This window comes from Atractosteus spatula, chromosome 3, assembly GCF_055471065.1.
Source record: "Atractosteus spatula isolate fAtrSpa1 chromosome 3, fAtrSpa1.hap1, whole genome shotgun sequence".
Classification (NCBI taxonomy): Eukaryota; Metazoa; Chordata; class Actinopteri; order Semionotiformes; family Lepisosteidae; genus Atractosteus; species Atractosteus spatula.
The window spans coordinates 73,620,578-73,764,294 of NC_142708.1; the positions used below are offsets into that span (position 1 = coordinate 73,620,578).

A 143,717-nucleotide genomic window follows, 5' to 3' on the forward strand; every position below is an offset into this window, starting at 1 on the left:
GTTCCATTGATTTATTACAAATGAGTTTGTGGAATACAAGTTAGCACCTTAATTTTTTCATTTTATTCAAAGTCTGTTCCCCAACTTTAGTTATTTAGAAAGTGCCTGATACATTTTTGATATTTTGTGCCAGAAAAGATCAGAATTTTTATTTCCAGGAAATGTCTTTTGCAGAGCAGAAGAGTATGTGTGTCACATTCTACCGAGTCTTAACTGTGACTCATTGTATCAGATACTGTACATTAAGTACATTTACCCCACTCTAAATCAATGGAGATAGGCAATGTAGAAACACAGAACTTTGTAATCTTAAACCCAGCATCCTGGACACAGAGATAATGGGAGCTATGACTAAACACCAAGCAAAATTTGTTTATTTAAATCTAGAACTCGTGCATCATGAGAAATAATGACATTTGTAAATTGGGTGCAGTAAATTATATAATAAGTATTAGTAGTAATGAGCAGATCTCTGTAGTATTCCTAGTACTATATATGTGGTTGTGCTCTCCCACATGGTGTGTTTTGATTCTCAGAGTGCAACCTTCATTTTTGAGTTTTCGAAAGAAGCTGACTTTTAACTACCCATTTTTTGTACTCTGCAGATCTCAAAATGTCTTATAAGCCCTGTACCATGAATTAGGTACAAGTCATTGCTGCCAGACCAAAACTGAGCTGACATCTGCCTGTTGCAGTGTTGAATCTTCACCAGGGAGCAGTGTTATTTGCTAACCATTAGGGAAATTTTTAGTAGTATTAATTTCAACTTGAACAGCATGTTCATACTTCCACACCCCTTTGTGTAAAGAAGTGCCTCCTGTCCTAGGTTTTAAATGCTCTTTCCCACATCTCTGCTTCACATTTTGCTGTTGATCATGAAGAAGCTCAATGGGGTGAGTTTGTCACTGCCTTTGAGGACTTTGAATACTTGAACAGGTCCCCTCTTAGTCACCACTGTTCAGCAACGGAAAGGTTGGGTTTGTTTAACCTTACAGAGTAGGACTTTCCTTTAAAATATATACAATGTCATCATTTAAAAGCAAGAACTTTAGACGGGTGCCTTGAAGCTGGATTATTCCTCCGCAGATTTCACAGGAGTGCTGTTCCCTCTTGTGAGTCATTTCAACCCCAACGAGAAGCAGCAATTATAAAAGCGCCGATGACGCAACGGGCCCAGAATGCTGCCAGTAAAACGTCTTGAGTGTGACAGAAAAACGTGAACAATGACAGAGCTAAGTACTGCTTTGAGTAAGCAAAAAATAAAACAGCTCTTCTGATAGCAAGATGAATCACGAGCTCAGGAGAGATCGTCGATTCTTATTTTTGTTCAAGTGAGTTAAACCCAAACCCAATTTCTAACAGACATAGGAGATACTTAGTGGTAATTGCGTTTTCTTAATATAAATTATACTGGCTAATTGCTTTTTCTTCATGTAAATTAGACCCCATGCAACAGCAGTCTCTCATAATACAATTATAAAAAGAATATTATATATTACATTACTTTAATTGCTTTATATTACTTTTATTGTTATATATTACAAAGAGTCGAGATGGTAAATTTAAGGCTAGTACTTTATGTTTACAGTGTTTAACTTCAAAGGTTTATTTCATTTTGAATTTAGTGCATAGTCTGTATAGCTAGCGCAATTATATAATTTAACAGTTTACTTTCTGTCAACTACAAAATATTGTTGTGCTCTAATCTTCAAGAGCTGTTCTTCCCCCAACTACTGTACTGGGATTTATCCCACTTACAGCCACTCCTTCATACACATTATAGAAGTTTCCTTGGCCTGATTAAAGCAAAGACTAGGATTGATGGATCTTTCTCTATATGCAAATAGTGGCAACCAAGGAGGAGTTTACCATAATGTAAGTGGAACTAAAACGTTTTTTTTTTAATTTTAGAACAAGTAGGAATTTGCATTTTAGATATTTTCAATTGCCATGCATGTTTTTTTTTTATATTTTTGTATTTAACTCAATAATTGTGTGTTCTTTTGCCCTAGAAACCAGAACAGGTTTCAAATGAGGAGAATTTCAACTTATGGAACTGAAACTTCAAACTTCAGCAGTTTACATAATACAGTGTATGTTACCTTCCTTTAATGAAGCATGCACTCCATTTTACTCAGCTAAAATGTTATAGGTGTACAAGCAGTCTGAAATGCTTCAGTACCTATTAAAGCAGCAGTGTGTTTTGTCAACTGGATACACAGAAGACATTCACATCATGACCTTCGTCGCTCAGTCATAAAATAACACTGCAGAATTATGTGAATCATAATCTTAACCTCTCTTTATGTATTCTGACTTCCACACTTGTGTGTGCGAATTTAATTGATTATTGGATAGGTACGTTTTCTTAAGGCATACAAGCAAGCTTATTAAATATAAGTATAAAATGACACTTTTAGTCACATTTCCCTTTTCTCTCACCATCAGTGTGAGCAGAGGTTTATTTTTAATTTTTTTCCAGGGTCATCAGCAATAGGAGTTATATTAGGAAAGTCCTGATTTTTGGGGTCTGCCAGGGAAACCATTTTCCTGACATCAGCCAGTCTTTTTTCCCCTCCTGAGACTGAGAGGTGGAAAGCAGAGGATGCCAGTAAGAGAGCTAAAAAGAGTTTTATTTCCTTTTCCAAAAGTACAGCTTGTTCTTTCAGTGAAGGAAACTTCACTGTCAGACTTACTTCCTAAAACGGACCGTCATTCCAAAAACTGACTTTGTTTTATTACATTCTCTTTTCTGAAACCATAAACAAATGACAAACGATCAGCTTTTCCACACCACATTCAAAAAACACAGCAATTCTCCGCCTCAAGGGCCATTAATGTGCAGCCTGTGAAACTGGTGCCCAGTTAAATGATTAATCTTTGGCTTTCCCGGAATGCAAAGTCTTGAACACTATTCTTTTTCTGTGCATTTTCAAAAGAGGAAACAATTTCAAACTGTAGAGCTGCCATTACTGTAGGCAGCAGGGAAATTCAATAAGTGGAGCTTAACAAAAATGTGTTTAAACACATTATAGTATGTGAAGTGAAAAGGGACAACTGCAGAGCGAATACAGCACTCAACAGGCAGGAGCAGGGTTCTGTGACAAAGGCAAACTTCTCTGTAGTGAGCACTTGAGCTGAGGCAGAGCTGACTGTAGTTAAACAGACACTGGGAGGCATTAAAAAGCCCATTTCTGCCCAGTGCTGTAGACTGTCCCCTGTTCATGCAACCAGAAGGGAAGTCTGCTCAAAAGTGTTTCGAGTAACTGACAGTGAAAAGCTGCCAATTTAGGCATTTTTCATAAAAGAACAGAGAACCATAGTACAAACAAAATCTGAAAACAAACGTGAAAAGTCGCAGAAAAATGTGGAAATCTTCAAAACTCTGTTTTTTCAGTCCCATTTATATTGGAACAGTCATCCTTCTGTGAGAAATCTGGGTTTTATAGATACTGCAAAATGAATAATTCCCTTTCTAGAAATACATTGCAACGAACGGACCTATAGCACAGTTTTGCAAAAAGGGCTGTCCCATTTCCAAACATTCCCACTTGTGAATTATGTAGGGATTCAGGTTTCCTGTTTATTTGTCTCGCGCATTTTTGCTGGGCGAATGCAGTCTCAGCTTGGCCCTTGTTGTTTTCTGTCAACCCAGAAGCAGACAGATGCTTGGCTCCAGCTGTGCGATTTTGGTTTTGGTTTGCACTGCAGGTTAGCGAAACTCCAGCAGGAAGGCAACATTCTGCCACTCAGAGATGCAAAAAGTTACTGATTTATTTATGTGGTTTGATATTGCCTGCTGACGGAGATCAAAATTTCCCTCTCTGCGTTGAGGAATAAATCATAACATTGTAAACCCACAGTAAGAGTAACTTTTACTTTCCTACACATGTACACAGTGGGGCAAAGACGGACTTCAAGTGCAAATCCAGAAGAGATGTCAGTTAAATATTTGTTTTCTAACCTTGAGGTGCACCAGCATTTCAGCGTTCTGAAAACAACTGAATTGTACGCTGGGTCTTGGGACACACCTCTTTTCCCTCATGTGATATCTATACCCATTAACTGGTAAATCGTTATCGAAAGCCTGAACCTGAGACACAACAGGAGCCTGGGGTGCGGGGTGTTGACTCAGCAAGTCACCTGACAGTTTCAAAGTTGTTCTCGGCTCTGGAAGTCGATGGCGTCACCTTGTTTTGGAGAAAGCCCTGTGCCCTGTGGGCAGACGATAGTGTGCATGTTTACTAGCACGTTGGCCTCATGTGTGAGTTACGTGAAATGATGAAGTCAGATTGTTTTTTCTGCTGCCGTGACTCACGCTGAAGATGTGTGACATACCGGGAGTTTCTAATGCAGTTAAGGAAGCCTTCTGTTAGCCAACTAAACCACTAGTCATATCCTTCGCAGAGATAACAATATTAGCTAATTCTTTTATTCCTCTTTCAAATGGTTAGCTTGAGTGCACGTATATACATTAAATTCATTTCAATGTAATATTCCTTGCAATGGACTGGCGTCCTGTCCAGGGTGTGTATCCTGACTTGGATCTGGCGTGTCTGCGATCCTGTACTGGATAAAGGTGTTAGAAAACAGGTGGATGGATGTAATATAGACTCAACATGTTATAAATAGAAAAAAGAAAAATGAAGTCACATGGCTGGTTCTATTGCTCGTGAGTGAACACTTAAGACATCTTGCCAGCAGCCATGTCATCCTGCAACTCACAGCTAGCAACATGCTGAAGCTCAGCAGGTGTGAGCCTAGTCAGTACCTGGATGAGAGACTCCTGGGAGAGCTAAGGTTGCTGCTGGAAGAGATGTTAGTGGGGCCAGCAGGGGGTGCTCACCCTGTGATCTGTGTGGATCTTAATGCCCCAGTACAGTGATGGGGACACTATATACTCATACCCCAGTATTAAAACGTTCAGCACACACATTTTTGCTAATCCGAACATGAAGAATTTGTACCTTGCAATTCGTTAAAAGAACAAAATTTTGCTAATCTTGAGGTTAGAATTTTGAGGTTAGAAAGTGAACGATTTTGGCCGATAACCTTATGCGAACATTTGAATTCAGCACCACCGAACAGCTGTTTGTTTCTGCGCGGGCACAAGGCATTGTGGTCAAGGACGTCGTGAGGCATCACTGCTTTGTTTACCACCACAGCAAAAGCTTGTGCTCTCATTTTCAAAGTGTTTTTTGTTTTATTTTTTGTAGTTGCTGTTCATTATGGGGTCTTAAGGAAGAGAACAAGATTTTTTGGTGTAATAGTCAACAACAGTATACAAATCGTTCTAGCCGATCGCTTGGATAGAGATCTATTATGAAAGAATGAAAAATGTGGAATTTTCCCCATAAGAAATAATGGCACTTTTATTTCTGATTTACGATCTCCCACCTTCCGAACAGAGTTTCAGGAATGAATTAGGTCTGAATACTAGCGTATGAGTGTACTCTAAAAAGGCACTGTCCTTGGTGGTGGTGGAGGGAAGTCCCCGTTACTTGTAAAGTGCTTTGAGTGGAGTGTCCAGAAAAGCTCTATATAAGTGTAAGAGATTAACTATTATTATGTAGTGACTCCAGGCTGCTTTCTCCCTGACTGGGGCTTATCAGTGTAGTACCAATATGTCTAGACTGTGCTCTCGCTGCTGTTTAGGCCTCTATGAACCTCCAGCATCGTTAAAGGAGGAAGATACCCAGAAGGGTGGAATTGAGCATCGAGCAGGACTACATCAAAGGCTCTGCTCTCCATCAGGAGTAGAGCAAGCCCAGCACCCATGCTAAAGTTTTACATAAAATTAAATAAAAATATTGAATATATAAATCCTGATATATAAGCCCAGCAGTCTCAAATGCCACAATGAATTATTTTTCACCACAAGACAACAATGAGTAATTGTCAAGACACACAGTTTAAAAGTATGACAACTGGACTCTAAAGGGTTCAGCCAGAGTCCTGAAGTCATGCTTTTATGGGCTGAGCCATTCAGGACCCTGCTGTGTCACGTTAGCACCTCCAGGCCAAGCTCACTAACACGAGTACAATTTCACAAGGGGTCCCACAACTGAAAATGACTGAGGGTTTTTTTGCAACCTGGAGAAATTCCTCCTTCCATTGGTGCATGAAAAGTAGGATCTTAATCAACAGATTGACCTTCTTCACAGTTATCTAGGGTTTATTTATTTACTCCTTTTCTTAAATAACAAATGTAGAAACTGCATTTAATGAAAGGAGGGCATTGAGTGCTTTGTTGTGTAATCACATTAAACTCCACTCCTGTTGCGTGGAAATGAAAAAAATAACATGGCGTGACCTCTCTTCACGTAATCCGGCCAAAAGTTAATCATTTCACTTTGGCCCTTGTGGGCTTTTTCAGAAGGTTATTTGGAGTTATTTGGAGTTTCCTGGGTTTCTTTTCTGTTCATGCCTCTTCTTTATAGTGAATCAAAATGGTGTCAGCACTGGAACAACAGGTGTGTGGATGAACGCATAATGGACCCACTTTATTACGAAGACCCACGCTCAGGCCCAAGAACAGCAATCTGAAATGGAATCTCTGACACCTACTGAAGGACTGAAATGTAAACCATAGGAGTTTCCACTGTACCAGTCTTCTTCATTAAGAACTAGTGCCTGAGCACATTGTTCACAACGTATAGCCGCCCTCCTCTAATGACACACTCATGTGGGTTGTGAGACGTTCAATGGGCTGCATTCGTCTCTCCTTCTTCTCTCTGTTCTCTTGTGCGCTGACTGTACCCTATCTCTCCGGTGACTCAATCAGAAATCCACTGAAAGAGGAAGCTGGGCGTCCTTTTACTGGCAGCCAGTACTGTAAATTCTGCGCTGCGCGGTGACTGAGTGATACCGCACTGTGCTCAAGAGCATGAGAACCTCCCGTGGAGGCACACCAAGTGGTTCCACTTCAAGGTACTCTGTAGGATCTGCACAGAGGACGCGGGCCTTGCCTGACAGTTCAAGCAGAGCGAGCAGTGTTTCTTGTTCTCAGAAGCTGGCCGAGGACTGAGTGTCACTGCCTTTGACATTGACAGGTGTGACGGCTGCTGCATTGTTATGCTCAGGTGGATTCTTCTCATTTATAGCCCTCACTCGTTCCTAGAAGCAAGCCGAGACATTCAACTGTAGTGTGTTAAAAAATCAGCTTTCTCTCGGCACGGCACATTGCAGAGTGTTGCCGGTAATGCTAATGTAACTTTTTCCACTGTTTCCAACTTGAACTATTAGTGCTACAGCCTCCAGCTGTCTTTACTGTATGCAGGATATTGTCTACTGGAAAGAAAAATGACAAATGTACGGACAATAATAATCATAGTAACAAAGATAAAAATGATCAAGGACACAGTTTATAAAGAAAACTGATGAAGAATCTGAGCTTTGATCTCCAGGCCAGCATCAATATTTTTTATGGATAGTTTTTCAGAAAAAGTCCAAAACTGTCATGGAACTTTTAAAGCCTCAGTAGACACTACTAGAATTCTGAATAAGCTACAGTAGAGCAAAATATCCACCACTGGCATTTGTAAAGCGGAAGAGCTCATCTTCGGTATTTGGACAAACAGCGGAAGATAGGTGTCAGTGATGATCAAAATAAAAACCAAGCCGGTGTCTTGGACATGTTCTTCCCACTTACGTTTCTGGAACCCCCTGAGTGCACATGAAATATCAGAACGAGTCTTCACAACTTGTACCTTGTCTTGTTATTCTCTGATGTTTGTGTCTGGTGTGAAGTGTTGCGTGATATGAAGGTCTCTGCAGGTCTCCGCATGTTTGCCTCAGAGTACTGTCTCTGTCATGCGCTCATTGCAAGACTGAACGAACAGTCTCAACAAGGGCTCGGCCCGGAGCCTCTCTGTGATCATGTTCAGGGATTCCCCTTTGCACACATCATCCAGCAGTGCATCAGTAAAGAACGTTGTAGCTTGGCCAAGCTGTTCATGAACAGCTTCGTGCAATCAAAATACATCTTTGAACTTTTATTGATTTTTGCATGCAAGCAAGCATATATGTCACCGAAGATGGTGTTAATGTTAATGTCCCTAAAAGGTTTGTGCAATCAGAATACACAACAGCAACTATTTTCTGTGCCTACAAATTTGGTAAGGACTGTCTACAAAAAGGAATCAGACATAGTTTTTGTACACCCCCTACCCCCACCCTTAAATTTGTAACTGGTCACTGTTAATCAGCTTGGTTTTACTAGGGTAACTTATGCATCAGCATGCATTTTCATGGCTGTCCACTAGTTTTCATGTGAACAGTATTGCACAGCTTGCCTTGCTGTTAGCATTGTGCTGGTTTGGGGGATCCTGGTCAGAGTAGCCAGGATGTTAATGGACGCATGTCTGGATCAGTCACACAGGGGATCCTCAGTTTTAAATTTTTCTTGCCTTGCATTGAGTGCCATCTGCTTGCCTTGTCTTATGCCATCATTCACTGTGACAGAGCCTTGTCAAATTGAACTGAGTACAAGTACGGTGCTTCCGAATGGCTCAAACAGTAAAGGAGCTCAGAGTATTGCTTGAGTCCTGGAACCCAGATGTTGCTTCTTTGGACTTGGGCTTGCTATTGTCATCCAGGATATCCTCAATTTTCACATCAGCAGCGATTCCAGGGGGCTGGTGGGCATGGCAGTACAGCACTGAAGTGCTTTCAGCATGTCACGTGATGAATGGGAATCTTCCCAGGTGGGTTAGTGTAAAATTTAGAATGAATTCTCAGTTGGAATCGAACATGAGGCACCTCACAACCTTGAGACCTTGTCTGACTTTTTTTTCAGAATCGGAGGTCTCTGAGAAACCACACGGGGGGGTCGGCCACAAGCCTGTTTCATTCTCATCATTCTCAAAAGCTGTCTCTGCTCTTTCAGGAGAACACATTATGTGACCAAATCAGCAGTGTGGCATCCCAGCATGACGTGGAGTTTCATGATGTCCTGCTGGGAATAAGGGCTTCTCGGTACACTGTCTACGATTGCAGTGTAGGTGGAGGGCTTGGTGTGAGTCAAATGACATAGGAGTAATTGAACAGCCTTGACTCAGGCTTGCTGGACACTGATGTCTACCGATGTGAACTTTCCCCCTGAAAGTCAACCATTAAACATGGATCATGCAGACAGAAACGTCATTTGCAGATGTTCCATTAAATATTAACTGTAGTTAAAGGCCAGCAGCATGTCCTGGGTACATTTGGGAGATGTACGTATTCAGAGATTTGTGTATGTATAACATATATACAGGCAAAGAATCATTCCTTTTCCTTTAAGCACTTTGTTATTATGTTCACTTGAAAGTATTAGTGAGTGTTGCAATTTTGAAAGGGAAAAACTGAGATAGCAAGTTGGAAGAAAGAGCATCTTTATTTCTTATTCTCTCTCTGTGGCTCTTTGTTATCGCTATTTCTGGTAGACGTTTGTCAAGAAGATTCTGATGGAGGTTTTATGAACCACCCCTTGAATCTGACCGAAGTAGAACATCATAAAAATTACAAATGAGAGGTTGCAATTCGGACCATCCTTCTCATCTGGCGTGCTAGTAGATAACTGATCTAAAGATCTTGTTCAGGAATTTCTTGAAGAATCTCAAGGAATGTTGGAAAACAACATGTTTCAGATTGACACCACCCTTTGTGTGAAGACATGCTCTTGATTTCAGTACTGAATGCTTTCCTTCTTAGTTCTGACTTGTGTCCTCCTGGGTTATTCCAGGTTATCCAGGTGCTGGAGCAGTCCTCGATTTCGGTACTTATCAGGATTTGAAATACGTGTCATCTACTGCTGCAAAATACCAGGACCAGAGAGAAATGGGTAGGATTCTGGACTGGAGGGTTGTGGGCTCATATCCCAAGTGGGGTGCTACCCTTGTACCCTGGAAAAAGATACTTCACTCAGATTGTTCCAATAAATGCCCTGCTGTATAAATAGTATGGTGTCATAAATGTGAATTTGATCTCAATTGACTTCCCTGGTAAAGTAAAGAAAAAAAGGGTAAAGGGTTTGTATCTACTTCTTGCACAGCGACTCATCAGTGTCACCAAACCCTTCTTGGAAGGAGAGCAACACCACCTGCTGGTGAGACTGCAGCATTGTAGCAGGACTGTGTCTTTCCTTCAGGAAAGCTATGCATAGAATTTGGAAATCTGCTCTGTGTAAAGTTTGTTTGTAAGACTGGGGCAGTACGGAATGTTCTACTATCTGATTTCACATACCTTGGGGTCTTGATGGTTTTTAGTGCGTAGTGGATAGGCGGGGATGACGGGGATTCCCCAGGCAGTAGTGGCCTAGTGCAGGAGCACCCCTAAGGGTAGGAGGGATTGGTTGTTACGGGAGCCGGGTCGGTCTCCTGTGGAGGGTACTGTTTAGACCCTATGCGAGGCGGCAAATCCGGAAACAGGACCACAGACAGGGTCCAGGGAAGGCAGTGAGGGGCTAGAGCTCGTGATGCGGTCCGCACGGGAAAGCAGCCTTAGGCATCCAAGTCCAGGCAGGTCCAGGCGGGTAGTCAGGGGGTAGCCCAAGATCCAAAAAGCCAGGTTACAGGTCCGGGACAAACACAGGATAAAATTCCCAGAAGGGGGAAAGCACGACACAGACACATTAACATGGAACAGGAACGGGAGTGGGGACGCCGAGTCCCAGACTCAGTGGTCAGGACGCTGTGTTGGAGCCTGTGCCTTGAGGCCACTCCTGGACCCGCTAGTAGGTGGGCTTCCAAATGCAGAGCCCCGAAACACCCGAGGCTCAGCAGTAAAATAACGGTATGAAAACAAGACACACCAGATAGCAATAAAGTCCAAAGGCTACCCCATTAGAGAGCCCACTAGGAGAGGGATGCCAACCGTGATATTGGTCAGCCGGGGGCTCTCAGCTCTTGGCGAGAATGCGATCTCTGCAGCCTCCCGGGTCGGGCAGGCAGGACAAAGGAGTCTGTTCCGACTTCCTCGTTCTCCCCGTGTGCGGTTGCAAGGTTCCTCACTGACAGCCAAGACTTCAAAACACAAACTGAGTGGGTATGTAACAAAATAACTGGAAAAAAAATGCTAAAAAAAGAATGCTGTGGGCAGCATGGGAACAGCTGTGTGTTTGTTGAAATTAATGATTTTCTTCCCGTCCTGAAAATCGTACACTCTGTCAATAGTTTGCTTTTATTTTAGTATGCTGCATATTTTAATACAGCTTTCCCGTAGGGAAAAGGAGTGGCTGAGTGGAACAATTTAGCAAGCAATATCATAGCTGAACTCATTAAACTCTTTCAAGACGTGGTATAGTAATGTCCTGGGATGAATAAGCTACTAGAAGCCGCAAGATTTGAATGTACTTTGTTAGTAACCTCTCTCACATTGTTCCTGCTACACTTGTAACCAGGACTCCAATAAAAAAAATGCTCAGAGAGCTGATTTGTTCTTCCCAGCGACCTATCAATGTTGGCACATCTTATGGAATATTTGCCTTAGGAGAGTTCTGCAGTACTCACGTCTTGCTTGCCTTTGCTGGCCTTGGGCTGGGACTGTCGCAGGGCCTGTGTGTTGCAATGAGAGGTACAGATACCTCCTACCTCCTGCCTGGGGGTGTGGCAAGCAAGGGCCTTCAGTAGCAGCACTCTGCAAAGGACAAGAAAAAGAGTCTTGTTTTGCTAGCGTTACTTTAGCTTCTGGCCAGTTGGCACTCTCAGCACTAACCAGAATGTTTGGCAAAATACTATTGAGTTAAAACACAATAGATTATGTGAAATGTTCTTTTTTAATAGACCTGATAAGTGGGGTGTAGGTTTTTTTACCCTGCATAGCACTGCCACAGGCAAAAGTGAAAATGGTTCAAAACCATTCTGCAGCAGTCAGAAGCTGACAATGAGAGTTGTGTTACAAGGCTACTTTTCATGTCCTTCCAGGTGACAGTTTTAACTAATTTGTGCGTTTGAGATCGGTAATATTATTGAAACAGCTTTTGTTCAGACTTTGTTTTGTGCCATTTAACTCAGACTCTCATTAAAATCTCACCAGAGAGACCATTATAGGACTGTTTCTTTTTTCATTCAAAACAAACATGAAGTATGCATCTTCAGAATGTGGAACTGCCAACTCTGATTTGGATAAAAACATCTTTCAGTGAATGAAGTGCACTTTGAAACATCTAAGAGGATTAAAATGTCCTGGCTTCAGTTTGTCTCTCTTTATTTGAACGTACAGTAAGAACAGATGCTTTTGATGTTTTTTTTTTTACATCTTAAATGGGTTCCTGCAGAATCCTCTGAGTTTCAGGGTCTGGTGAATTATTGAGTTGGTAAAACGGACTTCCTCCCCGTTCCTTTGATACAGGCGTGAAGTCTCACGTTTTCACAGAATGTACTGTAGAATTTCAGTCACAGGGCCAGTGGCAGCTGCCATCTCGATGTGCATGGCTGACCTAAATGCTGGGTGAACCCCAGCTGGAAGGCGCCATGCAGAGGAAACAGTGATGTCATCCCTCTGCCTGGAACACTGAGTTCTGTGTGGTGTGCTACGTGCCTGTGCTGCACTGTACCTGCAGCAGCACAAGAGGTTCTCTCCTTCTGCATCTGCCCCCTGCTCTTCCTGCTGGCCCTATCACAGCTACTCTTCCAAGCAACACTCCCAGCTGGGTAAACATACAGTAGGTTCCATTGTCGCAAAGGTCTTTTGAGGAAGCAGCTGGTACCTTTTCAGGACGACTCTGTCCTTGTTCTTCACTCTGTTACGTCTCCAGCCCTCTTATCTCCCTCTATGTCCTGTCTCGCATGGTGCAGTTTACCCCTTGGCAGACTGATTTAAAAGTATTCCCAATCTGTGGGAATAAGGCCAGGGGTATAACTGAAGTAGTTTTGAGAAGGTGAAGTCACTGTATAGTGCCCTCATCCACAAGAAGATGGACCATCTAGCCATTTTTACTAAATAACAAATCATATCAAAACTATACAAATGTACGTTAGGTGGTGACCAATAAGATTATCACCTTTTTAAAAAACACTGGAAGTCAATTGTTCATGCTGCATGTTGAATAGCATAAACAACACAAGCAGAATAAACTCCTGAAAGGATGTTGCATTCTCTGCCATGGTTATTCGTCCCAAATGTTCACCAATCTTCCAGCTCTAAAACCATCCCACTTATCAGATGATGTTGTCCCAGTTTGTATGCACAGGTCCTGTGAAGAAACAGGACCCTTTATTTCCTCTCTTGGGTCACCTGTGTTCATGGGGCTTGCATGATTTTGACGATCTCCCTTTAGCTGTAGTTCATCATTCAACACAGAAAGTGGAGGGATAGAGAACGTTAATCATTTTTCCTGTTTTGTGCGCTCATCTGCCTCCAAGCAGGTGTTTATACCAATTTCATTTAATAGACTCTGGTACTCTCAGTGTTTAGTTTATATCATACTTTTTAATAATTAGATGCTGGTGTTTCAAGTTTTAATAATTCTACTGAACTGTTGGAAATTAACTGATATTTTCTTACTTACTATTCTGTTTTTTTCATTTTTTACGAATTGCTTGATGTTAGCCTTGAATATTAGTGCTATACTTTCTGCAAACATTAAGAACATTTCCCATTAGGCTGAAAAAGGTTAACATAGATTCTCTGAAACACAGAGCTTTTTTTTTTTACTCTTTGATGAGATTAGATCTCGAGAAACAGGTTAATAGATTAGAAGTACCACTGTCTGCACTGTATCAGTGCATGACCTTTTCTGTTTAGGCCACAAACGGTTACTGTTGGTCAGTAAGGCACACACAGTATAACGTTGCAGCAAACCTTGCTGCTCCCTTATCATCTCACACATGACCTCTGTTGAAACTAGCCATAAAGTCATTAATGCACAGGTGACTCACGTCTCTTGCTAAAGATCATGACAAGGATTCCCGTAAGTGTTGTAATAACCAAGATTGCACAAGCACCGCTTATGTACTTAACATCTCCAATTCTCCTTTCTTCAAATTGTTCAAGTTACTTGCCTACAGAGGTGATCAGGGTTGTGTGTTTGCCCTAGCTAACGAGTCCTGCAGTCAGGAACTTATGGTTACTGTTACTGCAGATTTATTCATTTATGCATAGGAGCGTCAGGGACACCTTTAGTCCACCTTAGGACAGGGGTTTCCCAATCCTGGTTCTGAAAGGCCAGAGTGTCTGCAGGTTTTCAAAATCTCTTTAAAAAAGCACCTGCAGAACCCGGAGAAGATGTTCAATTAAACCAGTTAAAACAGCAACTAGCTGGTTTGTTAAGAGCAGAGATGGAATGAAGACCCATAGATGCACTGCCATTCCAGAACCAGGGCCGGACCCCTCTCCTGTCTTAGGGTATTCACCTTAAACGTCAGCCCGGCAGACGTTCTCAGAACGAACAGTGGAACATAAACCAGAGCACACAAGGTAAAACTACATGGAGGTGTATTTAAAACCAAGAACTCGAGGTGCATCTTTTGGAACAAAATACCCAACCACACCGGTGAAGCCAGAATCGTGGCTTCTTTCAAGAAACAGATCAATCAGTTACCAACTACCAAATGGGCTGGATTTGCCTCCTTTTGGCTGTAACCTTATATTCCCATCTTGTCATTTATACTGCATGTTCCAAAGTCCCCTCTCATCTTTTCCTCAAGCTTGTTCAGTTGATGAAGTAATTCTTCACAGGCTTTTGATACAACAGGTACATGATAGGGGTTACCATTTCTGATTGTATATAGTGTTAGTTATTTTAAAAAAAAACATCTTAATGTAGCATGAATGTGTAATGCGTGGAAGCTTTTTACTTAAATAACAGGGCAATAATATCACTCATTTGCAGCCTGTGTTCAATTAATCCCATGATGTATCCCCCTTCATCATCTCATATTATAAACGTAGTCATCTTTCAGAAGATTACCTTCTTAGTTCTCCAAAAGGTGTGTAGAATGCAATAGAGAACTCGTGACCAAATGTTTTAAAAAGGAACACGCCTGACCTCTAGAGGCTAGTCTGTGTAAGTTCTGCACTTGTAACCTTTATTTACCTTTGATTCTTTCAATCCATTATTTAGTGATTGGCTCCTTAGTTGTCTAATTCATCTGGTGTTAAATCACTTCTGCAATTTGAGATTATCTAAACTAACATATTAAAAGAAGACTAATAAGAACAATAATTGCTTCCAATTATACAGCGCTCATCTGGACACTCCACTCAAAGCACTTTACAGGTAATGGGGATCCCCTCCACCACCACCAGTGTGCAGCCCCACCTGGATGATGCGACGGCAGCCAGAGTGTGCCAGTACACCCCACACACCAGCTCTCAGTGGGAAGGAGAGCAGAGTAATGAAGCCAATTCATACATGGGGATAATTAGGAGGCCATGATTGGTAAGGGCCAATGGGAAATTTGGCCAGGATGCCGGGGTTACACTCCTACTCTTTTTTGAGAAACACCCTGGGATTTTTAATGACCACAGAGAGGCAGGACCTCGGTTTTACGTCTCATCCGAAGGACGGCGCCTGTTTGCAGTATAGTGTCCCCGTCACTATACTGGGGCATTAGGACCCACACGGACCACAGGGTGAGCGCCCCCTACTGGCCCCACTAACACCTCTTCCAGCAGCATCCTTAGCTTTCCCAGGAGTCTCCCATCCGGGTACTGACCAGCTCACATCTGCTGAGCCTCTGTGGGTTGCCAGCTGTGAGTTGCAGGGTGATAGTAAACAAAAGAAGTGCCACACAGGTGCAGAATATGGAACAGCTTTGCTCTACTTGCACATTTTATTGTTTAAAAAAATAGAAAAATAACAGAAAGCAAACAAGGAGGAGCTCAGAGTAATCCCTGTGACGGACCCTTGCCTGCGATTTTCTTGGAGCACTCAAGAAGAGCATTGTGAATGTCTTTAGCGCAGGAGATCTGGGATTTGATCATGCTGAGGTACTGCGAGTAGGACAGGCTTTCCGTCTGCACTGTGTCCGGCTTGGTCGCCGTGGGAACCAGGTTGGGGGAGTGCTTGGCGCTGTCAATGCTCTGTGAGAGGCATTCGTAGGCCAGTCGCTAAAAGAGACAGAGTTTGCATTCAAAGGGAAGAAATGTTTGTTTTTTTTTTAAAGGTAAAATTATTCAGTGGTACCATCACAAGACACTATAATCCACGGTAACAGAGTTAAGAAGAAGACAGCCCTGGTCTTGCATTTTCCAAGACAAATAATTACAGAAAGATTCGAATTACTGTAGTGTACCTTTACACGTTCAGATAACACCCACCACGTTCTAACACCTGAAAGGCTGTCTTGTTTGGGGAGCCTGCAACAGCAACGCGTCACTCATTTGCCCACTGCCCCCAGACCAGGTTTGTGTTTTGGCTTTTGCAGTTTAGAGTGGTCAAAGGAGTTAAACTGACAGGAAAAATGCTCAACATGAATTTACAGGAGGTATCGAAGCAATACAATATTGAAGAGGTTCTGAACTCACCAGGCACAGTTCCAGCTGGTCACAGAGGGCATAGAACTCTTCCAGGCTTTTGTCAAATCTCTGCACAGAGGCATCACTACTCTTGCTGAAGACAAAAGCAGAGACAGTATTGCACATGACTGTAAGGATTTTAGAGGCCAAATTCTGAAAATATTGTAGCTTAACTGTAGTTTTGGAGACAATTGCAAGCAGGCCATTACAATAGTCTGTGAAAAAAGACATTCAGATGTCAGCTGTTTTTTTTTCTGGCAGTCAGCATAAATGCAATATTCTAAGATAAAATAACTTTTCAATTCTCCACACTTCATTTCAGGTTAGGTGTAAACCCAGGTTCAAAACTCATCACCACATAAATCATTTTAGAATTAAACTCACATACAGAGATGTAAATGGGTAAGGTTACAGCACTGGTGTTAAGTAACTTAATTGCATGACCTCTTGATAAGACCTCAGTCTTATCATAGTTAAAATGAAAACAATTGTATCAGAAATAAAAGCATTGAAACTGCTGACCCAATATTAGGTTTAACTTAGTATAGAGTATCTGAGTATCACCTGCACATGAAAGATAATTCAAACCACGTAGTTTTAGTATTACATACTAAATAGCAAAGGTCCAGGAATCGAAAAATGACTTTCCTTAGCTTACTACTGTAACTCTTTTAATGATTACATGAATTTTGTGCACGATCACAGGCTAAAGAAAAAAGATGTGAACAGTTACTTACACGCCATTGTCAATTGCAGTATTGTGTCCTAAATTGAGCGATGCGATCTTCATGACGTTCTAAAACGTTAAAAAAAAAAATCTTAAAGTCGGTCAACAAAACTGCAGGTAGAGATGAGAAATGTACATAATGGATGACGAAAACTGAACACTGGTTTAAACAGGGGAATTATACTAATTAAAGACAAAGTGACAGCACTATAATGTTTTGTAAGCTGATTGTTTTTGTTCAATTTTATGTTTATTTTTCGCACAAATTGCATTTTAATTACAGCTGCATATATGCCGTTGTATAGACTTCAGTCCGGCTGCAGCTATGATTACACACAATCCAGTGGTCGTCTTAATGTCAGAGGTCTCTCGCACTACTGTATTTGCTTCCAAGACATTCAAGCTTTCACTTGCAAATTGGAATTCAACATTTTAACCGCTTGATTGATTAAGGACAACTGTACCTGAAGACTCTCTTTCAACTGCGGAATGAGCATTTTGAAGCGATGAACGGGATCGAAGTCTTGCTGTTGACTCAGCTGCTGCTGCTGTTGCTGCTGTTGTTGCTGTTGCTGTTGCTGCTGCTGCTGCTGTTGTTGTTGTTGTTGCTGTTGCTGTTGCTGTTGCTGTTGCTGAAGGGTGGGCGCCTGGAGCCCCGATTGGACTTGAGGTCCACCAGGCTGAGATATTTGTGGTTGTTGTTGCTGAGATGCCATGTTGAGAACCTAATTCGCTTCCTGTTTCATCAATAAGGCTATGACAACACCGGAATTTCTCCGATGGAGATTTGTTCGCAAAGGATTGTGGGTTTTGTAGTCTTAACTGAAAGCATGCTAAACAGAGACCAATCATTTTAGTAATAAATCTGTTTTAATAGAATCTGCACAGTAGTTCATATCAATGAACCGCACAGCACAGCACAGCAAAAAATGCATATCAATGTAAATAAATATATGTATTGCAAGAAAGAAGAGCCGATAAGCACGACTTTTAATATGGAAAGGCGTTCACAGGCCCGCCTGTAAAAATTCATATTATTTTAAAAAACAGAAATGGAACTTCATCCATTAAATAAGCACAATAAAGTGAGAAACCTGATAAATACATGTCACATTTGTTTAAATAACATGTTAGCATTCTTCTTTTCTTCAGCTATTTAATTTATGTTCAGGCACTCGTATCGCCGACCTGCCTGGAATGTGTTCGGGGTCCTCCAGACGCGGAGAATAACGAGGGTGAGAAGCGGGGTTGAAGTCTAGTTACTTCTCTCACATTCCCGTAGCGTAAATTTATCATAAGGAAAAAAATCTTATTTTTGTAATACAAGGTAGTTAATCGGATATATTGCACCACCTTTTCGTCGTGAGACTGCGGCAGAAATGGCCCCAACCATCCAAACTCAAGCGCAGCGAGAGGATGGTCACAGGTAGGAAACAGCGCAACGTACTGTTTATGTTTATTTGTCTTTCTTGTACAGGACACCTGTGTACCAGGTGAAGTAGACTCTTATTGAGTCTTATAAATAGTCCAAGTGTGTACATTCCTCAGATCTCGAAATCGCCTAAAAGATCAATTGTTTTGGTTAAACGTCGTGTTGTCTGGCGAGGTTCTGCCGTGAAAATAGCGCGTTAATAAACAAAACACTAGACAACGGCTGTTTATGTCATTAACATTTGTAATGCTCTGTGCTTTTAGGTTGTCTTTGCTGGTTTACGAAACAACTCAGTGGAACATGTTGCCGCCAGGGCAGAAACTTTATTATCTTTTCGTTTCACGACAACGTCTACAGCGACGGAGTGAAATAAGTAGATTACTGGAGCCGATGCCTCTAAAAAGTGAAAGACAAGAGCAGTTCAGTTTTGTCAGTGAACGTCATAGTATGACATTGAAACAGTAGTTTGACAGTTTGACATGACTTCCGTAATGTTTTCTTTTGACAGAAGCAGCTCTCACAGAACTGTCCCTGAGAGGTAAGGACCGCGAGTCTCACTTTAATATTTAACTTGATCCTGAAATTGGAATTTCCCGTAATTGCAGAGGGATTAAAAATATTTTTGTCACATTTTCCATTGCTGATCTCCCATTTTAGAAACTTATATTTTAGCTCATCCTAGACGTAGGTATTAATTGCATTGCTTTTGTTTAACAGACGATGTAACTCTGTTAAACAAAACTTGTAAACAGTACGTTCTCTAATCTTTGCATGTGTTGGATGGCCTGAGCCACGCATTGTTTTCATGGTGTAATTCATTTGCCTCTGTACGTGAAGCTGTTGTCAAGCTCTTCTTTTATAGAGGAAAGCTCGTTTGTCTTTTAAGGTTCCCATTCAACAGTTTTTGTTTCAATTTCCTGCAGGTCAGGGGTCATCTGTCGGGTGAAATACTGCAACAGTCTCCCCGACATCCCCTTTGACCCCAAGTTCATCACTTATCCTTTCGACCAGCACAGGTAAGGTGCCCGATCTGCCTTTCCCTTTGCAGGGGGTCAGTGGGCAGACAGAGCAGACATTTAGCACATCATCTGGTACCCTGAAGTAACTCCCCAAAACACAAGCATTCGGATTTCTCATCTTCAGCTTGTAATGAACAGTTTCGGTGTGGGTAACGCTGGAAATGCATGTCTCTGTGGTTCTGTGAGGATTGAAGAAAAAAACCAATGACACATGAAAAGCTGCTGCCAGCCTGAAAGCTGTGTTTTTCATTCCTTGTATCTTGTCATAATTTCTTCCTGTTTCTCACAGCCAAATGCATTTATTTAATTTGGCCTTTGCTTTAAGTAGAGAAACTAGTTACAAGAATAAACACACTGTGGTTATTTTAAATCTTACACGGGTGTGCTTGGTTTTAGTGTGCTAAGATTTTACACAAGTGTTTTGTAATTATTTGCACTTGGTTTAAAATAAAAAAAAATGGTTTCACACTGGCATACAAATCACACCAAAGGTATTTGCCAAACATAAAAAAGTTGGAGTTAAAGAAGTTGCTTGCATGACATATGTCTGCAGTCATAGTACAGTGCTACAGTATTTTTTATGAGTCACATGCTCAGGAATTAGTTATTTCCCTGCGTTCTCGTTTGTGAAGAAGGTTTGCTTGGTCTCCGCAGGTTTGTGCAGTACAAGGCCACTTCGCTGGAGAAGCAGCACAAGCACGAGCTGTTGACAGAGCCTGACCTGGGAGTGACCATCGACCTCATCAACCCCGACACCTACAGGATAGACCCCAACAGTAAGGCAGTGTTACTTGACCTTGTACTGAAATCTGAAACATGACACAATTGTTATTTGCACCCCTCATAGCTTAGTGTTTAGTGTCTGAGTGCTTGTTATTCTTTCTGTTTCCTAACCTGTGTGTTTAGATGTATTTGGTATTCCAATTTCTGTTTCTTGCAGAGTACGCGTCAAGCAGTTATCTTAATCACCTGTTTTCACCATCTTCTTTCTGGTGGAAATTTTAATTTTAAAAATTAATTTGTTCTTTTTCACTGAGTAGGAAAGTGTTGCATAGGGATGGGGAAAGACCTGTTAGAGACATATGGAAAAGAAGAAATGGTCATTTTAAAATATCACCCAGTGTAACATTATTTGCTTGCTCTTCCGTTTGACGGGATGCTTTCTAGCGTCTGTTTCAGCTCTACTGTGAACAATGTCATTTTTGTTCCATTCAGTCATTCTGGACCCAGCTGATGAGAAATTGCTGGAGGAGGACATTCAAGCTCCTTCAAGCTCCAAACGGTGAGGATTTGCTGTCTGTGTCAACAGGTTACATCCCGCAAAGGGGCTTTGACACTCCTGTCTGTGGATGACCCTGCGCTCTGACCCCAAGCTTCTCTCCTTGTCTGTGTCTCATGGAGAAAAGCTGGGGTATGCGAAAAGACGAATTCCTAATGCAAGAAATTGTATAGGGCTAATAAAGAAACATTATCATTATCATTATTATCATTATCATTATCATTATGAGGAGAACTGACCAGGTGAACTTGCCAGCTATGTGTAGATTAAGTGTGGCAATGACAAGGTATATCTGAACAGCAAAGGTACACTACAGGTAAACAAATATTTTGTTAGTCTGAAGCCTATTTTAATGATGATGTTGATTTTCCCCTGTTCAAGGCAAGTCTAAATGGAACTACTGAAGAAAAAAGCTTTTTTTAGTAGCACTTATCTCCTTTGACCTCTTCACTATGAATTAATCTGTACTTAAAACAAATACTGCTGTATGTTCTGGTGAAATGGATAAAACAAAAGCAGTGGGGATGTGCTTTTTAACATCTGAGCACACCTGTAGCAAGGTCCCAATCATTGGAAAGGATGATCGCTTGTGATTTTAGGTATTTGCTATGTGTGAATGAATTGTGTGATTCATTTTACTGCACTGGGCTTCAGTGTGTTGTTTTAAATCTGATGAGAGGTGAGCAGTTGGGCAGTTCTGTCGTTGTACTTCCGTGAACCGTGTGAGATGTATCGCATGAAACGGATTTCTCCTTGCAGGTCCCAGCAACATGCCAAGGTTGTTCCTTGGATGAGAAAGACCGAGTACATCTCTACCGAGTTCAACCGATATGGGGTCTCCAATGAAAAAGTGGAAGTCAAGTAAGTGGATTGTGGCTCGATGAGCAGGGTTCTGTTCAGTTTTACCTGTGCTGCTCTGCTTAAAGTGCAGCCAAGCAGCGTTGTGGTGAAGTAAGCACCTGCTGTTATAGAGGTAACCCTGCCTGTTTCACAGCTGTCTCCCTCTGTGTGTGTTCCCAACACCTTTTCCAAGTCTTCTTTTCAGCTCTTCCACTACTTCCCCCTCTGTGGATTTCTCTATCCCTCCACTGTTTAAATTCTTATTGTTTTTCTCATCTTTCAGCACTTACATTGCACTTACAGTTTGTGCTGGTTTTATCATTTTGTTAATTCTTTACAAATGTGTGTTACTCAAATTTTACAGTTTGTAATATGTGAGGACTACATAACTAACTTCAAAGTTATGTTTTACATACATGATTTGAAATACATGTGTAGTGCAAGTTCACTTTTGTATTTATGATTATATGTAATTTTAACTGGACATTTTTCCTCTTGGTCAGACAAATCCGATATAGCCATATCATTCTGGTGTAAAATGATCTTGCTAACTTAAACTGAAAAAGAGAAAAGATGCCAGGAGAGGTCTGTGATCTGAGGAGTTTAGACATCAGATTGCCGATGCTGTTCTGTTTTTCGGAGTTTCACACTGCTATCTAGACAGAGTACCTGTAAGCATTAACAAGGGCAGTGCCTGGATTGTGTGCGTCTTCTGTCCTGTTGCTGATCCACTGTTGCATTTTCACTCCTCAGGATTGGAGTGTCAGTCAAACAGCAGTTCACAGAGGAGGAGATCTACAAGGACAGGGACAGCCAGATCACAGCTATTGAGAAGACCTTCGAGGATGCTCAGAAAACAGTTAGTAATGAGTGTAGTGCCACTACAATAGCTAGAAAGAGACCAGATGCAGTAGTTAGGCACTGCGGTGTATGATTTTATTAGAGCACTGTTTTGCTTTCTAGTTTTGAGTCTGTATAATGGAATCATGCGTGTCACTGCAGACACAAATGAATAATGAATGCATAAATGAGTAATAGGAATATTATTTGCTGGGTGACACCAATTTTGTCTTAATGTTGCAACTATGCAGCTTGGTTAATCTCTGCAAAGATTCTGCTATGCAATGTTTTGTAGTATTGTGCTGCATTACATTATTTGGTATAACTGAAAACTAGAAAAACTTAATTAATCAATACTGAATATTATTGATCATCTTATTATATGATACAGGTAGCTCATTTAAAATGCTCATGTTAAATTAAGACATAACTACAGCTGATATAAAGTATGGAACAGGCCAGTTCGGGGAAACACCACATTGGAAAGAATTAGGATTGGCTGTCCAGGTCTTCCGCAACTTTGTGGCAAAGCAGCAATTTCTGTAACATGAAGGGCACTGCAGTCTTGCAGAGATTTGCCACATCACCTCTAAGTGCTGAGTCTCCCATAGGAAATTGTGGAGCTCATGGCCATCTTAAAAAAAGAATGTCTGTGCGGGGGGGGGGTCAAAGCTGCAAGCATGTTGAGTTTGAGCTCTCACCTCTAGAGCTGGAAGAAATGGAATGAAAATTACTGAAACAAGATTATCTTTATATACTGCCTAACATCGTAATCAAAATGAACAATACCAAATTCCAAAAAAATTTGCTTTTAAACAAAAAGCAGGAATGGGACTTCTTTAGGACTTTGGCTTTACCCAATAGATGGAACATCAAATTAGCTGAAAGATTCCTGTTTAAAAATATTTTTTTTGCAGATTGCTCAGCACTACAGCAAGCCCAGAGTTACACCTGTTGAGGTCCTGCCCGTATTTCCTGATTTTAAGGTAAAGGTGGTGAGATGGCTTTGCTGAATGCATTGAACCAGTGATGCCATCTGGGTATGCTGACATTGTCCAGATTTTGTACTGATGTGCAAGAGTTACAGATATCCACTGAGCTTTTCTGAGATCATCAGATTTACGCAAGAGTTGGATTTTAGCTCTGACCCCAGATCTGAAAGGTTTGTGAACATAATTGCTGTAACAAAATTATGTTTTGATTCATATAGTTTAAACAAAACATGATCAAATATGGATGTTTACACACAGTGTTACATCTTTGTACGATCAACATAATGCACAAATTCGAAAAAACAGTGTAAATCGGGGAAAGAAAACATTTCTTTCAAATGTTGAAAGAAAGCAATAAATTGAAAGGAAGTTAATTGTGCTTAAGTCAGATTTGTAAATCTTTTTTTACTGTTAATTTGGGCTTAGTCTGTTAGATTTTTAATTGGAAATCAAACGCTTGATGTTACTCACAAGAGGTTTAGTTGTGTGCATTGTACCCGTTTATCAAGTGAGGTTGTCTCTCTATTCTCTATAGATGTGGATAAACCCATGCGCTCAGGTCATCTTCGACTCTGACCCAGCTCCCAAAGACACATCTGGAGCAGCTGCAGTGGAGATGATGTCTCAAGCCATGATCAGGTGCGATATCTAGGATCTGTAAAGGGTTAATAGAATGCCTTGCCTTCCTTGTCTTATATGGGATGATGGTGCTTTTGTTCCAAAGTGTGGCCTCTGTCCTCTCTTCATGTCACTTGATTATACAGTATCTGCTTCATCTACGGAGAAGAGTCTGAAACAAGTTGTTATGCTCTGCCACATGTTGATTTTCTAACTCAAATTCTAGTTCCTCAGGTGGCGTTATAAATGGTGGTCAGTCATGTACAGTATGTCTTAGATTCTGCTCCATTTTTTGTGCTTTTCAGAGAAAATCAGTGATTTGTTCCTTGTAACCTTAATAGCGTTTTAATTTATAGATTTTTTTTTCTCAGCACATGGAACCCCATTGATTTAAAAATTCCAAGATATATACTGTATAATTGTTTTCCTTTCAAAGTTGTCCTCAGCTTTCAACAGAATTTAGGAGCATAGATTACGCTGGCATGTAAAATATTAGAAGTAAAGAAATTCACAAAGTAGATTTCCATGTGTAAAGTAAAAAAAAAATGAAATATCTGCAATCCCTACACAAGTTCTTTGAAGACATGTGCTATCTGGCATCTAACATCACTCAATTAAATTTAATCAGGTTATCCCAGTTAGATTGGTATTAACATTTGTCCTCACTGTTGATACGTATCATTCATTTCACATACTGTACCTATCCAGTACAATTGAAAAATGAAGGGCCTTTTGAAGTATCAGTTCCACTGGTCCTAATAATCAGATAATTTGAACAATTTAGTAAACTGTCAACGCTGATGGATTCTGAAACCCCGGAACATGAAAACTTTTAGAATTCCTGGGTTCTATTGTAAGCTGGTGTCCTTCTCTCCCACCCAGGGGTATGATGGATGAGGAGGGTAATCAGTTTGTGGCCTACTTCCTTCCCAATGACGAGACCATGCGCAAACGCAAGAGAGACTTCGAAGAAGACCTGGACTACAGCCCCGAAGAAGTGTAAGAAAATGAAAAATGGCTGCAGGCTTTTTAGTATTTTATTTTAATTATGTGAATATATTGCCGTGGCCCTTGGTCACACCTGCAGCTGTCTGATTTTAGTTTGCATCTCTCTCAGGACTCCATTTCAGGTATAAACAGGCAGGAGGATAATTTAAGGCGCTGGACTAACAAATGGGAGGTTGTGTGTTCAGATGCCAGTTGGCGTGCTGCACCCAGTATCCCTCCCAGCTGTACAAATGGGTACAAATGTAAATTGGCTTGGATAAAAGTGTCAGTCGCATAATTACCATCCCTTCTGTTTTTTTTTTTAAATGGAAATGAATTGGTTCCAGTATTTGTAGTCAGAATTTAATACTTTTAGCACGCTTTGATTCTTCTGTTTCAGAATCTGAAAGAAGCGGTCAGCAAATGATAGAATTTCACAATGTACTTGGAAGACTTCTTCATACAGAAGACCAAACAAATTGAGCTGACGTAACAGCTGTGCTTTTCTTGGGCCTGCAGGTATGATTACAAGATCGCCAGGGAGTACAACTGGAATGTGAAGAATAAGGCCAGCAAGGGTTACGAGGAGAATTACTTCTTCATCTTCAGGGACGGAGATGGAGTCTATTATAACGAGCTGGAGACCAGGTCAGTGAGCGCCTTCACTCAGAGTTCTTGGCACCTGCACTGTGCTTGATTGCCGAGCATCAGCTAAATCAGCCAGTTGGCTGTTTGTTATCTGGGGGCCTTGTGCAAGCTGATGAGCCTGAAGGATAAAACGAAAGGGAAAAAAAACTACATTAACAGCATATTTTCGAGTGTACGTGCCTACACCATGTGTGAGTGCTTGAGTACGTTGTGTGCCCACTATTTACTTGCATAGCTGCTAATAAGAGATGGTAGCAAAATGCATTGTGTGCGATTTATATCTGAAGTTGCTTTATGTTACATTACATTGTACTTGAAATGCTACAGTATTGACACACACCCGTGTAACTTAAAATTTGAAAGGATAAGAGCACAAATGATGGCTGGTAGGCGCAGGAATCTCTGTGTGTGGATGAAGAGAGCGCGCTCACGATGCAGGCTGATAACGTTGTTACTGCAGTGGCTCAGCTCTCTGACCCGAGGCGCTGTCTTACAGGGTGCGTCTCAGCAAGAGGAGGGCGAAGGCCGGAGCCCAGTCCACCACCAACGCAGTGCTGGTGGTCAAGCACAGAGACATGAATGAGAAGGAGCTGGAGGCTCAGGTGAGTTTTGTGGGGCGCGTCTCTTAGAGCATCCACAGTTATGGGGAGTCCTTGTCGACTTTGAATTGGTCATAACATCCTTGTACGTGACAGTGTCTTGCGACAGTGCTCCTCTATGACATATTCCCGTTTCTTTATGATCTCGACAGCGCTAGCCAAACAACTACTGTGAGAATTTCTTCCCTATACATCTAACTGATCTTGCATGCTTTTGTAATTCAGCATCGTTTTCAGTCACTTGGTAATTTTTTTTTAAACAAAGAAAAGCTGTGTTCAGTGCGGTGTATCCTCTCTGTCCCACAGGAAGCCCGGAAAGCTCAACTGGAAAACCATGAGCCTGAAGACGAGGAGGAGGATATGGATGTGGACAAGGACACCCAGGATTCTGGTGAGCTTCCTACCACTGGCTCTTGGGTGTTTCCACTTCTGTCTTCGCTGTGCAAGATGCTGTGCTGGAGTATCTGCTGGCAAGGAACTTTAATAACTGTCTTATAACTGTCTTCGTTAAATGATGACCAGTTTTTTAATTTTTATGACAGTATCTTTCTGGTCCTTCTCATTTGATAGCGCTATGGAGATATTTTTATAATGCTCTCACACATTCTAGTGCTTCAGAAATGTTTGTGCATTTAAAAAAAAAAGAAACCCGAACATAGAACCAACAGATGGCTTCTGAGGCCTGGGGTGATCCCGGAACGTTACCGTGCGCGAGCACGCATGTGGCGCTGACCTCTGACCCTGGCATTGCGCTGCTCCATCTGGTGCAGGTGACGAGAAGGACAAGGACAGCGAGAGCTCGGGCAGCGAGAGTGAGGGGGAGGACGAGGAGGCGGGGGGCCGGGGCCGGCGGGACGAGGACGAGGAGGGCAGCCAGCCGAGGAGGAGGAAGGCCAGCGGCAGCGAGAGCGACAGCGGTGACGACCGGCAGGCCAGGGAGGCGCGGGACGAAGAGGAGATCTTCGGCAGCGACGACGACAGCGACGACGAGGCTAAGAATGACAACCAGAGTAGCGGGGAGGAGGGCAGCGGAGACGATGACGATGACGAGGAGGAGGAGGAGGAGGAGGAGGAAGGGGAGGGGCGGGCCCGCAGTGCCTCCCCCGCCCACAGCAGCAGCGAGCACTCGGACGGGGAGCAGCAGAGTGGCAGCGGGAGCGAGCAGGGCTCCGAGTCCAGCGAGGGCAGCGACAGCGAGTGAGCGGGCAGCCGGCCCTGCTGGCCCCTGGGCTGCGTGTCCGCCGGGGTCCCGGCTCGGGGCCCGCGGGCGCGATTGCCCCTGGAGGGGCCGCGGGGAGACTGCTGAGCAGCACGCTGGTTCAGCCCAGCCGGCCGCTGCTGGGGACTCCAGCTCATCTTTTAAGGTCGTTTCCGGGGGTCGATTTTCAGATCAGTGCGGACGAGAAGAAACTTCTCTTTGGCACAAATGTCAGTTATTCTTTTTCATTCTGGCCCCCTTTATCTGTATATATATTTTTTTTTTGTTGATGACTAGTGATCGATGGCTGATGACAGAATCACTTCCCCAAAGTATTTTTTTTCTTTGTTGACGAGTGAGGTTTTTTTTTTGTGCTATCCCCCCCACTGTACAATATTAAATGAAAACACTTCCCTTTGAAATATTTGGGTTTTTTTTCTTTTTACTCTGTCCGAGTTTATCACAGGAGAAATTCAGCCTCATTGCCGTAATGTTGACAACAGATCTGGAAACAGAAACTGAAAAGGCACCGAAAACAAAAGAATTCTTGACATCACCACACAGAAATAGCTCTAATTGTTTTGAGTTTGATTTTTATAGCATGGGGAGAACAATAAATGGTTTCTACCCACTGGCAGCAGAGAGTCAGATGAGAAAGTCAGAGAAGGACTGCTCTGGGACCAGTTGATGGGTCTCAGCTGGTGAAGCCCCAGGTAAGACAGAAGAATTTGCAAGCTTTATTGACCCTAAGGTACCTCTTAATTTCATGGAGCTGATCTTAAGATCTCCATCTGCCAAAAAACTAGTCTACTTTTAAAGATTTGGACTAGTCTTAATGAAATCTGATTTTTATTTGTAAATATGCTGTTATATAAACTAGGAACATAAATAAAAGACAGTAAGTCCAATCTTAAACCAGGCTTTTGCAGGTGTACTTTGTTTCTTGAACCTGTATGCTTGTCTGTGCTCTTTTATATTTTTGGGGGAGATTTGAGTTTTTTATTTCCAAAATGTCTTCAGTTTGCTAGGATAGTTGAAAGGTATTCCTACCTGCCATGTTTTAACCCATTGGCGCAAAAACGCTGACGATCGCAGAAAAGGATCTTTGAAAAACACGAAATGTGCGGCACACCTCTTTGCAAGGCTTGCAGACCTTTTAAAGCCACAAGGTTATTTTGTTTTTATTGGAGGAAAGTGCAGACCTAAATTTACAAGTGTATTTCTGGAAGCACAGGCGTTCTTACAGTGCGTCTGTTGTGATGTGTATCAGGTTGGGACATTTTTTCTTGGTAGGTCTCGGTCAGTTTTCCCACCCTCCACAGTGGAGAACAAAGAAGGTCTTCATAGCGTTGCTTACCTTTACACGTGCCCGTTCGGGAATGTTATTGTTGGCTGTTGGAAATTGCTGTGAAAGCATCATTTCTTGTTTGGAAGTGTCCGAAAGCCAAGGTCATTTTTCCCCACGCTCAGCATTGTAAGATTAAAAACATCTTGGATATGTAATTGCAAAATAGTCAAAAGTTGTTACACGAGGGCTCTGTCTTTTGCTGTGTGACCCTTTGTCTACTGCTGAGTTCTGTTACTTCACCTGGGTTACCTTTTAGATTGGTCCTTTGCAAATTCATCTGAGGGGTTTAATGACGATTCTTTTAAAATCTGTGTAATGTCATGCTACGGCGTTGGGACTCGGAGTGCGATCCAGGAATGTCAGGAGCCCACTTGCTGGATGAACGGGCTGCCCACGAACTGTACACAGGGAACGGCCAGAGCTGCAGGCCAGAGGGAGCAGGGAACACTCACTCTGGGGATGAGGAGCAGGCTGCTTGCGGATTTGCTCGCAGGCAAATGTGTTGCTGTGGCTAGTGAGGAAGTCCAGAACGTGGTACAAGCCTGGTTATACAGGCAAAGCAAGGGTTGTAACCAGGAGAGACACAGTCAAGGAGAATCTGGGAGATAGGCTGAGGGTTCAGTCCGAGTACAAATCCAGGGAGAGAGACACGGTAAACAAAGCTGAGGGGGTGATCTGGGAACACGGTTGGGAATAAAGCAAGGGTTGAGAATCCAAGCAAAGCACAAATGGGAAAAAAAACGTGATGGTTCTATAACATCAGTTTTCTGGTTAGCGTGAATAAATATTTGTTTCTGTTGAGTGTAGTTTGTCAAATACTTCAGATGAGTAGTATTTTTCTTTTATTTCAGTAGAAGAGTGATTTTATCAAAGAATACAAAGGAGGCAGTTATATTTAAAAAATACTGGCTTAAAGGTTGTAGCACCCACATGAGTGCAAAAAAAATATTTAAAAGATTTTTGTTCTTAAAAGTAATATATTTTTCTAAACGGCAAATATATATCATATATATAGGCTGGATATTAAGCATTACAATCATGCTGTGATAACCTAAGATGCTTGTTTAGGTATGCAAGTTTCTTAAAAGTAACAAGTTATCTCTGTTTAGCGGAAAAAGGCGAGCTTTGCTTTCAGCCACTCCTCCGTCAAGTCTTCAGCGTTCCGAGTCTCAAAGACCTGCACAGTGCAGACAGAGAGAGAGGTAAGTCTGAGCATTGGATTGTGTAAACCTTAGCATCTCAGTGTCAGGGTTATTCAAAAGTATTATGTTGAGTCAGCTTTCGTGAGACTGCTTTTTAAGAAAAACATTTGCTGTGCTGCCACTTCTGTAAGTATTTTTTATAGCCATGTGTTTTTCTGGGTGAATTTAAACAAGGTGTACTCACAGTGCAGCACTGAACCTCTGCAATAGAGGCTCCAGATGACAGATACTTTGTTCTGTTTTATCTTGGGGAAAGTTTTCTAGACTCATCTTTTAAGGATGTACTACAGATTGATTTTATTGTTTTGTATTGTAACCACATTGTCAAATATTCTCAATTGAAGAACACAAGTCCTTAGTAAACCTGTCTTATTTATTTAGTTCAGGTGGGTAGCTGCGTCAGCATGCGTAGGCAGCAAAGGAACAAGTAATAGGCTTATTCCATGCTGAAAAAAAGAAGAAAGAGAACACAACGTTTCGGCCGTGGAGCCTTCTTCAGGTGTCAGGTGCCACACCTGAAGAAGGCTCCACGGCCGAAACGTTGTGTTCTCTTTCTTCTTTTTTTCAGCATGGAATAAACCTATTACTTGTTCCTTATTTATTTAGTTGTTAGTACTCAAAAAAATTTTGAAACCATTACACAGCTTAGTCATTTGTTCCTCTTGCTTTGCTGTGAAAATGAACATGCCTTTGAATGAATCAAATTTATTCAGATCATGTTCTATGTATGTGTGTGCTGGAAAGACATGATGAGGAGGTGTTTAACAGACACCTGGTTATCCAAAATGCATCTGGTTAATTTATACTGTGCAAGGACACAGTTCAGAGACCTTGACAAGGCTTTGAATCGGCGATAAGGTTTGAGTGTTCCGCTGTGCGTCATTACCTTGGTGAGTTCCGCAGCTTGGACCAGCCTGTTCTTGCTTCCTGCATACATCATCTGCTGCTCCGGCTTGCAGCCTGGTGTCAGAGAGCACATCATCACCACCGCGCTGACAGTTATATGCCCACAGGATCCACCAACATGTGCACCAGTTACTCTCGGCTGTGAAAGAGTGAGGCCTCTCTGTGATCAAGAAGCCACGTTCGCTTTCGACTCAAAACAAGTGGCTCCGGATGTTTAAATCGGCAAAGCTGATGCCTGTGATTCCAAACTGCATTGCCCCCTTAGGACGAACTGTAACCCCCTTGCCGTATTCAATTATCTGATTTTGCATCTGTATTTAACTCATGGATAGCAGTTTTGAGGTGCTCCTCAGAATTGGAAGCTACCGCCCCATTTGTAGCAGACAATAGTAGTTCAGTTTCATTTTAATAAGCAGTGAGGGGGGAGCTGAAGCCGGCACAGAAAACACCCTGGACCCTCATGGGCTCTCAGTCTTTGGTATCAGCATGCCTTAGGTAAACATCTCAAGATGTTGCTTAATCTATGAGGAAAAAAGGTGGTGTTTGATCTTAAGTGTTTTTCCCATAGGGACTTTATTTTTTGCATATTAGTTTCATTTGGATTGCATTTGAACCCTGGTGCCAGATACCAGCTACAATTGCACAATACTTACCCACAGGGCTGCAAAAAATGAAGCACAAAGGGTAGGACACCCTGCCGTCTTCGTGGACATACTTATAGCTGTAGACTATGAATGTGAAGCCAGTCAAGGAAGGAAAACCTCAATGGCCTTGAAGGTCGTACAGGAAAAGAAAGGTGAACAGGTCTGTAACACAAACAGAACTCAAGCCAGCACTAGATACGCTGTTAAGTGTAGTCTAAACCTTTCCAGGCAAGCTGTACATACAAAAGCCTCAGTGAAGATGAATTGCGCATTGTATGTAGTTCATTAACTTGAGTCCTGGAGGTGGAACTCATTGTGAGGATCTGACAGACCACTGCAGGGCTGTCGGAGACTTTTTCAGATGTCATTTAATACCACACTGGAGTGAAAAAGTCACCGGACTGCTCCAGCCTGTTGCTCAGAACTGCAACACTGCACAACCTGCCTGCTCTACAGTGTTGGCCAACAAAAATCGATGTTGTGGTTACCGTGAGCCAAGTGCAGACGTTAAAATGGGACTTTATAAAATAACATTGGAATTCTCTGTTCATTTTGTTTTATTAATCCCCTCCCATTTTATGACCGCTAAATGCCAGTTGGCGCAGATTGGCGGGGGGGGGGGGGGGGGCACTGGGTTCCCAGGTGGCTAGGATACTTCACTCAGAATGCTCCTGTAGATGCCCTGCTCTTGCTCTGCCACATAGCTTGTCTACATAAAGTTGCTCTCAATTAGCTTCTCTGTTTGATAAAAGATTACAAAATTGATTCCGCTGATCGATTCAGAAGGATATCTTGGTTGCCGTTCAGGAAGCTCATTCTTTAGATCGTCTAGAGAAATGTCCTGTGAAGGGGAGGAAAGAAATAAAGACAGGTCTTGGTGTCGTTGTGCAATGCTGAGAAGACAAATATAATGATCTGCAAAGCAACAAAAGAAGCAGTGCGTGACGGTTTTTGTGATTGATTATACATTCTACATACGAATTTCCTCATTTTGCATGAAGAAAGGTCTTTGCAGCAGTAAGCAATGAGTGACTGAGTCCCTTCTGATATCCACATACTGTAGATTACAAAGGTGGTGTTCACTGCTTACATTTGTGCATTGAATCACATCAGACTTGATGGCTTCATATTGTTCATTGTGAAGAGCCATTGTTTTTATCCCTGCCTGTCTGTTTCATTCTGTCAGGACCAGGCACTATAATGTTTCACCTCATTGAGCTCCAAGAGGAGCTCCTACTAGGTCATTGATTATTTACAAAGGGCAGCTGTTCATTACCTTGGTAGGTTACGCTTTGCTGTACAATAGCATGACAGTATAGAGAGGTCAGAAATATCTTATACCTGTAACAGCTTTGAAATGGAAAAATGCATGCGTACAGCAGCAGTCTGGAAATCTAGCAACTCATATTAAATGCTACTTACTTCATATTCTTCCTCTAGGATCACTAGCTGCTTGTCCTTGTCGATTTTCACTAAAGAAAAAGGCATACTATCAGAAATTTTAAATAATTCAATCCTATTTCCTTAAATGATTCTAGACCAGGGGACACTAATGGTTTCTCTGTTGAAAGCTACATCAAAGTAAAAAAAGGCATCCCAACCTTTTTACAGCCGAGATAATTTTTTCTAAGGGTACATGACATGAGTTATTTAGGTTTTGTAAGTGGAGCATTAGATATTCTTTAATGTTTAAGATGGTAAGCATACCATTATTTTCGTCAGTGGCTTGACACAGGGTACTCTCCATCGGTTTGATCTGGACGTCTTTTGCTTTATCTTTCATGGACCTGTCTCAGTGTTCGTGACAATTCAAATGGGTCACAGAAAAACAGAACTTTGGAATTTTGTCTGCTCCTACCAGACCAGCTAACAGATGGTGTCTGGAGTTTCTAAATGCCTGTAATATAGCTGAACGTCTGGTCGTCATTGGCAGATATTTATTTTTATATTTATTTATCTGTTTGATTGAAGAGTGTGTGGAAGCTCACAGTGCCTCATTAAATAAGAGTGAGATTAGTTTATAAAATAAATATCTTGGATAACATGAACAACTTTTTCAGAATCATTTTGTAAGATGAGGCGGCGAGTGAGTGGTTTCTCCCGAGCCGTGCTAGGTTTGATTTCACCAGACCTCTGTCTCAAAATGGGGTCCAACCAATTGTGTGCCTCTTGGTCTTGTATTATGAGCATATTGAAATAAAACCTGTCCACTCCGACATCCTCAGTTGCATTTACAGACCTCTCCTGGTAGCTAGAGGGATGTGCAATCATTATGTTTGAAATTATCAAGTTTATTTAAAAAACAAAGAGAAACTGAGCAATTTCATCATGGTGGAATATAGCACTGCAGCAAAAGCTAATCTGTGATGACCCTGCTATCCTGCAGTCCACCAGGATGAATCAATATGATTTTGCCTCCTACATTTTATATTCCACACTTCCAATTACTGTGAAAATCAGTAGTCACAATTCTCATTAGGCAGAAGAAAAGGGGAAATATTCCCTCCATCTTTTTCGCAGTTTTTCGTAGCTTCCTGGTGCATTTTGGAAATGCTTAACAGCTTTTTAACATTTTGCACCTGAATCGAATCTGTCTGAATTACCATGCACCTCCTGACTGCTGCCTGACCTTCTGAAATGAGATGAATATCTCAAGGTTTATTTTTCCTGCTTAAGTGAAAAATTGAATCCTTTAACCAAGCTGGCGCTCTGTGCTCCCAGGCTGTGGGTCCAACAGGGACGCCGAGAGTGAGAGGAATGCTGCTGGTATCGAGTGCGAAAACTGGGAGCAGCATCCTCACTATACCGGAGCATTGGAGAATATCGTTTTCAGCTTCTAAAGCTCCTTTCCCACCAGTCCCCCTGCGTCCGAACTGCTTGCCGTGATCCTTTCTGGTTCTTGGTTTCGGGATCGTCTGGCATCGTGGGTGGGCCTCACCGGGGGTACGCCAGCCAGTTCTGGCACTTACTGATGATGGCAGCATTGTTGGTTTCCTTGCGGAATCGGAACTTCTTCAGCTTTTCCTTCAGGCCCTCGTCCACCTCACACACCACCAGGGAGTCTGACTGTGGGAGACGAGAGAGGGGAAGAAATGAGACTTCTTTACGAGCTCAGAGCTAAGGTTCGGTACCTCCACAGGAGTGGCCTTTTACAGGAAAAAACGTGTCTAATAACCGTTTTAACTTCTGTCTTTTTATGTTTCATAAGAGCAGGGGCGGAGAGAACCTCAGATACTTGATGCTACTTTTTAGAACAGCAGTTGATCTTTCTTTTTCTACTAGCTTGAAATATTGAGATAAAATGCAGCTGTCTGGCTCCAGGAACTTATACTGGAAGTATTGTGTCCTGTGACCCACATCACAGTTTTGTTTTTACTTCTGAGAAAATGGTTTGCCCAGCAAGTAACTTGATCATTTAGAGCGGACTAAATGCTCTTACAATTGTTGCTTTATTTTGTGAGCATTGGAGAAAAATGCAATTCTGCATTTAGTTAAGGTCCTGTAAACATAAATTGATCTGATGATACAAATCTAGAAATAAAAGCTTTTCTATTATACATACTTATGTACCACTGTCTATCTGTACATCCAGATGAAAATGTTTTTCCAAACTTTTTTTTACAAATATTTTTAAACAGATTAAAAAAATATTTCCTTGTAAATGGAATGTAAATGTACGGGTATTAAATGCAGACTGCTTTGTTTTATGTCAAGTTGTGTAGTGATTCTGTAGAAAATAACCTTTATGTCCTGTGGAACTGGTAGTGTGAAGAAGCTCAGGAAGATGGAGCATGAAGATGTCGATTTTGGCAAGGTGTTGTGACTCATGCTCAACCCAGATCATATCCTGTGGTAGATGTGCTTTGGCTGTTAAGAAACTGAGAAATCGCTGCTCAGATGGCAAGCGACTGGGTGAGTGCTCTTTGCCTAGCAGGACAATACCTATTCTTTTTTGTGTCTTTTTGATTTTCACCATGCATGACATTTGCCTCATCACCTGTGCACAATCGACTCTCTAACAAATGAGGTGACTTAGTACTTATGCAACGAAATCACTTGTGCATATCGCGGTCAACCATGAATGATCAAGGAATTGTAAGGACGCTGAATGTAGATCTTTTTTGCGTAATATACATGCACCATCCAATAGAGATGTGGGTTTCTTTTGATCCTACATGTTTATAGCTCTGTTGCACGCAGGATGACTTCTTGTCATATTACTTTTTGTTTGGGTGAGGCACTGCAAAAAATCGAAAGTTCTTTTCAGCATGAACGGCATCCTCTCTGTTCCATTGTGGTCGAGCAGTTTGCAGCACATTATCAGCCTTAGAGAACTCTGAAGTGACAGATTGAGGCCGTGTAGTTAGACTAGAAGAGAGCAGCCGTCCTGTGGCACTGTGTAAAGCCAGCCTTGCACATTTACAGCAGGAGAAGCTGGGTGTCGAGGGGAGGCTAGTTGGAGCTTAAAATGAGCCACTCGTCCTATAACGATGACCGTGATCTGGATGAAACTACCATGTTTTAAGGCCTTGCGTTAGAAAAAGTCACTAAGCAAGTAAAATAAGTTCTCTTACCATTTTGTCGCAAAACAGGTCTGTTTCCTCTTTTCTGGTGCTTAAAGCAGTTTACTAGTTGTGACAAATTCACCTTCTAACGAATCCCTTGTGACAGGATGCAACCCAGCTCTCTAAGTTCCTTTTCTAGTATAACTGCTGTTAAAAGGGGAGGGCCATAGGCTGACAGGAAATGTGCATCTGGAACCTGCTCTTATATATAATCAAATCAGATAACAGTGAAGAAACCTCAAAATGGCACTCGACAAACTACAAGACATCTAGGGGTTTTGCAGGTTGCAAAGCAAGCCCCAGCCTAATGACGTTTCACAGTGACCCAGCTTGTGCAGAAAAAGTATCAATGCAGGGTACACAAGTGTCTCAAGAGTGTCTTCTCCCAAGATGGAGGCAGAGTGGATGAATTAACAGGGAAACATGGTAGTCGTGCAGTGAATTGTAGTCATGCAGGGAATGTGGTCATGTAGTGAATTGTACAAACTTCATGTACCCACAAACACAAACTTTGCAGTATTTTAACTGTGTAGTCAGAAAAATAATTGACTAAACAGGTTATGCTTTGTAGCACTTGGTGGTCATCAACAAGACAATAACATGCTGGTCAGGAGGTCATCTTAGTTTAAGAAGGAACTATTTCAGTGTATTGTTGTTAGCATGATAGTTGCTGATTTTTTACTTTAATGTCCAAACACTTCTGGAAGAGCTGGTGTTTTACCAAGCACCTTATGAGCCGTTGAGGGTGTAAAAGTTATTACGGCAAGCTGGCTTGTGCAAGGCCCTTTTGGGAACAGTCCCACATAGTGGCCAAACCATGTGACCTGTCAGGCTCTGTGAGCCTGTGACGTTTCATGAGTTTTTTCCAACAGTTTTGTCAGACAGGCAATTTTATAGACTGTTGGAACAGTTGGCATAATTATAACAATCTGAGCAGCAACAATGCCCTTTGATCATTATAGGCATTAATTAGCATGAAATTGCAAGTCTGCAGGGTGTTATTGTGATATTATACCTCTGATTATGTGATAGGCGATTTTGAATGACTTATTGTAGATGACAAATATGTCAAATAACTGGATGGCGGAAGAAAAGAGGGGTTTTGATCTTGAAGGCAGTGATGATTGCAGGTCGTTTGCTCTTGCTTGGGCTTTACGTCAATTAAAGTGAAAGAAAAAAAAGTTGGAAAGTTGCATTTGAAAATAATAAGAGATTGTTTCATTTTTATCTGCCTTGCTCATTTAATTTGTATGCTGTAACCTGTCATTATCCACGCTCTCCCAGGTAATTTTCAGTGTGGTTTTCATGGAAAGGAGCGGTATTTGCCCTCCGAGTCCTCCATGGAAGCCCATTATTTACAGGCCGCCTGCCCACAAAGAGCCTCGTGGAGGGCTGTTATCGCCGGCTGTTGAGAACGTGGTTTCCTAACGAACCCTGTCTTGCCTTCCTCAGGATCTGACCTTGGAATTTATGGACCAAAACAAAGTTAAATATAGTTCCTCCCAGTCTATTTTGAGACATCCTTCTGATGTAAGGGAATGCCAGCTGAAGAAAAACTGAAAAGGCTTGTTAGGGTGAGGGTAGACCCCTGTCTCGACTACACGAACTTGAGGGATTTTCAGAACTTGTTTTTATCCAGTTCAATGAAATGATTGACGTTGTTTTTTAAATTAGACATTATTTCTGGTTTTAAAAGATAAGCATAGTGGTACGTCTTAGGATTGTCTGCCAGGACATGTCTTCTTTTAATTTTACTATTATGTGGTTTTCATTTCGTACCTTTTACATTTTTAATCAATAAAAGGATGTCGCCTCTGCTCCTGTGATGTAATTGTGTAATGTTCCTGACACATCTGGAAACTGCTGGGACATATAGCCATGATTCCTTGTGGAAAGAAACCACTGCTTATTTTCAGCCCAAATACATTCCCACTGGTTGTGCCCTTAGGTTTAATTTCATACAGTAAGTTAGTCATTGACTTGACATCTCCTAAGCTTTTCAGGAACTGGAATCTTGCCCGTCATAACCACCTCTGTTCAGGACTAAAGAGATTCGGTTTCTGCAGCGTGCATATGAGTTAGACCCTTTTAGACCAGGAGCAGCTCTGGAATTCTTCCCAGAGCAGCAATAAACTTTTTGTTGTATGCTGAACCATGTGCAATTTCTTACAACATTATAAAAAAATAGTTGTAGAAATCACAATTTGTAAGCTATCATATCATGATTTCATATAGCTATATCCTATATCTGAGGTACCAGCTGAGTTAGACTGTTAGTTAGTCTGGACGGTTGTGTCTGTAAAAAACTTTGTGTTTTTATGTTTACATATAACCTATGTTTTGCTTTAAGTAATTGAGCTATGGTGACAGAAGGTTAATGTGAAGTTGCAACAACAACTGAGGGTAAAAAAAGTCCAATCTAATAATAGCTTTCCAACAACTTGAAGGTTGCTAACTCAGCTAATGACTGCTTGATCTGTAATAACAGCATTAGCTTCATCATCATCTCCCGCATGTTCTTTTGAGGATGTTATGATTGAGTAGGGGATTGCTAAAAAACAGATTCTGTGGAAAGGTTTACTATAGTATAATTTCATCTACAACGATTAGATTGAATGCAGGAGAGGGTAGTAAAATCATGGCAAAGACATGAAAATGGGAATGGAAACTGTAGCTGGTCTCCAGTGGGTTGGGCACAGGTGGTGGTTTAGGCTGTTCATCAGTTAACTGATAAACCCTAATGATCGAGATGGGGTAGAAGGTAAACTCTTTGAAAGTGATGCCTGTAATAAACTCGACTCCACTGGGAGAGGAGAGCTGGAAGATATGGATCTTGCCTATTCTATTAATTGGGACACTAGTAGATCTCGGTATTGACCCGTTGAACGGTTTCTGCTGGAGCCTCCACCAAGGAGAGCTTAAAAAAGACCGTCAATGCCAATAAAGCAAGAGAGATGCACGAGGTAAGAAGAAAACTGAAACCATTGGATGGCCACAAGAGTGGTAAACTGCCCTAATCCTACAGCAGTGCAGTGTTATGTTTGACAGTGCCGTTTCAAACACTCAAGTACCGCTCAGCTCAACCCGTCAAAACGGGGCTGCCTTCGTGGTAATGTTTAATTCATGTTTCCGCAGCAGGCTATGGCAAACGGCATTTTCCGTTAGAGCTGAGTTTTTATCATACCGAAACGTTTCTTCAGCACACAGCTAGCCAAACTGGAGAGGGCGACGAGTAGAACAGACGAGATATCAGTCAAAGGGGCAACATCTGACGAGAGACCAGCCCCTTAAAGACACAGGACACCATTCGAGCTGGAGGAGTTCACGCTTGGGCTAATGATTAATGTTCAAAGCACAATTGCCCCGGTTTGATTTAGAAATGACACGGGAGCAAACGAGTAAGATGTGCTCATCCCTCCTCGAATAATATTTGGATCACGTTTGCATCTGCAGTGATAAGGCACTTTTTTGTGTAAGCCGTAGTGACCACACACACACACGCGCCCGCGCTGCAGCGTGTTTTTTTTTTTTACTTTGCCGTCAGTCACCGTGACGTTTTACCAACCAAAACCTTTAAAAATGTAAAGTCCCTCCATCACATTTTCAGTCACATCAATCGGAACACCCTTCACTCCGCCCGCCCTTCATTGTCAGTCTCTTCGAGCCGCGTCTCGTTCACGTCGATCATTCCACGACTGACCAATGGGAACGCTCTGTGGGGGCACTTGTCCCGCCCCTCCGGGCGGGCCTATCCCCGTTGCCGTTACGCACGGGAGGCCCGTCTGCGTCTCGTGCGTCAGGTCTCAATCGGAGTTGATTTTTTTTTAAAGCTTTCCGTGTGTGTTTGTGTATTTTTGTGTGTTTTTAATACTTCTTGTTCGTGGTGAATTTGTTTTTTAATATTTATTTTTAATATATGTGCGTATATATATATATTCCGGAGAATATTATCTCACGGTAATAATATTAAAAAACGAGGGAGGCTGACCTCTGGTGTGACAAAAAAAAAACGTACGTTTGCTAAAGGAAGCGATATAAAATATAAACAAATCAACCGGAGAGAGAGGTGCTGGAGTTTGCGTGCGTGTGAGAGGTGGGTGAAATAGAAAGACATTCACACACGCAGAGGGAGAGACACGGCCACGGAAAACACGGGCCAAAGCGGAGAGAAACCGCCGGAGGAACTTTGAACCGTGGAGAAGCCTCGGAGAATCAACACTACTGTGAGAAGAGAGGATACCCCGCCAACGGCACGGAGGGGAAAGGGGGGGGTGGGTGAAAGTATCCCGAGTCCTAACTCAATCCCTCCCATCAAGCACGGAGGAGCCACACGAACCTCCAAGAAGGCCTGGAAGAGCGAGAGACCCCCCCCCTCCTCCCCTCGACAGCCAGCCGTCTGCGGAGCCCCAGTCCGGCGCTGCCCGAGCCGCGACGCCGCGCCACGCCACGCCGAGGTCGGTGCCCTCTTTTCCGTCTCCCGCTCCCGTCTCCTGCCTCCTGCCTCCAGCCTCGGCGTGCGGAGCCGCCGCCGGGTTTCCACGTTTTTACACCAGACCCGTCTGTCCAGTCGGAAACGTTTTATTACTGTTTTTCTTGTGTGTGTGGTGGTGGTGGTGGGGGGTGTTGTTTTGGTTGTAAAATGTGGTCTTTATTGGAGATATGCAGACGTAGCTAGCCGAAGAAAGACAGGACGAAAGCCACTGGAGCGGCGTGGAGTCGATAATGTATTAGAAATGTATGTTTTTTTTTAAATTTGCATTCTTCTGCGGAGGGCGGCTTTCTCATGATAAGTATCTGGCGCCCCCAGCTCCCCCCCCCCCCCCGCCGCCTTCCTCCTCCTCCTCCTCCTCCTCCTTCTTCTTCCCTCCCCCTCAAAAAAATCAAAATGGTTCTTATTAAACAGAGATGAGGGGTATCGATGAGGGCTTGGACTTGGGTTGGATGTGCCAGGAAGAGAGGGGGGAGGAGGATGGAGCAGGGGGGTTCTCTTTTAGGAAGCCACTTTGGGGTTGAGAAGAGGATAGAAAGATGAATAAGTGGAAACAATGCGTGGGGATCCTTTCCCAGCGTAACTATCAGTGATAAGAGAAACACTGACACTGACCAGGGGACATGCAGATTCTAGACACTCAGCCAGTTAGGGGGAAAGGTAGCTAAGAGATTAGCCCGTTGTGCTACACTGCATGTTTATAAAAAAGGGAGGGGTGCCTAGACAGTTCACACCGCGATCTTGCAACAGGACAAGAATGTACAGTATCTTTTCCCTTCGCCCTGCGTGAGGATGGGCTCTCAAGACCCATTTATGTCAGCGGCGAAGTTAAAGTAAGACTAGCTTTTTTTTTGTGTGTGTGTGTGTGCAAACGCGAAGTCTTGATCGCGCTACTGTATGCAGCCCTCGGCGCCTGTGAAATAACCACGCTTGATCAATCAGATTGTGGATTGCGGTATGGGACGGCGATCTTTTTAAATAACTGCATTAGGAAGCGTACCGGTGTTTCGCTCACTACTAGTGGGTTACTAATAAGAGTTTTTTTTTAACAGTTCTAGTGAACATTTGCTTAATGTTCGCCTGCGGTAGAGCAGATGATGTGAGATGGATTATCTTTTCCGAAGGGCCTCGAATGGGAGTGGAAGGCGGCACTGCATACAGTGGTTGTACAGTTAATGTATGTGTCCAACTGATGCTGATAACTATGATATTAATCCTCAAGGAACTTGTAGTTTAATTTTGGCTGTTTCATCGGTGAGAATTTTTATATTACTGTATAGTGTTAGTAATTTGCTTTGTCTTCTTAGTTACTTTGATTTTAAGTGTTGGGTGTCCTTTAAAAAATCTCAGCAGTCCGTTTGTGATCAACACCAAGCACATTTCATCAGAGCAGGTTTAACCCAGTCAAATCATGATTCCTCAAAAGGGCAGAATAGGGTTTTCCTGGCATGCACTTGCAGGTGCTTTAATCTCAATTTGATAAACAGTGTGGACTGTGCACAGTTAGGTTTTCCACCTAACCCAGGGAAGCTGCTGTGTCTGCATAATCCACTTGTGCATTTTTGTTGGATTATTATGAAGTGTATACAAAAAAGTCTTATTCCTGATGTTTGAAATCAAGGCAGTATCAAGCTTTTGTACATTTATCCCAAGCATTATTGATTATTCAGTTTGGTGGGTAGAATGCTCTGAATAAGAGTATACTTTGCATAATCATTTTAAAAGTAAATCCATTTTACAATTTTATAAAATCAGTTTTAAACTTATATGGCAAACACATCTGCCCTTAACAGTATGTTGGCTTGGAAGCAACAATTGTTTTTTTTTGTTCTATGCAACAAATTAGGGTGGGAAGTTTTGCTCAACATTTATGAAATAAATAAAAAAAGGTTTTGTACTTGAACAAAAAGCTTTTAAAACCACCTTGTTAATGGGTCATGGCAACTTTCTGCTTTGTGAGCTGAAAAAAACAACTACAGAACAAGTAATAAAACCAGAAAATCTCATTACTTGTGCTTTTGTACAGATTGATGCTGATTTCAAAATGCTAAATTGGCAGCCTCTTGCTTACAATTTGCGTAACAGCACTGCTGATACTGGGGGACACACAGCACGCCTGCCACTTGACTTTGGGTTGGTATGTGTGCAGCAGTCGGTGCTGAATTTTTAAAAAGTCATTTAATATTTTTGTAGAGTTCACTAATTATTCCTGCCAATAGAAAAGTCAGTGGAGCATCTTCAAACTTGCAAAAGATCTTTTCAACAGTTGGTGAGTCAAAGGATCCAGGTTTTGCCCTCTTTTACATTGTGCCACCAATGGTCCAAACTAATGAATGAGGAGTATTTTTAATGGTTTGTCCAGAGTGTCATAAAGACACAGAGGTTGTGACAATGAGTGACAGTCTGCATATTCCAGGAAGTGGTCATGGGAACCCTCAATTTGTTTTTGTATTGTGCATTTGCAAAGGCATAGCTCCTTCTGCCTCAGAAGCACAAATTGCTGTAAATTTAAGGAATGGTGGGGTAGTTGACATTCGTAGAGAATAAAACAACTACACCTCTGTGGTTTTAAGCATTTGTGCTGGTTTGTTTCATACAGTAAGAAACATAGAAATTATATCAGCTTGGTGGCTTTGAAGTTGTTTCTTAAAGATTCTGCACATTATGTATGAAAGTGTTTTTAAATTTAAAGGCGTTTTCAGCTGTCCATACTGGACATGCTAAATTGGGAATTTATTTGTAAAGCAGTTCTTATTAATTGGCATTCTAAGGCATGCTCATGTTGTCAGCATATTTATCTGGAGTTATTTTTTTCTTTCAGTAGCCTGGCTTTACTTTTTTCGGGACCCGTCTCCAATAGAATGATTGCAACTATTGTTGCACTCATTCCTGCAAAGACAGATTTCAAGGGCCCTAAGTTGTTTAGACGTTCATGCATTCATTTTTCATGTTACCCTGTTTTTGTGCACAACTGTGATCAGGTGAAGTTTATTTATCAAAGATAAACATCACACTGGCACTTTATATTTGTTTATATTAGATAAAAATCCTTTGCACTAAAAGACTGTCATGAATTGTAGAACTTTGAGCAAAAGAGTGGAATTAATATTTAATTTTGGATGTGATACCTGTGCTTTTAAATAAAAAAAAATGAAGCATGACGCACAGAGAAAATCTGATTTAATCTAATTTGCACTGTTTGAATTGCTCTTTTACAGTGCTTTCATGATCATACTGTATTAATGTCAAGTCAACAGGTGTGTGAAGTTAAGTCTTCCTCTGGGATGATAATGATTTAATTGTCAAAATGCTGGTGTTGGCAGTCAGGTGTTCCAGTTGCTTAGCATTACGGATGGAGTTTATCTTGGATCATAATAAGATAAGCTGCCCTGAATAAAGGAGATGCATTTACCACACACTTAATATAGGGTCACCCCTTAATGGAGAAAATCAGCCAGTCAGAAAAGTTTTAGAGTTGTTTTATTTTGTGCCAGTCTGAGTTTCCGAAGTCATGTTTTTATTGGTTATACTGAATATGGTCTCCTCAGATCAGGGTTTATACCCAGATAGAAGATGTTCATTAAAGGATAGAAGACTTCTGTGCATCTGTGTTCACGAAACACATTTTTCCTTTTTCCAATTTGCTGACCATTCATCCACTGGGATAATGTTCTAGACATCAAGGACTGTAAAACAGAGTGCTTCAGGTCCACGGTTACATGAAAATAATTTCCGTATTATGGTGGATAAAAACCTGAAGCTGAATGAAATCACATGTACACGTTTGGATTCTTATGAGCAGTTTGCTGCAAGTAAAGAAGAATCTTTGATGCCTGTTAAATAGTAATTTTAAACAAATCTGTTAAATAAAGTCGTAAGTTTACACTTCCTAGTTACTTTAAGTTCAAGTATTTCTTCTGAATAAGATAATTTAGTTTTTTATTTTTTAAACGTTAACTCCTGTGATTTCTTTGTTTTCCACTGGAATGATCTCGCCTTTAGCTGGACAGTCCTGAGCAAGGGCATGGAGGGCTATGGCAGTGGTGAGACAGCATACTTAATAAATGGGTTGGAATGAGTCAGACTCATGTCTCATGTAATGTGCATTAGACACAAGCCTGAACATTTCTAGGTTTCAGTGCAGATGTGCACAATGAAATACTGAAAAGACCCCACATGTTGTTAGCAGATGTCTTCGAAGAAGCTTCGTTTCAGCATCCTGTTGTGAATTTTCAGGCCTATGTATTCTGTGATGGATGAATACAGAAGTTTCTCTTAAAGTATGCATGGGTTTGCCTCAGTGGTGGTGCAGTGCAGATGGGGTGGGTGCTTTTTGTAATTCATTTGTTTCAGTGTTTTAGCAAGCAAATCCAACATCATGAATTCCATCCCTTTTTTAGTTAGTTGATCTGCAGTCAGAGAGCATTTTAGTAGATGCATAGACCGAAATGTTTTTAACTATCCTTAGCTTTAATCTGTTGTTATTAGGGGGCAGTTTAATAAAAAAAAATAACCTGCCAAAACAAGTTTGGTAAAATGTTTAATTCGTAGGTATTCTTTAAAACATGTGATCCAGGCTTGTTTCCCACAATTTTGAGATGCAAACACAAAAATGAACCTTTGCAGAGAATTGTGTGATTTTAGTTTCCATGTCCCTCTCACTTTTATGTTACATCCCCAAGACTGTGAGGCGGCTGAGAGCACATTGGGAAATTAATGCAGCAAAGAATTAAAATAAGCTACTGGGTTCCACGTCTGGGGTAGTCCCAATAGAGTGCATATAAACCTGGTCTTTCTTTGGCCTCCAGGGGAGTAAGCTAAGCAGAGACTGGACAACATTGCATCTATTCTGTGCGATAACTTTTCTGACCAATGATCACAATGAGTACAGCGCCTTTGGCGTGCTGCCGAGATCTCAGATTGGGATTATTTATTGTCCTTGTGATTTCTGCTCTACATGCTTTCATTTCTTCTTCCTTTACTTCAGTCATCAAAGCAGTCCTGTCTCAGCATATAAAAGGCTTATTTTTTGTATTGTTTCTGTTGATTAGACTTAAAATGTTTGTTACCTGTTGCTTTTATCTTTGTAGTAAATTGCTCTATATAACTTGTGTATGTATTTAATTTTTTTTCTGAATATTCTTGTATTCTGTGACAACATGAGATTGGTCAGGTATGCAGCAGTTGAATTCAAATTTGCCCAGACATGTTAATTTTGATGGCCAAGTTCCAGACTTGAGCGTCCCTGACCCAGCTCGGCAATCTTCTCTGAACAGCTGGCACGCTCTACAGCTTCAGGGAGCCACACCTGTGTGTCAGTGCAGCATCACAGGCAATCATATGGCTGTGCAGGAGGCTGCAAGTTAATGGAGCCACATGGGACTGTTTTGTTTTGAACCTGGCTTATGATGAGTCCATGATTTCTCTCCAGGTCTTCTTGTGGGTGGTCCTGTCCCCCGAACAGTTTTGGGATTGGCATTCCACAGATAATCAGGGCAGCAACTTTTCAGGGAGTTTAGGAGTGAGGAGAATGGAGTGTGGAGGATGGAGCTGAGTTTCTTGTCTGTAGTTTGGCTCTGATTATCGATCACTAATTTTTTTTTAATTTGGTGATGTTATACAAATTGTTGGCAATTGGCACCCCCTTTATAGATGGAATCCTACTTTTGTCAAATAGGAAGAGAAAAAAAACTTCTGTTTTAAAGCACCAAATGTAAATTGCAAAGACCCACAAAACATAGATCTGTACAGGAAGATTTTTCAAAAGATCCTTCAGGATTAAGTTATTTGGTCTGTGCTCAGGTGTGTAATGAATTATGTCCTCTGAATCCCAGTGTTCAGTATTACCGCAGTGCATCACAACCTCATGGCGTGATTTAATCAGACGTCTGTGCTAAGCAACTCTTTGATTTGGATTGTTTTTCTGAAATAGTACATAGTCTGATTGGCTACGTTTTGCTTTGTAAGATTTGGTTGACTCTTCCCTTTCTGTTCTCATTTGTTGTTTGCTTTTTTTACTTATTTCATCTGGGGCTCTCCCTGTAGTTTCATTTTGTGTTATAATAGCACCAAGGCTACTTAAGATGAGATGGATCATCACAGTCACAGGCTGATGGGGCATCCTTACAGGACCAAGAGGAAGTACTTAGTTGTAGAGCTTTACATTGCAAGTCAGAAAGTAAGAGGAAAGTACATAATGTTAATCATCACACTAGCGACAGTATTTTTTTCCAGAACCGCGGAAATGCCTGCAGACTCTTTTGTAATCACTGACCTGAAGCATTAGCTGGCCCTTTCAGTGGATGCCCTGCTGAAGTAACATTTTCTTAGTACATTGAAGCCAATACACTTGTTAAAGGAGAAGGTTTTCTTCATTGTTGTGTTTCATTCTTTAGATACTTAATAATTAAGGCAGCCTGTCTTTGATCTTATTTGTTGCATCAGACTATATTATTTCTGACATTTTATCAGCATTTCTCACATTCATGTGAACTGCTGGCTAACATAATTGAGTTTCATTTTGAGACTAAGAAAGACCCAAATGAATCACACAAAATTTAATAGACTATATCAAAGCCAGCTCAGAGCACCAGGAAATGATGGTTAAGAGAGTATATTTGTTAAACAGAAATTGATGTTGTTACTATATAGCTTTCTCTTTAATGAATTGTCTCATTTAAAAAAGTTGTTTTAGGGTTTTTATTAATCAGCAGTTAAAATAATTGCCTCTTTCATGATTCAAATCAAGTCTGATCACTAATGGATTTTTGCCACTTTACACTATGACCTTACGTAGTGACACAATATAATAATTTCACTCTTGTGTGTGCTGAGAACGTTTCAGTAGCTGAGAGGCAGTCTACCTCCCGTTCTTCTTACTCAATACCTGGGACCAGTTCTGCATTTGGCCCCACCCCACTGATGACTGCAGTGTTCCATTGCTGGTGTAGACCCGTCAGTATTGATGAGGATGAAGTTGATTGTTGTGCTAGAATGCTTAGCTTCAGCTAGAAGAGTCCTGCATCTGTGCTGAGTCAGGGGCTGGTCAAGGTCTCTCTGTCACCACTTGTCCCTCTCTGCCTCCTATCCTAAAGAGTCTTTCAGTTGTGTGTGGGACCAGCTGACCACATCTTTTTCAAGGCTCTCTTGCCTTTTCTCTCTGTTTGACAGCAGTTTTTCTGTGTAAGAGTTCAGTTCAGTACATCAGTAGTCTCACTCTCTATTGCTTAAGTTGAACCCCCCCTCTCTGTGATGTTTTAGTTTGTAGTCGAAATTATTAGATATTTCACCCATAATCCATTTGCAACAAAACCAAATTCACAAAATTAACTAAATCTTTCTTACAAATATGGCATGAACTTAGTGTACAAAGGGCAATTTTCATTAAGCTTTTCAGATCACAGTGCTGTTTATGAACAGATGTGACGTCAGTCATATAAGTTACACTCCTCTTCCTTTGGAGAAACTGTGTCCCCAGGAGTGGTTAGTACTGCCTGGCTCTGTTCAATATTTACAGCAGTCCGATGGCCCATGACTTTCTCCATCATTCACTCGTTCCTCTTCATTAGTGACGTACCCTGCAGTACTGGCCTGGTATTGGATTCCTCTTCAATAATTGCAGTGCCCCGTGGCACTGCTGCATGTCATGAGGCACAGACAGCCCTTGTGACTGTTCTCTCAACTACTGAATGCATCAGTGTGATGCAATTGTTGAATTCCTTTAGCCTGTCTGCACAGCACATGGCATCCGTGAGGCAATGGTATTGAAACCTGATGCAAAAGGAAAAAACTCTTGGGAGCCAACAGTATAAAAAGTGTAGCAATCTTCAACTATCCCTTGCTGTTTTTATTCACTAATTTCCAAAAAGCCTGTTTTATTTACTTGTCTGCGTGTACTGATGTGCAGTAAAAAGAATCCCTACTCACTTGGTTGCCTTTGCTGGCAAGGTGCAAATTATCTGAAATAAGACAAATAATTGTCTTAGCCTCAAGGAACTGACTATGCAGTTCTGTTTTTGGATTTTCTAAAATGCCCCATCTGATGATGATATTGCACAGGCTGCAGAATAGCCAGATCAATCCTTCTCCTGATGATGAATAAAGACGCACAAGGGAGGCAGAAATGTCCATTTTTGGGCCTCCTGAGGCTGGTAAAAGCCTGAGCACAAGTTCTCTGTGATTGCAGGTTCAAGCCTGGGTCATGTCACTAACCTGCTGTAACCAGGATTCCCCAAGCTGAGCCCCTCCAAGGGTAGGGTTGGATTGGTCGGCCAGAGCTCTCAGCTATTCTCGGCAACCTTCATAGCCTACCAGATGCTTGCATGCAAGGGACGCCATATGGCACTGAACTTCTTGATTGAGGGGCTGTGTTGCCTGCAACATGTTAGATTAATGGCTCGAAGGTGGGTTAGTTGAAGGAGTCTTCATGCACTCTTTCTTGAAGACTCCTTCAACTAACTCATTCTTCATTCTTCCCTGTGTGTGGTTGCAGGGTTTGTAGCTGCTAAGAGAGACATGAAAAAAGCACAATTAGTTATTGCAAATCTCTGGTGTTTGGGATAAGTCATGTTTTATGGTGGAGGAAAGACAAAGCAAGGCCAGTTTATAAAGAGGTTTAGAAAATGAAAGGTTCTAGAGTGACTGAAGTCCATTGGGAGGCACTTAAAAAGAGAGTCTGTTCTCTGTGCTCTGATCAAAGTAGGGCAGTCTGCAGGTTACCAAATAGCTGAGCTTTGTCAGTTTGCGGAAGTGGAAGTCTTTTCTTTTTGAGGACATCCTCAGTTGAGTTTGTCTTTCTGTTAATGGGGGCTGGGGTGGGGGATATCCTGGTTTTCCTAACACAGCACTTTAAACACCAATGCCTCTCTTCTGGGATTGGGTCCCTAAATGTACAGTGTTTGGTTGGTTTAGTTGAAGCATTATTGTAAATCGCCGGTTTAAATCTGCAGTTTATCTGCACTGATTATTTTTTCGAAAATTGGTTGATCCATGGTCTGATCATTGCTTATGAAAATGGCATGCTTCATACCACCTGTTAAAAAGTCTGTTAAAAACTATCATGAAAAGAAACATTAGTATGGCTCTTCCCTCCTGTCTTTTAGCAGGTTGTACCCAGTCTTACTCACTGTTGGTTTAAAAAGAAACGCAGCTCGGTGTCTAGCTACTCTCTGTTGTTTGATACAACAGTCTGTCTATCACCACAACAGATTTTATTTTCTGATGAGCACCAGCTGGATGCTGGAAGCCTGCATTAGTGTCAGTTTTTCCTGATTTTATGAAATTTGCACCAGAATAATGTGCAATATTCTAGCGTTTAACTTGCTGAACTTCATTTGTGCCACTGATACCTGGCTGTTTTCTGTTGTTGACTGCTGCTGAGTGTCTGTTGGTTTGAATTCAGCAAGAAGTCACATGCATTGAACAAATACAGACTGGCAGTCTTTCATCTAATCTGTCTGCCACACAGGAAGGCTTTCATCACATAATTTGTGCCAGGATCCTTATTTTTTAGTTTTTTAAAACTGTGCTAAAGCCTTTTGTACTGGGCCTGTATCACATGAATGTATGTACTGTAGGCAACTTGTTTCAAATGGGATTACTTTTTTTTCCCTTTCCTTTGAGGATTTCAGGACCCTGTCTCCACCTTTTCAGTTTTTCAGTTTAAAGAATCTGCTTTAAATAGTTGTTCCCCTGATGCACAGATAACTTACTGGAGCCCCATTTTCATGACAAAATGAAGAGGTGCAGCATGTCATCAGTCAAGGCTCAGCCAGCTCCTTTGTTCTGCAGGACTGCTGTAAGAATGGGAGGTGGGGCCCTGTGTCTGAGGCTCCAGAGGCTTGTTCTTCTACAGCAGACTGCCTCCTTCCAGCTGTTCCCACAGGGCAGCACTTGTTGCTATGGCAGCACAATGCAGTAGCCAGCGCCCAGGACAGAGGGAGAGAAAGGAGCCTCTACATTGTTTTCCAAAACTAAAACTGTGTGCTGTGGCTTACTTTCTCAAACATAAAATGTGCATTCCTCACTCATGAGTATCGCAGACTGTTGCAGTGGTAGCTAAATATTGTGCAGCAATGAATACACTGCAAACTGTGCATAGCTACAGGGCTGCCACAGTACCTAGTAAAGTGCAAAACTAAGCAAAATGTACTGCTGCGCATTTGTGTAGGCTTTTTTTGTAAGAGATTCACAATCCAAGCTGCTGTTGTCCTCAATGCTGATTGTGTGTGGGAATCTTTTTAAATAAGCTCTCTGGTTACTTGTGTATCACCCACTGACATTTTCTTTGGCTTGTACTAAGATACAGACCCTCAGTTAATGCTCTTGAATGGAATAAATGCAGCATGTTCACTGCATGTCTTTTTTACTTTGTCAATATTTTGTGTTAAATTAGATTTTTTCAGATTGAAGTGCATATACTTCTATATGCCTTATTAAGTGCAGTGTGGGTTTTTCCTGCCTTTTTGCCTTTGAATTCTCATTTGGTGTAGAATAAAGGTGGATAACTATACTTTACTTGGAAGGTTCAACAAGTTATTTGGTATGGTATATTGTGTAAATTCATTCTCACTTTAGATCTACTGAGTATTTTATTTGTGTAATGGTAGTGATTATTCTTTAGATGTATGTCATACAAAAATCTGTGAGCCTTAATTATATGAGTAGCTGCCCAGTGTGAGAAAACCTAAAGTGTATGAGTCTGACATAGTGTATATATATCTTTCAATATTAAGTGTTAGGCACATGTGATGGAATGAATAGATTCTTCCTATGGATCACTCTTCAGCTTCTGAATTCAAAACTGCGTTTTGTCTATGTGATTTAATTTACGAATACTGTATCTTAAAGCAGACCCCTGGAATGTGAGGAACACAATAATAGTTTCAGCAGTTGCAGTGACTGTGTGCAGATATCAGCATCATACAGTGTGAACTCCTGGATCCTTTAAAATTGTGAATGTAAAAAATGTGTGTTGTTCTGTGAATCAAAAACTTAATTGTAAGATCTCAAATAAAAAAGGCAGTTGCCTCCCTTCTCAGCACACACCTCCCAATATATACATGTTCTTTCTCCTTTCACTTGTCACCAGTGTTGTGACAGACATTGTCACCCGTGCTCTGCAGAAGTGTCCTTAAAAACAAGGCGACTATGTATATGTTTTGTGCCTATGTGTACATTTTGCCATATGACCCTGGACTGTGTTTACTAGGTTCTGATCTTTGTGCCTTTTTTATTTTGGCAGGAAGCAACACCATATCTTACACTGAGGAGAGGAAACGCTGACGGGGAGCACAAACCTTGGAGAAGTGGCTGACAGACAGAAGCACCAGAGGAGTGGCACTTCACTGGGATGTTCTAGAGACGGGTTGCTTCCTGTAACAAGATTCACAGGCTGGAATAACAGGCAGTTGCCCACCCAACCCCTCCCCACACTCCCACACACCCCTCCAAAAACATGTGAGGGCCTCCTGGCTAAAGCGGGGAACTGAGAGCTGTTACAGAGTTGGGAAAGGCTGCCGGTGCTGCCGCTGGCGAGAGTGTGGGCGCGTGTCGAGTGTGAGAGCGCGTGCCGGCGCGGGGACACCATGATGTTCCGAGACCAGGTGGGCATCCTGACGGACTGGTTCAGGGGCTGGAATGAGTGTGAGCAGACGGTGGCGCTCCTTTCACTGCTCAAGAGAGTGACCCGCACCCAGGCCCGCTTCCTGCAGATCTGCCTGGAGCACTCGCTGGCCGACTGCACGGAGATCCACATCCTGGAGGCCGAGGCCAACAACCCCGGTGAGTCTGTGCCCTCTCCCCTTGGTGTCCTTGACATCTTCTCCCTTGTGGAGTATAGCACCTTTGTAATGGCATTTGTGCAGCATCATTTTTGCAGTTTATTTCACAAGTTCCCTATGTCTTTGTTTCCCACATTTGTTATCATGCTTCTCAGTGGGTTTTTAGTGTTCTTAGTCTTCTTTCATCATTGTGGGCCACAGTCATCTTTTATAGATGTATAACTTTTACATTGTCCAGTGTGATGTAAAAACTCATGGGAAGTATCCTGACATTGTAATTTTGCTGAATTGTTTTATACTGTGTTTGACGCTTGGAAGTCACCGGTCAGCAGTGTACTTCTGGACCTATCTGCATTCTGACATGCACAGTCTCCGACGTAATGGTATGTTGTTCAGGACATGGTTGTCTCTAAGGAACTTCAATAAGGAACTTACTCGCACTGAGCCAGGATATTTCGACTCCGGTTTAAGTATGTCACAGTTTCCGATTCCCTGCATTTTGTCCTTCATTTTCCAATGGCAGGAAACTGAAATGCTGTGTTTTGAAAGATTTAAAGTTGAGAAGCGTCAAGACAGGTATCAGATTTTTGGGCGAGGATGGTATCTGTCCTCTGCAAGGTCTTGTGAGGTCACAATAACCTGCTGTGCAGGATCAATTTCAGGATTTTGCTCTATTAAAAGTCAGTTCTAAAGTACAAACGAGTAATTGAGTGATAAGGAAATGCACAAATATCTCCACAAATTAACAGTTCATTAGAACTTGAAATGCTAACTATTCTTGTTTTTAGATGAAAAATGGGACCTAGTTTAACTGGCTATTGATTGGTACTGTAAGTTCACCTTTACTCTGTCATTGGATTTGCTCTTAAAGATGAGGGGCAAAAACATGATTTTGTCATTTGAAGACGTGTCTCTGGTTTTATAAAGACAAGAAAGGGCTGTATTCAGAGGAATTTAATTCAACTGTTCATTGTTTCAATACTGTCTTGGGATACTGATACAATGCTTATCCTATGACAATAAGAGCCAAACAAGAAACTCAGTGTTCCAGAAAAACTTTCACCAAGACTTCTTCATAAACCAACCGTGAGCTTTTTTGTTTTTGTCAGGGTGTCACAGAATTTTCTTTGTGACCATTGAAAGACTTTTTTTTAAATGTCTTCACATATATTTTTTTTCAAAAGTATATATGTGAATTGCTGTGGAGTTTTTTTTTTTTAGTCAGTGGTTTTTGGAACAAGGAGCCACTGTCTTTTGTTGCAATGGGTTGCTTGGACATATTACAACATTGCACTGAGAAGAGTGTTAAGGAGATTCATGGCTGATGTGTGAATGGGGAAGCCATCCGCCATTACTGCGAAGCTCTTCAGCGTTTCCAGCTGATATTTGCTGCCCATCAGGAAAATTAGTTTTGTCACAATTTAACTTCAGGGACTTGGATGTCAACAAGAACTTGATGTCATGCAGAAAAGAGATAAGTGACGGAGGTGGGAGATCAGAGAGGGGAGAGGATTAAACATAAATCTGAGTCTGTATAACGATGAAACTGAAGACTGTGTATAACCTGAGAGGAAGCATATAAATTATAAAAAGCAATGGGCCCAAGACTGAACCCTGTGGCACACTATGATTGACTGGAGCCATGGTGAATGTATGAATACCAAGGGAAACAAAATGCCTGCCAGTCAGATATAAGTGGAACCAGTTAAAAACAGTACCATTGATCGACAATGATTCTGACGTATTTGAGCAATGCTGAATCATTTACTTTATCAAAAGCCACACTATCCATGATGTGTTTATATCCTTCTTTTGGATTAAATGACTGAGGGTTAAAAGAAATATGGGTAAAATGGTATATTATTTAAAATGGCTTTCATTTTCTAAAGATTTCTCATAAAAAACCTATGTCATGGATGTACTAACACCTTGCCTTCAGCAGCATAACACATTTGTTTGGGCACAAAACTGCTATGCTCACAGGAATTATCATGTATCACGCAATATCTCTGGTATGTCTCATACAATCTACTGTAGTACAGCAGAAAGGGGTCCTGTTATCTTGTCATATTTAATTTATGTAGGTCAGGATTTGAAGGCTGTGCACAAATCCACTTTGGCTGGGCAAAACTGTATTCGAGAGGAAGCAGGTTGGGGTTAGTCATTGGAAAGTGTCTGTGCTGCTTTTTTGCTGCGTAGGAAGTCGGACCCCAGCAGGATGGCACAGCCAGGAGTAAAATGTGTTCTCTGTGAAGGCTGTAGAGCAGAAATCTGTCGCATACCAAGCCAGTGAGCTAGAGTGAGGGCCCCAGGCACACTTCCAAGAGCTGGAATTCAAGAATGCTGTCTTAAATAACAAGTGGAACTGGACCTCCCAACAAAGCAATTTGGCATGTACAACACAGTCTAGGATTGAGGCGTTTTCTTTTTTGCAACTCTTTTTATAACCAGAATAAAAGGCTTTGATAATAAAATGAAAACATTTACATTGGAAGTGTAAAAGCTGAGAGGTGGTCTTGTCACGGTTTCTTGAAATTTAATATAAAAAATCAAAGAAGCTGAAAGAAATTGAAAAGAGAATATAGAGAAGCCCTTAGACCCACATTCTTTTTCTGGATATTTGTGTTTTGAATAAGATTGCTTTTAATTTTATAGAAACATTACTTAGTATTAAAGATAAAAAGATGTACAAGTTACTAGTGCTGTCTATTGTTGGTATTAATTTATCTGTGAAAATCAGTTGCTTTAATACTCTGCACTTATTAAAACTAGTTCCTGAGTCATTTTCACTGATGGAATCGAATTGGGTCTGAAATGCTGACCTGTAATTTGACAAGAAGCGAATATCTTATGAAAATGACAAAGAAAACAAGTTATCAGGCCTAATGCTTATCATTTGCATGTTTGGTTTATTTTCTTGGAGCTCAAGGAAGAGGAAAAAGAAAAAAGGGGAGATAATTGAATGAGGTCATTGCTTGAGAACGGAAGCTCTGGCTTTGTCTGATATTAGATGTTACAGTGGATTTGGGCATCTTGCTCAGAGACATCCCAGGTCTCAAGGTTCACGTCCCATCCACCACAGTGGCGCTCTGAACAATGGCTTCTCAATGCCTGGACCCTGCCAGCTGGTCTCACACACGTCCACACAAATCCTGAGTCATCGAATCGAAGGCTTCTCCTGCAGGAACGGTTTGTGTGGGCAGTGGAATGTGGCGATGCGGCCCTGCCTGCCGTTCAGGAATTCAGACTGCACCGAGCAAATAGGAAACGGAGAGTCTGAGAACAGACCATGCCTGGGAAGGCCCTGGGGCCTTCCTGCTTTCACTATAGCACATACCAAGAGAGAGGGGGGGGCAGAGAGAATGAAGGTTATGGTGGGGGCAGAGTAGTATATTCACAGCTCCCAGTGTTACTGCAGCAGGGTACTCTAGCGTGAGCAGTTTTTTAAAATGCTTATCTTTGTCTACTTATTTTTTAGTGGAGGCTCAATTTTGGTGTTTGGTATTTTATAGCAGCTGGATTCTGCTCATGAAGGAATTATGAAGAATAATTATGATAGATTCCCTTTAATGTAGGAACCTCACCCAGTCTTCTATCCAGTTTCAGATCTGTGGTGTGCCCCCCTCTGTCTGTTTCTCACTGTCAGGGCCAGCTCTTCTTCTGTGTTCGCTCTAACTATCCAGCCCTATTCACTTTTAAGAACTAGTGCATCAGGCAACAGTATACAGCTCCCACCCAAAGTGCCACTAAAAAGATGGTGTTATTGTCACATTTGTACACTTATTAAAAAGGGTAAAACATTTCTATCCTATATATTACTGAATTACACATGGGTGAAAATTTTTACCTAACTGCCAAGCAACCCTGTCATGCAGTACGTTTGATTTAGCCGATTAAGCTACAGTATATTCGCATCAGTCTTCCCTAAAGGGCCATCATTGCTTGTTAATATCATCGCATTCATAACGTTAATTGCTTATAAATCTCAGCTTTTAAAATCAATTACATCATCAGAACCAGACAGACCTCTACATCTCAGATGACAAGTTATTGCCTGTGCTATAAAACACAAGATAGAAAAGCTAAACTGAATTTATCAGTGTTTATGGGACAGGCCATTGAATGTTGTTGTTTAAGTCACTATGATTTAAAACTCAGTAGATGTAAAGCAGCAAATCTATTTTGTATTGTGGCATTTTCAGGTCAACTAATAACATTGCCTCCCGATACAGTCTAACCAACCATGTGTGTTGCATATTGAGGTATGTCTCATCAATTTCCCTACGGGATTAATAAAGTATTATCTATCTATCTGTGCAGGAGATTGCTGGTTAAATTTTTAAATGCAGTTTATCAAACCAGTTAGGTTTCACACTGTTTTCTTTGTAATACCTAGAAGATAGAGGTCTTTGCTCTTTTGGGAGAAACCGGATCATTACTTTTGGGGGATTTTTCATTTATTACAGTAAAGGGATTAAGTTGAACCAAATGCTGATCCACTGAACACGAGGTGGAATTCTGCCACTGGCATTCCAGCATACGTTTCCAATGGGGAAGTGAGTTAGTTGTAACAATGATATCATCCCTCTGGTGTTTCCTGGCCGGCTCCATATTCAGGCTGCCCTGTAACCTGCCTCTCACTCAGCAACAGGGGCTCCAGGCTCTGCTCATCCCATATAACCAACTCCTGTAAGCTAAGTCTGCAGACCTCTGTCTTCATTATCAGCATGTCTAACATTGACGCGACTGGGAAGGGGGGCAGGAGGAAATAAGCAAAGACTAAAGGAACAAGAGATCCTTCCATATCTGAGATCTGTTTCCAGTGCAGACATCTCCTTGTACCTTTGAATTTTCGGAAAGTATCTTACCCATTTAAAATTAAGCCAGACCGCCTTAAAATAGCTGACAGCTGAATGATACCATTGATTTTCTTAACTAGAGTAATGGCACATGAATGCGGCATCACTCTTTTGCCTTGTGGTCTTTGCACCTTAAATACAAATATGATTTCATTTAATCTGATCAGAGCACATGAATGAAAATGAACGATTTTTTAATCTTTTGTAAAACGCTGTGCCACATGCTGATGCGTAATCTCGTTCCACAGACTGCTGTAGTGTTGAGTGGTAACCACGGGATTCTCAGTGGCATCCTGATCTAAAGCCTGCAGTAGTGTCTTGACTACCCACTCCCCCTTCCACCTCACTGTGTGAAATCCGATAACCAAGCTTTCCCGCTTATTTAGTGCTACTAACTGGAGGCATTCTGTAGGCAAAGGCCTCTCTCTGGAGCTGGGAATCTTTTGTTACTTAGCATTCCAAGCACATGTTGCTACACTCTACAGCATTGCTTGCTCTCCCTCTCTTTTGCATTCCACTGCCTGCTTCAGGAATCATAGAGTATTCACCAGATTGGTTTCTACTCTTCACTATCTCTATTTTTAAGAGCTGAACCCAACTCAACCCAGTTCCCTTCCAAAACTGCCACAGCATGCTCTCGCTCTACCTGCTCTTCGGTTCAGGGTTTCCCTAATCCAATTATGTTTTATAGGTCATACTAAATCCCTGATTTCTAAAAATTGGGAACATCGATATATCTATATATTCATTTTTTTATTCAACAAATTTCCTCCTTCACAGTACTCCAGATCTTTAACACCTGCTAAAACCCCCATTTTGTGCTCTTAATTTTTTTGGGGGAAAAACGGATAGTATGTTGTATTTTAAGAAGTTCGAGGGGGAAGCTGTGTCAACACGAGCTGCAGTGGAACAAAGTAAAGGTTAATTCCAGGATGAAAAGTAAAAAACATTTTGGTTGTGTTTTATTAATATTTTATGGTATCAGTCATGTAAAGTTATGAAATGTGATGCCTGGTTTTAGCTCTAATGTAGCCACTAAAGATAACTTCAAGCTGAACAGATTCATCACATAAGGCTAACTTAATTTCGTTATTTGGATCTATGATTATTTTAATACTAATTATCTTAGTCGCATTTTGGCGATCAATTTAATACATTTAATAACCACTGTGGTATAGTAAAGTAAACTTTACACGATGTAAAAAAATCACTAAGCAAAGATATATACTCATCTTGTTTATTAAACTGATTCAGAATATTACAACAAGAAGAGAGCCTTATTAAAAAAGTATTAATATTGAAAATGTCTTCCTGGAATTTATATGAATATTTAAATGCATATCTGTTTTACCTAAAAGCCTCTTATGAATCGCCTCATATGCATCCCGCCTATGTTTCCAACTGTAAGCAAAGTAAGGAAAACATCTCTGGAGTGCTCCTCCTATATTCTTAGTTTTTGTTTCCCCATAACTGCTGTAAATGAGTATTTTACACAGTTGGTCTAGTTTCTCGCGAGTTCCGGCTCACACAAGGTGGCCAAAGGTCTTCTTCAGGTAATTGGTTAATTACAGTTACTTGTAGCCCATGACAGAGGGATCTCTGTCACCATCCGCGGACAGTTCAGTACACCACACACACGTTATCCCATTTAAATGACACGCGTTCATACCTTTTCCTGTCAGCTAGCTAGCTTGCGAGGGTGCAGGCTCGGGGCTTGGCTAGCAGTCTCCCATTCCATACACGCAAGAACATTTTACTTCGAAAGCCGTTCCTGTTATTCGTAGAAAATCAGACGCAGATACTCACAGTTAACGTTACGTTTTCTGTTTATTTGTACTTAGCTGTTACGCTCTGTACGCTCTGTACGCTCTGTACGCTCTGTACGTCTGTCTGTTTGGCTGTCTTCTTTTTTTCCATGTTGTGGTCACTGTGCGTCCTGGGCAGCCTGACTTCCGGGTGGCCCCAGGGGTCCAAACTCGAGCCCTGTTCTCAGCTTGGCTTTGTGGCGTCACCCTGAGTGGTGCATGCGCACATCTTCTGGTATAGGATGTACCATTTTTACAGAAAATTAAAATAATAATAATTAATAATTGCTTACACTTATATAGCGCTTTTCTGGACACTCCACTCAAAGTGCTTTACAGGTAATGGGGATCCCCTCCACCACCACCAGTGTGCAGCCCCACCTGGATGATGCGACGGCAGCCATAGTGCGCCAGAACGCTCACCACACATCAGCTATCAGTGGGGAGGAGAGCAGTGTAATGAAGCCAATTCATAGATGGAGATTATTAGGAGGCCATGATTGGTAAGGACCAATGGGAAATTTGGCCAGGATGCCGGGGTTACACCCCTGCTCTTTTCGAGAAACACCCAGGGATTTTTAATGACCACAGAGAGTCAGGACTTCGGTTGTATGTCTCATCCGAAGGATGGCGCCTGTTTACAGTCTAGTGTCCCCTTCACTATACTTGGGCATTAGGACCCACATGGACCGCAGGGTAAACAGCCCCTGCTGGCCCCACTAACACCTCTTCCAGCAGCAACCTTAGTTTTTTTTCCAGGAGGTACCGACCAGGCTCACACCTGCTGAGCTTCAGTGGGTTGCAGAGTGATATGGCTGCTGGCCTTTTAAAAGGAGTAAAATGGTTTGTTCGTGTTTCTGTGTTTTTTCTTTGGTACATTCTGTATATTCTGTTGTTAGAATATTATGAATGGATTGGTATGTGGGGAAATGATAAGTTTATTGTGAGGTATGCAGCTTAATAATTCTAATTAGTGCAAAGGTGATTTTATCATTTTCAACTTATCAAGTTATAGTAGTGACATCAGTCCACTTTGAAAGCTGATTCATCCTGTGCTGCACAAACCCAGACACACCTGTGACCAAAGCGTATTGTCTGATTGAGCTCAGGTGTGACTAATGTCTTATCATGCCGAAAGCCCTGGAAACCATTCAGGCTGTAGCTCAGTTGCAGGCTGACTTCGGCTTCTACTGCTGCAGCCACCCGAAAGCACAGCTTTCATTGATCTGTGTCTAGTTTATAGGCCACAGATTTGTAATCAGTGGTGGTAAAATTAAGCTATTGTGGTTAAAAATGAAAACTGTGCAAAGAGGGCTTTTGTGAGTTATTTGCTGAAATAGCTAGTGTCAGGCATACTTCATAAATATTTCAATGACTTGAATGAAGCTGATTGAAAGTTTGGAGAGTGGTTTTATCCTGAAAATAGTGATATGCTGCATTATGCTTCTTAAAGATTGTGCACTTGATTTTGGCTCTCTTGGTTTATTTTGCTTCTTGTGTGTGATTCTGTGATGTGTAAATTGATAATATATGTCATTTACATCTTGCTATCGGACTTCTCTTCTCCTGTACCATGATACTACAGTGAGGGTTTCTTTGTAGCCAGTTTTTACTTAATGGTTAAAATATAGGTACAAAACGTGAAAGGGAAATCTCAATCAATTTTTAACTATTTAATTATTTTCCTGTGTCTGGGATTTCATCCTAAAAGCACATCCTGCATTTTAACTGCCATTGGAGTTGGCTGTTTGAGGTGATTTCTAGCAGTGCCTTTGGTGAGAGCAGCGTTACTGAGCTTACCGTGTGACTTATGGCAGGTGACTCTGGCGGTGTGCGTTTTGGAAGAAAGCAAGCACTGCCCTGTTTTGACATGAAGTTGGCAGCGGTAAGCAGATCTGATTTAATATTTACCCATTCCGAAGAGAATGAAAACTGGGCACGATCATGGAAAAAACACAACAGGAAATGAAGCGAGACTGAAAAAAAGAAATAACAGGAAAAAACACAGTGATCCTTCAAAGCAAATTATTTCTTTCCACATTCCAATGTTTACTTACAGTATTGAGATTAGTTTGAATGTTGTCCTCAGGAAATGCTTCAAGGCTACTCAAGGATGCCCTTCTGTAGGCAATGAGTGCCAGTCTGCCTGTTGTGTAGAACTGAAGTATTACCATCCCATTAAAATCCTTTTACACAGCAAGTAACAAGCAGAGCTAGATCGTATCACAATTAAATCTCCCTCTAGTTTGATGGTATAAATGCTGTGAGTTAAGTGGGATTAGAAACATTGGGATTTCTACCATGTAGAAACAGTGCAGCACAATATAGAAATGCCATACTTGCCTAATTATAGTCAAATGATATGGCCCAAATTTGGGTGGTTCTTTAAAGACCTCCTAAACATCAGATCTTTACAGCACTTGAATAAATTTCTGTTAAATAATCAATCCAGAGATGTATTAATCCATATTTGAAAGCTATTAACTTTAGTTAATACAGCCTTTCTGCTTCTCTCATTTTCTTCTCAAGTTTATCTAGATGTGGAACTGAACAGATCACATCCTTTTAACCGAGCTGCACTCTAACCCCGGGCAATCTAGTTGCTGCCCTGGATACTTGATTTATTAGTTCTTAATGGTGTCCCAGTTTATATATTCATCAGAAAGGTCCTGTGATAAAAGCACAAGCCTGATCTTGTATTGCCATTTTGTTTTTACCCTCTCCTTGTAGGCCAGAGGAAGCGGGTCAGAGCACTCCTCTACCCGACAGAAGTGGTTGAAAGTGGTGTTGTGTGTTTCCAGTGCTCCTCGTGGATGTCCATGGCTGCGCACAATGTCTTCTGTGCGTCTTTCTGACTGCATCTATGTGTTTACACTACCATATGGAACCAGTTGTGTAAACTGCAATGCAACTTTTTTATTGCTGAATAAATGTCATGACTGATTTCTTAATGTTTCTGGGTATAGTCTTTTGGGTTTAATGACATTGAAGTGTAGTGCTTCCAGCTATGCAGCAGCATTTTTATAGTGCAGGACATAAATCCTGTATCTGGAAATAACTTGTCCCATGCATGTACTCGTTCACATATTTAACAAGTTGTACTACTCGCTCACCATACCTTTTTTTCTGTGTAGCGATCGTCAGCCAGTGGCACCAGGAGCCCAAGGAGAAGGTGGTCTCCCTGCTTCTGTCCCACCTGCCCTTGCTGCAGCCACGCAACGCTGAGGCCAAGTGCGAATACATGAAACTCCTGCAGAAGGTGCTGAGCCACACTATCGAGAGCAGCCTGTTTGTGGAAGAGAGCCGACAGCTGCTGTCTTATGCTCTCATCCACCCTGCCACCACCCTGGACGACCGCACCTCCCTAGCCATGTGGCTCAACCACCTAGAGGAGCACCTGTCCAGTGGCTACATCCCCCTCCGGCCGGCCACCATCTACCACCCCCGCCAGGGCTCTGACGAGTGGGCAGCTGGCCAAACTGAGCCCCTGGATCCATGCCACGCATGGCAGGAGAAGGCCCCATCCTCTTCCTCCACCTCGTCTGCCGGCCAGAACGGGCATCTGCCCTTCCATGCCCCCACGTCTACTTCCTCCACGATCAACAATATAACCGGCAGCAACACAGGTGAGAGAGTGCTCACTGGTTAATCTGCCTCGCAAGTCACAGAGCACCATCTGTGTCTTTATTTTAAATAACCATAAATAATATTAAATAATATTTGGTAATATTACCAAAATGCTGACATTTTAAGTAGTAAGACTCCATACATCGCATTAAATTTCTGGCATATCTGCGATATGATTTTCCCTGCCATTCTGGAAATCAGGAAAATGTAATATCCAGAGCTAAAAGTCACAGACTGTTTAAAATAAAAGTATCTTTCTTCCCTAATAGTGTTCTCTTCAAAGCTAGTTCTCAAGGCTTATGTTTTTTGATCAAGGCAACATTTTTTGGTTTAATTGTTTTCTGACACCTTCAGGCAGTAGCTGCAGCATTAAGATAAAGATGTAAACTGTGAACTTAAAGCTGTACTTGTCAGCAGGAGGAATGAGGAATGTTCTATAATCACAAACCAAAAAAAGAAAGAAGGCTCAAAAGAATTTGACATTGATGTGTAAATGAGGCCAGTTGGTGCACACCAATGTTCTCTGTGACTAACTGCCAGAGTTTCTTTGCCAGCTGGTACTGGGAGAGCGCATCCCTTAAGCATATTCTTAGCAATTCTTGGAATTCAATAAAATATATATTAACAGGTTAAAAGACTTCTGTTTGTATTACAATGAAATGGCTGTGTTTGATAAAAACACAAATAAAAGAGAATTGATTGCTGTTTTGCTACAAGAGTGTTCATTCTGTTATGACTCTGTCCTCTGTTGTCAGATGTATTTATCATCTTGCCTCTCAGTTCCACAGTTAGATTTCATTAGAAAAGCTGTGTTTTGTATCTTTTGTCTTTAGTGGCTTAAGTGCTTGAGTGTGGAAAATAAATAATAATGAAGCCTGAACCCCTAAAACTATTTCATTGGAGCCTCTAATTCTGATCTAGTTTTTACCCAGGCTTTTAGCTGCCTAACTAGTCATTGTCTGATAAAGATACCTTAAACACAGTTAAACTGATGCTTAGCTATTTATTACCTTCACTGGAGAAAGAAATAAGTTATTGAAATTTCAAAAGTGCAAACTGGAGATATTTTATAAATCATCCTAGAGGGTAAAGTCCTTAATGGAATTAAAATATAATTTTCTAAACTTTGGACAGTATAAATTCATGTTTCTAGTATTCATAAGAATGAACATTATTACTGGGATCTCAAACACACTTGCTACAGAGGGCCAGATTTGATTTAATTGTTCTTTAAGCTGGCCATACACACCACATATTAAATCGCAGTGCTAGGCCTGAACATTACCTAGTATTATTTGTAATGTTTTATGTTATTGGTGTTGTTATGTCTTTGCTAGATGCCAGTTTATTAAAATGGCCTCTGAGTATTGGATTTGTTTTGCATTATTAACTGTAATTAACTATTTTTTTAAAATGTAGTTGGATTATTGTACTCTGTGTAAATACATACTCCTCAATACATGTTATACAAATACTTGTGTGACATCCCTGCAAACAGAGTACGTGACCCCTCACAGACGTTGTTATAAAAAAAAATTCCCTTTTGCATGCTCTGCTCACATGATATTAAAAACAAAAGTATGTTTAAAAACATGTTTTGGGAACTTGCAAATGTAAGTGATTTCTGGAGACAAGATTCCTTTTCTGTGATCTGAAGAAGCATTATTCCTTGCTCACCCCATGTTCTTGTTAAAGGACGAATCCAGTCTTGGTCTTTCACAACAGTAGAAATGGTTCTGGTTGACAGGCATTATAGTGGCTACAAAATTGCTAACAATCCTATTGGAACCTCTCCATTTCCCTCTCCTGGCATCACTGGAACCTAAATCTCTCTTGCCTATATTCTGTGCTGCTCAGTTCCCTGATGCCAGCGAGAAAACATTGGAGGTATGAAGGGTTGCTGTATACATGTTACTTGACCCATGAAGCCATTAATTAGTTTTTGGGGTCCTTAGACGGGTGAACTAGGTAGTGGAGGATACCACTGGGTTGATCAGAAGGGGTGTGGTGAAGTGCCATGTTGTTGTGTTTCTGTTCTGTTATGAAAAAAATTAAATTGTTCTGGAAAAAGTCCACATCAATTACTGTGCTTCATTAACAACTTAAATGTGATGAGATGTCAATGAGATGTAAGCATACAGTAGCAGACAGCAACGTTAGTTTTGTCATTCTGAAGAAAAATGAATAGGCTTATTTGCAGCATGTTCTGTTTCCTGTTAATGATCTTTTCAGAGTTAAAAGGGTGTCACATTTGATGAGTCTTAATGCATCTTAATGCATCTAGGAAGTGGCAGAACTAATGATCAGTATTACTCGCATGGCAGCATGTCTGTTGTAATGATTACTTATTAACATTGTTTCATACTGAATGTTAAACTAAAGTGCTGACTCACAGCAAGTTTGTAGATTTTGGACCGCTCCACTGATTCCACTGGCATGCTGAGTAAACTGCGAAGTGTACTGTATGACAGATTCTGTGCATACTAGATAAAATATTTGCTTGATTGTCAGCAGATCCTCTCTTTTTGGAGTGCACTCTATTTTGTAGAAAACTTTTAAGTCTGTTCAGTTCAGAAAAACATTTTCAAGAGCTGCAAAAAACAGAATTTTTCTGCCAGCAAACATAAGGGTGTCTGTTTTTTTCAGAAAAACCACAGGGAAATCTAATTTCAGAAACTATACTGAATGACCAGGCAAGTTTATTGAAATTGTCAATACCCTTTGAAACAGCAAAACCGCTTTGAAGATGAACATCGTTCTCTCCCTCCTCCTCCTCTGCTGTGTTGCAGTTCTGTCAAGCCAGATCCACCCCAGCCCCCTGAAGAGGTCCATGTCCCTGATCCCTTCAAGCCAGCAGGCCTGCGGCAGCGAGTGGCTGAGCCAGGAGGATCCAGGGGTCCGGCCAGCTTTTGTGCCCTCTGACCACGCTCCCCTGTCACCCCAGAGCAGCGTGGCGTCCTCGGGCAGCGAGCAGACCGAGGACCAGAACACTGCCCGCAATACCTTCCAGGAGGAGGGCAGCGGGATGAAAGGTGAGTATGGGGGTGTCTTTACGTTTAGGTGCATCTGAGGTTCAAACCACATTCATTCTGAATGAGAGGCTTCAATGTGAATTGCATGTTGTTTCATTCTTCTCCTTTGTCTTGAAATTTCTGAAAGCCATATTGAGAAGCATCTGAAAACTCAGAATGCATTTAAAGCATGAAGACGTCTGATCTTTGTCCAAAAGAGTAGCAGTCTCCTGGGTTTCATTCAGACCAGTTATTAAATTGAGCCAGTTATTGGATCATGATTAGCATGACCTTTGTCATCTGAGCTGTGATACCTACAAGTCCTGTCTGGCACAGTCAGACTTTCTCTCACCTGCAGTGCCTGTGCACCTGTTCTTTCCATCTCACAGTAGGATTTTATAGCACTGTGGGTCTGGTTGGAAATATTGAGTGATTGTGTTTTGCAGATGTCCCAACATGGCTAAAAAGCCTTCGTCTCCACAAGTATGCATCATTATTCTCCCAAATGACCTATGAGGAAATGATGATTCTGACAGAGCAACACCTTGAGTCACAGGTTTGGGGAAGCATCTTTCTGTTCTCTCTTACCTTACACTTTGTTAAAATGTACCTTTAGAGCAAGATGTGCTCCATGGGGAGGTCGATATCTGTTCATTTGCATTTCTGTTTTGGTGTGAAAATTGTTTGTTGCAATTGTGGCAGATTGAATTTGGAAATGAGGAAGTAGGCACAAATCACTCATAAAATGAACTCCTTGATGGTCGTGCTGATGGTGGTGAATACCGTGTAATGCAGTCTGCGTTATGGTGTGCTTGTCATCAGGCATCAGATTGACGCCTCTCCAATTTCTGGCAATACACATGAATCAAGAAAACATCAGATGTTGGGGGGAAAAAAGTCTGTAGAGTTATTAAGAAATTTACTCTGAGCTCTTAAGCAGTTGTCTTTTATATCCTTCTGAAAATAATCATTAATCACATTATGATCATGTAGCTTGCATGTCATGGAGCTTCCCTGTGGAATTCAGCTTGGAACATTTATCCAAACACTTGCCTAAAACTGTGCTTGCTTTGTGAAACTGATGAATAAGACAAGCTCTTCTTTGCAGACCTGTGTTTGTGCTGTAAAGTGATTTCAGATTTTTTGGAAGAGCTACATTTATGTCTAGTTCCACATAATAAATTTAATTTAACATTTTGTTTTTCAGAATGTTACAAAGGGGGCTCGGCATAAAATTGCCCTGAGTATCCAGAAGCTGCGAGAGAGGCAGAGTGTGCTGAAGTCTTTAGAAAAGGTAAGAAGTCTGCTGATGACTGAGAGGTGTTTGCCTAATGCCCAATGGATGTTCTCCCTCAATTTGGCTGTTGATGAGCTGCACATCGTAGTGTAAATGCTCAATCACTGTGTTTAAGTCTGCCTATTTTTTTTAATTAGTGCTTTTTAGAGATAGTCTTGGGGTATCATATTGGTAGTCCCCAAGTCTCTGAAGGCACTTAGAGAAAACTGAGAACTGTAACCTGGACAACATGGTTTCTTTAAGGTTTTCCCTAGGTAATTGCCCTTTAAATATAAACCTGGAAGAAACAAAGGAGAATTTTAATGAGGTGCCATCAGGCACAAAACAAGTGAGAGCAGAAAGAAGATATCAGGTTTGAGACATTTAATGTAAAAGTCCAGTGCATTGCACAGTGGAGTCTGTTGCAAAAGGGCACATACAAAAGGGAGGGCAACCAAATCATACCAGGACAAAATTAAACTTGCTTGCACAGAGACTGAATTCAGATTTAAAATGGGACCAGGATGGGTCAAGTTTGCACAGCTTGTGTTTAAGCTCCCCACAGGTATTTCCTACAGGCTGCAGTGCCTATCATTTCTGTGGTTGGTGCCAGTACCATTTTTATGTTGTATGCTGCTGAAGTTACTAAAGCAAACAAGGGCAGAAATAGCTCAGGTTGAATTGTTACCTTACAGTACTAAAAGAAACTAACTGAATATTTTGTTGAATTAGATGAGCAGAAGAGCAATTTAAAGGTAGATTTTAAAGCTGAACCTTTTTGTCTATGAAGACCACAGCAAGAGTCACTGATGCCTGTTGTGTTTTAAGTCTTATACTATATAATTGTGATAGTCAAGCAACTTCTTTATTAACCCCCCCATAATCCGTAAGAAATTTGTTCCATTGTGTGGTTTACTGTAACAGAAATAAATATATGATTACCTCATTGACACTTCATAGTGTTGGATGACTCAGAAATAAATGTCTCCCTGGGCACTTTAGTTGAACAGTTACTCGTTGTTATTTCTGACTGCAAGTAAAGGAGTGGCCTTGAAATAAGAGTGAGGAAGGCTTTATTTCTCTTGGCGGAAATCAGATTGACTGACAGTGGAGGTATAAGGGTCTAAATTTAACCTGGAAATGCATGTGAACAAGAAAATTGTAGACTGGAGATCTAGAAAAAACAGATGTGCAGTTATTTGGAAGAAAGCATTGTGGTTGTTGGAAAATGGTGTTATTTTGTATTCTTAAACTTAATTGCAATTTGATAATATGGTTTTGCTTTTAAACAATTCATACAAAAACTCATTTGCTGCTTATCTGCAAAAGCCAAGCTTGGTCCAACTAAGAAAATTGAACTTAAGTTTTGTATTGGGTTGAAGGCTGCAGTCCCACAGGCAAGTTAATAGCTGTTCATCCCCTAGGATATCCTGGAGGGAGGCAACCTTCGTAATGCCCTGCAGGAGCTGCAGCAGATCATCATCACACCCATCAAGGCCTACACCCTGCCTGCTGCCACTACACAGAAAGAGGCCGAGCCCACTGCAGAGGCTTCGGACAAGGGCACCAAGCCAGGGGAGGACAAGGAAGCAGCAGCTGAGGGCTTCCAATCCCAGAATCCCCCTACTTGTGACGGGGAGTCTTCGACTGCGCCCATTGGAGATGGGGACATTGCTGGGCAGTTCACCAGGGTCATGGGCAAGGGTGAGCTGTTGAATTTGCTTTGCAGATTTTATTCTGATACTAATGCATGATAAAAGCATTTGTTTCTATAGAGAAGTTTCTGAACCTATAAATTAAGAGAGGGGGAACACAGTGGACATGCTGGTAAATGTTGTGTTGCCATGCTGCTCTGCTGATTGGATGTTTATTACCCGCCTGTATTGTTGTGTTTGCAGAAGCTTTTTTTCCTCACAGGTAAACCATGAGATAGGAATTCATGCAGCTAAAATGGTATCCATTTTAAACTTTACATACCGTGCTTTGTCCATGTCTTGAAATAACCATGCTTTTTTAAATCAAACTCTAGTGCCTATTGGAGAGTTTTCACAGATGTTTCCATTTATAGTATAAATATTTGCTGAAGCAAAAAATATGGTAATGCTTCTGCATTACAGAACCCTGTTTTTTCACGTTATTTCATGTATAGCCTGCTCTCCTGAAACCAGATTCTGAGGATTAATTCTCAATCTGATTTTTTTAATGAATCCCATTTTATAAATACCTTTTTATAAAGCTAATTGATGATGTCAGCTAACTGGTATCATCAGATAATGAGAATTTGTAAAGTGCAATTTTGCAATGCTATTTTTAAGCTTGACAGTAAGTTTCATTTACATTAAGAATTAATCTCAAAGAGGACCTCTTGTAAAATGGGTGGATGAAATCACTTAAGTTTGCAGAAACCGGAAGTGTGTCAAATGCACTCACCTGTGGAATTAACTTGACTTAATTTTAATATAGCAGAGGATCAGTCAGTGCTGATGTTAAGTGTTGAAATAAGTATTTCACTGAAAGTCACTCAGACTAAGACTTCAATTCTAGTGCCCGCTTCTCTCATGAGATGTGGTAGTTTTATGAATTAAGGAGAATACAAGCAAGTTTTTTCACACAGTTGCAATTTAAAGCAAAATATTTTAATAAAATAATGCAGCACTTTATCCTTGCTTCGGTTGTGCTCTTACCCTTCCTACTTTTGAAGTTATTTTTCTGTTATAACCTCTGCAAGAATGAGGGTTTATATGGTTTATATACATTTCACATTACTGGACCTCCATCTTTTTCTTCTTTAAGCCCTTGGAACTGTTTTGATGAGAGCACTTCAGCATTAGAAAGTGATTTTCTGGATATTTCAATGAGTTGAAAGCTGTTGTTGATAAGACTTTACAAATTTGTGTAGATCCTTCCTAGTATGTTTATTTTTATATAGACAGGTGGTTCTTTGCATAGTGATCACATTGTTAACCATAAGCCTGAGTTTGAGCCCAAGGCTGGGATCAGACAGGCAGCTCTGCTTAGATTGTCTAGACTCATGTTATGCCATGTTTGTCTTGTGCAGTGTGTACCCAGCTTCTTGTGTCCAGGCCGGACGAAGAGAACATCAGCTGCTATCTACAGCTCATCGAGAAGTGTCTGGTGCATGAAGTGGGTATTTCTGTTGCATTTTTGAAATATCAAAAGTTTTTTTTTCCCCAAAGTGTAATTGGTTCATTGAAAATGTTGAATCACAAAAATGGGTAATTTTGTTTGCAAGTTATTTTTAAAACTGAGTTTAAGATAGACATTCACAAAAGATGTTACTGATCATTTAAACTACTAAATGATTTGTCCCTCTGATGACAATTTAATCAATTCAAATTATTTTATAAATTTCAAATCGTATGAGCCATCTTATTATAAGGTTGTTACCCAGGATTCAGTTTCTTCTGAGAAACAACTGGTAAAATAGTGGCACTTTTTTAAAACCTTATAGTAAAACTACAAAGATAACGTATTAGAATGCTTGCGTATGTTAAAGCTTGTGTCTTGATGGACTGGCATATAGAATTTCTAACTCATAAATTGTGCTCTTTTTCTTAGTTTTAGCATATACTGACAATTTTGTTTTCCGACAATTTCTGCTTGTTAGCCTCGTTGCATGGACAAATTGCTCCTTCCCATGAAGTTGTTTAAGCCAGATATTCAGTTTTGTGTTCCACTCACAGGTGTCCCTCTTCAATTCCTCCTAACTCCAGGCATTCACAGAAACCCAGAAAAAAAGGCTGGTATCGTGGAAGCAACAGGTTCTGAAGTTGCTCCGGTTGTTCCCTCGAAAATCCATGCTGGACATGCCTGGTTACCGACAGAAAGGGTGAGGAAAGACTGTGGGTAATGTGAGACTAAGAAAAATAATGTTTCCCTTTCTGTCTTATGAATTGCGGGATAAGTGGAATAGTTAGTTAGTCTCTACAGGCTTCTGGAGGACTAGGCCTTTGACTTCCTGCTAAAAAACTTAAGAGTCAAGGTGTCTTTTCAGTCTGAGCCTCCTCATTCTTCACTGAGCGCTCAGTTCTGGTTCCCCGAGCTGCGAATATCACCTCTTTGTACCCTGTTTTACCACTGACTGCTGTTGTATTTTATTTTAGTACAATAGTGATCAGGTCCTGTTCTTCATGGTTCTTTGTCTTACTTACAAAGTTCAAAAGTTCTAATCTGTGTTTCATCTTTGATGGATAAATTGGACACCATTATGCATTTGCTGTGCGATAGCTTTTTTTATACCTAACTAATTGTCCCCAGTTTGCCTTTTTTAATACATTTATCCTCCCACCAGCTGGGCGTATGGGTCGAACTCTCTCCCCACAGCGGGTTCTGTGGGCGTTGGGCTGGGACGCAGAGGGCAGAGGCAGTTTCAGATGCCCCCTCGGGGGCTTCCCCCCACTAGGATGGGACTGATTAGCCCAGCAAGCATAGGGGGTGCCTCCCCACGACACACCCTCACCAGCCCTGGCCTTGGGGGGCAGGGTAGGCAGGTGAGTAGCAGTTCATACAGGGTTGTCACAGCAAGACTTCTTTGACGCCTTTTACAAATGTCACCACGTTTCCAGAGAAGGATTCCACTCTTAATTCACAGTGGGTTGAGGTACACAATATGGTTATCACTTCCTTAAAAAAACATCCTGCTTTGTTATTTATCATAATGGAGTGATATGATAAATTTGTAGTAATAAGCTTCCATTTTTTTACATCTTAAAAAGCAAATTACAACACATAAAAGCAATATATTACAATAAAATATAGTATAATTGGCATATTGCATACCACAATCAACTGAGTGAAGATTGAGTTGAATTTGTCCCACACTTCTTTTCACAGAAGTTCACAAGCTCCAAAAAGAGGAAAAAATACAGAAAATGGTCACTACAAAAATACAAAACTATACACAAAAAGCCATGTTCTCGAACGTTTTTATACTAAATTACTCTTAAGGTTTATTAAAAGAGAAATAGTTTACTGCAATATTAAGAAAAGTAACTAAAAATAAATTGCAAGAGTTTTGAATGCTGTATTGATTCAGAAATCCAGTCTACTCAATGTCCTACTTCAGAAAATGTACCACAAGATTCAAGGATCCGAAGCTGGTGAACCGAAGCTCTTCAGGTTGCTCTGCACAGAGGCGTGGTGTCGATGTTCTTGCACTGGTGATGGTCTCAGACTAGTTTCTGATAATGTCTTGCTCTCACACAGAACCTGTGGTTTGCCAACCCTGGGGGCAGCAACAGCATGCCGAGCCAGAGCCGGAGCTCGGTGCAAAGGACACACTCTCTCCCCGTCCACACGTCTCCTCAGACCATGCTCATGTTTCAGCAGCCTGGTAAGGTGTCAGACCGAGTGAAAGATTGAAGTGAAATTCACTTGTATTCCCATAGCTGGCTTAATAAAAGAAACAGCATTGGAGCATGTATTACTGGTTTTAAGTTTTGATGTAGACTAGAGATTAGTCTTGATATGTTCCAACTTGTTACTTTTTAAATCCATTTCACAGGGTTCTTAGTGACATTATACACAAATTACTGAACCGTAATGAAGTTCTCAGGAAGCTAGACAAGATTCGTTGACAACTGCAGAAAGTACAGAAGTATTTATAAACTGGAGAAGGCCCGACTAGATAATTTTGTTTTTGAGGGAAATTGGGCAACCAGTGTCCAGAGCAGGATAAATATAAAGTATTGGTGCTGTGGTTCTGAATCTAGGTGTTGCATGTGTGCAGTAAATATTGCATTGTAAGCATTATTTGTTTCTCATGTATGTGTTAATTGGTTCCTGAGTTCAACAAAGCACACGTTCATCCTAGCAAGTAGCATGTAAGATTGAATTGAGCTAGAGTGCTCCACTCCTGTCTTTGATTTTCCACAATACAGATGGGTTCCCAGGTCCATTTTAAATCCTTAATATCTGACGTTGTTTGAAAGAGGATGCACAAGTCTAGGTACTCTATTGATCAGTTGAATGAAATGGTAAAGGCAGTCATTAAATATAAAGCGTGTTTGTCCTCGAAGGCTAGTGTTTTGCAGTTGGAGTGAATTACCTTAAGACCTGGGTGATTGTGCCTGCAACTGAATATATTCTTCTTTTGAGAAATAGTTATGAATTTCTTCTTCTGCTCTTATTCCTTCCCAGAATGCCAAGTTCCTGGTACGGATCTGGAGATCAACCCGACGCTGGAGTCGCTGTGCCTCAGTATGACGGAGCACGCCTTAGGGGGTAAGAACATGCAGTTGTCTCAGCTTGGTACGCAAGCCTGCTTTTCAGTTTTTCCTTTATGGGATTGACTTCCCTACTCATCAAAAGCTACAGTAGAGCTCAGTCTTTGCAATACCAAGCCAATATCATTTTACAAGAATGTTTGTATCAGTATCTTGTGAGAACAGCTTGTACCTTGTGATCGAATCAGTTTGTCAGATGTGACTACTTACCACTTTCAATTTTTAGAATTTTGTGATGCAAGAAGAATTTGTTATAAAAGGCTTATAAAACCCTGTAGATTCTCATGCTTATAATGGAAATGATGGTCCTATGCAGATTAATGGAAAATTGTGATACTGTGATACATACCAGTAATTAGCTTCTACAAACAATACATAATGTAGGCTCTTGACATCACATGACTAAGTTTGAAACACACCATTGTGCTTGAATGTCACTTATCATGAGTTTTGATGGCTGGTTGACATAGCACATTTAAATGAGTAAATCTTCATCTGGTCTGAACATTATCAATCATTGTAGTTGTTTTAACTTTGCTTCAGTTCTTCAATCTGTACTCTCTCAACTCTGCTGATGCTGATAAGATTCAACTACTGCCATTTCCATAGCATTCTCTCTCAGAAAGGTGATCTCAAGAAGGCAAGATCATTTCTTTTCTAAACTTCTTCACGTTTGCATGGTGAAAAAATAGGACTCTTTCTTTTCTCTACAGATGGAATGGACAGGACATCGACAATATGAAAATGATTAAAAAAGACCGACACTTCACATTCTATAAAACACTTTGGATCCTGCTTCGTTCTTTTCACAGAAGTGGCGCAGGACAAATTGACGCTCAAAAGAAGAAAAAAAGTAAAGAAAATGGTCACTACAAAAAGACAAAAGTATACAAAAAACTAACTGTGTATATGTTCTCTGATATTTTTGTACTTTATTATTCTTAACTGAGGTTTATTATAAGAGAAGTACAGATTACTACAATATTAAGAGAGAAAATTACTTAAAACAAATTGCAAGAGTTTTGAATGCTACATTGATTAGCAAAGTCAACTACTCAATATGTCTCCATCTATAGATGTACCACAAGGTAAAAGGAACATGGAAACAGTATAGTGTTCAGGGGGTGATGCTGATGGTCCTGGTTTGTGCTGGTCTTGCATTTGGAAAGGAAGGGAGGATTTGTACAATTCCAAAGGTATTTTGGCAGGGATCTTCTTCAAGCATACCTAAACCACACGTCCTCCTTGTAGCCTGGTGAAACAGACCATGAGAGGTGGTTGCAATGTCTCCACTATTGGGACTTGCCAAGGTATTCCATAGTCATCTTTACCAATTGTTGAAAAATTAGCTTTTTTGCAAATGTTGGAATTCATGAAGTTTCGTATCTTTTATCTCCATTCTGTCCCTTAATTAGTTTTAGTAGGAGATTTGTTTGAGACTATTTCTATAAAGACATATGCTGCAACCAGTAGCTCTTCTGGTGTACACTGCTGTGTTTATTGCTTTAATTAATTTGGTAACCCAAGTCACTGGTGAATTTAGTGTTTTATGAGCTTGATTGTAATGATTAAATGGATTTTCAGTAAACCTGCATCAATTTACAAAACACCACCAGGAACAAAGCAGTTGTAAAATGTTGTTCAGGTTTCCAGTCCTCCTCATCCTCCTTCTCATGTTTTCATTGCAGTTTCATCAAGCTCTAAAAATGAGCCACTGTGATTTTGTTAGTTGGATTGCTCAAACCTTACTCTTTCTCAGATAACTTTGAAAATACTATGCACATATAATTTGAATAGTGTTATCAACCATTGAGTAGATTTTATGATTATAATAACAGTTAGTAGAAGTAATGTTCTAAATTTATTGTTTCAGTCCCCTGGTTACATTGCAACCACCTAAAGAGTAATCATCTTAGAGGGTCTTTTCTCTGGTTTCTCAAAGTCTTTGGATGTTATTCAGATCTGAGGTCTAGGGTTCCTCTGTTTGTTAGTTTTTCCTTAGAATGCATGTTTAAAATGTCAGAATAAGACACTTCTGGTATTTAAAAAGAGATTAACCTCAGCTGTTCTTGCAAGAGTGAAACCTCAAATTTCAACTGCTTTTCTGCCGGTCAGAATTCATTTGCCATCAGTCAAGCACGTCCCCAAAAAAAAAAAGTTTTTTTGTTGTTTGTTCATGAACTAATATTTGTCTAAGGTGCTCACTTTTTGGTATGCCAGCCAGTTAAGAATAGCCATCTCTAGTTTTACAGTTGACTACCTGAATCAAAGGTGTTTGCCACCACCCAACCCCCCCCCCCCCCATACACACACAATGTCTTAGTCTAATTTCAGGGAAGGTAACTTTTCTTTGATTGTCAGTTTAGTTTTTCAAGAGCTTTCAAACTTAAGTACTCTGAGCTGTCGTTTTGACAAGGAACAGGCCGAACACTCTATGCTGCATTTTTAGGTCTTCAGTTTCTCAAATGATTAACACTTTCCTTTTCTCTCCAGTTTTTGGTTACAAAGAGGTGTTTAATGTCACCTTGGCCTTTGCTGTACTTTGCAACTGAAAGTTATCAGCCTTAACCATTTTCGTTTTTTTGCTGTGTGCAGATTTGTCTCATTTTCCTTTATCTCAACACTTTTGCCTCACTTCTTGCACAAATTCAAAGACGATCTCAGTGGTCCCACAGTACACAGCTGGCTTTGTGTCACCGGGTGATAATCCTCTATTTTCTTCTATATTTATGTTTTGAAGAGTCAGGTGCTGGAGAACTGAATTAGCAAGATTTTGTCATTCAGCATAACTTCCTAATGTAACAGAGACAGAGGCTTGTAGGTTGTGTATATAAATAAAAGAGGAGACAGCGGCTTTGATTTTCTTGTGTCACCACTGTGCACTGGCTAGGCTTAACACATCCTTCAGTTTTTCTGGTTGATGGGGGTATATTTCTTACTATAATTCTTTTTTTGGTTTATAGCAAATGTTCAGGTTATGTAGTATTTTGGGGGCATTTGTGAATGCTTTAACTAGAGCCAGAGGTCTGATAGATGAGAAGAGTGGGGGGTACTGGGTGATGTTTGTCTACCTGATTTCCACATAGCATGTTGCTCTTTAGTGTGATTCCAGCTATTCTGCCTATGAAATAATAAGCTGGTTAGAATGAAAAGTGTCCCACTAGAGCACGCAGTGTTTGTGGTTGTCTGCCAGATTAGATTGGTGATTTGCTCAGAAAATGCTTTTTGTAGAGGGGGAGAAGGAAGTGTTGATGCTGGAAGCTGGAAGTAGCAGATTTTCTGATTTACAGTTTAAAAGAATGTACATTTTGTTGGTATGAGGGAGAGGGGAGGACTGCCTGACTTCTAACTGCAGGATTATTCCAGCATTAAAACCTAACTGAGTTCATACAGTCATAAACTTGACCACTTTTCATATTTTCTCTTCAGTACCTCCTTGGATAAAAATGACTTGAATTGTAAGTCCATGTCTTTGGTTAGTCATTGTAGTCTGAAAATGCTATCTTTATCTTGGTTGTTTTAGTTGCTCTGAAGTGTGAAATCTAAATCAAAAGTTATCTCCTCATTTAATATGCAAGTATGAATGACTTGAGGATTTGGGGATTTCAAAGATGGACATATGATTCCAATTTCAAAATAGTTTTATCCTTCTCACAAGGGCACTGCAGACCCATGTTTAATGAAGTGTTTCATATAAAGCAATACTGCTGGTTCTTAAATGCTATCTCAACTCCACAGTTTTCTTTGTGTATGTTTTCTCATTATAAGGTTACAACTATGAAACATCTACTGCCACACCCTGTAATCTGTAACATCTCATATTCCCCACCCATACTGGGGGGGATTGTTGTTTAATCCTTGCAATAAATAAAATGGACAGTTTTCATAACCTGTAACAGGTATATCAGGTATATCATACCAAGTCTGATGTAGGCCAGCTACTGCTTTTGTTACGTAGTTATGTAGCCAGCTACTTTGGATTAAACTAATTAATTTGGCTTTAATGTATAATGATTTGGATTTTGTTATTTTCTGTAATATGAATCTGGGCTTTAGGTACCCAAAGCAGGAGGCTACATGTTGGGCAGTTTTGCATCCTTACATCATTCCTTCTTTTTACCATTAACCTCTAGGGTAAACTTCTTCCTTATGTTGCAGTGTGGCAGTTAGGAATTAATGGACATCATAGTTGTCCAGGCTTTAAAACAACACAATTTTTGTCAATTTTCATGCAAATTAACAAGGCACTGCAAAAGTTTATATTTTTATCAGTTCTGTGCTTTATGGCTCATCAGGACATAATCTTAGGCTTGGGGACAAGCTGGGGTTGCTGTATGATAATTAAGCATCAATCACACTTAAAAGGATCAGTCTTCATGCTTCCAATACAACAATTAAGGGTTTCCGTGCGAAAGTAGAACAGAGCGAGGAGGAAACCATTTACTTATTCAGATCAGTTATTTGAGGAATGATGTCTTAACTGAAAGTAGGTCACTAACAATACAGGGGGATTTGCCTGTGAGTTATTAACGCAAAGATTCTGAATCAGAATAGATGAGATGTATCACCGTTTATGGCAAGGTTAGTTAAAAAACCTATTTTACCACCAAGATGGGATGACTGTTAGAATTAGGTGCAGTTCTGTATAATTTGCTTTAATGGACTCAAAGCATGAACATCTTGAAATTCTGTAGATTATATAGCTGACAGGTAGGAAGAAATCAGAATATTGGACAAGATAACTCACTCTTCTATTTAATGTAGACTATAACTCGATTCTGTGCATATCTTCTCGTTCTTACTGCTGTACCTGGCCTCTTGGAAACCTTTTTCAGAACCGACCTGCAGAACGGTTGTTTTAAGTGTAAGTAGTGTGAGGTATAACTAAGAGGCCTTGTGAAACAGACAAAACTAAGAGTGTAAAGTACATAGGCTGAGCCAGCCACATCACTGGTTAAGTGAAGTGACTGCACACAATGGCTGTGCAATGGCTGTCTACTTTTGGTGTTGTCCAGTACTGCAGCACCTAATGGGGTTTAATTGCTTAATTCCTTGATTACTAATTTTCTCATTAATTACAGGGTACCTAATTTGAAATTTCCTTCACCTAATTGCCTGCACATCTCTCTAGCCCATGCAGCCATATATGTCTCCCAGGACACAAAACTGCATCAGGTTGTTCCAAACACTGACAGTATGGTTCTTTATTGGTTCAGCACTTAATGGTGAAATGCAGAAAGCATCATATAAGTCCTACAAATTACAATGATTTTAAATGTACCCCTCATAGATCTTAGTTGTTTTGGGTATTGAGAATGAGCCTATGAGAGTGTGCTGTAAAAATGGGTCTCTCCTGTGTTCCTCGTACCCATCAGACAGTGTCTGGCTGCAGAACTGCAGAGTCAGATTACTTGTTCTTGAACACTTTACTTTTTCACTCCACAGTACCCTCTGGTGGGTGTCGGTGGCTCTGCAGCCCAGCTTTGGCTGCTGGAAGTGAATGGAGGAAGGAGCCCTGACCAAGCTGCTTGCCTGGGTGCTGACACAGAGGTTTCCTGCAATGAGACAGTTTTGCGGCTGAGGTGTAATGATCTTGTGGCTTTCTGAGCTGTCAGCAGGAGTGAGGCCTTGCTGTCTGCTGCTGTGCCACTGCCTTCTTTCTCAAATTGTCATTCTTAGGCATGTGGACTTGTTTTTTTGTCATATCAGCTGTTTTAATCCCTTTACAGTATCATGTGCTTAGCCCAATGTGTTAAACCACCAAAACAGGGTTCCACAAGTCCAGTAGGTTATGTGAACCTCCTTAAATCATCCGCACATGATCTTAGAAAGAGAAATTAGCTTTACTAAGAATTAGACCAACCTACCCCTCCTACAGAAGTCTGAAGCTAATGATGACTTCATATGTACAAATCCTGCTAGACTGGTAATGTTTTCTTTTACTTGTTCTGTTTTTTCTATCCAAGAGGTGTTATAGAAGCTTAAAGGACCATATTGTAGTATTTTATGTTATTGTTTAGCACTTGGGTACTTTTGCTTGTTCATGTCTCATGGAAGGATTGCTGACCAGCTGTGTGTGGTTTTGTGAGTCGCCTCCAGTGGATGAAATAAAACATTAAGGTTGGAAGAGGAATTGGTGTAGGTGATATTTGTCTCGTGAAGATTATGCTATTTAGGTCCCGTTCCTTTGATTGGTTTGATTCGGCAGCAATGCAGTTACAAATGGAGGAAGAGGTTTTTCCCCTACCGGCTCATTTTTGGTTAATGTAAGGTTTTTATTATCCTTTCAATTTGGGATCTAACCCCTTTCCCCAGCTCCCACACACACAATTTTGAATTGCTTATTGTAAATTATATCATCCCTCCTCTGAGACCACAGCATCAGCATAAGTGGTGTTAGATGGTGAGTGTTTTCTGCAGAATGTGCAGAATTTATTTTGCAAGTCCCCTAGTGCCCATAGCAAAGTTGCACTGGAAGAGTGATGTGACTTTTGCTGACAACACTTTAAGGTCATAAGCATTCCGCAAGTCTCAGGGGTGGCACCAAGCTGAGAAAGGTATGACCGACTCAAGCCCACCTATCCAAACCTATAGTTCATCTGGTGCTTAGACTGTAGGACCTGTCCTGCCTTATGAGTGTGTGCCATTACTGATCAAGACACTGGATAGCCCCAGTGATTAGCAGTGTGTATTTGCCTGTTTATAGTAATGGTGTGGTATTTTCAATTCTGTTAGCTAAAAGGACTATAGACAGGTGGTTGACTATATATGTACACATTTGTAATGTCTGTGATGTTGATTTTTGCACCAACGTTGTGAACTGACGGAGAAAGCCAAACACTTGAATTTTGAGGACAGGATGAGGGATGGTTATTCTGGAACACGAATGAAAGTAGCATGGAAAGATCTTCAGATCTGACTTTGTCATTGTCTTGTGAGAAGAAAGGCTTGGGCAGCAGGCCCTATGGGATTGTATGTGCTTTCTATACGTCATTCTGCTATTTCAGTTGAAAATCTCATGCTGTGGTTATTTATGCTTTTGCAAATGTGACCACACTGGGACACGCTTTAATGTAGATTGAACATGCCCGTTCACCAGTGGGATGAAAAAAACCTTTGTGTAATCACATATGCTCATTTTAGACTGACCTCCAAGACTGGAAGAAGTGTGGGTCTTTCAGGTTTGTTCCAGAATGAGTATGATAAGATTGAATAAGACTTCTGAGTTCACTTGCTAAACATCTTCCATATTCCCTCTTCTTTCAAGGGCAATTTGAAAGTAATACAAAACTCTAAAGTCCCTCAGCCATAGATTCTTCATATTGTCCTATGAGATGCTCCCTTCAGAAATGCAAGTTTGCTGTTTACATCTTTGGCAGTGTCCTTGAATTGTTAAATCCTCAAAAGACTAAGAAATTTTACCCATCCGTTGTGGAGCAATACCTTATAGAACGTAATTGCTGCAGATCAGCTGTATTCTTAAGGCGGAATCACATCAATGTTGCAGTTGCCATTTAGTTTCAAATGTTTTATTTTCATGAAATTCTCCTATAGACACTACAGGCCTCTGTACAATTTTAGTCTTTGATCTAACCAAGTAGGTCGTTGCTGCTTTAGTTTGAGTTTTGAAGGACGTTTACTGACCTTCCCTTGTGTAAATGTAAACTGGCACAGATTTCTTCCTGATGTGCTGGCTCAAAAAAGGAACACCTTTTTGCTGACCAAGTTTGAGCAGACGGAAGGGTGGATTAACAATACAAATGCAAGTGAGGGAGATTAGCCTCATCACTGGCCTACTGTTTGATCGGAGAGTAACTGAAAAATGGGAAAACAACATCCACTTCATATTCCACCTTCTTTTCCCCCCAGTCTTGTGTTCAGGTTAACTGCTTCTTCAGCTATTTTCTGATAGATATCAGGACATACATTATTCCATTCTTGCTGAGTGATTTAGTACAGAGATAATTTCTAACTGGAACATTTTGTGCTCAGAGAAAGTAATGGGTTTTGACTGGGAGGGAGAATTTTCTCTTTAGAAACTAGAGCTACCTCGTTGGAATCTTTTCACTTCTATTTTAGATGTGGCTGCAGTTAGGGGAAAAAAATTACCAAATACAAAAAAATGTAAGGCTGATAATTCAAAATTGGTGTTTTTTTTATGTAGCTGGGGAATACATAATGTACAAATACCTTCAGCTATGCTTTCAAGGAAGGCAGAAGGGTACCCTGAAAGCATTTTAACCAAACGCTAAGACGTCCTCCCCCCCTCTGGGAAATCTGTCCCCTTTCCAGGGCAGGTGGAAACACGAGGGATTTTTAATTGCCTGTTTGTGCGCTAATGAGTTTTTATCAGGAATTGCCTCCTAGGTTTGGTACAAAGGAATTTTTCCGAGGACAGAACAGAGGGATAAAGGTGAGAGGTCAGCTTTTTACCTGTTGACATAAGGAGACTTCCAAGGTGTATTTACAGAGACAATAGTTAAATATTTATTTCTACAAAAAATAAAGAATAAGGGTCCTCAAAATGAAAAATAGATGTTATTTTAGATACATTTTATTATGAATAACTTTTGTTATTGCTATGGCTGGTAACCATGAGAACATTAAGAAACTCTATTGTGTAGTCGCTTGGTTTATTATTGCTTCTCTTTGTAAAGGCAAGTGAGGATAAAAACACAAGTATTAGTAATTTTGTTTTTGTTTGTTTTTGTGTTTCCATGTTAAAGCTGTGCTTATTTTGTAATTTTATTTTGTTCCTTTTGTTTAAGTGGAGGGGGGGTGGAAAAATCTCCCCAACTCATCTCTCCTCCGAGCTGCCTTTACACTTGACACTAGTGCATCTTTGTATAGGAACAAAAAGGTTACTTACATTGCTTATGTTTGATAATGTATTTGTCTGCCTCTTAAAATACGGGACACCTTGAGGTTAGGTTTTGGTTTTTGTTTGGAGTCACTAAAGTAAATTAGCATAGTTGTTAATTTCTGCACCTTGCATCTTCCCATTGGGACTTTGAATAAAGCTCTCTGAGAATGCTATATCAATGGAGAAGCAACAAACTCCAACTGTTTCTGACTCTGACTGTTTTTAGAAATAAAAGCAAAGATCTGTTTCTCACGGCTGATTTTATGAAAATTGCCCCCTTCGGAAAACATCTTATTAATCTCCTTATGTGTCATTGCAGCAACAATGTTCATGCCACAGCTTTGGGTTGAGCTAGAAGTTAATCAGATGGTATGGTTCCTTTTCTAAAGGAAAGCATGTAAAGATAAAGTAAACTAAAATGATACTTTCCCTTGCACCATATCCATTTGTGTAAGTCGTAAGAATAACTCTTTGCAATTTGCAACTGTTCTACTTTGTTTCATGTGCTGAATGTGGTGTCTTGTCATCCAGTTCTGAAGTTAATAAATTTCTTACCTGGAGCACATATGAAAACACTCGACTGCACATTAACTCTTAAGTATGTTTGTCATGATTTGGGGGCACTTCAAGCTGTGTTTGTGCTATGAGTTCTGTTAGCGAGTGGCTTGTCTGTAGTCTGGGATTTTGGTCTTATATTGCTGCTGAAACAAAGCTGGCCAACACAAAGTGGTTATGACAGTAACTGTTGGAGACCACTGCTGGCACCTAACTTGTTTAATACTAAGGTGTGGCCCCACAGTACCATTGCCTTGCCCAGTTGGACCAGAGTGTAATGATGTGTTTGAAAATATTTTGCACTGTCAACTCCAGCTGTCCAGAGGCTTGACAAATACAGAGACCTTTCTCAAACTGTGCAGTGGAGAGGGGGTGGGGGAGATAAGTGTGGGACAAGGGGAGGGAACGGGGTGGTTTGTGTTGATATGATGAATTGTAAAAACCCATTGTGTAAAATGCAGCTGTGTGTTGTGTTTTGTACTGGCTACAGGTGCAGAGCTCTGTCCTATCTTGAATAAGAATTATTTATATACCTTAACGCTGCATGCAGATGAGAGAAAAAGTATCCCAACTTGTTAACGCAAAATGTGGCTGTGCCTTTTTTCTTGTTTTTGTATATTATCTGATCCCTATTAAAAATAAAAAAATAAAAAAAAGTTGGGGAAGGGCAAAAAAACTGAATAAGAGAAAAGTTATTTATATAAGCTATAACACTCAGATTTATTTCATTCTATTGTGTTAAAACATGGAGTACTGCAACATGCAGCGATGATCCCAAAGCTTACAAGGGTAGTAGGGGGAGTTTTGTCTTCAAGTGTTTTGGTATCTGTTCACTGCTCGATGTATGGAGAACAGGATCCTGGTGTATTCTAAGGAGTTGTTAAGCAAGGTTTTCTGGAGAAAATACCACACTTTCAAACGTTTTTTTAAATCCTTATATAATTCCAAGTGTTTCTTGCTCTGTTTCATAGAGCTGTAGTGTGCAGCTCTTTAAACGTGCAGTGGTAACTGCGGGCTCCACGGGTCCGTCTCGTCATTCTTTGCGCGATTTAACAGAGGGACAAGTTTCTCCTCTTTGCAAAGTAGTTCCAGATCTGTCTTTCTCATGGGGGAAATAAACTGAGGATTTCCAAGCCACGGATGGCTCACATTACAGCCTGAGGCTTGCGATCCTGTCATTGTGCATCAGCAAGGAGCTCACTCGACTCAAAGTCTCGAAGTGGGAGCGTGCAGCAGCCTTCGAAGATGAGCAAGACCTGCAACTGTGATCCCATACCTGAGAGGGGGTTGTGACACTGTTTATTTTTTTTTGTTTTTATTTTTCAATTTCACCTTGGTACTGCTGCTTACTTTGTTCCTGTTCTTAACAGAAAGATGCAAATAGACTTTATGGGTGCTCAGTAGCATTGAAAAGCGGAGCCTTTGTTATAAAAATATATATAATTTGCATTTATTTAACATCTCTTTGATACTTCGAAAGCGAGGGAAGAGGGTTACCTTTGTTTTCTTGTTTTTTTTTCTTATTTGATTGCCCTTCCCTAATAGTTAACATGAATTGAAACAAGAAATATATAAATATAATAATCTTAAAGGTTTTTAAAGCTCTGTTTCAAATTGTTCATGTTTTGCTGGTTTATGAAGGCTGAAACATTATTTTGAGGAAATTCATACCTTTGTTATAATACATTTAAAAAAATGATGCAGTGTCTGTGTCTTCTTTCTCTCGGAGGTTGTGGTCATCTGGCACACTTCCCTTATTAAGGACGATCGAAACGAAGGAGGTAGGAGGGAAACTCGGGTAACCACCTTTGGGATTTTATTTGTTCTTGGCAGTCAAGTGTGATTGTTCTCAACACAAAGCACAAAACCAAAAATTGTGATTTTAAATTCTTCAGCACAGTCAGATATTTCTATATGATTGTCCGCCTCAGGCACTGGAGTGTGTGCACCCCAGATGGTGCTGCTGTTTTACACTTGTATCGTCTCTGCTCATTTTAAAATGCAGGGGCTCTGTCATATTTTGTGACCAAGCAGGAGGGTAGTGCCAGTATTTTGGTTTGAGTTCACCCACAATCGGTCTAATCGGAGGACAATACCTATGAATCCTTCTGATTTGGCAGCTCTAACAAAGGCAGGGATCCTCACTTTTTGTGAAAGGGTAACGTTTTCCTAATTTAATTATATATACTGGTGGTGGGGGGGGGGGGGGGAAGAAACGCAACACCTGCTCCTCCACACTCCAGCCCTCCCGTCTGCGTGGAACAGGCTAAAAAGTGACTCATCCATGAAGAGGACCTGATGCCACTGCTGACGAGTCCATCACAGCCTCTGTATGGCCCCTCCAAGACGTCTAGGAGGTGTGAGCAGAGGGCGTCTAACAGGTCGCCTTGCTCTAAGGCTCCAAGGCCAGCAGCATTCAGCCTTACTGGCCTGTCACTGATTTGGGTATTGTGTCTGCGGGCAGTTTCAGCAGCAGTACGGTTGGCAGATCTGAAACGATCTCTCAGATGGACCAGTCTGATATGTCGGTCCTGCTCTGGTGTGGTCACTCGAGGCGACCGGTCATCTGTCCTGTTGGTCTGCTGAAACCTCTGCGGTCGGGACACAGTGGAGCGGCTTACTCATTAGTGTCTGGCAACGCTGGCACGTGACACGCCTGCCTGCAGCATGCCAATGGCCCTCTCCCTTGCTTCTGGTGACATTTGAGGAATTATGGAATGCATAAAAAACTTAAGTGTGGTCTTTTCTTGCAGTGATCTAAGCTTTGAATTAAGGTCTTTTTAAAGGTTACCTGATCAGGTATTGTTCCACCTGGACCTCATTCGGTACAAGTGCACTTAATGAGCTTTCGTGTGATTGGCAAGTTGCAATGTCTCACTGCACATACTGTATTGTCGGTCAGAGGGCTTAAAACAAACTGGCACCTTTTGTGAAAGTACATAAGCTACAGTAAAACTATAGTATTCTCATTCCAGAAAATGTTGGGTTTCCTTTTTTCATCAGTATACTTTATCAGTTATAGGTTTATTTGGATTAAGTTAAATGGCATATTTCGTCATTTAGCATTTTAAGTTTCCTTTAAGGCCTGTCAGTCCTTGGTGTTTTGGTACAAGAAATAAAATAAACCTGGGAATGTACAGAATTGTGCTGTGAACCCAGAATCGGTTATTCTAATGTTAGCAATAATTAAGTATAAGTAAGTAAATAAGTAAGAGTAGTGATAATGATAATATAAAGCAGTGGATTGGAACATTTATTTTTATCAGTAATGTTCAATACAGGAGTTTGAGATCATTTATATTTGAGTTGGGCTTTAATTATTGGAAGATGGTGGTACTATATGTGTGCTAATGAACTGAATAAGCTGTGATGGATCAGCTGAGAAGAGTGCTTGACAGCTTATTTTTTATTGAGGAGTCAGAGTAACAGACAAGATGTGAGGAGCTGTCAGACTTGGTGAACACTTGTTGACGCAGAATGCATCTTAAAAAAATCAATCATGACTCCTTCGAGTTTCATGCACATTCATCACAACTGCGTCTTCTCTTCTACTTTACTGTTCATGGGTATGAACAGTAAAAAAAAATAGATTTCTTCCCATTTCCAATCTAGTTTTTGTCAGTCAGTGGCAGTGTAAGAGTCTGGTGTGTTTCATGTCTCTTCTAGAAATGTAACCTCAGCTGACAAAATGAATGTACTTTATTCTTTTTAAGAGGTTCAGGCTGCAAAGGAACAAGTAATAGGTTTATTCCATGCTGAAAAAAAGAAGAAAGAGAACACAAAGTTTTGGCCGTGGAGCCTTTTTCAGGTTTTTAAGAGGTTGTTTCTTCAGCTTAAGAGTTAGTGAAGCACTCTTTGCCATTTCAAAAATAAGGATGAAACTATACTGCCACTGCTGTCTTCACCACTCCCTGACTGTCCACACAACCAGTGACAACCTATTGATGTTACCCAGAAGTATCTTTTGGAAATTCTGCCACCTTGTGACAGCTTTGAATAAAAATCTAAAATGGACTGGCCCCAAGTAACTGGCATTGACGCTTGTCCTTTGTTTTGTCAGACCAGTTTACAAAACTTCCTAAAACAGAGAGGACAAGCATGGCTTTAAATTTTAACTTGACTGAGACCGGTGCTCGTTTTCATGGCAGATGTTGGAACGCATGCACCTACTCCTCTTGTGGTAAGGACTTCCTCCAGCTCACAGATGTAATGACCCAGGCTGGGAGATAAAAATAGAGCTTGCAGGGTAGGTGCACAGCTCAACACCCATGCGGTTAGCTGAAGGAATTGATGGGAGGAAGATTGTTTGTTTTTGCCATGTTACCTTTAATCCTACCCTGTTCCCTCTGTATTACTGTTTCTGAACAGCTATCCGTGTTGCTCCTTCCGCGGAATATAAAAGCAACTTAATATGAGGTAAGAATTTGACGTCAAGACTGAAGGAAAATCAGGTTTTCCTGTCTGGTCTCGTGCATCCCGAGAACTAAATCATTTTAGGTTTTAAATATCTCACTGAGGTGAGGTGGCGAATGACAGGTTGTTGTTTTTTTTTTTTCAGAGAAAGTTGATGTAATCGTCCGGGGAATCGGATAGTTCTCTCATCTCTTCTTAAAGATAACTCGGCTCGACTGCACCGCGAAAAGTGTTTTCTGTCATAGAAGGGTTAATAAAAAGCGTGAGCCAGCAAGAACAGTTTGGATGGGTATTGGATAGGTTCATTAAACAGAACTGTCGTAGACCCCTCTTGTGTTTACCTCAGACTGATTCTGGGGGATTTTAGTACATGTCGAAAGCACCTGCACTGTACAAATATTAAGCGCAACTAACAGTTCAGCATTTCACTTCAGGTGTTCAAACTCTATTATATATGTATATTGTTTATGTACATCGCGACGACTAACATGGTATAATGAGAATCCTTGATTGTAGCTAATACGTTAAGTGGTCGATACACTTTAATAAAACGGAGCGGACGCATAACTTCATTATACAGTCTCAGGCCCACTGTTGAGTACCTGGGTAAGGCCAAGGGCAGTAAATTTAAAGTTTTCGAGGGCTAATGCTTCAGCGAATCTGGTCCACACCGTGAAATATTCTAAGTCTTGTATAATTTTATAAGGCGTATGTGTATCCTCCTTATAAAACTGTGAAACGGCCTAAGACAAGTGAAAGGAAGACAGAATGCATTAAAACTCCCGTAAGAAACCGAGGATGCGCCAAATCAACGGGTTTGGTGCCGCGCTGTGCGGTCCTCCGCACACGTGAGGGCGCATATTTTCCACCGTCGAGCCGCGTCGGATGAAGAAGCCGAGCAGCGCGATCCTCCCCCCGCCAGAGGGCGCAATAGAACCGGCTCACCGGGCTCCTGTCTCCTTACCGCCGCAAGGAGCCGCTTCGCGGTTTTCCTGTCTCTTTAACAAGGAAATCTCTCGCCCGTTTAGGATCGGCTGGGTGTCTCGGATGTGTACGTAACAAAATGTTGGGTGATGGTTTTTAGCTTAACTTAGGTATTTAATCGTACGGTATGGTATTATACTTCAACACCGTGTGGACACCCTTTCTGTAACGGTAAAAGTGTACCGTCTACGTGTGTGTTTTTCAGCTACCAATTGATCTACAGCGGTGTGTGAATATTCAGGTGTCGTGTGTTACTGCAATCCTTTCAACAAATGGACCTTTTCATAATGAATGGGGGGAATGGTATTATTTCCTGTTGTACTTGAACTTTAAGACGTCTAAAATTGAATTAAATACGCGTGTACAGTGTTTAGCAACGTTGGCAGTCGAGTATTATCTGAACTGTACTGTTGGTCTCTCCTGTTAGTGATCCGTTTTCCGTTTTGTGTCCTCGTTAGTTATATGTATGAGGATATCTTTTTCAATGGCACTTGTAATAGACTTTCATAGTTTAACTGTTATACTAGGACGCATTATTAAGCCTAAGAAACATAAGCTTATTTTTTTACGGTTTTAAAGAATCGGTATAGTTTGTTACGTCAGGAATAACGCAAGTGATTAACATGTGAACACTGACGTAAAATGTATGAATATTATTTTAACTTTAACAGAACGACTTCTACAAGCCTGCTGTGTGTCATTGTGTTCTCTTTTTTTAATTATCGATTCTCTTTGCATCCTTTCTCCAGGAAGAAGAGCTTGCCTGTGCCATTCTGGCGAGTACGGACAGTTAACGTAGCTGCTTTATCCCTCTGAAAGAGACATTGATCTGTCGGTTCCATCGGCTTGCTTGAGCAGCTGGAAAGGTAATCTCTTACTTTCGCTTTATCTTCAATTAGTTTTTTTTTTAGCTGCTGCTGTTCATTTTATATTAATTTTCAGTAGCTACTACAAGTACACATTTCAGTCACGTTACAGAGAATTTCCAGTTTTGGCTTGGCATTACAGTGACTAATTGAGGTTTAATTAGGTTAAACCTAATTTTACAGTTTTACAGTGGGTTTTTTTGGAGGTTTACAGTGACTAATTGAACTGACATTTTGTCAGCTTTTTTGTTATGGCCTGTGATTTTTTTTGTTCCTTTTGTATGTTTCTGCCTTTTATGGGAATAGTATGGGGATTTTATGGGATCCACAGTGTAAATCTATTTAAATGTATAAGGAAATTAAGATTCAGGCAGGGAGATAAAAAGGTGGTTTCAGGGTAAATGTGCATGTTCCAACAAACATGCAACACATTATAGAAGAATCAGTTTTTGCTATTATGAGGAGCTTGTGGTGCTGAAAAAAAGAGGTGTTTAGGAATAACAGAAGTAATTGTGATGTTGGCCATTATTCATCTAGGTAGTCATTCTCACAAGGCTTATTGGGCAGAAATACTTTATTTTTTCTTTCAAAAGAAGTTCCACAGTTCTGTTGCATCACATGTCCTGAATTTCTCTGCAGGGAGACTGATTTTGCAGGGAGGACAGTGAGTAACTTCACAATCCCCAAGTTCTGAAATATCCTGCAAAGTGTTATTTATTATTAAGAACTTCTTTAAATTAAAAACTAACATTACATTGTCAGGGACATTGAGTTATATACAAACGCGAGACAGACAATATTGTGCTGCCCTCACTGGACGCCCTAGCTGCTGCACACCTGGGTAATATTTTGAACTGTTTAGTCAAACTTGCCTTTTGCCTGTTCCACAGGTTTTTCACTGGGCTTACTTTGCCCTGTGTCAGTTCTATGAGGGTTTTAACTCTTTAATCTCAGGCTCGACTGCTCTGAATGCGGGTCTCTTTTGTCTTAGACTCCGGGAACATGAGAAGCAGAGTGGAGCACCTGAAGTATGGAGAACAGCCTGACGAAAGCTGCTGTACCAGGGATCTCCTGCTGAGATAACTGTGACCCCCCTCCACCTCCATTGATAACGACAGAGTGCGCACCTCTTATTTTACAGCGCAGAATCGTAGATCGCCGCCCCTCAGGCAGGCTCCGGAGTTCTCCCCAGGCTGAGATGTCGCAGTCCCCAGAAGCAGAGGAGCGGGGCAAGGAGAAGGAGCGGGGCGCCCGACCCAAAGTGAGACAGAGCCGCTCGGAGGAGAGGAGGGAGGGCAATGGCCGGAAGAGTGGAAGAGGGAAGAAAAAAGGCAGGCCTCCCCAAAATCCACTTCCGGAGCGCCCCATGAGCGATGGCTTCGAGTATGGAGAGCTGCAGGGTGGTCGAGACCCTGGGGACACTGGGTTGCCTTTTCAGGAGAGGTGCAGGTGGCAGGACCTGACGTCAGCGGGCACTGCCCTGCAGGAGTTGGGCGTGGACAGGCCGGTGGCAGGGACAGAGGAAGGGGAGGGCGAAGGTGGCAGTGCAAAGTTGCCCAGCAGCCGCTCCTTGCGGCAGAAGATCCAGGATGCAGTGGGGCAGTGCTTCCCCATCAAGAGCAGCAGCACTCCGTCTCCCAGCCTCTCCCCCTCTTCCTCCACCTCCTCATGTGCCTCCTCTTCCTCTCGCAGGAAGATCCACCTCAGCGAGCTCATGCTGGACAAGTGCCCCTTCCCAGCTGGCTCTGACCTGGCACAGAAGTGGTACCTCATCAAGCAGCACACGGTGCCCATCTCCCAGCCTGCCCTGCTGGACACCCTCAACGGGAACACGCTGGGCTCGCCCATCACTGTGGTGGAGGACGAAGATGACCGCCTTCGGGAGAGGAGGCGCATCAGCATCGAGCAGGGAGTTGAGCCCCCGCCCAATGCCCAGATCCACACCTTTGAGGTGACTGCGCAGATCAACCCCCTCTACAAGCTTGGGCCCAAACTGGCACATGGCATGAATGAGCTGGCAGGAGATGACCGGGCTACGCTGCAGCAGCAACTACAGCTACAGCAGCAGCAGCAGCAGCAACAGCTACAGCTACAGCAGCAGCAGCAACAACAACAACAACAACAACAACAGCAGCAGCAGCAGCAGCAGCAGCAGCAGCAGCAGCACTTCCTTCTGCAAAACTGCCTGGACACCTTAGATAATGTGGTGGCTTCTTCTGCGTTATCTGCAGCATCCTCTTCCAATTTGTCATCTTCAGCCGCCGCGGCTGTCCGACCCCTGTCCTCTGCGGTCCTGCAGTCGGATCGCCTGAAAGCCAGGGAGAGCTACCGGGTCCACACGCAGATCGACTACATCCACTGCCTGGTGCCCGACCTCCTCCAGATCACTAACCTGCCCTGCTACTGGGGTGTGATGGACCGCTATGAGGCCGAGGCCCTCCTGGAGGGCAAGCCGGAGGGCACCTTCCTGCTGCGGGATTCAGCCCAGGAGGACTACCTCTTCTCCGTCAGCTTCCGGCGCTACGGCCGCTCCCTGCACGCCCGCATCGAGCAGTGGAACCACAACTTCAGCTTCGACGTGCACGACCCCAGCGTCTTCTACGCCTCCACCGTGACGGGCCTCCTGGAGCATTACAAGGACCCCAATTCCTGCATGTTCTTCGAGCCGCTGCTCTCCAACCCCATCCACCGCGTCCACCCCTTCAGCCTGCAGCACATCTGCCGGGCTGTGATTGCCAGCTGCACCACCTACGACGGCATCGACGTTCTGCCCATCCCCAGCGCCCTCAAGGAGCACCTCAAGGAGTATCATTACAAGCAGAAAGTGCGAGTCAGGAGACTTGACACCTGGTGGGAGTAGCCTGAAAAGCGGCTTCCTCAGCTCACCCTGCTCTCCAGTTTAGAGCTCACATCAAGTCAGCTTTCTCGCGCACGTTCCTGGCACAACAGGCTACTTGACATTCATAGGCGTATTTTTCTTTCCCGTGAATTTTCTTTCTTTACTCGTGGAATTGCCCTCTCGGTTACATTTTGCAGGATCCACTGCACTGGTGCTGAGGATTGAAAGCTCATGCGCAGAACGTGCTGTCCGTTTCTGTCAGGCCCTGCTTACCTGAAGGGTTTTTCCTTTCTTTCACAAGGCCTAATCCTAAGGTAGTTCAAGTAGGGAACTCCGTCAGCATGCGTAGGCTGCAAAGGAACAAATAAAGGTTTATTCCATGCTGAAAAGAGAAGAAAAGAAACACGATTTGGCTGTGGAGCCTTCTTCAGGTGTATCTAATCCTAAGGTAGAAGATAAGTTGGTAGATTTCAGTGAATTCCTGTCAATTTTCTTGGTTCTTTTTATTTATTGTCGTCTTTATTAGCAGGTTCTATTTAGACCTCTGAAAAGCTGTTGTCCAATGAAGTAATTCATGTCACACTCCTACAGAGGATCCTTTTTAATGCTTATTCCAGCATCTTTCTTAAAGGTGGATGGGATTTCAAAAATAAAAGAGCCAAGTATGTCTTAATGTAACACTTTTTTGGGTTTTGCCATTCTTTATTTCATATTTCTTTACAACATCTGATCCTGGAGGAAGGGTTGTTAACTGTTATTTCCTTACCTGGCGCAACTCTTTTTTTTTACCCAACTAATCTGTTTGTTTGTTCCCAAATGTCAAGCCTCACCCCGTCTGACACTTTACTGATGTGCTCACTGGAGCACTGCTGCAGCGATATGGAACTGAGTTTCTATAAACTCTTAAGTTAAGTTAAGCTTAAGTTAAGGGGTCTCCTTGTGTGTCCTATTCCAAACCTGAAGTCCTAATGCCTTGTGCTGATAAATGTCCACATTAAGCAGTTTTATTTTAGTTGAGCTTTATCACCGAGCAGCCTGTTGATACTTTTAAAGTAGAAAAGCCCAATAAAGTGAAGAAAGTGGGGGGAAAAAATTAGGAACACAAAGATGTGGAGCTTTGTGCTATCTGGTTGTGCAGTAAAGAAGGGTGGGGCCACTCTTGACGAATGTTAGTGGGAGCCAAGTAATAGCCAGCTCGTCTAGCTGTCCTTGAAACAGCAGAGAGAATGGAGGAGAATGAATCACTGGTACTTTTGATTACCTAGAACTACCTCTGCTCTCTGGAACAAGCACATTTCCCAAGCACGAAATGACTAGCCATATCATTTACAACTTTTGTATCCTCTGTGGTTGGTTGTTGTTGTGTAATGAAATCTGTGATCCACCAATAATCATGATGACAAACGAAGGGATTGCGAAGTTGATAGTGGCACCTGGAAGATATTTGGGTGTTTGGACATAAACTGCATGATCCAGTCCCCACAGAGGCCATCTGCACAGGCTAAGACCCTTTTGTCTTATCATATTTGAGACTGAAAACCCAAGTGGAAAATGAAACCTTCTTGTTTTGTGACAAACTACAATCTAGAGCAGTTCCAGTCACAGTTACATCATACCTTGAATTACCTTGGTAAAATAATGTCAGAATCCTAGGTAGTTTTCCTTCAGTGCTGTATCGGGCTGCTTGCTGTCTCACTTAGGATTTATAGATCTGGGAAGGACTGGGCTGTTGGGTGGTGTAACAGCATGGGAAGACCATCCTGTACCTGAAACTCAGGATTGATATTCCAGCCTTCAGAACAGAAGACAATTTCCAAAGTCACATCTCCTGCAGGTCTTTCAAAATGGTATGGGTGCATTTCAGGTGGGAAAATGAAACATCAAACACCCCGTCTCCTCTCGGTGAAGCCCCTTTGATCGTCAGAACATAAGATCCCGTGTGCTGTGGAGTCTACAAAAGAAAACACATGCCAACATTTCTTCAGTTGCCAAGAATGACCCAGTGTTTTTGGTTAAGACTTTGCATTCTCTGCCTTGCTTCGGTATGTATTAAGAACGTGTCCCTGGGAATTTATCAGGAAGCAAAACGTTGTTGCACAATGTGTTTTGCCCTTAAGGACTTGGGCAGAACTTTCTTATCTTGCTACCTACTGTTGGCTCACTCTGTTGATATTACTATTACCTTTGTTCTTGGTAATCTCTGATTAAAGCTGGTCTCGGAAAAGAGTAAGTTGCCCCATGCATTTGGTTGAGTGTACTAACTGTTCTAGTCTCCGAGTGTCTGCTGTCAAGCATACTTTTTAGTTTTGGCAAGTGTTTTCACGAAGTCATTTTGTCTGGAATGGTTAATTGGATCAGCAATTGATGGCCTTAGCAAAGAAACTAAGCACAGCCTAAATTCCATAAATTACTCCTGTAATTACTCCTCCCAAATGACTCCTGTAATTTTTAAGGAAAGCTCTGAGTTTGTGCACTATCACTGGGGGTGGTCAAAAAATGAGGTTTAGGTTTGGACACTCGTTATTCTTGAACAGGCTTTATAAACATGTTTTCTTGTGAACTGCCGGGGGCTTTTCTCTGTGATAATTTGATCATGGCTGTCATTCTCCATTCCAAGTTAGTCTCAGAGTGTTGGCTGTCATGCATCCTTTTCAGTTTTGCAAGTGTTTTCAAGAAGTCATTTGTTCTGAAATGGTTAATTGAGAAATTAGGAGAAATTGATGGTTTCATTAAATACACAAAGCACAGCCTAAATTACAGACATTGTACAGGCAAGAACTGAATAAAATAGAAAAAAAAGCATTAAAGTGCTGTGCCCACTATTTTTACATAGAAAAAAAGTCTGTCTACATGTCTGTGCTAACCCCAGATTTGTATTTCCTTTATTTTGCTGGATGAAGTTCATCTTGTGAATGATGTAAACTGTACAGCACAGGACAGGAATATTTTCTTTGGTTTACTTTGTAGCAGCTCTTCGAATACAGCTATAATTTCACGTGTCAGACCGATAACTTTAGAGGATGCAATTTATGAGTGACTTCTTGCACTGTTTTTTACATTGTTAAATCTGAAATAAAACTGGATTTATCTGAACTTGTACTTAAACTGCAATTGCTGCCAGCACTTCATAAGTCTCGGAATGAATTATTCTTCACCGATTCATGCTTGAGCTCATAATTCAGTCTGCTGCGTGCTTTCTCATGGCAGTAATCAGATGAGACATTTTTAGACTTTGTCATTTTTATTCTAATCCCTGAGGTACAGTAGTGTATTACATTGTCTTCTTTGCAAGTAAAGAAACTATTTTCTGAAAGTAGTTAAGTCTACATAGAAAGAAAGGCAGTAAAAAAAAATTCAGGTCATATAATGCTTCTGTGACTAAATTGAATTTAATATACTGTTCTCTTTGGCTTTGCAGTTGATTCCTCAGTAAAGGGCTTTACATTAGGGAGTAACTCTTCTCTGTTAGCAGGATTCGCTCTCTGTGTCTGTTACACAAAACGTAGATTTTTGTCCTATTTAAAAAGCCAAAAAAGTTGTATTGCCATATGCTTAAAATTCACAATGCAGTCACGATTCATTCAGCTGTCATGGGTGCTACTGTGCAGTTGCTGTTAATCACTATGTGATGTTGAGGTGGGCGGAATATTAAGCACTGAAATCTTTTTTTCTGTCAGTCCGCAATGTACGAAACTATCCACTGTATTTGCACATAATCTTGTTTACATTCCCATATTGTTAGCATTCTCCAGATTTAGACCTCTGCGTTTGATCTCAAGTGTAACGCTGCCAACTTTTTTTTTTGCAAAGATGCAGAAAAAACATTGATGTGCACGGACTCTTAAAAGCAAGAAGCACTGTTTCCTGAACAGGAAACCTGTCGATTCTGTATGCCACTTGTTGGAATGCGTATGTTTTCTTTGCTTTTGCTAGTAAATCTGTTGACGTTAGTTCTGTTGTTGTTTTTTTTAATGTCTGAAAAGTTTGTTGTTCCAAAAATTGTGATGTGTTAAGAAAACTGCGAAATTCTTACTGAAGAAACTGACGTTACTTTCCAACACGCCCATGCTTCGAATAAGCACATGATTTGTACAAATTGCACTTGTACTTGAACACTGAAACATTTTTCTCTGAGAGAAAAAAAAATGTCCCTTTCTACATCTGATGTATGTCTCAAAAGTTGTTGCTGATACTTTTTCTAAGAGACCCGTGTTGTAGCTGTCATCCCTCTTTTTTCCATACAGCAGTAGTTCTCAATCCTGGTCTTGGTGACCTGCACACCCGCTGGTCAGATGGAATGAAAACCTTCATAAGGTAACTGAAGCCTTCATTGATCTAAGAAGTTGCTTCCTTAGAACTTTTGCATTTTGTTTCTATTTGCAAGTTGGGGGTTTTATTTCACTGACAAAATACAACAGTTAAAGCTCTAACTTGTTTAAGAGTTGGGAACATCTTGTTCAAATTGATCTTCAATTGTGGGTCACCAGGTCCAGGATTAGGAAGCTGTACTGTAAACCTACTCATTTTGGAAACGCCAGCTGTTCAGCGTAGAGACTCCTGGTTAGATTTGATTTGGGGAAGCGGGGAGCGCTGGCGTGCCCGCCAGTCACAGCCACTCAGCGCCGCAGCGCCCTACAGGAGAGTTCATTCTGATTGGAGGAACAGCTCGTCTCGCTCTGTGACATCACCACGAGGCCACAGTTGCCCTGCAGTTTCCTGTGAGAGGAGCTGGCGGGACCCTGGTTCGCCAATGCCTGCCCTACCCTGGCAGCACTCTGGTGGGTTTGTGCCTTCGCAGCCTGAAAGCGTCAGTACCCGCATGCCCGAGGTTACAGCACCCCAGCCTGTGCTCTGATCGAAACATTAATTGCCGTCCTCTTGGGTGAGCCATTTGCTCTTTTCAATTATGTGGGAGAAATATTGCTCCTGGGATAAAATTACTTTTTTAAAAATTCCCTGGCTCCAGTTTGAGATGTTTAAAGTCAGTTTATATTTTCAGTCTTGAGTTGGGGCCTGTGAGGCGTGTAGGAAACATTGTTATAATATCTATAAACATGTAGAAGTACAAGTATGGAGGTTAAAACCCGTTCAAGTGGGATTTTCCTGTAGTTCTACATTTATTTTCTACCGTTTCATTGAACATGGCAAAGGTGTCTTGAGCCTGTAGTAGTGTACAGTATGTACAAAAGTCTGATGTTCTGGTTATTTCTACCTCAGTGGGGAATTATGGAGAGCCAGAAGTCAAGAGCATTTCAGTTCAGACTGGGATGCTTGAGAAATGTAATATAGACTCCAACAGGGAGGAAACCCCTTAGCGAAAAGCAGTGTATTGGAAATGTGTTTTTCCACTTCTAAGAAAACAAAATCTCTCAAACCTCTGCGGTCAGAACCTGGAGCTCCTCCAGACCTCTGGGTTGAGTGCGCTGCTTAAACATGGGGTTGCAGTTTCCTTTCTTTAAACACAGGAGAGAAATAAGCAGTATCCGTTGTCATGTAAGAGCGGCATTGGAATTTCAGTGAAGCTGGTCTGTGGTTATTGAGCAAGGCAGATAATACCTCAAGAATGATTCTCGTGATCTGTAGTGCAATAACAGCACAGACCTTAACTTTTTTATTTTTAATCTTTATTTCATCTAGGTGTGGCATTACTTGCGTAATGTCTTGCGTATTGTTAATCTCTCGACCTCAGCATAGCTTTTCTGCTTTGTCTGCGTGCTTCTCTGCAGTTCTTGCTTCTGCTTTGCAGGGAGGTCTCTGGCATTCCAGGAATTTCTGGGAAATTTTACAGGGCTCTGAGAAAGCTGTGGCATTTCCCTCCAGCTTCATGAAAGAGCGTTTTGTGACTGTGCTGCGCTGGTTTTCTGGTAAAATCAGTTAGCACGACCTAAATGATAGCACATTTTTTGCTTTTGGTTTTAATTGACATTTCTGTACTCCCAGTTCAACATCTTGCAGTGCAGTGGAGCTGGAGGTTTATCAAAGCACTGAGCCTGCAGTTACTGAGCAAATGTTGAGGGATTTTGTTCTTCACTTGCAGAAATGACCAAACTAAAATCTCTCTTGGAACATTAGTGCACTTTTGAGCATATTCAGTCTAGGTATAGTCAGACCCAATAATACAGGAAATAAGAACATAAGTAAAATTGCAAAAAAAGGAGGCTATTTGCCCTATCTAGCTCTTTTTATACTTCTTAGTAAATTGATCTGACAGTCTAATCCAGCTGTTCAAGATTGTGATGACTGGGTGGCTTGTTCCAGACTTCCACAACCCTTGGAGTAAAGTACCTCCAGGTCTCATTTTTATACGCACTTCCTATTCTTTGGTATTTGAGGTCACTGGTTCAGAATCTATAAAAAAAAATATTCTAGTGATAAGCTTTCCATGTCAGTGCCACCAGTTATTGCATGCCTGTGATAAACTGTGGAAGTACAAAATGAAATCCTACGCACTGCAGAAGCTCAGCAGTCGTTGACTGACTGTTCCTTGAGGACCATGCAGCTCCTGTTTTTCTTGTTCCTCTTGGGCTTTCGATTAATTGAGCTAATTGTGGAGTTAATTAATGCCTTCTCCCAAATCCTGAAGTAACTGATGATGTAAGCACACTGATAAGACCAGCCTCCGAGGCCTGGAGGTGCCTGCTACCTCAGAGGGCCTTCCTGTAACTCTGTCTGAGAACAGATTAATGACATTACACAGGGATGTGCAACTGCAGTCCTTGAGGAATAGAGCCCAGCAGGTCTTACAGGTAGTTCTAACAAGTGATTTAATTTCGTATCCAAAGACATCAGGTTATTAAATAATGTTGGACTGGAGACGTGGATGCTGCATCTTGCAACCAGCAGCCATATCACTCTGCAACTCACAACTGGCAACCCACTGAAGCTCAGCAGGTGTGAGCCTGGCCAGCACCTGGATGGGAGACCTACTGGGAAAAACTAAGGTTGCTGCTGGAAGAGGTGTTAGTGGGGCCAGCAGGGGGCGCTCACCCTGCGGTCCATGTGGGTCCTAATGCCCAAGTATAGTGATGGGGACACTAGACTGTAAACAGGCGCCGTCCTTGGGATGAGACGTAAAACCGAGATCCTGACTCTCTGTGGTCATTAAAAAAGTAGGGGTGTTACCCTGGTGTCCTGGTCAAATTGCCTTCATCACTCTGCTGTTCTCCCCACTGATACCTGATGTGTGGTGAGCGTTCTGGCGCACTATGGCTGCCATCGCATCATCCAGGTGGGGCTGCACACTGGTGGTGGTGGAGGGGATCCCCATTACCTGTAAAGCGCTTTGAGTGGAGTGTCCAGAAAAGCTCTTTATAAGTGTAAGCAATTATTGTTAATTATTATTATTATCATCAGAGGACAGGAGATACCTGCCTTGAAAACAAAATGTTGAACTGTGTAATGATGGGAACAGAAAGGTGCTCCTGAGCCTGTGGTACTAGTGTATACTGGGGAATGCAAAGACGTGTGGATTCAGACTTTTTTTGTGTGTGTGTGGGAAAAACTGTCTGACGTTGCCCTAATATCAGGCAGGTGCAGGACAGTGCGGTGGCTCTGTGGCTCAGGATCTGCGCCTGTGGCTGGAAGGTTGCCGGTTCAAATCCCGTGGCCGGCAGAGGAATCCTACTCCGTTGGGCCCCTGAGCAAGGCCCTTAATCCCAACTGCTCCAGGGGCGCCTTATAAATGGCTGACCCTGCGCTCTGACCCCAAGCTTCTCTCCCTGTCAGTGTGTCTGTGTGTCTGATGGAGAGCAAGCTCTGGTATGCGAAAAGACAAATTCCTAATGCAAGAAATTGGATGTGGCCAATAAAGTGATCTTATCTTATCAAAAATGGGAATATAGCAGAATTGCACTTAATTTGAAACTGCAATACTGCGGTAACCCACTAGATGGTTCTGTAGAGCTACTGCCTTCTGCATTTTGAAACGGATAATGTACCAGAGGCAGAGTTCATGTGCATAAAGTAAAAAAATGCTGGTTTTAATTTTACCTGATCTGAAATTTCATATCCAGCAGTGCATGGCGGAAATAACCAATATAATGTCTCCCACTGGTGTGAATGGTGATCAGTGCAGTGGGTAAGTGATTAGAGCTCTCGGGGACCTGACAAAGAGATCTGGTGGTTTGTGTTCCTGGCAGGATTTTAAGTCAATGGGTTTAATACCAGGGAGGATCACTTGCAAAAACGCTAAGGAGCACATGCCAGGAGACAAATCTTTCAGTGCACTGCAGTGGACTTGGAGAGGTGGACCATGAGCTTGGAAATGAGCAATTTATTGCTTTGTGAATTGGTTTAAACTGCTGCACAATTGGAGACTTATTCTTTATCGCCGGCTGCAGAAACAATTCAGAGGGTCAGGGAATAGCAGCCAAGACTACTTACCTTGTGTAGTGAGGTGAGCCCAGTACAGCTGTGATATTCTTTGTGAAAGAACCATTCTCGCTTGGGAGGAGAAGATAGGTGCTTTGTGCTTCCAATGCCTTAGATAGATAGATAATACTTTATTAATCCCGTAGGGAAATTGATTTGGAGACATGAAAAGAAGTTTCTGCTTTCTATTGAGCATGCACATCTCCTCAAGATTAGAAATACTTTGGAATGTGTTACAAATGCCCCAGCTAAGCTCATAATTAGCTCAATTAGGTCATTGATAGCAGTTGTGGAATGAAATGGAATGAAAGCCCATACAGTACATGTTGTGGTCTCCAGGACTGGAGTTATGATCCCTGTTTTTTAATGCTACTGCTACTAAGCTTGGTTTTGTAGGGGTCCGCAACAGCATAAGCATGAAGGTTTGTGGACAGCTCCATAAGTTGAGTTTCCTACTGTTTCTTAAGTGCTACATGAGAATATTGAAGTTGGCAAAGAGCATTTTAATACCCATTCCCCTCACTAGAGTTCTGATATATAGTATCTGTTTTTCAGCACTTGTTCTATCACGTCCATGCAGGGTTAGAACATAATACGGTCACATGATTTGAATTCCCACTTAAGACTGATTGCCCTGGCTAGCTGATGCACCCTTGATCATCTATCATCTGTCAGTGATGTTCCAGACAATGTCAATTATTCAGGGAAATCGTAGCCGTGAATTTCATCTTGCAGACGTGGCCTTGAGCAATAGAAATAGAGTGAGAGCGAGGATTTAAGGCTGGGGAGCTCACTGGGTTAGAGTTACACTTAAACTGGGAGTTTGGGGTTGGGGAAGGTGGGGGATTGTATATGATTCGTTTGACCTGAAGTGAGCTCAAGCAAGTTTTGATCTGAAAGCCCTATATATTTTTTTTTTGTTTTGGCTGTTTTTATTTTTTAAAGTCTGCCCCGTCTTTCTGTGTGATAAAGCTTTGATTGTTCCTTACTGAACACCGTGAGGGGACTCGGTTCGCCTTCGCATTTAATGCATTTAGGACGCAGTGTTCCATGTATCACTGTCCCAGGCAATTATCTTCTAACTGAAGCTTTCATATTATAAAGCAAAATAATGGCAGGCTTATTTGCATCTAAAACAGGAGCTGCTTACTGTCTGAATGAGAAAGGAGCTGACTGATAGCTGGAGAGTGGCATTTATTAGGGTTAACAGGAGAAGCCACTGTAGTGGTTGAGACCTTGCCAATTACAGCGGTATCAGTCACCTTTTCAAGGATTAATTGGAAATTTCTTCCCTGCTGCAGGATGACTGACTGCAGAGTGTCCCTTCTATGAAATTAGTTGATAATAAAAACATGCAGTGAAAAATCTGTATGCTAATTGATGTGAGCTCCGACCGCTGACAGAGATCGATGGCTTTAAAAAAACAGAAGCTGGTAGGAAACATTACCCCCCACCCTGTGACGCTGAGTTACTTAAATCATTTTGCGCCAACTAAACTTTTATTTTGGTTTTCCATTGTCCAGCGGCTTGCAATTATGTAACCAAGAACAAGAAATGGGCCCCATGACAATCTCGGCGTTTTATTCTGTTTTTGGTGCTTTACAGGTCTCATCGTGAGCTGAAAGTAGCCGTTTCTAAATTTCCCCTTTGAATGCAAGTCCCCAGCTCTCTCTGATCACTTAACCGACGCTGTGTAAAAGTGAGGAGTAACATTGATGAATGAGCATAGGGGAATAATGACCCTTTTTCACAAACGTGGTATTGGCTTTGATGCAAACGCGTAGCGCTCCACTGTGTATCCGGGCTGATCGCATGAAAGCTGTGAAAGTTATGACTTGAACGTTTTCAGTCGAGGTATTTTGATTTTGCCCCTTGGAAGGCCCTCTGATCCTGCTGGTTTTCGAGTCGGCTGAGCTCCCGTTTGCTTTGTTGAAACCTTTGATCACTGGTCTAGCAAGCTGCTACACTGATATGTTTTGAAGGTTTTCACTTTTCCTCTGAAGTTCTTCATTAAATGTAAAAGTTAAAAGGAAACATCTAACCCGTGGAAATGAGCATGTTCATATCAGTCCTGTTATTGGTTCATTTGAGGTTTCCATTACATAACTGTTGCTCGGCACAAAAATATCGGACTGGGATTGGATCTGCTGCTTAAATAGTTCCAGCCGGGTCTTAGAACAGGCTAACTTTGTTTTTGGAATTTTAACAAAATTGTGGTAATTTCAATCACTCATCATTGTAAATAATCCACTTTAATCTTACTGTAATGCTTTAATGGTCATCTTAAAACTAGTGCAGAACAATACTTAATCAACTTAATTCAAGTACGCTATTGCTGCAAGGCTGCTGGAAAGACTTCACAAAGTTACAGAATTTTAAAAGATTTTTGAATTGAAGATTACCCAACCTGTGCACACGCAGGGCTCGGTCTGGTCAACAGCTCTGGGTGAAAGGCAGCCATCGATGGATGTTCTGTACCAGGATGTACACATTGTGGGTGCTGCTTTAAAAAAGTACCCTGTGCTTGTTCACAGATTTGCAGAGAGAAAGCACTGGCGGTACTTGGGTTCGGAGTGGGGGCAGTTTTGGACCGACAGACAGTCTGCTTTGTTGTGATGGCCTCAGCTCGCCCACCTGAAAACCGGGACCTCTTGAATATGTGTGACGCCAGCCCCCAGGGGAGATTGAGGGCAGGTGCTGAATGCCAATGAGGCCGCCTGCTGCAGGGCCTCGCACTGGGCCACTCTGGGCCATGGGCAGCCAGGGGCAAACTGCCTTCAGAGTTCATTTTTCTTCTCGAATTATAGTTTTTGGAAGCTTAAGCAAGCGTGTTGCCAAAGTTCTCTCGCTTGTGAAGTCAAAGCAAAGACCGTTAAGGTCCCGTAAGCAGATTAATTGTTCTTCAAGCGTGTTTGTCTCCTCCTCCTGTTTTGCTTTCTTGGCTGCAGTGTTCCTGGCTGTACTCCTCGGCTGCTGGAAAAGACTTAAAAACGACTCTTTTCCAGTGCTGAAGAGGAAAGACACGTTTTGTAGGGTCCATTTAAGTTAAGTCCTCAAGCTCTAATGTTTATTCGCAAGGTCAGATACTGTTTTCTGCTCTGTTCTGGATACCCTTCCTTAGCTACAAAAATGAAAAAATAAAATAAAACTTCTGTACTGTAGATGAAGGCTTCCGAGGAGAGATCTTGTGTAAATCTTTTCATGATAAATGTAGCTGACTCAAGAACCACATTTAAGAAAACACAAAAACTACTGCTTTCGCTACCACTGGCTCTGCAAACAAGTCTAATCCTTGATTGCTAAGAGGATCTAATTATTCAATTACGCTGCTGCCCAGTTGATGTGGGACTGCCTTTCCGTTGTCACTGCAGTCCTTTCCATTTTGAATCCCGTCACATCTATATAGATGCACTCTTACTATTGACAGAATTCAATTGCCAAAACATGGCTCTGTCAATAAGCAAGAACGAATTTTGTTAGGCAGTGCTCATCGCTGCCAGCTGCCATCTAATTTTCGACCTGTTGTTCCTTACAGGTTGAGTGTTACCTAAAACTGTGCGGGCTGTATCCCTGCTGCTCCTGCATGAGATGACACGCAGTCGGGGGGACAATGAATTGTCCAGGTAAGGCAGGTGCACAGCAACAGCTCGCAGCTCGTTTACCGTGCTGGCCGGGAGCTGGCTGAAGAAAATGGAGGCTGTTGCCGTTCTCTCTTCAGTCCAGAGAGAGTAGGTGGAGGGCACAGTGTATGGGTTAGTGCTCTTTCCTCCTGCCCGCTGTTAGCCTCTTTCAGGATCCCGGAGTCTGATTTAATAATAATAAGATAATGATTCCTTACAATTGTGTAGTGGTTTCATGGACACTCCACTCAAAGCGCTTTACAGGTAATGGGGATCCCTTCCACCACCACCAGTGTGCAGCCCCACCTGGATGATGTGATGGCAGCCAGAGTGCACCAGTACACTCCCCACACACCAGCTCTCAGTGGGGAGGAGAACAGAGTGATGGAGCCAGTTCAGAGATGGGGATTATTAGGAGGCCATGACTGGTAAAGGCAAGAGGGAAATTTGGCCAGGATGTGAGGGTAGCACCAATACTCTTGTTGAGAAAATCCCTGGGATTTTTAATGACCACAGAGAGTCAGGACCTTGATTTTTCCTCGTCACTATACCCATACAAACTGCAGGGTGAGCGCCTACTGGTGCCATTAACACCTGTTCCAGCAGCAGCCTCAGCTTTCCCAGGAGGTCTCCCATCCAGGTACTGGCCAGGCTCACAGCTGCAGAGCTTCAGTGGGATACCAGTTATGAGTTGCAGGGTGATATAGCTGCTGGGTCAATTTAAGAAGTTTCTATTACATAACCTAAATGACTAAGAGACAAAAGGCCTGTGATGGCACTGGGCACCTGGTACATGATTCATTGGCCTTGACCTGGTATTTCTTTCTGTCCGTTTTAATTTCACAAGAACACGTGACTTGGTAAAATTGCCATCAATAGTCACCGAGACAGGACCTGTCAGTAACTCATCTGCATATTCTTGGATTATACATCTGGACAACTTCACCTAGGTCACCGTTTCACTGGGAAAACTGGGAAAACGTCAACACTGCATTCTTCCCTCACGCTTGAGGTTTTGCTTGTGTCCCTGATTTTAAACAGCAGGAACTCAAATGCACGGCTCAGTCGCTTGACCTAGGAAGTTGCATGGTGTCGACTGACTTCTTGTTGTCTTCAAATTATGAAGCATTGAATTATTAAAAAGGTGAGGAGGCTGTGAGGCCCATCCAGCTCTTGCGGTTTCTGGTGGTTTTGATTTGGGAGAATCCTACAAGGGCAGCTTCGGTAATGTGTGTCGGAACCCGAATCCAGGCTGCAGCTCCTCTGTGTGTGAAAGTGGTTATTGTTTTCTCTCCTGAATGGCCCAAGCCTCCTGTTCCTGCTGTAGCTGCTGATCTTAAACTCTCTTAAAGAGACCTATAAGCATATAACCAGCTTTCAGATGCCGTAGTTCAGTGGTACTTAAAGAGAAAATAATCATTATTTGTAGTATACAAGCTGGGCACTAGAGGGCGACATGCATCTATACAATGCAAAATGGAGGACACACTGACAAGTGCTGACCAGCAGGAATGAGTTCAAGTCATACCTCTGTATAGGGTCTTCAGTAAGCAAGCAAGCAACACATGCTACTGAGGGTAAGGAAGAGTTTGAAAGTGCTTTTTAACAGGGATCTTCTGTTGCCTCTAGGAGAATCATCAGCAAATGATACAAGGGTGATCATTGACCACTTGTAGTGTTATGGGGAGAGTGACCACTCTGCTCTGGTTCAGAGAACCTCACTGTAACTCTTTCATCCTCTCAGCTGCTGTAACAAACAGACAGCACTTTAATTAAAATGTAGCACAACACTGGCCATGGTTTTAATTGCATATGGAAACTCTTTAAGTCCTGAATTTTGAACTTTTTTGGCCTCCTCTTGTTTGTAAGTTTTATGTTCTTATGTTTACAGTATGTTCTTAAATTTAAGTGATGTGTTCCTAAATCACTGCTCCTGAATTACAGTGTAGCTCTGGAGAGCTACTCAAGTGAAATCAGCTGTCCCACCCAATATAATGAGTTGCAGTGTTTTAAAGTCCTAAACTCAGACCTGGAGATTTTAGGAGTAACATTAAAAAGATTTGAAATTGACTAACCGAGTTGTTTTACTGGCAATAAAATTGCCAATGCTGTTATTTGTCATTTGCATTAGCTTTTTTGCAAGCACTTCATTGCATGCTGAATGTTTGGTACATTTTTTACTGCACACTAAAGATCCTTTGGAAGATCATGTAGATGTTATTGCAACAGGGTTATGATGAGGTGTAGTTTTCTGGATTTATAATTGAAGCCTTAAGGAACGTGAGGGAAAACACAGCCTTGGGGTTTCACCGCTCTTGTCCGAACAGGGCACCATGTGTTCGCCAGACTGCAAGTGCCGTTTGAAGCTGTTGGGCATGCAGTCTTGCTTGATAAAGATGAATTAATTTTCCGACTGAATCATTGGACTTAGGGTGAATAGCGGTTCAGAATTTGGAAGGAAATCAAATCTCATTGGACGAGTGTGAGGTTGGATTTGAAGAAATATGGATCATTTTCCCTAAACTTTCGTCATAATTGCAAAGCGTGTACATTAGCTTAAGTACACTTAATTCTTCTTTGCTGACCTACAACCTACCTGTAAACTACAACTCCACCTTGTGCTTCTGGGATGAGGGGAAGTGCACTTCTGAACTGACCAGGGGGTCAGAACTGAAATCTGGGGGAGATTTAGGGAGTCATTACGGTATGTAAATGGACTTGGTGAGTTCTCTCTGCCAGAGGAAGGTGTCTGGAGTATCTCTAGTAATGTGTCCTGTCGTTCTGTAGACTCCTGATTAGTCAAGGAGCTGTTTCAGTTATTTTTTTTCTTGCAAAATGAAGTTATAAAAAAAACGCAACTGGTATTTTATGTAAAAAAACACCCGACGGCAACAAGCGAGAAATTCTCTTTCATTCTTGATATTGTGATGGCAGGGTAGTGGCAGCTCTGAAAGCCTCTCCGCAGTAATTTGATTTGCTCAGCTATTGGTCTGAGTGACATGATTAGCAGCAGATAACGGTGTTGGACTAATCAGTCTGCAGAGTCACCTTCAAACTCCGCTACAGGGGGGGTGTTGGAGATGCCGATCTGTTAATCTTGCTCTCCTCGGTATTGCTTTTATTTTTCATTGCTTCCTTGTTGTTTAGGAGGAGAACATTCATTTCCTCTGGCCTGACTGCTGCCGGAGCGATAAGCAAACAGGGGAACATCACTCTCCTTGCGCTGCTGCCTGGAGGAATCGCCGAGCGATCTTCCCCTATTTCTCCACGCTCCCGGCCAGCATCAGAGTGGAGACCCGAGCAGGTCCAGGCTCGACTAATTACACCTAAGCCGGCTGCGCAGTCCAATGGATGGCAGCGTTTAAGAAAAAAGAGGATGCTAAGAGATAATGTAAGGAGGTCATTATTCATGTCTGACCCTTGCAGGGCTTTACAATGGGACTCTCCCAAGCATTAGCATAGTATAGAGGAGTTGGGCTTGATCTAGAGGGCATGCCACCTGGTCATCTCGGTGCAACTCGCTCCCTTAATCTATGGATGATGCTGCTGTTAATCTGGTTTAGTATGGTAAGAATCTGTCTGCAGTGTATCGAGTATCATAGACACGAATGTTTCCACTGTACGTGTCCTAGTTTTCATGAAGATGAAAAGCTACTTAACCTCCTATTAAGATAGGCGCTATAAAAGTTTCTTGTCTCGTTGCCTTCAAGGCTACATGCTTTTATCTGCAGCACCGCACTACTGCAGATAATCATATCACAGACCTTCTTTTTAAGCTATTCATTATGCTGCACACTCAGTGTACAGACCCACTCCTTATGTGGTTGTCCATAATGTGTACAACAGTAACTGTGGCGATCTGCAATTTGATAGCTGCCTCTGTACATCTAAAAACACTCTGTAGAATTCCCTTGTGGTGTGCTTACAAATGATCTTTACTTTTTCCATTTTCCACATTCCTTTAGGGGAAGGAAAGCAGACACAAACATGCATTCATACTGTTGCCATATATAGTTATATATAAGTTGGGAGGTACTGGTAGCTGTGTCATTCAGTTAATCACGTTTCCTTTGTTATCTGTGTGTGCTGTGCTACGCCATTAGTCGGTCTGTGTTAGTGAACAGAGGTAGCTATCAATCATGGTGACAGGGAAATTGAAAATTCATCACACCAATCGTGTCATCAAATTTATCTGCGCTTGCTGATCAGTTGAGCTGGATTTGCGGTATAAGCCTGCTCAATCAGGTATTTCCTTTCTTTCCATTGTGATTATTCACTTGTAAACCTGGTTTGACCACCTTTTGGTTAGCCCCGGAAAAACTATATTCATCATCATCAGTAGGACGAAGTAGGTGAAAATCTGCCACTCGTCCCAACTCCTGAGAGCTTGGTGTTATCCTGTGACCCAGGTAATGGGGTGTCATCCCTCTTCAACCCCACGGTTGTCCAGGTGCTCTTCAGCGTCTTGCTACAGACCTCGCTGTCCACAGAGCCTGCATGATTGCCCAAGCTACTGCAAGCTCCTTCATTCAAATAATACTTACCACTATTCAGATAGTTCTTTGCATCCCAAAATACATTATACTTAGGAGGGGACCCACTTCTTTGTTCCCTGCAGTGCAGCACCCAACACGTGGCACCCATTGCACTCCTGCAGTCCCACTCATCAGCCAATCGAGACGTGAGAAACCTCTGTACAGAACTCAGATTGTAGAAGTCGAGAGTTGAATTGAGCCAGGAAACTGTTAGCCAACAATGGGGCCATGATCTTTAATAATGATCATGTAGGTAAGACCGTGGTTTAACATCTGGCCCATAAGGTCCTGAGACTGGTCAGCAGACACTGTCGCCTATTACTCCACAGATACTGCTCAGAGCTACAGTCTCGGTTTCTTTAGTTTTCCACACCAGGCTGAAAACTGTTGTAGGTAAAAATAAATTCTTACCTGTAAAATGCAAAAGACACCCTGAATCTTTCATTTTGTGGGTCAAAAGGTGGTACTCAGCCCGAGTCTGCACCGGCCTTGAGTCTTATCGAATTGCTGCTGTAAATATTGGGTGCTAAGCATGCTGTTTTTTTAAACTGATTTGATATAAACACAGTAGGAATCTATAAGCAGTGTTTGTCAGCCTGAACTTATCGACCATAACTCTCACTTCCTACCCCTCTGGAAAATACGCCAAATGGCTTATTGGTAAAGCATATGGGATCAATGCAGATATATCTGCACTCTTGTCTTGTGTCAGCCTTGTCTGGAGCTGAATCTATTTGAGCTGTTAGCCAGGTCATTAGCGTTGATTGTGGAGAAGGATTACGTACAATATGTTAAGGATTGGCAGAGTGGTTAGTTTTTTTTATTTTCTGAATTAATTGAATACCTGAAAAAAAAGAATTTAAAATGTGTGTGAGATAAGATGTGGCTTTCTTTAACACCCTCTACTGCCAAAATGGTTTCTGTTTTTGGTATCGACTGCTGCTATTGTTAGCATTTGAATTAAAGTGTTTGAACAGGAAAGATCAGAGCTGTAGGTGTACAGTACATATTGGGAGCAGGGAAAGAGCCTGATATTTTGCATAATACTTAGCTTGTGCTTTACCATAAGGAGTAACACCAGGAGTAACAGCACTTTTTTTTGTTAATTTTTTTAAATGTTATAAGAAGCTTGCACATTGCAAAGAAATGCCAGAAGCTTTGTTGCTGTAACATGAAAGCAAAATGTTTTCTTTATTTAAAGCTACAGTAAACCTTTGGTTTAACAGACTTCTGATGTAAAGGACAAAATCTATAAAAAGGCAATTTTGTCTGTAAAATACCAGACTTTCACTGTTACAAAAAAAGTATTTTGTCTGGGCAATTGGTACAGGGATAGGCGAATTGCTTGCAATGGGTGTTGGCAGAGATTGACATTGTTTTCAAATACTCTGAGCTAGACCTAAGGCAATTGGGATGACATTTCAGGTCCTCGAGGAGCTGAGAACACTTTACAGTCCCCAAATGGTAGCAAGACACAGGCAGTTTCTCTTAAGTGATGCTTCAGCTTTGTAGCTGCAGCCAGATCTCAGGTCAAAAATTGAATTTGCTTCTTGTGGTCATTTGGTATTTGGATAAAACCAGTATTTAAGAAGCTGAAAAAAGCATGCTGTGGAGGATTTGAGAGGAACGGATTGCAATGGCTGCAGAGAGCAGTATTGCACATGAAAGAAAAGCCAAGTTCAAGTCAAATGCCAATGAGATAAGCAATTACTGCAGTAATAAGCAATGGATGTGAAATTAATCACAGAGTTATATGCTGTGTGTACGTGGTTGATAAAAATATCATAGCCATTTAAAGATGTTGTTAACCCTCATCAACGGGGAGAGAAACAGAATACCACACTCTTCTTCACCCAGACAGAAGCACTTGCCTCTGCTTTTCACAAGCACATCACAGAAAACAGTAAGGACAACTTCATTTGGAAACATTACATTCAGGAATATTAATAACCTGTTCCTCAAGGCTTGCAACTGCTTAACGGTGAATGATTTGAGAGTACCGGGAAGAGGACAGCACCAAAGAAATAAAGTGTCAGATCCATTTACCTGCTGTTGGATTGAACTTTATTTTGGAGCATGCAACAGCTGAATTTCAAGGTTCTAGAAAAGGTGGTTATACAGTATATGCTTTCTGTGATAAATATGTGGGTCTAATTGAATCACAGAAGACATTACAAACAAGACAGAGAATTAAAACGCCCTCACCTGAATCCTAATTTCCACTTCACCGTCAAATGATTCATCGCCGACAGACAAGGCATTTGGATAAAGGTGGAGGGACACAATTAGCACCATACGTAATCAAAACTGACACACCCTGACATGAACATAATCCCCCTTCCTTTCTAGCTAATGTAAATCGTGTAATTGTCACGTTTTATCTTCCCTGTTACATCCAGATCAGGACTGTGTGCGAGTCATTTGTGTTGACTTGTCTACCTGCAGATATAAATATCAACAAGTGAATATGTCATTGGCTGAAGTTTGAGGAGAGCATGGTGTTCAAACATGCGGCCATGTCCTGTGTTAACTGTTGGGTGTTTACTTGGAGAAGCAGTTTGGTGCAGAAGCTTGTGCTTTTGTGGCACGCTTCTAATAAATCACTCCTCATTCATTTCACCTTGTTGAGGCTCGTGGTGATGTTTCTAACACTCAACATATGGTACGTTTTGCACAAATGTATCCTGCTTTTTTAATTTTTTTTTTTACCAGGCCATTGCCAGATTAGGTGATGTAAATGCTGTGATGTGCCCTGGTGATGGTGGTAAAATCCCGTGAGGGCATGGGTATGTGGAAATCAAGCAGAGGAGCGGCAGACATCTGAAACGAGAGCTGCCACTGTCATGTTTGCATGTGGCTGATCGTGTGCAAGCTGGGGAGTTGTCTAGTTCCCTGCTGGGTGCTGCGGAGGTGTGCAAATCAGCAGCAATGGAAACTCCTGACTTCTGTGTCCAGGTGTCTGCTTTTAAACATCTGCCCATTTGCAGCTGGTGGTTGCCCCGATGTGTTAATCCTGTCCACCTCTGCTGCCTTCCCTTTCAACGGGGAGCTCAGCTCATGAGACAAACCCCTGCCACCCAGTCGGGCTCACCCTCGTGAAATCAGTTCACGGTAAATGTCTTTTTGCTGTTTTATCTTTTGCTTGTTTACTGCTGCTTTTGTCTGCTATGGTGTCCAAGCAGTTTACATCCTGCTTTTTCATGCATCATTAAGTCTTACCGTTCTGCTGGCAAGATCTCATTCACCCGTGCTGCTCTTCTTTCTGTTTTTACTGACGGTATTTCTTTACAGCATTGTACACATTAATAGGGTCAGTAAGACCATATTATTTTGAATACATTAATCTCTCAAGCCTTTCATTGTCACTGTTGTTGTTTTTTACTTTCAAGTGTGAATATTTTCTTTTTACATTTTAGATTGGTTGTACGGCACCCGCTACACTACAGTGTCCCCAGCACTATACCGGGGCATTAGGACCCACACAGACCGCAGGGTGGGCGCCCCATGTTCAGGATGTTCGTGTTCAGGAAACTGCTTGAGGTTCTGGGTCTGCGTCAGGAGAATGATAACAGGCGGAGTGAGTCATGACAGCGCTGGCCATCCTTGTGTTTGTCAGATATGTGATCCCATGTACCATGTGTGTGCACTAGCCCTTGGTTTTGGCACGCTGCAACTAGATGACTTAAATGTCTGCTTTTTGGCAGGCTCTTCTGAACTGCGGTAGGGGGATCGAGGACCCTCAGACAGCGACTGTTCTTTGGCAGGCTCCCCAGTGCCCCGCAGGTGAGTCGTTGCTGGAGGAGAGCGGCTCTCTCTGCATGTCACTGCAAGGCTATGGCCGTCCAGCAGATCGGTCATGGTTCTCCTGTTCGGGAACTTGAATAAGTACATGAAGCACTGCATTCATGTACTTATTCTTTTTCTTGCTCATTTTAGCCAACAGCCATATCACTCCGCAACTCACAACTGGCAGCCCACTGAAGCTCAGCAGGTGTGAGCCTGGTCAGTACCTGGACAGGAGACCTCCTGGGAAAAACTAAGGTTGCTGCTGGAAGAGGTGTTAGTGGGGCCAGCAGGGGGCACTCACCCTGCGGTCCATGTGGGTCCTAATGCCCCAGTATAGTGACAGGGACACTATAATGTAAACAGGCGCCGTCCTTCGGATGAGACGTAAAAAACCGAGGTCAATAAGAATCCCAGGGCATTTCTCGAAAAGAGTAGGGGTGTAACCCCGGCGTCCTGGCCAAATTTCCCATTGGCCCTTACCAATCATGGCCTCCTAATAATCCCCCTCTGTGAATTGGCTTCATTACTCTGCTCTCCTCCCCACTGATAGCTGATAAGTGGGGAGCGTTCTGGTGCACTTGGCTGTTGTCGCATCATCCAGGTGGGGCTGCACACTGGTGGTGGTGGAGGGGATCCCCATTACCTGTAAAGCACTTTGAGTGAAGTGTCCAGAAAAGCACTATATAACTGTAAGCAATTAATTATTATTATTATTATTTTGCATGCTGCCCCCTAGAGTTCTTAAAAATCATGAGATTGCGTGTATTTTGAACAAACCCTAATTTGTGTTTGAGAACACGCAAAATGGGGTACCCACTGCCTCTCCAGTCCTTTGTAACTCAGAAATTGAAGCGTGCGCCAGTATGTCATAAAGGCAGAATATGCAGATGTTTTAGCACATGGGTAACTGCCTAAAAAAGGAAGAGAGCCATTTATGACATTTAGTGAACTGCAGCCCTGTTTTTTAATATTTCATTCAGCACAGAATGGCAGCTGTTGTGGAGCTTCCAACACTGTGTGGCGACAGGTTGTCTAGGAGCTAATTAAAAAAAAAAAGGCTTTTTCACTGCTTAATTTTCTGCAACTCAGATCTGATGAAATGCAGCAGGAGAGCAGAGTCGCCCACAAACGCATTCAAGACTAATTACGTTTCCAGCAAACAATTAGGGCAGCATTTGTAAGCCGCCTACCACTTGTCAAAAATGTTGAACTCCAAATGTGGAAGGATTGAACTTTTTGTCTGTTAGCAGGCAGCTTCCAATCCAACCACGCAGAAGCAGCCCAGCTTCTCGGGGAAAGCTCCTCTGTGAGTCCTTGCGTGTTTGTGTGTGTGTCTGGGCATTGGCAGGGCTGTGGTGTGTCTGGCGCAAACTGGGAATGCGTATGTGAGCTGCTGACGGTGCTGGAGAACGGCAGTAATATGATGTTGGCCGTGCAGCGACCCGTGGAAGGCGCTGTTTGTTTTGTTGACAATCCCAGGTAAAACGAGTCTTGTGTGTTGTGGGGGGGGGTGGGTGGGGAGGAAACAATTATTGCTAGTGTGTGTAAACAAACCCTAAATAATCCCATCTGGAGGGAATAAAATCTTTAATATCCAAGATCGGCAGGTGGCTCTTGGCACTTTGGCGATACTCGTGTGCTCAACAGCTGGCTTGAGCTCTGCTTTTCGTAACCGGTGAGCTTGTCAATATGAAAATGAATGTCGGGAGCTGCACGGACCCTGACTGCAGTATTCTTGAGGCACTGACGATGCTGGTCGGACCCAATGGAAGTGGAATCTGGGCTGTTCCTGAAAATCAGGAGATGTGGGGAAGTGCTCATCATCTTCTGACACGGTCCACTCTTTTGCCTTGATTTCAGACGCACTAGGGGCCAAATTCAATGACAGAGACTGCAGCTGTCATCCTCACATATGGTATTCCAGTAACACAGCTCTCATGGAATATTTAAACGGTTGTTTTTTGATTGGAGACAAGTTGTGGTAGCTCGACCCCTAAACAATGTTGTTTAAAAAAAATAACATCATGCCTACAAGCCTCTTCCAGTCTTGTGCATCCCCCCTGCTGATTTACTGTAGTCTATGCTCCTGTCTCCTGGCAAATTCGAAGGCCTTTTATTGACACAATTCATTTTGCTGTTCATTCTGAAGGTCTGCTGGTTTGACTTTGACTTGATTAGTCCCATGAAATCTTTAATGACCAAGTACTCCGAACCCTGGTCTTACCATCCTATCAGCAGTACAGCACTGCCTATAGCACAGTTTTCCTGGTTTCCACAGTGGGCTGTGGGTTTGAAAATTTTGGACTAAAGGGAAGAGCACCTCCTACTGGTCCACCAACATCACTCACAGATCGCAATCCAGTACTGATCTGGCCTTGCTTTGTTTAGTTTCTGAGATCTGGCTAAAAGATGGTAATTCCTCTGTCACTCAACATAAACTTAAGTTTGTCATTGCCAGTGTCACCATGCTAGATCGGTGTATATGCGTGTGTGGGGGTACAGCATTTTCTTTCCCCTTGAAGGAAGCTGACAGCGGGTTACAGACTCTTCAAACATGAGCTTGCTGTGGCATTTAAAACAAATTGAACTGTAGGAATGAATGCATTTCATTTAAATGGTTATTAAGCCTAGAGGTTATTTACCAAAAAGATTCAAGTTAAACATAATAGGAAGAGAGAAATAAAATCCACCCTGCTTTCTAAAGTAATTTTCTTCATGCTTTTTCCATTATAAGCCGCGATATGAAGCTTTATCGCCCTGTGAAAAGCACGATGAATCTAATCGGAAGTGTCTGATGTCCTAATCTACTCTGTTGGCTAAGTGGGCACATCCGCCGCTCGCTGCCAAGGACGGCCGTTTGTCTGTCTCCAACTGCGAGCGCAACACGGCGCTCTTGTAGTTCAGGGACCTTGACGCCGTGCGGTCCTCCCCTCTCTCTCCCCCTCTCGCCCTGCGGAGAGGCACTCCATCAAGTCAACTGCCATCTGCGCCGTCTCTGCCGCCATCTGGAGCCCGACCTTCGCCATCATTCGCTGAAATCGCCGACCCCTGCCACCCCCAGCCGCCCCCATTTATCAGCTCTGTCCCCGGTCAAAAGATGAAAATGATATTCAAAATCAGAAAGGTCAGCATCCTTGAATTATTCATTCCATTTGATGTCCTGTTATACTCCTCTTGTCAGGGCACATCCCCTCGAAGAGCTTAGGCTGAGGAAACTGTGTTGTTTATTGTTTGCGGGACACCCAGGGAAGCTAAGCTAAGTTAACCTGGAAACTCAGTTCAAACCCCCACCTGTTTACTTCTCCAGGTTCTACTTTTCTACCTGTGGAGTGAGGTAAGGTGATAAAGGAGAGCTTTGGAAAGCAATATCCCTCATGACCTGTCTTTCTTGGCTGAGAAAAAGGCAGACGTCCAGGGAAGCTTGCTGTGGTGAGAATTAAATGCATTAGTGTCTGCAGGAATCTGGCCCGGGCGCAGAGGGCTGGGGGCCAGTCAGCCGCGCTGTGCCGCGGCCTGCAGAGTCTAACACGGGTGATGATACCAGTCAGGCTGTTAGGCCATGATAGCATTAGGTCCACCAGCTTTTCAACATGCGTTCTCTTCACAGCTCCTTGTACCAGCGGAACAAGACACTTCCAGCACTTAGGTACGCTCCACAGTGCAATTAAACTTCCCTGTTTGTGCTGTTTCCACTATTATCTTACCTGTCAGGAGGCAGCTCTACCAGACGCAGGCTTTTTTTTCCCATTATGTGGCAGGTAACGTCTGTATCATGTTTAGAGTAAAGGAAAAGTGTAAAGTTTAGAAGAAAGAAAAAGTGACAGGTTTTCCATAGGAAAACAAAAATCCCCGCAGGATGAATCGTTGGTGCAGGATAACGGATCTGTTATGACCTCCAATCTCAAAACCTCAAGCATGAAAGCTCTGTGTTTTTCTGGTGGCTCTACCTTATGATGTGTGCTTTACATCGTGTCTGTTCTCGACCTTGCACTGCCCCAGGCTGTTCCAGCCCTGAACGCCTTCTGGCTCTTGTGCGCTGCTGGTGAAAAGCCATTGGAGTGCTGGCGTGTCTCGGGCCCTGTTGATGTTTTACTCTGACGGAAGTGTATTTGGTGCTCTGCGTACCTGGATTAAAAGGCCATTTGCTCACACAGGGCAGATGCAGGTGAGGAGGCTTCTGTGCTTCCAGACGGCACTGACTCTCCTGTAGGTCTTCGTGGGGCTGGTGAAGCATCAGGAGTGGACGGCTTCTGACGGGTGAGCACGTCAGAGGGGTCTGTTTGCCCATCCTTGTTCTACACTGGAGGTGTAGCTGTGCGATTCCAAATTGGGTGGCTGTTTACTTAACAATGGGCAATTCTAAAGTAAAACATATACATGCATAAAGCTATAAAGCAGTTGTCTTATTTTGAAAACCTCTAAATACAGTAACTAATCTGGCACTTCAGGCTGTTAGGGGATTTAACAATGTCGCCTGTCTCAGGAGAGAATAATAAAAAAAAGTTGATATTTCCATCTAATGCTTTTAATTGAGGATAATTTTTCCACATAGATATCCCTATTTTAATCATTGAATATTTCAGTGCCTAAAGGATCAACGCCTTGTCCCTTGTTTGCACTGGGATAAAACAGAATGACTTAGTAGATTAATACTTTCTTCTAGAAAGACTGAATAGCTACTTACAACGAAATTAATGTTGGTGACAGCTTGAGGATGATAGGCCCATAAAAGGGTTCCCTGTGGCAAGGCCTTATTTATTCCATGAATAGAAAAGGAAGGAGCTCATCTCATAACTCACAGGTCGTTTGAACAAGGATAATCCTTCTTGAATTGCAGCGAAGGGCATAAATCAGTCATCTTTAGTCCTCCCAGCGATTGGAAAGGCTGTATTTTGATGGGTTTTTTTCCCCCATAATGGTGATTCCAGAGCCTGAACATAAATTAGTCATTTCCAGTTCGTTCTCACTTCACTTTGCGCTGTGCATCTGTGTGATTTCTGCCATGAAGGGTGTTTTAGCTCAACAGGATGCCACACTGACCCCTCGCCAGTCAATTTCATCGCACCTGTTGCCAAGTAACCCCAATGGCTGCTGTCTCTGTGTTGACTGCGCAGCAGTTTCAGTGCTGTAACCAGTTCCATCACGAGTTAAGATCCTTGGTGTCCTCTGACACAAACCAAGTCATGTTAGTTTCTTTTATTTTGTGATGGCATGTACCACCATAATTTTCAATTAAAGTGTTACATGCATTAGCAGCCTTCGGTTAAGCTTCTGGCTGAGATGGCACCTTCCATCCGGACACTTTCAGGAGCGTGAAGCACATGCCGATGTCTGAGCCCAGCCTGTCCTCCATGGCTTCTGGGAAATCGGGCTATTCTTGATTTTTTTTAAATTGGAGGCTTTGCTAGATGTGAGATTCAGGTATCTGCTTTACAGTCGCCAGTGGATCTACCCCCCATTTTGACCTAGGCAGCTCAGTAGGCCAGCGGACGTTGCCCCTGAGTCTCTCCCTCTCCCTGCACAATGTCTATCCTGTCCAGATGTGGCAGCTTTCGCACATTTTTGTGCCTCCCTAGTCGAGACCCAACTTCAAACCTGTGATTTGTTTTTAATGCTTCACCTGCAGATACAGCTCGGGCTACTGCCAGATGAGGAGACTTCTCTTTGTCGATGTAGAAGCAGTTGAATGCAGCATTGCTTGTTTTTACAGTAGGTGCCTGGGCTCTGAGAAGCGAGAAACCTGTCTTCCTTCTGATGTTCCGTCCCATCAAATTTCCTAAGCTGCCCTAGCAAGTCAAAACACAAATCAAAAGGAAAACATGCTTGAGGAATCTGCTTTTTTATACATCAGTCCTAAAGGTGAAATTCCACAAGACTGTATTTTCTGCATTTTGTTTCGCTGACACTGTCTGTGAATACAAGCCAACTCTAAAGCTAGGGCTGAGGTGCAGGCAGTAATCACGTTGTGTAACTAGGGGATGGCAAATAACATTTTGGCAAAGCGATAGAGACAGTAATGCACTGTGAGAGGTAGCATTCTGACTTGAAGCCCTTGATGGAGCCTGCTAGCAGAATCTGTAAGTTACTCTGTACCCATATAGTGGTAGGAGCTGTGAACTCCTGCTGAATTCACATGCTAAACTCTCACCTTCACGCTTGCTTTACCACAGATGCTTCTCCCTCCCTGTACTGAACTCCCTAATGAGGAATGTTTATACTAAACTCCTGGTAAGAAAGGAATGTTTTAAGTGCTTTCTGAGTCCTGGAGTTTCTTGAGAAAGCTACCTCAAAGACAGGAGGGGGAGGTTGTAGAGAAACGTATGTATAAGCTGTGTAGAGCCATATCCCCTTTGAACTACTATAACTACTGTGGTCCTTATTGTGGTTCCTCGTATGCATACAATAATGCTTGGCTTGACGAACGGACACTTCAGGCTCGAATCTCTTGGTTTCTACACCTTGAAGCAGCGTTATTCATTTTTTCTCTGAAGCACCATTAATGCATCTCCACTGTGTCTTGGGACATTTATCACTGTGGATGATAGGAACAAATGGCAACACCTTGCGCACAACCTTGTTAGACTGAAATCTCCGTCTCTTAATGGGCTGATGTTAAAACGCCCTTTGTTGCGCTGGCTAATTATCTCCATAATTCCCTCTCATCTTCCACTTTTCTCAGTGCCTTTTTATAGCAGCTTTCCTGCAAATGAAAGGGAAGACTAAGCAGGGACAACAAGTGTTTTATCCTTTACAGAGGAAAAGGATGTGTACTTTAACAGTCATTGTACAGGAGACAATAACAAAAAACTTTATTTTATATAGCACCTTTAAAGGTGGCTTCTCAGAGCACTTTGCAGAACAACAACAACAACAACAACAACAACAATAAAAAACTACAATGACAGGAGACAGTAGATGGGGGTACTGCATACAGTAAGAGCAGAGTGGTAAAGACCAGAACCAGTTAAGTAAAGGTCCTTCTAAAGAAGAAAGTTCTTATTTAGAAGACAAGAAAGTTCAAGTTATTTAAAAGGGGTTGAAAAGTACATGCAAACCAGGGTTTGTTTTTCCCAAATAGTAACAGTTTGCAATGTTGTTTTGCATTCAATCAAAACCATCTTTCTGTTTTTAGAAGACTCTTTGAGACCAGACCATATTATCAGTAAGTCCTTTAGAGAGAAATGAAGAAACAATGTGATCTGCTATGTGAGCTTGTCCACCTCTTTTCTACTACAAAAACACAACAGATTGATTTGCCACACTTTATTTTGTAAGGGTCTGATTTAATGTGCTGCTTTCGTGTGAATTTGCCAATTCTTGTCTTGCTTTTGAGCTTCAGATAAAAATCTCTGTATGGGCTCTGCTTATCTGTCCATCCTTTCATCTATGAAATGTCTTCCCAGTCCATTTTGAGGTAACATACCCTAGAAAAGGTTTTAAAAACTGCCAGGCTATTCTGTAGCTGCAAACAAAATTGTCACCTTGGAGCTGACATCGGGCTTTTTGCTAATGTATTGTTTAATAAGTATTCTAATACAAACAATAGAATTATTATTGTAATAAATCGTCGTGACATTTTAATAATTCATTCGACATGATTTAATTCATTAAATGTTTAATTCAGTAGAACGTTTAAAATGCCTCTTGCTTGGATGAGTGAGTGTTGTAATTGTCTCCTTTACCCTTCAAAGAAAAGTTTTTACTGTTCACAGGGAAAAAAATACTCCTGCTTTGTTACAGGTCTGCATTAGCAGTCTTCTCAGTTTGAAAGCTTAACCTCATTAAACAAAACTGAAAAACCCATGTGATAGAACAAAGGCATTTCTATGCATCTGTCAAAGACTAAAACCTATCGGCTCTCCCTCACTCACTGTGTCGGTGCCTGACACAAAGAATTCCTTCATGAATAATACTGGAAATAAATCAAGCTTGTGACAACAGGGAGAGACCAAAGGAGAATAATATTAAGTTATTCCTTCCAGCAGCTGAAGAATCCCATCTTTCTACTCCAGCACCACACCGTATTATTTCTTGTGTTTCAAGAGGCAGGCATCTTCAGAGACACTCATACAGGCAGCTTGTCAGCACTCAGCCAGGAGAACTGCTTCTGATCATGATTTTCTCTTCTGCTCACATTTAGGGCTGCAACTTCTCAGTGATGTTTCATTGTTGCCAGATGATTTCAGCTTTTGTTCTGGGGGCAGGACATGTGTGTTTGATCTAGAAATCTGTTGGCCATGAATATGTTTTCTTTTGATTTTTGTTTTCTTCATAATGCGGACACTGTATGAGTGACATTGCGATTTATGGAGTTTCTTTCATGAAACTTGCATCTGAGAACAAGGTGGTCCATTCTTAAGGTTATCGTATGTCCTAAAATGTCTTTGTTTTTTGAATGGGCCTGTTCATTTGTTTGTCTCATATGCTGATGGTCGCTGAATTTGGACAGCTGTTCCTGGAACTCTTCCGAGCAGATGCATGGACAGTAAACTTGTGAACCCTCCTGAGAGACCTATGGGAAAGGGCATTTGTGCTGTGTACTCTCCTGTTCCATGCCACCTGCCAGTCAGAACTATGATTGCTTAATTGACTCTTTGTTCCTTTATATAATTTTGTTTGTGACATCAGATTTTCAACCTCTCTCCCTTATTAATGAGCATGTGGAGGTTGTTCAGTGCTTCAAACACTTAGGAACAGTAATAGAGGAAAATTTAAACTGTGCAGAGAATACCAATTGCATTTTAAAAAGGCTAGTCAGTATGTGTTTATGATCAAGAAACAAAAAGAGTTTGGGGTAAGTCAAAACATTTAAGAGAGGGTTAGAATATTAGTAGAAAGCATCCTTACTTTTTGTAACATGGTTTGGTATGGTAGCCTGAGTATTAAGCGCAAAGGGAAATTTGCCAGATTTGTTGATACTGTTAGAAAATAATTAGGCGACCACAGAAACAGCTTATAGAGTATTATACTGCAGTTTTAAAGAAAGCTCAGCTTATCATTGATAACCCCTCCCACCCTCTTCATTCCAATTTACAACTGCTACCTTCAGAGAGGTGGTTCGGACTGCCTGTGGCCAAGAGAAGTATATAGAAGAAATCCCCAGCCCAGTGACTGTTTCCTGTGTGGCGCTATCAGGTTATGTGTAATGGCAGTGTAATATGGGGAGAGTGAGATGTGCGAGATGTATGGTTGCATTTCTGTCTATGACTATTGTTTGTTTTTAATGTGTATTTATTTTATGTTGTTTTTTTTTGTAGTTTTGCATGGTGATGCCAAAGACAAATTTCCACCCTTTTGGGTGCACAATAAAGTCACTTACAGTATCTTGTTGACTCTGCTGCAGCCATCACATGAAACAGTAAAGCAGCCATTCGAACAAAGACCTGGAACGGAGAGGCTGGACATTTGCTGGGCACAAGGCGACAAATATCCCTTGACTGGCTGACTGATGTCACACAACTGCACCAGCCTTCCCTAGCCTTTATACTCCAGCTTTAGTTTTCAGGTACCTCGGTGCACTGACTACATTTGCTAAGGTGGCCCTGCTTTGGCTTCAAGGCATTCTGCTGTGTGGGTGACTGAAAAGGTGCCCTTGATTCTGAGGCACAATTTAGACACGTGGAGAGAGGAGTTCAGTTTCTCTCTGCTATGCCTGCTGAGTAATGGAGCTTGTGTGGAATCAACAACGCTGGGAGACCCTGCGCTCTCTGGCAGGAGTCTGATATCACTATAGTAAGGGAAAAATAAAAATCAAAACTGCACTGAAAGTATTGCATGCAAAGACACGCACAGGTTATGAAGCACCCAGCCGTTCAAGTAAAGAACAGAGTGCTGTATTTTGTGCTCTTTTTCAGGTGGGCATTGTTTCTGCCTGGCAGTGGTTATTTTCATTTTTTCCTCTGTTGATTTCCATTCTTCTCTTATCGCTTTTCTTCAGAGCACCTGGCTTCCCAGGAGCCCTGAAGGGTGACACTGCATGGCTGGGAGGGTTTCTGCTGCTCAAGCGTGGCCTTGCATGTACAAGAGTAACGCCGCGGTCCTGGAGGGACAGCACGAAATGTTTTCAGCTGACTTCACAGGAGTTCAGCAGGTGCCATCGGTCCCTAATCGGGGCCCCAGCAGCTGAATGAATGTGCTTTGAAAGGTGTGCCAGCTGAGAAATCCCATCAGTTTATCACCGGAGACACCTCTCCAGACACGCGGGCCTCTTTGATCATCTGCTACTGGTGCTTTCAGTGCACGCGCAACCAGGGTGGAAAGAAGAAAAAAAAGAATAGCAAGATATCGTCCTGGAAATCAAAATGATAAAATGTGAAGGTGAGCAGGGGACGGAGAGATGAGATTCTGAACTGCGGATTGACGGGTCTGAGGCAGTGAAAGTTTTGCAGGTGCTTTTCAAGATAAAGGGCAGCTCAGGATCCCATCTGGATCTCTTGGACATTGCAGCCCTGTTGTGGCAGCGATGGAACTGCAAATTGTTTAAATCTGCTGATTTGTGTATGATTGCATGTAGAAAAATTGCATAGAGTAAAAGCGTAATGTATAGGAATACCTCTACATCCAATCATAATTGAATATCTAAAATATCTAGTTCAAGAATAGGCGTGGATGTGGACTGTATTTTACCAGCACACAGTATGTGTTAGCGTGGATCTGCAGTATACATGTTGTATACTGCACATGGAGAAAGCTGGTTTTAGAAATTAATGACCTCATATTATTGGTTTTAGTATTATTTTAGTATTCGTTTGGGAGGAATTGCTTTTTTAAGAGGTAAAGTGATGCAGGAAATGGAGATCATTGTAACTGATTACTTTTAAAAGCATATTCCCTCACAACTTGTTTATTTTAAACACCTTGTACGTGTGACTGTAATAATTTTCAGTGTTACAAAAAACTCTCTCTAAGCACTGTACAAAATGATGTCTTTACTGTGCCCTTGATAAAGTACAGCCCACCCACACCTTGCCTGGAGATGCACTCCCATACTCCTGTATGCGATGGAAAAAAATAGTTCAGTAACCTTGGTTTAAGAGACTTCTTATTTAACTCACATATAGTCACGATATTTAAATTCAGAAATAACGTGACTTTCCTGCGATCTCGAACAAATAACAAAACAAATAATTATTAAAAAAATACTACATGGGTTTAAAATCCAGGAATATCACCAGTCAGTTGCGTACGCTGGATATTGTTTGTATTTCGTGTGCTTTAACGAAATGTATACAGTATATTAAGGACACATTGTATATTTATAATACAAAAGGCATGGGAACAGTTTTCAATGACCAAGAGTTTACTGTATTATAACGATCTGGTCACATCGAGGGTAATAGGGGCGAAATACTATTTTTTAGCTATCGCTGTACGTACTTTACATCATTTTCGGAAGTAGATTGCTGCCATCAAAGGAAAATATTTCACGGTTTTATCTCGTAATTACTCTACAGAAAATTATGTCGTCGTTACAAGATGGATCATCATCGCGTACTTTACGTGATCTTCACGCCATAGCAAAACTATCATACAAAATTCCAGTTTTAAGCCATTGAATCGATGGCACGGTACATTCTTTCTTGGTTAAGGATAAGTCTGACCGTCCTCATGGTTAAAATGATTGGGCTCACATTAGGCACAAACTGTAACATTTCACTATGGATAAACCCAAGTAGAAAGTAAGTCCGAGCACTTTCTGAATTGTCACGATCACTAAACCCACTGTTCCTGCTATAATTTCCTATCTCGTCATTACCAGATCATGCAAAGGAACAAGTAATAGGTGTTTATTCTTTGCAGAACACGCATGCTGACACAGCTACCCACCTGAATTACCAGATCATGTATTATCGTGTAATTACGGCATACTTTGCGCGTAATTAAGAGATACCACTTGATTTTTTTTCTTGATGGCAGCAGTGCGCTTCCGTACATAATTATGCGTTTAGCTGCTGTATCTGTCAACAAGCTAAAAAGTTCACAATACGGTGAGCTGCTCTAGGGAGCATTCTTTGTGATCGTTCTTAACTGCATTTTTGGGTGAGTGGTGAATATACTGAGACTTTGTAATCAGAGCAGCCAGGCGCAACTTAGTGTTTATACAGTTTCGCTGAAGAAAAAATTATAACACCAATAAAAGGTTGCATCAATTTCATCTCCTGTGTTAGATTCTCCGGGTGCCAGTGCGTTAAAATACGGAGTACAGTGACCTTATATCATCGTTAACTTGCCTTCAGAATCCAGCTTGGATTGATGCCGCCAGTTACAATAGTTTCATTGACAACCTAGAGTCTGAATTCTTTATATAATTTTTAATAAAGAAATATCTGGCAAGCGTAGTCTTGCATTGTTAAATGACGTTTCTGTCCTGAGAAGTATAGTATATTATATGCAAAAGGAAAACCATATGAATAAATCCTACTTTTGGTTGATTAGCTTTTCTTCAGTTTTTTAACTAGGCTGTCAGTTTGCCAGCAGCCATGTCATTAAGTCTTGGAAAGTTAATCAAGGCTGGGCTTGGTCAGTACTGGGCAGCAGATCTGTGTCAGTGGTGATGGTGGAGCAGTGTCTGTTAAGCCCAATATTGCGAGGGAGCACAGTGCTACAGGAATTCGTGTTCTTTGCAGGGTTCATTAAATCAGTGTCATAATTCCTTGTGGCCTTTATAAATCTCTTTTGATCGTTGTCAATGTTAATTGCAGTCGCCTGGTTTAATTCCAGAATCAGGCTCAATCCAGCTCGCCTACATTTGTCCTCAGTTCAGCCGATGAAGTAGTTTTTTCACCTGATCTGCAATGTAGTGCCACATAAAGGCTTTTGAAAGTCACTCAGGTGGGTACTGTACTTCAGTGCTGGCCCTCCTATGACAAAAACACTCTCTGAGTGCTGAAAAAGCACAGTACTAATGCACAACATTAGTATGATCACTGTTAAACATTTTTATGCTGAACTGCTGTGCTGTTCATCAGTGTTCTTCAGTTTGTTAAAATAGTCTTTTGTTTAACAAATGACAGGTCAAAGCATGAAAACAAATTCTCACTTAAATAAAAGGCGTGTGGCAGGGGTTTTCTGTCAGCTAGATTTGAGATTAACCCTTTATACTGCTAAAGTCATTTGAGAGGAACTCAGAAGTGTGGGAGTGGTGTGCTTTTATTGTCAGCCCCTGTTTCATCACCATTCTTGTGTCTGAATTCCAAACACTGTGTGACCACAGCAAAGCTAGCTGGTAGATATTATTCTGTTTTCCATTTACAAAACTCCCTCTTTAGCTCAGGAAAGGTCTGAAGACTTCAGAGATAGCAAGAGGGGGTCATATAAGTTCATTTACAATTCCAGGGTATCTCTCAAAGTGATTCGCAGCATACAATAAGATTGTGAAATTCTTTTGTTGAGTGTTTTCTGAAGGGCAAGCCATTGCTTTCAGTATTCTCCCTCTCTGCTGGCATTATCTTTTCATTACCTCGCTCCATCTGAACACAAATACCTCTGCTGCTCATGGTCTTTGTATTAACACTGGATCAAATTGCCTTATCATCTACCTCATCTGAAAACTTTAGAGCCATCTAATGCAATTTCAGCATTTCCATCACTCTGAAAATAGCTTAATTGAAATGGAGACCTTTTGTGTAGTTTCTCTGTAATGCAGGGATTCCAATTCTATTACCCCGTTTCCCCTTTCACACACACATAAAGTCTCCCATCTGTTTTGATGTGTTGTCTAGATGCAAATGAATCATCATAACAGCTTATTTCAGTTTGCCTGGGTGAAAAGCTGTCCGTGCTCTCCTGTAGTGAATATATTAGCTGGTAAGTTACGTGACATGGTGCCATGTGGCATAGATTCTACACTGGGAAGACAGTGGCTTGCTACTTTCTTTTGTATGGCAACATAATAACTATGACTTCAGTATGAACAAGGATCTCAAAACACTTAAATCAATTCCTTAGATGTACACCATGTCACAGAATGCATAATAACCGAAGTAAGGCCATAATGTCCAGTGTATCTGTCCATTGATTAAGGAAAGACCTCTTTACTGCGTCCTCTAGTTTCTTTCACAGTGGATTATGGGTTGGCTTTGTGATTGACTTTGAGATTTACAAATACTTGAACCATTTCCCCTTGTAGGCATTTTGGCAGAATGTAGACCTTTGTCTGTATTTGTAGAATTGGAAGCAGTCTTCCTATTCTTTTGTCATCTCCAATCTTGCATCAAATTGTTAACAAACTTGTGAATCTGTCTTCAGCCTCTCCAAAAAGAAAGAACACAGGCTTATTGTAAAACAAAAAGTTAGTTGGTAAACTAGATCCTTTTCTGATGATTCTTGCTTAATTTCGACCTGTCTGTGCATTTCAGCAATCAGTTTTTACAACTTTATGGGCAGTTTATCATGTATACGCAAATGAGCTGATGTTATCTAGGGACTCTGCTACTTTCTGTTTGTATTTTAAAAATATAGAAACAACAAAAAATGCTGTTTTTGCTAAAGGATGAAATCTTTACATTTAATGAAATGATGAGTAATACCTTGAACAAAGTAATGACCAGAGTTAAATCAGTCATTGCCTCCAGTAATAAGCCGATGCTGTACAGTACATGGTTCCTTGTTCCTTTACTGGGTTGTAGAGCTACTCTATTATTGTGCTTCACCTTTGGTGCTGTGTCATGCTTTTGGCCTTAGAGGTTAGCAGTTAACTAAATTATCCTTAGAAAAAGATGACTAATCTGTTTTCTGGCTGTTTTGACATTGTTTTTATTATAATGTCATTAAAACAAACATGGAAGCAAGGGGACATTTTTAGTGTACTGATTTAAAGGCATAAATTTGCTTTTTGTTTTCCTTGCCTGTAGCTTAAGAAAGTTTTTTTTCACATGGTTGCACCTCTAATCATTGTCTAATCACTGCAAATCTTTTCCCACCCTTTGGCCTAATGTCCAGGAAATCGAGAATCGGCTTTTTTAACGTCTCCTCTGCTTTCTCAAGGAGCCTGATGACATCACTCTGCCCTGAGTGAGTTTGAATTTGCCCGTGTCAAAGACTTGAAATGGAGTGAGTGTTCAAGAACTGTCATGTTGGTCACTGGGATGCACACAGAATGTTAACTCCACACTTTAGCCTGATTACTTCATACTTAGGACTTTGCTTTTAAATAGTTACCAGAAGATTGATGTGTGAGACTGTAGAGCCCCTCTGAAAGGAATATTCACTGAAAAACAGGAGATTTCTTCATTGTATTCCAGGAACTGTTATAAAAACTAAAATCTTCAAACCTAAAAAGTCTTTTATTAGCATATTTTAGTGCAAATACAGTTCAGCTGTACTTTTATATAACAAATTAGGCATATTTGAAATAATTGCTCATCATTTCACTGATGTTTTAAAAATTCCTCTGAAATCAGTGTTCTTTCAGAAAACAAAATGTTCCTTAAAAAAACCTCTTCTGTCAAAATGAGGCTTTCATCTCCTGATTATATAGACAAAAAAGAAAGCTGATGGAGAGAGTGGTAATTATGCTAGGATCAGTAATGTAAGTTATGTGCTGCATATTGTTGTACAGGAAGTAAGTGAATCTGTCCCATTCACCTTCCTCATCATCTTCCATGATCAATAATAAGGTGATATTAGTCTAAAAGTGTTTTTTTATCTGTTGCATTTATTATTTTTAAAATGTTGTCAACATACTTGTACTGAAAATCTTAGTGTTCTTTTATACCCAAAATAATGTGAAGAATTACTCACTAAAACTAATAAAGAACTGATATAACACAAAGAAATCTTACTTTTGAAGAAGTAATGGTGCTTCGGTTTAATGAAATGTCAGCAATTTACAGTGTTCTATTTTGATGTATTCGGAACTTGGTGGAAGTGCTGTGAGAGAGCTGCTTTTTGCGGTGTACACTGCCTCTGCTGCAGTGTCCTGTGGGAGGCTGCAGGGGGCTCTTTCTGACTGCATTATCTAGCCTCATCATCTTCAACCGGCAGAGCAGGGCTCTCCTTACACACTGTTGACTACTGAGAGCAGAGCAGCTTGCACTGAGTCACTGCAGGAAGGTGCTTTTACAAGCCTTTCACTGGCTAGCACAGACTCTGTCAGGCACACTTTCTCCACTGCATAGTCTGATGCTCTCTTTATTCTGTCACTGCATTTTTTGCATTCTGTTTTGGTCAGCATGCTGGATTAACCCTCTGTTCTCCATTCTGACATTTTCAAAAATCAGGAAAAACATTAATAAAGTTTCTACTGGGCAGAAAATGAAAATGCTCCCTTCCCTTCATTCTCTACTGCTCGTGACTGTTCTTTTGTTTCAGTCTCTTCATTAAATCCACACTGAATCCATCTTTTTGCTTATGTTCACAATCCATAGGCTGCTGCTTCAGAAGGAATTGCTTGTCTCTCCCTTTGAACCATTTTTCTGTTTCTGTCTTCTTGTTTTCAGTAGTGAGAACTGCTAAACAGATTAGAAAACTAGTTGGATTGCTTTCCCCCAAGACCATTCAAGGATTTTTTGTTTCAAAGTTATTGCTTTAAAATGATATACTGTACAATCTCTCTCATCTCTCAGGAAAAGGGCAGTAAAAAGGGATACATGAACTGTTGTTTCTGCTTGTCTAGAGGTTTTTTTGGTCATGCCTTTTCAGCCTGGCTGTTTCTTCACCTCATTCCTGTACTCTGTTGTCTGTTGCACATGAATGAACAACGGTGAATATCTTGAATGTTTGGAAATAAAGGAGCATTTGCTGTTGTGAATTGGGAATTGATTTGAGCTTTAGGCAAGAGACCCTGAATTGTTCGGTGGGAAATCAATTAGACGTTTGACTTGTTAGGCTATTAAATTGCCCTGCTGCCCTTTTTAATATTCAGACATGTCAGGTTTCCGGGAAGATGGTGGTTTTAGTTTTGAAATGGAATCACACATTAGTATGATAGCCAAACCATGCACATGCTGTTAAAATGGTGGCCTGAAATCAACAATAAGACTTTGATTTTTTTGTCAGTGTGTTGTCAAACCTTCATCAACGTAGGTGTTCCTTTGGCCTGCTAGTGGCTAAGGATGTGAAAGCGTGGCCTATAATTTCCTCTGAGTCTCAGTGCACATACAGTGTCTCCTGCTGTCACGTTGGGAAAGTGTGATCTGACTGATGGATAATCACAGGCTAAGCATGCAAGACAAATGGGTCTGTAAGTAAATCTAATTTACAGCCTTCACACTTCCATGAAGTCAATGACAAGTTAATTTGATTTTTTTGTTCTTTTTCTTTAAAGCCAGGGCTTAAAGTCCTCAATGATGCTACGGTGAGTCATCGCAACCTGTTCCATTTTCTACCCACTGAGGCTCACTGACACTGTCCATCTTCCTTAGCACTTGGGTCCTGGACGGAAATACAGTCACGCAGAGTAGGATGGAGTCACCCTGGGGTGCTTGCATCATGCTCTGTCACAACCTCAGAGACACCCCTGCTTCTGATGGAGATAAGGATTCGTGTCACACATGCTAGACCAAGTTGTCAACACTGCTTTTCCTTAAACAAGAGGGTTATACTGTATGTGCGAAGCCAGTGTTATAACTAAATGCCTATTCTTTTATTCTTAGCGTGCATTGTCAGTTGACAATCCTAAAACATACCTTGTCATTTACCTTTTTCAGAAAGACACTTTGATATCTTTTCATCATTCTGATTGCTTGGGGGAAAACCAGAAGAAATAAACAGCCCCGTAAATGTCTGGAACCCAAGTGTTGAATTTATACAGTCTCTGTTTTATGAAGTATTTGACTGTGTCCGCAAAATGACTCCAGCTGGGCTTCTGCCACATCAGTCTTTCCTTGTTGAAATTCCCTGTTCCCTGTGGAGCGGGTCCTCATATCACATTGACACGGTGACTGAGTTTGAGTTTTGACTTTCAGAAATGCCAAGAGATGTTTCTTCCCTGTATTTTCCTGAATGTGTCTGGGATGAAATGAGCCACGTGAAGATGATTGGAGAAGCTGTCAGGCAAAAAGTGCTCCTACTCCCAGGGAGAGTGTGTTCTACACGCAGCCTGTGCACAGAGCATGGCTCCTAGGTGCCATGACAGAGTAGTCAGTTTGATGACATTTGACATTTTTTAGCTCCTGGTTTATATTGATAAATTACTGTACCTTTTGAGAGCTTGACTGCAGAAAACATTGCATTAGGCTAAATGTTCTAGTCCTCTGTTGGTATCATCATGAAATTATTTTGTTCATCTTGCACGTACTGTATGCAGAACTGCTTTATCTTTGTATTGAAAACAACATTATCACCTCTTGTCAAGTCTAGGGAGAACAGCAGGTTGGTGCTGTAAGTGGTGTTGGTAGACCAGGATGTGCTGTTCTTTTCCTACGACTGGAATTTGCAAACCAGGGCCCCGCTATGGGGTCAGGGGTCACCGTGATGTTCTTTGCATGAAATGTTGAACTGAGAGCCTGACAGCTGAGTCAGCTGTATAAAAAAGAAGCTGTTTAAAAATGCATAGAATTATCGTTGCATACTGTATCTATCTGCATGTGAAACATATGCCATTCTGCAGTTATAGACTGTTATATAAGTTTCCTCATGGTTTTGCATTTTTTTGTCATTTCTGCCTTTACTATAAATTTATGCTGTATTTAATTATATATGTATTCATCCTATGTCATAGTTTCTGTACAGTGGTAATTTTTCATAATTTTAAGCATGCGTGCCTGTTTATAGATTGTCCTGTCTGTGTCTCCTGTAATTCAGTGATAAAGAGAGACATGTGGCTGACCGCTGACCAGGTGAAATATAAAGGCATTGTGTCCATTGTTCAAACGCGCTGCAGCAGCTCAGTATTGTTAAGATCCACAGACCGGGGTCACTGGGAGTGAAGAAGTGTCTCGCCAAAGGTTACCTTCAGCCGTAAGAGAAGCAGTAAATTCATTAAATAGAAAATTAAAAATATAATAATAATAATTGAAAAATGAAAAAGACATCAGTTCTTTGAGATATTTTCCATTGCCTTTATTGTCAGTGTCTCATCTTTGCATTTCTCTCTGGGAGCAGACTGTTTTTAATCGCCTTTGCACAATTCAAATGGCTTCTCTTTGCCTTGCTTCCTCCTCTTGCCACGGCATACGGTATTTGTTGTGAAGAGTTTTTTTCCACTTTGACTTAAACGGCGCTAATCCTATTTCCGCATGTGACTCCTGTGCCTCGCCCTGCCCTTCATGTCCCCACACAGTGGTTGATTCAGAATTCACACCACATTCGCGGGAGCTGATGATGAATCACAATTCAGCTTGCATAGGGAGTGAGAGAGCCTTCACGCAGCTTCAACTGCAGTTTGTCATTAGCTGTCCAAGCATGTGTCACCTGGGGGGAGTTTCAGCACAATGGCCATGTGGGCCGTCCTCAGATCAAAGCTGATCACAGTGTCTCGGGTTGTTATGACACTGAGGACTCCATTTCAAGTCGTCTGCAGATCTTCAAGTTTCTCCAACATGCGCCCGCTTTCTTAATGGTGCATGCCTTCTGAATCATCGCTGGCTTCCTAGTCATTTTTCCCCAGTGCTGAATCGACCTTATTTTTTGTGTTGCTCACTGAAAGCGTAGGCTCCTTGGGTTGTCAGATGGTTGAATCGAAAGTCACGTCAGCTCCTGCTCCTCCGGCCAAGCGAGGTTGCGGTCAGGCTGGGAAATTCCTTTCCATCATCTTTTCAGAAGGGCCTCTGTGGTTTAGTGCGGGGGGTGTGTGGGATTGTACTGAGGTTTGCCTCTTTCACCAGACCATAGCGAGTCCCACGTTAGTCTCTTTTGAACTCTCTTCCTGTTCAATTTTTTAGTATATGTTCTGTACAATATGCTGTTAGGGGTGTTAATGCTGCTCTCAGTGGAATGCTGACCTCTTCTGTGGTTTAAAAGACTGATATATGAGGTCCCCCTTGTGAAGAAACGCAAGAAAGACCATGACAGCATGTTCTACCCCGGTTTTGGAGAGGCCATTTTTCATCTATTTAAAAATAGCTTTTTTTGTTGTTTTTAGCAACTATGAATGGCCACAGTGGTTTCGTTTTTCTCTCAGCCGAGTGCTCTTTATGGTACTGATGCACTTTACAATGTGGGCTGCGGATCTGAAGAAGAAAAAATGAATGATGAAAGAATCCTTTACTATCTTTTAATTTGACAGGATGCAACACCTCTCTACTACACTTCATTTCTCTTCTTCACAGTGCATTCTCACAGCCAGGGTGTGGATAGCTCACACAAGATTTTCTATGAACAGTGGAGGCTAAATTGCCCTCCCCCCACCAAAACAAAATCTAAATAAAAAGCAATCTGCAATAAAAAAAAACTCCACTGCTGCTTGGGTAGCTGGTGACCTGCTCAGGATTGTGATGTGAAGTGGATTTCTAATGATGAAGTCCATCTCTTTTCACTGCTGTCAGGCAGTTACTTTGTTGAAATGTTTTGCAATCATTCCCAGTCCTCTTTTTCAACTTCACAGAGCTTGTGCCAACTACCGTCGAAACTTGGCCTGCAAATGAATAGCACCTTAGGTTGCTTGTGTTTTTTTTTACTTTGGTGAAACAATGCCATCTGTGTGTTTGATTAAGATCAAAGACTGTGTTTGGAGGTTTGTATGACAAAGTGGAGTCCTGGTTTCAGCATTTGTTCGAGCTGAAGCTGGCTGTCTTGACGGGAAGGGGGGGGGGGAGGGGGTCTTTCTTTTTAGAAGAAAAAAAGCAAGCTTGCTTTTGGCGGTGGAAAAAATAAATAAAAGAAAGAGAAAACGTTTTTGGTCATTTGTGTCCTCAAAATGTTTGTCTATGGAGGTGAGACAGTGGGCATAGATTGACTAGTATAATTCTACAGACAGTTTGAGAAGGATTAATAATAATTAATAATTGCTTACACTTAAATAGCACTTATCTGGACACCCCACTCAAAGCGCTTTTCAGGTAATGGGGATCCCCTCCACCACCAATGTGCAGCCCCACCTGGGTCCTTACAGATATTTGCTGGTGGAATCATGCTTTCCAGAATGAACTATGACTCCTTAGGAAAAGGGGGTACTCGTGCAGTTTTTTGGTGCCATCATGCTTCTCTGTTTAGTGACATCTTTAGATATGCATTAAGATGGCACAGCAATCTCTCACTTCACAAATGAAATTTTCCCTCAGGATTACGACATCAGGACCTGTCAGGACTGCAATTTACTTACACCTGTAGATAAGAAGTGACTGAAAAGATTCTTCGAATATTTTGAATGTAAAAAGTTTTATTTGCAAATCGCTCTTCCTTTACTTTTCCAGCATGCAGTGAAAATAAATTAACTGAATTGTTTTTCGTCCCTTACTATTATCAGAAAGCTGATACCTGAGCCTTTCCCGGTAGCACAGGGCTCAAGGTGGGATGTCAGTCCATCACAGGCACACACACAAATATAATATAGAGACCATAATTAACACCAGCTGCCTAGCATGTCTTTAATAAAATGGGGGAAATCAGAGCATTTGGAAAAACTCATGTAAACAATGAGAACACATACAGACTCCACACAGAAGGTGCCCCAGTACAGGACTGACCCCGGGAATAAGAGTTTTGAGACAGCAGCTTTGTTTGGGAGACAGGCAAACTGCAAGATATCACTGAACATACCGAACAAAATTCCAAATGACAGTCTTTGAGGCATTGACAGTCATAGTCTATTCCCATGAAAAGATGGCAGAAATCATAATAGGGCAGTAAGGCTGTAAAGTCAGTTTTTGTCATAACTGGTTATGATCTAAAAGTGTGACCCTTTTGTCAAGTACCAGAAAATCTGTGTACTTGTTTGATTTGTGCAACAAGAAAACTGAAGCTGGCTTGCATTGACGGAATATTGCACCAACCCACAGGAACCCCAGCTGCAGGTTGGTGTGGTCACCAGAGGCTGGGAGTGAACTCGTGACCCCTTGTCTTCTGACTCTTAGCTGTGAGCACCACGCTGGCAGTGACTTACACAAGTCAACAGGGGGGCCCTGACTCACTGGGCACCGTGCATCCAGGAAAGGTCAAAGCATTCATCTGGAACAGGAACGGAAGAAGTTAATCTGAGCTGCTCGAGAAAAAAAATTAACACGCACAACTAAAAAAGAAGCAGAAAGAATTGTAAAGTTCCAGGCGTATTCTGTGCTTGTCATGTAAGATAAGCTGTGCATGACCCTACACCGTACCTCATTACAGCTCCCTTTATTCCTTTTTTCAGCTTGGTCACTTCTTGAAAACTATGCTGCAGCCTACCGTGGATCTTATTTCCTGCTAGTATACTGTGCAGACTGTCTCTGAAACCGTGGTCGATTTGCTTTGCAGTACCCAAACAGAATGGCCTCTGTCTTGTTCCCCTCCACACAAAGAATATACACAAACCAATTGGCCAGTACCTGGATGGGAGACCTCCTGGGAAAGCTAAGGTTGCTGCTGGAAGAGGTGTTAGTGGGGCCAGAAGGGGACGCTCACCTTGCAGTCTTTGTGGGTCTTAATGTGCCAGTACAGTGATGGGGACACTTTATTGTAAAAAAAAAGGTGCCGTCTTTTGGATGAGACGTAAAACCGAGGTCTTGACTTTCTGTGGTCATTAAAAATCCCAGCGCGTTTCTTGAAAAGAGTAGGAGGGTCCTGGCTGAATTTCCCTCTGGCCTTTACCAATCATGGCCTCCTAATAATCCCCCTCTCTGAATTGGCTTCATCACTCTGCTCTCCTCCTCACTGAGAGCTGGTGTGTGGGGAGTGAGCTGGCGCACTCTGGCTGCTACTGCATCATCCAGGTGGGGCTGCACACTGGTGGTGGTGGAGGGGGGTCCCCATTACCTGTAAAGCTGTTTGAGTGGAGTTTCAAGAAAAGTGCTGCTGTATATAACTATAAAGAATTTTTATTATTGCATTGTGCCTTCGGCATTTTCTCTTTTGGTTTTAGTTTGTAATATCAAGGATTTTAATCCTCAGTATTTTAATGTAACACACAATAGAAATTACATGGGTTTCTTTACTTGTTTATTGAAACCTTTGCATGTGACCCTTTCTCTTACCATAAAGTGCATAATTAATTCTTTACCAGTATTACTATTCAATGCAGCACATTCAGTTATTAATGTTGTTAACAATAACTCCACCATTCAATATTATTTAAGCATTTGCAATAGCCACAGATTAATGATGCACACCTGAAAGTGAGAGAAAATAACTGTAAAAGACCATAAAGGAAAAAAGGAATATCTTAATGTATATAGACTTCAATGAAACCTATAGCTCCTGCAAAACAAAATGCTTGCTGTAAGTACAGAGCAGGCCCAGCATGCGTCATAACACTTATGGTTTATTGTCAATTTCAGCGAAGCAATGAAACCTGCAATAAAATAATTGCTGACTCTCTTTGAAGCCTCTTATTATGTCATAGTGTTGAAATTGTGCTTGGCTAGAGAAACACACATTGGAAAATCTCCTCCTTCATTCAAATAAACATTGACAACTAGAGGCAAGGCAGTGCACAGTCCCCTCTGAGCCCAGGGCAGTCATTACGTTCGAGCCGAACTCGGAGAGAGAAAGGACTTGCAGAGACATCTGGACCCAGCTATTTTCATACAAAGTTCAAACCTTTTTACGTCTTGTATTTTATGCAACAAGAAGAGATACCTGTTACTTTGCTTTTATCATTCATATTTCTCTCTTATTTTATTTCTTAAGTCTTGGAAATGTTTGTTTGCCTGGATCATTTTTTTTGTCATGGCTATTGCTGAAGGTAAAAGTTCTTACACTTGTTTGTAGGGAAGCAGCTGTCGTGTCTGGAAAAAACATTCAGAGAAGCTCTAGGGTGGAGTACTGTGTGGAACTGGTATTCTTCTTTAGATCCAATTCACTTCGGAAGCTCAGAAACTATTGGGTTTTTTCAAATTTTTTTTCAAATTACCCAGAAAGGCCCATAGCAGGGACCCATACAGATCTGCTCAAACCTTGATCAACAGAACACCTGCCGAGTAGCACCATAGTAGTAGTGACCATGTGCTGTAGCACCTTTTGCCATAGTGAGTTCAGAAGAAGCTGTTAGCAGAAAATGGGCTGATACAGAAACATTTTGTGTTTGATAGGCGTTAATGCCACCCTACCTGTCCTGCAGTTACATTTCACATACATTAGGGGTGCTATCTAATCACAGAAATCCAGATGGAAGAACGAAATCCACAATCTGGGTTTTCAAAAAAAATAACTGTTTCCGCAAAGTCTGAGCAATCAACCCAATTCATCTATTCTACCCAGAGATTTGATTTTCAATTCCCTCTGCTCTGCCATACCCCTTATCTTATGGATTATTTGTGTCTTGGTGGAACTAGATACACATCATATGAAATGCAATTGCATTTTTCCAGTTTGCGGTCTTCTAAAGTTGTGGTATAGGATGTGTAAACTGACTTTTGTGAAGGCTTTTATCCTACTGTACAGTATGACTAACCGAATGTTATTGAAGGAAATGATTACAGGTATTGAAGTTTAAATCCATCAGAATCTTAACTCTTGTGAGAGTACATGAAGAGATGAGAACCAACCTTTCAAATTCTACTCTTCAAAATTCTGTAGAAACAGTACTCCTGAAAGAAGAAATTCACAATCTGTTAAAACTTTGTTCTTGTCTCTTTCAGTTGATAGTTGAAAAAAACAAAAACAGATCTGTATATTTTAAATTTCTTTCCTGGCAGGCCTATTTTACAAACGTGTTACCACATCCTAATACTAGGGAGAAAATGGAGTGTGTTTCCAATACCTAATCTCTAGTTGTTTTTCTGGTTGGTTTTAAAAAACAGACATGCTTTTTACAATCTCTTAAAGTATTTTACGGGTTTTATCTTTGAGCTATTTGGTGTTGCTTTTGTTAGTACAAAAAGTTTATTTTCACTGTGAAATCATGAGAAACATAAGTTGGTCAGTTTTCTTAGGGCATTAAAGAAAATATGTTTTACTTGTCGAAATGGTTTGTAAAATGGTTTGTAAAACTAATCTACAGTGCACTAGAGTATTCATATGGAAACAATCTTGCTTGCTACTGAAGAGATGAGCTTGTCACTGAAGAAAGCTTTCCTCATTTGCCGCCATCTCTCAACATTTAATTAAATAACCATGAGAATGACTTAATCACTTCCCCCTTTTTAAAATAAAAAATTTCATTATGGGCTCTAAAGAACGACAAAGTCCAGTGGGTATTAACAATTGGATTATTATTGCGGGACGTTAGAACAAGAGAGTTCCTGCACCTCCTTGTGTTTGGTCTTTCGGATGAGACCGTCTAATCAAAAAGACCTGCCGTCAGCGACTCCGTAGCAGCCATGGTTAATGGCCTAGTTTGCCCCCTGGTGTTTTTTTGGACAATATCGTCTTCTGTAAAAGGACAAATTTGCTTACACTGTTTATTTTACATCAAGTTGTCACTGTTCCCAATATCCGAAAGTTTGTGTAGTTAAAGAGAAATTCTCCGGTAGGAAAGTTGGACTGCGCTTGCTGGGAACTTCTGCCTGCAGCAGTCCTGTACAAAATCAATTACCCCGGTTTACCCAGCCCGTTCCTGAAGGGCCAGGCTCAATACAGCAGAAGAGGGTGTCAAACAGAAGCAGATGCTGCCAGGAACCCCAAAACATTAAAGATGATTAAAGCCCTCCGAGCACATTCCAGCCAAATTAGCTGTTTAACTCCCGGATCCAAATTTCCGTTCCCTCAGCCTTTTCTGTTTTATTTTTAAGGCTTATCGCGAAAAGGAAGGCGCGAGACGGGCAGTCCAGTGCCTTTGCAGGTACAAACAAATGCTGGATTCACATACTTAATTGCGGTGGCTTCAAAATGTCTAGAATTTATTTTTAAGCAGAACCAGCTCTGGGGTGGGGGGGTATGAGCGCTTCTTTTTTTTACACCATTGAGCACTCAAAATTCACATGAAAAGTTCAGTGTTTGAACTTTGCATGTGATGGTCTATTTGATATATTTTCTCTGGGAGTCTTTCTATGGTTTCTGCTTTTTTCATAGCGTGATAATTGCATTGCATTCGATTTTCCGTCTTTATTAAAACATCTACTAAAGCACTCAAGCAAATCACATACACACGTTCAAGTGGCTAACTTCAGGAATAGGCCCTCCCCTCGGAAATTTGAATCCAATAATCTTTCAAGGCATCACTTGAAATAGTATGATGGAATCACCTCATGCAAAGAAATCTATTGGGATGGTTAGCATGGTTTAGGGTAGCTTAATTACAATTCTGTTTAATGTCACTCTGGAGCATTGTGGGCAATGCTATTTGGCCACATTTCTGTGAGCCTTTCATGCTTCAAAAAATGAGATTGCATAACTTGTTTTTGAGGGGACATAACTCTTTGCACGCTGACTTAAAATCTGTCAGAAATATGACTTTTATAAAAGGGTTTCAAATGTAAAAACCGAGGGAAAAAAGACCAGTCAATGACCAAAAGATGAATTAAAGGGGTTCAAAAGCATACAGCTCTACAGAGATTCTTATTTAAAATTGGTTATGGCTCATTACCACATTCTAATTTTGTTACCAAGCAGCAGACGGCTAAGTTTTGATTAATGAGGGGGCCAATCTGTGATGTATATTCTTTCACCTCTATCAGATTGCATTTCCATCCCTGGTGCCAGTCAGATACTATTCAAAGCCAGGTTAACCCAGTTCTGACTGAAACAGGCATTTGGGAAGTTGTTTCCCCCAAAGCTCTTGGGCCCATCCACCTCTGTGCTGAGGAGTTCAGGTTTAGGGACTGGGGTAAACAATGCTTCAATGCTGGGGTAAAGTAGCTCTATGTAGGTCCTGTTAAGTTCGTTATTGGAAATCAGGTGTTATCAGCCAGAAGGTGAAATATTGGTATCAAGGTTCAAGTGCATCTCTGCTCTGTCTCTGTTTCACAGTGATGTGAAGGTACTCTGTCCACAGCTGAATACAGAGGGGTCTTAAGCCACATGTTTAACCATGCTGTAAATGTTTCACACTTGTGAAGAAAGTGACACTTTAATAGCAAAATATCTCCCAATGACATTTCAAACGTCATTGCTGAGACTGTAGCCATTGTAAAAAGACAATCAGTCATTGTGAAATATCGCCTCTTACTCCACCTGCTCTGGGAAGGACTGAAACACAGCCACCAGCATTTTTTTGCCATTGGATTGCTTTTAATCCTTTTTTGTTTTTCATTTTAATAGATGCCCTAGGATTTATATGTAGCAAGAGGTAGTAAGTTAAATTTGAATATGAATGAATGTATTTTCTGTGCATCATTTGGTATTGACTTCATAGAGGCTGCGTGCATTCATTCCAGTATGTCTGAGCTTCTGGAGATCACTCCTCACATAGCACAGTTGGAACTGTTAAATATCACAACACTGTAAGAAGTCATAAATCAACATAAATAATTCTCAGCATTTTAAGCAGAGGTCTGAAAATAAAACAGGAAAAATGTCTTAAATTTATCTTTAATGCAAATCTCTTTGCTCTGGGCTTATTTTATTCCAGAATGTTCCAGTTCTAACCTTTTAAGGTTGTGTACGAAGGAATATTTTGATTCAGGTGACTCATTTTAGTGGTGTTGGTCCTGTATAAATATCGCAGGATCAATGGGGAACTGTGCGTCCATGAAATTGAAGTAACCCTGAATGACTGTATCTCTCAGTGACTGCACTCACTGAACTGAAAGGTTACTAAGCCAAGCACCAAAATCACCAATTCTATTAACTTATCTCCTCCATGTAAAGGAAAAAAGAGGGCAGCGATTAAATTATCCTCAGACAGAACATACTTTAAAATGCATTGCTCTTCATATTTGGGTCATTTCATTTTAATATCTTCCACATCAATTACCACAGTTTTCTTTTTCATTATTTATTTTAATTTGGTTCACAGAAACGTAAGTCTTAAAAGACTAGCGCTTTCTGAAGTAATTACGGAATGCTTCCTTTCATCATTACCTACATCATTAACTTCAGAAAAAACCCTCAATACCATCTTTTTAATTTTATTTGATCCAACTATCGTATTGTGGCTGTGCTATTAGAACTGTAGTTAAGGAAATGTGCTAGGGTTTGCATTACAAGGGACATTTATTAATAGCCCAAAAATCACAGTATTTGGAAGGGTGCTATTTACAGTACAGCTGGCACTGCAGCACAGAGAGTGCATTTGCATTTTTAAATTGACTTCACCCAAGTGCTTTTATGCGACAGTAAATAATAGGTACATTTTTTATAACAACAGGAAGCAGACAGTTTAATGTGTTATGAAATCAATATTCTTCTGAGTTTTCAGTAACTGAGTTTTCAGTAAGTCTTTCGCAACAGCTGTTTAATATTTTGGCATTGAGCACCAAGAAGAGAACTTTAAAAACCTGTACCCTAACAAACCCCTTCTGGCAAGCTTCCTAACCCCCTTAGTCATCATCCATATAACTCTGAGACCCCATCCGTGTCCACATTCCAGGCACAGGCAGTGAAGTCACTTACCTGTTGCTTAAGGAGACCCAGAGCTTGTAAGCTGTTGTTACTGATACTGTATATCGTCATAGTACGGATCTGGGGACTTTTTAAAAAACAGATCTGATATTTGCTTATTGTTTTTCCAATCTACAGCTTTCAACTCATTGACAGTCCTAGTTTCCTTTCTCCCATTCCAGAACCTGAATACTGTACTAGGAGGGGCTCCAGGGCTAATGACCACATTTTTTATTACCTCTTTATTTATAGATTCTCAGAGGTCAGGCACCTGTCTAACTTATTAATGTATACCATCCAATTCGCCTGCTTAGATCACAGAATGCAGGTCTTCTTCATATTCCACGCATGAATAAAAACAGTTGGCGGTAAAACCTTTAGTTACAGGGCCCCTAGCTTATGGAACAGTCTCCCACCCTATATTGTGAGTCTGGTCCTCTGCTCACTGTACCTGAAACTAAATCTCAGGCATTTGGTGACTGTGCCACTTCTGTTGCTACTCCAGTGTTATGGAATGCCCTTCCGTAGACCCTACAGGAGAAAAATTCTTTGACCCTCTTCAAATTCAAACTTACAACTTTCCCTTTTAAGAGGGTCTCTCTCTGATTGCCCTAAACTCCATCTGTATAAACCTGTACGATCTTGTTTTTTTTGTTTTCTAGTTTCTTTCTCACAGTGCTTTTCTGTCATTTCTTTATCATTATGTACAGCGTCCTTGGGTTTGGAAAGGCCTCCTGCTGAAAGGAATGTAGAGGATTGGGTGTGAACTGCCACTTGCTTAGGCACTCTGCATGGGGCTTATAACAGAACTGACGATAACTGGCTGGCAAACAAACACTGTGTACATCTTCATTTTGTGCACCCTCATCTTTCAGCCTTTCAAATGATCCTGTAAGCACATCCTATTAAAACCAGTAATCAACAGAGAGGGAGAAATAATAACGGTACATACATTATTACAGATAGCGCCCAGTTTGGCAGACCAGAGAGAACGCATTGGGAGTTGTGCCATCTATCAAGATCATTTTGAATTTGTTGCCATAATGAGATGCCATATTCTTTCAAAGCTATTTAATGTGATTTATGGGGGCGAGTCGCTGTGGATGGGAAGCACGGAAAATAGTTTCCGCACCGTGAAGTGTTGAGGAGGTATTTCCGTGCTGCGGGGGTAAGTTGACTGCTTTCTGTCGGCTGGATCCTGGCAGGTATGGAATGAGCTGATAAGAAACAGATTAAAGAGAAAAGGAGCTTCCCTAGTGCTGGGGTGTTCTCATTAACAAGTGCGGCTAGCTGACCGGCTCAGCTGCACTCTTTGACACACCTGCTGCAGCTTGAGCAGAGTGCAATATCTTTAAAGCGGTACAAAATGGCATTTCAAACCGACCAGTCTGTTTGCCAGTCTAACGAGAAACGTACTGTAAGTTTGGTTTTCCCTTTAAAGTTAAACCTTCCCTCACAGTCACTGTTTTATGTTTTCCTCATGCATTGCTTGTGCTAAGTTGCAAAAGAAACTTGGTTTTAACAATTTGAGTTTGATTAGAGTTAGAATTCTGCTGTTGTAGTAAAGTTAGGGTTAAATGTGAGCAGATTTACCAGTGTCGTTTGAGTGTAGCTTTTAGATTTTTAGTTAATGTTTGTTCTGTGTACTGGGGACTGGAGTTTTGAGAGCATAATAGATTAGTGGGTGGGCAAACCTGGCCCTTGAGGGCTTTTGGGTGCACTGGTATTCATTTAACCCAATCTGAAAAAAAAGGACTAGTTTGGTAAGATGTCAAGTGAATGATTTTATTTAATTGGTTTCTAATTGGAAAGTACCCGTAAAAAAAAACAGCTGCTGCTACAGCCCTGATGCAGATATACACTACATTTAGGGCTAGACTGGGATTAGTCCGATGGTTACAATTTAATATTCTTTGCTAATGCAAGTAGAAAATTGAACTGGGCCTGGGCTAGAAATTCTGTATGAGCTACTTTGGATTAGTGTTACAGTGAGTTATGGGCAGGGTCATGAGGAGACTATGGCTAGGGTTAACATTAAGGCTTACAATAACATAATACATGACTATAATAGATGGAGTGTTGTCTTAAACCTTTAATTTCACTGTATGCTTCGGTGTAGATTATAGGCAGCACATGAGCTTGTAATAAAGCAAATCCAGTTCAAGCTACTGTACATTTACAGTAGTGTTAGACTTATCTTTTAGCTGGTTTTAGAATAGCATTGGGAATGTGAATGAGTGTTCACTTGGAATTTGAAGTGATTATGCTGGGAATTTTATTAAATGTGTCACGTAGATGTAAAGTATGCATACAGAACAAGATTAAAGTAGTTGGTTGTTGGCTTAACTCCAGCGACATGAGAGCTTCTCTCAGGTCTTCGGGTCCTGCAGCTTTTAAGAGACCTTCAAAACCCACAGACACTCTGGTCCCAGGATGGGACACAATCAATTTATGGTCTTAGCTCTTGTTTTTTTCCTGTGGAGAGCATGCTTTTATTTGGTATAATTTGGAATGAATGCTACATTAAGATATAATTGTTTTGACACAGGCACAGTCTAATCAATATACTTTTTATCATATAAAATTTAAATAGTGTCTCTGCAATGGTCATAGAGGGTATTTGCCTTTTCAGAGCTCTGTGTCAGATTTGTATAGTAATTCTGCTGATTATAAATAAGCAAAACCCCAAATTGTGCTATAGCATGGGTTGTAAGGACTACAATATGGCATGCCGTACATTAGTGAACAGGCTCAATCTGTGCAATTTGTTTTTGCCAAGACTGTTGAGAGGGAGTAGGAAATTCTAAAAAGTAAAGAGATGGGAGGAGGGTTGAGGGCATGCCAGGGTTAGAAAAACAATCCAGATCACTTTTCTGACTCCAATTAATGCACCACAACTCAGGGATTTTTGTTTTTCTAGTAGTTTTGGCAGGTTGTCTAACTCCTCAAACCAAAAGATGAATTACTGTCAGCTTTTCTTCTTAGCTTGGAAAACATTCCAGAATAGACCACTGAT

At 41.5% G+C, this 143,717-nt stretch overlaps 5 protein-coding genes across 8 annotated transcripts; 3 read left to right on the top strand and 2 right to left on the bottom strand.

The window, feature by feature from the left end:
- Positions 1-15,727: 15,727 nt before the first annotated feature.
- Positions 15,728-17,920, bottom strand: med29 (mediator complex subunit 29). Its single transcript, XM_088911396.1, has 4 exons — positions 17,632-17,920; positions 17,178-17,236; positions 16,450-16,534; positions 15,728-16,032 (listed from the first exon to the last, which is right to left on the bottom strand). The coding sequence occupies exons 1-4, from the start codon at positions 17,881-17,883 to the stop codon at positions 15,805-15,807; spliced, it is 624 nt and encodes a 207-aa protein (XP_088767522.1). The 5' UTR covers positions 17,884-17,920; the 3' UTR covers positions 15,728-15,804.
- Positions 17,921-18,352: 432 nt separating this feature from the next.
- On the top strand, positions 18,353-28,041 carry paf1 (PAF1 homolog, Paf1/RNA polymerase II complex component). The gene is made up of 14 exons (XM_088910286.1): positions 18,353-18,593; positions 19,108-19,137; positions 19,523-19,615; positions 20,273-20,394; positions 20,834-20,900; positions 21,657-21,758; positions 22,491-22,596; positions 23,495-23,563; positions 24,105-24,208; positions 25,070-25,186; positions 25,694-25,822; positions 26,319-26,424; positions 26,728-26,812; positions 27,192-28,041. The coding sequence occupies exons 1-14, from the start codon at positions 18,547-18,549 to the stop codon at positions 27,620-27,622; spliced, it is 1,608 nt and encodes a 535-aa protein (XP_088766412.1). The 5' UTR covers positions 18,353-18,546; the 3' UTR covers positions 27,623-28,041.
- Positions 28,042-29,772: 1,731 nt separating this feature from the next.
- gmfg (glia maturation factor, gamma) lies at positions 29,773-36,422 on the bottom strand. Its single transcript, XM_088910908.1, has 7 exons — positions 36,294-36,422; positions 34,689-34,785; positions 33,142-33,191; positions 32,509-32,560; positions 31,729-31,809; positions 31,056-31,129; positions 29,773-30,144 (listed from the first exon to the last, which is right to left on the bottom strand). The coding sequence occupies exons 1-7, from the start codon at positions 36,294-36,296 to the stop codon at positions 30,073-30,075; spliced, it is 429 nt and encodes a 142-aa protein (XP_088767034.1). The 5' UTR covers positions 36,297-36,422; the 3' UTR covers positions 29,773-30,072.
- Positions 36,423-40,037: 3,615 nt separating this feature from the next.
- On the top strand, positions 40,038-83,470 carry samd4b (sterile alpha motif domain containing 4B). The gene is made up of 13 exons (XM_088911846.1): positions 40,038-40,738; positions 52,016-52,554; positions 62,352-62,843; positions 65,634-65,876; positions 66,302-66,411; positions 67,063-67,149; positions 68,556-68,835; positions 70,190-70,275; positions 70,866-70,981; positions 71,444-71,642; positions 72,358-72,484; positions 73,291-73,374; positions 74,090-83,470. Exons 2-13 carry the CDS (start codon positions 52,359-52,361, stop codon positions 74,116-74,118), a joined length of 2,049 nt encoding a protein of 682 aa, XP_088767972.1. The 5' UTR covers positions 40,038-40,738; positions 52,016-52,358; the 3' UTR covers positions 74,119-83,470.
- A 4,693-nt stretch (positions 83,471-88,163) lies between these two features.
- On the top strand, positions 88,164-92,569 carry socs9 (suppressor of cytokine signaling 9). Of its 4 annotated transcripts, none has more exons than XM_088912371.1 (3): positions 88,204-88,258; positions 88,941-89,057; positions 90,049-92,569. In XM_088912371.1, the coding sequence occupies exon 3, from the start codon at positions 90,256-90,258 to the stop codon at positions 91,915-91,917; it is 1,662 nt and encodes a 553-aa protein (XP_088768497.1). In that variant the 5' UTR covers positions 88,204-88,258; positions 88,941-89,057; positions 90,049-90,255; the 3' UTR covers positions 91,918-92,569. The 4 variants fall into 4 exon arrangements, with proteins under 4 accessions (XP_088768495.1, XP_088768497.1, XP_088768496.1 ...); XM_088912370.1 differs by having other exon boundaries at positions 88,245-88,362; XM_088912372.1 differs by having other exon boundaries at positions 88,245-88,362; positions 90,199-92,569.
- Positions 92,570-143,717: the final 51,148 nt, after the last annotated feature.

Bases quoted from the DNA above. Each gene is read 5' to 3' on its own strand.
- med29 (XM_088911396.1), bottom strand. From the start codon at position 17,883: ATGGCATCTCAGCAACAACAACCACAAATATCTCAGCCTGGTGGACCT. The intron at 17,237-17,631 runs GTACAGTTGTCC...TTAACGTTTTAG, and splicing joins AGTTGAAAGAGAGTCTTCAG to AACGTCATGAAGATCGCATC. The intron at 16,535-17,177 runs GTAAGTAACTGT...TTTTGTCTTCAG, and splicing joins ACTGCAATTGACAATGGCGT to CAAGAGTAGTGATGCCTCTG.
- paf1 (XM_088910286.1), top strand. From the start codon at position 18,547: ATGGCCCCAACCATCCAAACTCAAGCGCAGCGAGAGGATGGTCACAG. The intron at 19,138-19,522 runs GTAAGGACCGCG...AATTTCCTGCAG, and splicing joins CACAGAACTGTCCCTGAGAG to GTCAGGGGTCATCTGTCGGG. The intron at 20,395-20,833 runs GTAAGGCAGTGT...TGTTCCATTCAG, and splicing joins CTACAGGATAGACCCCAACA to TCATTCTGGACCCAGCTGAT.
- gmfg (XM_088910908.1), bottom strand. The intron at 33,192-34,688 runs GTAAGTGCCAGA...CTTTTTCTTTAG, and splicing joins CAACAATGCTGCCATCATCA to TGAAAATCGACAAGGACAAG. The intron at 31,810-32,508 runs ATCCTTCTGAAT...CTGGCTTCACAT, and splicing joins TCCTGAACGGCAACCAAGAT to TCATAGTCTACAGCTATAAG.
- samd4b (XM_088911846.1), top strand. From the start codon at position 52,359: ATGATGTTCCGAGACCAGGTGGGCATCCTGACGGACTGGTTCAGGGGC. The intron at 62,844-65,633 runs GTGAGAGAGTGC...GCTGTGTTGCAG, and splicing joins TATAACCGGCAGCAACACAG to TTCTGTCAAGCCAGATCCAC. The intron at 66,412-67,062 runs GTTTGGGGAAGC...TTTGTTTTTCAG, and splicing joins AGCAACACCTTGAGTCACAG to AATGTTACAAAGGGGGCTCG.
- socs9 (XM_088912369.1), top strand. From the start codon at position 90,256: ATGTCGCAGTCCCCAGAAGCAGAGGAGCGGGGCAAGGAGAAGGAGCGG.